The 118394-nt window shown below is 62.3% G+C and overlaps 6 protein-coding genes and 1 long non-coding RNA gene across 19 annotated transcripts; 3 read left to right on the top strand and 4 right to left on the bottom strand.

The window, feature by feature from the left end:
• Window positions 1-3056: 3056 nt before the first annotated feature.
• LOC142020816 (V-type proton ATPase subunit d 1) lies at window positions 3057-20391 on the top strand. 2 transcript variants are annotated; one of them, XM_075009027.1, is made up of 8 exons: window positions 3057-3253; window positions 8796-8967; window positions 12153-12331; window positions 15002-15081; window positions 16622-16699; window positions 16916-17092; window positions 18508-18585; window positions 19264-20391. In XM_075009027.1, exons 1-8 carry the CDS (start codon window positions 3124-3126, stop codon window positions 19423-19425), a joined length of 1056 nt encoding a protein of 351 aa, XP_074865128.1. In that variant the 5' UTR covers window positions 3057-3123; the 3' UTR covers window positions 19426-20391. The 2 variants fall into 2 exon arrangements, with proteins under 2 accessions (XP_074865128.1, XP_074865129.1); XM_075009028.1 differs by lacking the exon at window positions 3057-3253 and adding an exon at window positions 3798-3844.
• A 1872-nt stretch (window positions 20392-22263) lies between these two features.
• MATCAP1 (microtubule associated tyrosine carboxypeptidase 1) lies at window positions 22264-44374 on the top strand. Of its 4 annotated transcripts, XM_075008871.1 has the most exons (9): window positions 22345-22380; window positions 28211-28311; window positions 29922-30560; window positions 35677-35820; window positions 41070-41202; window positions 41974-42153; window positions 42393-42698; window positions 43390-43487; window positions 43914-44374. In XM_075008871.1, exons 3-9 carry the CDS (start codon window positions 29991-29993, stop codon window positions 44076-44078), a joined length of 1596 nt encoding a protein of 531 aa, XP_074864972.1. In that variant the 5' UTR covers window positions 22345-22380; window positions 28211-28311; window positions 29922-29990; the 3' UTR covers window positions 44079-44374. The 4 variants fall into 4 exon arrangements, with proteins under 4 accessions (XP_074864973.1, XP_074864972.1, XP_074864974.1 ...); XM_075008872.1 differs by lacking the exon at window positions 28211-28311 and having other exon boundaries at window positions 22264-22380; XM_075008873.1 differs by lacking the exon at window positions 41974-42153.
• A 671-nt stretch (window positions 44375-45045) lies between these two features.
• TMEM208 (transmembrane protein 208) lies at window positions 45046-53710 on the bottom strand. 2 transcript variants are annotated; one of them, XM_075008619.1, is made up of 6 exons: window positions 53638-53710; window positions 51611-51706; window positions 50657-50716; window positions 50135-50271; window positions 46208-46292; window positions 45046-45408 (listed from the first exon to the last, which is right to left on the bottom strand). In XM_075008619.1, exons 1-6 carry the CDS (start codon window positions 53641-53643, stop codon window positions 45271-45273), a joined length of 522 nt encoding a protein of 173 aa, XP_074864720.1. In that variant the 5' UTR covers window positions 53644-53710; the 3' UTR covers window positions 45046-45270. The 2 variants fall into 2 exon arrangements, with proteins under 2 accessions (XP_074864720.1, XP_074864721.1); XM_075008620.1 differs by lacking the exon at window positions 51611-51706 and having other exon boundaries at window positions 53638-53682.
• Window positions 53711-54823: 1113 nt separating this feature from the next.
• LOC142020746 (uncharacterized) lies at window positions 54824-70449 on the top strand. 2 transcript variants are annotated; one of them, XM_075008890.1, is made up of 7 exons: window positions 54824-55234; window positions 58672-58773; window positions 65594-66577; window positions 66664-66858; window positions 67168-67293; window positions 67510-67727; window positions 69649-70449. In XM_075008890.1, exons 1-7 carry the CDS (start codon window positions 55208-55210, stop codon window positions 69812-69814), a joined length of 1818 nt encoding a protein of 605 aa, XP_074864991.1. In that variant the 5' UTR covers window positions 54824-55207; the 3' UTR covers window positions 69815-70449. The 2 variants fall into 2 exon arrangements, with proteins under 2 accessions (XP_074864991.1, XP_074864992.1); XM_075008891.1 differs by lacking the exon at window positions 54824-55234 and adding an exon at window positions 55368-58569.
• A 141-nt stretch (window positions 70450-70590) lies between these two features.
• ELMO3 (engulfment and cell motility 3) lies at window positions 70591-90623 on the bottom strand. 6 transcript variants are annotated; one of them, XM_075008884.1, is made up of 22 exons: window positions 90565-90623; window positions 89128-89269; window positions 88060-88190; window positions 87911-87951; window positions 87351-87423; window positions 87004-87054; window positions 86543-86712; window positions 85822-85921; window positions 85587-85738; window positions 85096-85174; window positions 83806-83856; window positions 81377-81499; window positions 80205-80336; window positions 79688-79792; window positions 78524-78632; window positions 77793-77929; window positions 77046-77209; window positions 76790-76902; window positions 75894-75998; window positions 75395-75477; window positions 74765-74845; window positions 70591-71384 (listed from the first exon to the last, which is right to left on the bottom strand). In XM_075008884.1, exons 3-22 carry the CDS (start codon window positions 88135-88137, stop codon window positions 71172-71174), a joined length of 2160 nt encoding a protein of 719 aa, XP_074864985.1. In that variant the 5' UTR covers window positions 88138-88190; window positions 89128-89269; window positions 90565-90623; the 3' UTR covers window positions 70591-71171. The 6 variants fall into 6 exon arrangements, with proteins under 6 accessions (XP_074864985.1, XP_074864988.1, XP_074864986.1 ...); XM_075008887.1 differs by having other exon boundaries at window positions 86543-86601; XM_075008885.1 differs by having other exon boundaries at window positions 89128-89254; window positions 90565-90613.
• Window positions 90624-98588: 7965 nt separating this feature from the next.
• LOC142020707 (uncharacterized) lies at window positions 98589-99909 on the bottom strand. The gene is made up of 2 exons (XR_012647489.1): window positions 99820-99909; window positions 98589-99771 (listed from the first exon to the last, which is right to left on the bottom strand). It is a non-coding gene; the product is annotated as an uncharacterized LOC142020707 (long non-coding RNA).
• A 1524-nt stretch (window positions 99910-101433) lies between these two features.
• E2F4 (E2F transcription factor 4) lies at window positions 101434-118040 on the bottom strand. 2 transcript variants are annotated; one of them, XM_075008892.1, is made up of 10 exons: window positions 117878-118040; window positions 113739-113848; window positions 112982-113143; window positions 110400-110443; window positions 108636-108697; window positions 108115-108391; window positions 107472-107648; window positions 105923-105970; window positions 103805-103849; window positions 101435-102290 (listed from the first exon to the last, which is right to left on the bottom strand). In XM_075008892.1, exons 1-10 carry the CDS (start codon window positions 118001-118003, stop codon window positions 102175-102177), a joined length of 1167 nt encoding a protein of 388 aa, XP_074864993.1. In that variant the 5' UTR covers window positions 118004-118040; the 3' UTR covers window positions 101435-102174. The 2 variants fall into 2 exon arrangements, with proteins under 2 accessions (XP_074864994.1, XP_074864993.1); XM_075008893.1 differs by lacking the exon at window positions 103805-103849 and having other exon boundaries at window positions 101434-102290.
• Window positions 118041-118394: the final 354 nt, after the last annotated feature.

Here is a 118394-nt window from a genome sequence, read left to right as displayed (position 1 = left end):
GCTGGGCCCGGCCCTCAAAACGGCTTTTTGACCCTTTTGGATGCACGGGGCTTGCAGCTGGAAGCTTTCTGTGCACTGCGGAGGCCTGGGAACAGGCTTTTTCTTTAAGAATCAAGGGTGAAATCACGACATGACCCCTTGACTCCAGGAGCTGGGGCTTTCAGGAGAACTGCAATTCTCATGAGCTGCATGTCACGATCACGAGAGCTGGAAATGCTGCACTACCAATCCCGTGGGAGCTGTCCTGCTTGGCACGGCCAGGATTCTTACAGCCCCGTCTCCGAGCATTCACACGTCCGAGATGCAGCGCAGAGCAGTTTCACGCCCTTGCTTTGGCCTGGTTTTGGATGGCACCAGCAGGGTGAGCCTGAGGAGTTTTAATGCTGTCTTACCCCCTTTTGCCATCCAAAGGTCCCTTGGGTTGAAACCTGGGATAGGACCCTGCCACTGCCTCCCCTGCTTGTCTGCCAGGGAGCAAGGAGGGCTGTAAACCCACCTTCCTGCATGTTTCAGCCATCTGGGTGACCCCCTGGGTGTCCTCACCCCTTGTTTGTGGACAGAAGTGACCACTTGAACGTCTGGGAGCAGGGGCCAGTGCAGATTTGTCCCTGTGCAGAGTGAGTCTCAATCCAGCCATACCTCAGGGCTTTGGTGATGTGGGGTGCTGGCCACATTTCCAGAGGTGGGGCACCAGTGCGCCTGAACCCCAGGGCTGTGTGTATGCAAGGAGCTCACTCCCCACTTTGGGGTTACTGCATTGCCCTCATCCCCAGGACACAGTCCCCCAGCACCCCTGGTGGGCTATGATGTAAGCTGGCCTGGTTAAGAGAACCCACCATAGCTATAACTGCACTGAGACAATGCGTCCCTTACCAGCAACCGCCTTCCAGCTGCTTTACCTGTCTCTGGAGCTTCCCCTACCTGTGAGCGGGGGAACCACATTTGGCACTCCCCCTTCCCTGCCTTTATCTCCCCATGCTCAGTAGAGGCTCAGCTACCACAGGGCTCTGCTTTCCCAGAGAGGGTTAGCCAGGAGTTTGCCCCTGTAGTCACAGTCAGCAGAGCAGGTTTGAGATCATTCTCCTGCCCCACTCAAATTCAGGTCAAAAATAGTAGCAAGTCACTGGGCCCAGATGGCATTTCAGAACCCAAGAGTTCTGGAAGAACTCAGAGGTGAAACTGTGGAACTGTTAACTGTGGTTTGTAACCTAGCCTTTAAATCAGCTTCCGTACCCAACGACTGGAAGATAACTAACGTGACGCCAATATTTAAAAAAGGGTTCTAGAGGCGATCCCGGCAATTACAGGCCAGTAAGTCTAACGCCGGTACTGGGCAAACTGGTTGAAACCATAGTAAAGAATAAAATTGGCAGGCACAAAGAATGTAATTTTTTGGACAAAAGTCAACGTGGTTTCTGTACAGGGAAATCATGTCTTACTAATCTGAGAATTCTTTGAAGGGATCAACAAATATGTGGACAAGGGGGATGCAGTAGATGTAGTGCACTTTGATTTCCAAAAGCCTTCGACAAGGTCCCTCACCAAAGGCTCTCGTGTAAATTAAGTGGTCGGGGGTAAGAGCGAAGGTCCTTTCATGGACTGAGAACAGGTTAAAAGGCAGGAAACAGAGGGTAGGAATAAATGGTAAATTTCCAGACTGGAGAGGATAACTAGCGGTATTCCCCAAGCGTCAGGTCTACGACCAATCCTGTCCAACTTATTGGTAAATGATCTGGAGAAAGGGGTAAGTGGTGAGGTGGTAAAGTTTGCAGATGACACTAAACTGCTCAAGATAGTTATGACCAAAGCAGACTGAAGAACTTCAAAAAGATCTCACCAAACTGAGTGATTGGGCAATAAAATGATGAGGGGGGGCTGTGACATGGGGGCACTGGAGGTGCATGCAGGGGGCACTGTGAAATGGGGAAAGGTTGGTTGGCTTTTGCATCTAATAAAACATCCTTAAATTCCCCATAATAATTCACATTTGCACATTTAAATGCTTCCTCCCCCCCACTTTGTTCATGGTTGCTTGTACTGTTGGGAAGCCGGCCCTTAAGGCACCAAATCTCTCTCTTTTTGGCTGTGACTATATTCTGTGGACATCTAGTAAATGAAATTGTCAGAATTGCTGACACTTACGTGCCCTAGGAGCAATTCTGTGGTAGCACCAGAATGAGCAATGACCCCAAGTTGGCTGCACTAATTCTTGTCAGCAAGTCACTGTGACTAGAGCAGGGTGAGGGAACCCAGCCTGCGTCACCGTGCCAGCTGCAGACAGCCTGGCGGGAGACCACACTCGCGTGGGTCTGTGTGAGGGGAAAGCGCGGGAGCTGTGGGCAGAGTAGGGAGGGGAAAAGGCCACTTGTCCAAGAGCCTTTCCCCCAGGCCTGCTGCTCTTGCTAGGAGCAGGTCCCCGGCCACGACCGCGGCCCTCAGCATCTGCCCAAGCCAGCCCTCGGGCTGCAGGGCTGGGGAAGAGGGGGAGACAACCTGCCCAGGAGCGGATTCTGACCTACAGAGCAGGGTCCCCGTGCACGGCCCTGTCACAGCACCACACCCGGGGGCAGCACCCGAATTTCCCCGGCAGCTGGAACGAGGACTCGCCGAGGCCGGGTGCCCCCACTCAGCTCCCCATTACGAGCCACGTGTGCTGGCTCGGTGCTGTCCCGGCTCTGGCCCCGGCCCCTCTCTTCACCGAGGCGGCGCAGGGCTCCCTGGCTGCCAGGGGCAGCCCGGCTGGTGACCCGCGATCGCAGCAGCGGCAGCTCAGACGAGACCAGAAGGGACCCCAGTGGCAGCGCCCGCGCAGCCAAGCGCAACCCGGGTCCCGCCCGCAGCTCTCCAGGGAGGCGCAGCGTGTGCGGGGCCACGGCGAGAGCTCCCCGCCGGCCGGGGGGACAGCGCCAGGGGCCCCGCCCCCAGCAATGGCCCCGCCCCCAGCTCCACCCCCAGCATGGCCCCGCCCCCAGCTCCACCCCCGCCTGGCCCTGGCCCTGGCCCCGCCCGTGGCCCCGCCCCTCCGCGGCCCGTGACTCTCGCCGGCGCGGTGCATGCCGGGACGCGGCGCAGCGGCGTCTCGCGCTGTGACGTGGGGCCGGGGCCGGAGCCGGAGCCGGAGCCATGTCGGGCTTCCCCGAGCTCTACTTCAACGCGGACAGCGGCTACCTCGAGGGGCTGGTGCGGGGCTTCAAGGCGGGCGTGCTGCGGCGGGCGGACTACCTCAACCTGGTGCAGTGCGAGAGCCTGGAGGGTGAGCCCGGCCCCGCCCCCCGTACCGGCCCCGCCCCCCGCCGGCCACCGCCCCGCCCCCCGGCACCACCTCAACCTGGTGCAGTGCGAGAGCCTGGAGGGTGAGCCCGGCCCCGCCCCCCGGCACCCCTGTACCCCCCCCGCCCCGCCCCCCGCCGGGCCCCGCCCCCTTACCCCCTGCCGGCCACCGCCCCGCCCCCCGGCACCGGCCCCGCCCCCCGCCGGCCACCGCCCCGCCCCCCGGCACCACCTCAACCTGGTGCAGTGCGAGAGCCTGGAGGGTGAGCCCGGCCCCGCCCCCCGGCACCGGCCCCGCCCCGCCCCTCGGCACCGCCCCCCGACACCGCCTCAACCTGGTGCAGTGCGAGAGCCTGGAGGGTGAGCCCGGCCCCGCCCCCCGGTACCGGCCCCGCCCCCCGCCGGGCCCCGCCCCGCCCCCCGGCACCGCCCCCCGGCACCACCTCAACCCGGTGCAGTGCGAGAGCCTGGAGGGTGAGCCCGGCCCCGCCCCCCGTACCGGCCCCGCCCCCCGCCGGCCACCGCCCCGCCCCCCGGCACCACCTCAACCTGGTGCAGTGCGAGAGCCTGGAGGGTGAGCCCGGCCCCCCCCCGGCACCCCTGTACCCCCCCCCCTGCCGGGCCCCGCCCCGCCCTCTGCCCAGCAGCTTTCCCTGTTACCCCCTTACCTCTCTGCCCGCCCAGCACCTTCACCCCACTGCCCCCCTCCCGTCTGGCCCTGTTACCCCCTTCGCCCACTCGCCCGGCACAGCTCCGTTGCCCCCTTTTCTCCTCCGCCCAGCTCGGCCCCCTCCCCCGTGCTGCCCCCTCACCTTCCCGCCGCTGTCGACGCGCTCCCTTCGCAAAGCTGGTGGGCAGCAGGTCAGCTTCGTTCGCTCTGCTTCGTGTGAAGCTGGAGAGTCGGACCCCGACAGAGAGCGTGTGGGGAGCAGGGGGTGAGAGACCCCTTCTGCAGCAGCCAAGAGCCGGATTCCTGCCAGCTCTTTCCACCTGTGGGCATCATAAATTTTGTTATACGCACCAGCTCTGCTCCCCGCTTCCCCTACCTGCGGCGCAGGCAGTTCCCTGCCCTGCCACGCTGAAATGAAAATCTAATGGTGACCCATGTTTGGATCCCGACCCGTAGGTTGTGAAGCCCTGGCTTACAGGGATCCCTGTCCGGCAGCATTTGGGGTGGTGGGAGAAAGAGAACCCACCTTCCTTGGCTCGACCAGATGGTTTAGGCAGTGCGGAGGACGGTGTGCTGCAGAAGTGGGACTGGGAGTACCTGGAAGCTGGTGAAATACGCAGACCTCTGAACAGGCTCCAGGAGCAGTGTGCTGAAATGTTGGCTCTTTTTTAAAAACTACCCCGCCTTATTCCAGCTTCTGGCAGAAATTCTGCAGGCGGTGTACCCAGGAGTTCGGACTTGATGGTCTTAGCAGTTTCTTCTGGCCCTAGGGTCTGAAGTTGGGAAGAAAAAGCAGAAGAGGCGAAAGAGATGGTGCAGGAAGTGGAACTTCTGGAGTAGCATTTGTCAGAGACAATGTCTGTTGGACTTCCCCAGTGCCTGCTCCGTAATTCATTCAGCGGCCCTCTGGGCAATCGTTTTTACTGATGGATTTATTATGCATCAAATGAGGGAGAAACTTACCAGATTTATGCAGCGAATGTCTGTCTGACTAGCCCTTTAGCGAGATACCAGGCAGCACCCAGATACGTTACAGAGAATATGGCATTGGGCAGGACATATCCATCCTCCTCCACTCCCATAACTTTGTCAGGGTGTTTGCTTCCCAGGATAGCCCCATGCTGTAAGTTTAGCCCCGGCTTTGGTTCCTAGGGGTGTACGTTCACACTGAGCCGCCTTAAAACACCTGCTCACCAGGATGCCCTCTAATTTTGCCCTCTGTGGGTGGAATACACTTCATTATGGACACGCAGGCATGTGCAGATGGCACCACCAGTAGACACACACGCTGCCCGCTGTGGGCGCTCTGCTGATCAACTGGGCGGTGCCGGACTCTCTCCTGGTTGGCCGCCCAGGAGCTCAGCTCCAGGGAACGCTGACGACGAAGTGGTCGCAATACTCCCTTCCGGCCATTACACCTGCGTGTTAGTGTGTGTGTTTCCATCATGGCCTGCAAAGGGATTCACTTGCTGCAGGACTGCCTGCTACTAACGGCGTCTTTCAGTCCAGTGCCTGCCAGTTAACCAATTAACAGGGATTTTACATTCCTAATCAAATGGCAACAGGAAAATGGTGTTGCTTGGATCTGCGTGTTTGGAGAGTAAGGGACATAGTGAATCCTTTAAGGTGCTACAGGATTCCTCATAGACTCTGCAGCCCGTGAAAGCTTATGTGCTAATAGATTGGTTAGTCTGTAAGATGCTACAGGACTCCTTTTTTTTACTGCAGTAGACCAACATGGCGAGCTCCCGAAATCTCGGCCGGTTAAGCGATGCTCCAAGGCGCTCGCTAACGAGTACAGGTGCTTGCAGTGATGCCCATGGAGTCGCTCACAGGAGGGTGAACCCTTGCAGTGCAGAAACAGGGCACTCCAAAGCGGTGATTCTAGGAGGCAGACTCCCCAACCCACGTTAGGGCGCGTTGGAGTGGACATGAGTGGGCTTGTGGCTCTGAAGTGTTACGTGGCTTTGTTTTTGAATGCAGTTGTGTAACGGAGTAGCTAGCTGCACTCTCGGGGCAGAGGCTGCGTTATGGTGCTTCTGTGAGACGAACTGAGGACACTTGGGGGGTTTTGGAGTGCAGGTAACTAATATAAAGTGTGCGCAGTGCGCTTTGCATTCTGTTTTGTGTGTGGAAAGACCTCCAAAATATTTCACCCGTTTCTGTTTGGACTTGGATCACACTGTGATTAAAACGGCAACTGCATTTTTTGAGTTAATCGCATGAGTTAACTGCGATTACTTGACAGCCCCACAGAAAATCTGCTGTTGGGATCAGTTACTTGTCCATCCAGAGATCTGTTTTGGTGGGTCTGAGGTTGAGCTGGCAGCTGAACTGTGGAAAACGGGGTCAGTGGGTTTGCATGTGATGAAGGTTGGTATCAGGGGTAGCCGTGTTAGTCTGTATCTGCAAAAACGAGAAGTCCTGTGACGCATTATAGACCAACAGATATTTTTGGAGCGTAAGTTTTCATGGGCAAAGACCCGGTTCTTCTGGTCCGTGTGTGGAGCAAGACAGTTTGTTTTTTCAGGTTGTTAAGCAAACAAACACCCCTGCATGAAAATAACAGGAACGTTTCAAAGGTGAGCGCTCGGAAGTGGGAGATGTCAGAATTCCGGTTGCCTTTGCTGTTGTAACTCAGTCCCCTTGCACCTTATGGCACAGCTGAGCTACTAGATCGCATGCTGTTTTCACAGGACCTGTGCGCCATTCAGTGCCCAGGTTGGCGCTGCAGTGGGAATCAGGCTGTGTGGGAAAAGACAGGGTCATCTGTAAGACTCCTGCCTCATTTGAGGCTGGGGTTGCAGGACGGAAGGATTGTCTCCTTGTTAATGCAACCGAAGGAGGCTCTGTGGAAGTAGATTCTGCTCTTGGCTTTGACGCACCTTTCGTGTGGTGCTTTCGTGCTCAGTTGAAATAATGGTTTTTCAAACTATCTCACATCGGGTATGGAAGTCAGTGGGAAACTTCTGACCTTAGCCTGCCATTGTTCCTCACGCTGAAGGTTGGAATGTGGTGAAGAGAGATTAATGTGGGCCAAGTGCTGGGATGCTCCTGTGATGAGTGCCCTAGAAACCACAGGAGGAAATTAATGATTCTCTTCCAGCCAGCGTCTGACAGGTTTGCAGTGAATAAGGCCTGGAGCTGCACAGCAGCAGCCATGTAGCACTTCTGTGGGGCAGACCCCCTTCGCATCCGGCGACAGGGCTGTACTGGCGATAGTGCTGAAAGTGAACGGTCGTGACGATTATGTAACAGACGCACACAAAGCCTTGAAATGAGAACTGACGGATCAGGTGCATGGGGCAGTCAGGCCAGTTCACTTTCAGCACTGTTTCCAGGTCTGAAGAAGTGGGTCTGCCCCATGAAAGCTCATCACCTAATACATTTTGTTAGTCTTGAAAGCGCTACAGGACTGCTTTGTCAGCTTTGTGAAGAGGCAGGTGAACATGGCTCCCTCTGTGTTACTGAGCAACACGAAGGTTACTCTACCACACGCTACTCTTAGCGCATGTTCCTTAGAGAGCAGTGCTCAGCCCCAGAGCTTGCTGGAATGGTACCTGTGGGCATCGGTCTGTAAGCCGTTCTGTGGGGGAAACCTAGCATCCACAGGTATGGGAGAAGACAGACCAAGTAGGCTGCTGCTCCTCTTTCCCCACCCCTAGAAGCCACAGAAGTGTCCCTGCTGGCTGTTCTGGACTGTGCACGGGCATTGCGTTGCTTGTGGGCCATTAAAGTGACAGGTGTTACAGCCCACAGGGCCCATCACGTGGTCTGACCTGTAGAGTGCAAACCATAGAATTCCACCCGTGCTCTGGGCACCTTTCAAGCATGAATGCCACAAGCTGAGACTGGACAACAGGGGTGGGTCAGACCATACATTGCCCTGTTGTGCGTGCTGCCTCTGAATCATCTGGTTCTGGCCGCAGTGGGCCAGATGGTGAGCTAGCTAGATCAGTGGCGTGACTTGGGACAGCTGTTCTTACGGTTACTGCCGGAAACCTGGAGCTTTACATTTACTCTGAACGTCTTAGACTGAGGCCAGGTCTGCACAAGGCCAAAAAGTGGATCTAAGAGACACAATTCCATCTGTGGCAATTGCGTAGCAGGAATCAAGGTATCGCAGAGCAGTTTTTCTGGCTGCCCCCACAGAGGGAGGTTGGTGGGCAAAACTCTCCTGTCAACCTCACTTACTTCTCATGAGAATGAGCAGCACCAGTTACTCGTGGAGCACTCGCATGTTGAACAGTAACAGAGAGGGAGCTGGGCTAGTCTGTACGCTATCAAAGCAAAGCATCCAGTAGCACTTCAAAGACTAACAAAATAATTTATTAGGAGACGAACCACGAAAGCTCATCACCTAATAAATTATTTTGTTAGTGTTTGAAGTGCTACTGCACTGCTTTGTTTTGAGGAACTCGTTATTCCAAGTGACTCTTCTGGATTCTGCTCCTTGAGACTTATCAGAAATCTCTCGGCAGAACAGAGTGTTTGGCGTGTTGGCCGTATTCTCTTGCCAGTGGTGCAGTAGGTCACATGACATTGTGGGAGGAACTGAGGAACATACTGGGGGCTGAAGCTGGGGAGTTGGCTTGTGCACTTCATTGTTCAGATTTTCGTGACTCTTGTGCGTGGCCTCCCTCCCTAAGAAATGCAGGTGTTTGCTGTTCCGTGGTTTGAGCTGCGCAATAGAAGAGCAGAGGCACGTATCTGAACGGCAGGTGTCACTGTTTGCCATTGTAAGTGGGGGGTAAGGGCTCAGACCAAACCACCGTGTGCTGGCTCTTTACCTGTCCGCAATAGGTTAAAAACCAAAACTCACCCAACGAACCTGAATAGCGGTTTCTGTTTCTAGATCTGAAGCTGCACCTCCAGAGCACGGACTATGGGAACTTCCTGGCCAACGAAGCCTCCCCACTGACTGTGTCCGTCATAGACGACAAGCTGAAGGAGAAGATGGTGGTTGAGTTTCGTCACATGAGGAACCACGCGTACGAGCCGCTAGCGAGTTTTCTGGACTTCATCACGTGAGTACGAGCTGCTCCTCAGCAGGCTTTGCTGAGCCTCCCAGCTTAGAAGGGCCTTTCCCATGTGATGGGCACAGCAGCCTCGGGCTTGCAAACGTGAGAGTGAAATAGCTGTGGGACCCCCCCCCAAATGTACCTTTGTTGGCTGCCAGCAACATGGCCTCCTCATCTTCCAGCTTTTAAGCAAAAGCTGCTGTATAAAGTTCACCCTCTCATGCAGGCTTCCGCTCACGCCAGGACTCAGGGTTCATGGTCTGTGCCCATCAGCATGTATGGGATAATGCCTCTCTTAGACTGCATGTCACTGCAGCAGCATTGAAACCTGTGAGTACAGATGTCAATTAAATCCTAGGGCCTCCACCCAGCCCCTCTGTTGCAGCCTTCGTGTTAACACCAGCCCTAGGAAGAGAGGCGCTGCTGTCCTGCAAGAGCCGGAGTAGTTTGAATTAATCCATGGGTAACGTTTCACTGGGGGGCTGCACTGAATTGGTTCTCTTGCATAATTAGAGCTGACTCGGGGGTTTGTCCCGCGTTACCATGAGGAAATGTTAGCAGACCACCGCAGTCTGCTAGCAGATGTACAGTCTTCCTGCATCGTGCCTCCCGCTCCTCCACCTGTGCAACTTGGGGGGAGGGAGGAGGGTCCCACCTCTTCCAGGAGCAAAGGAAGGCTGAAGCTGCAGGCGGCCATGGGCTGAAGCGATACCTCTAAGCTGAGAGATGGCAGGTCTGTGGATGCCTTTTGTGTTCTGTAAGGTAGGGGTGGGGTGTCTGCTGCTGGGGGTGCAGGTGACTCCATCTCAGAGCTTGGCGCCCGGGCCGGGCTCCTGCTCTGTTGACAGTCTTGGCTGCGGGCCGGTGGGTGGGCTCCTGTTGTGTGCTATGGGAATCCCCTTAGGCAAAGGTTCGCTCTGGATTTCTGGAAGGGAAGCGATTTAAATCACGAGCTTCTCTTGGGTCTAGAGTCCTATTCCGTAGTCCCCATCACAGCCCTCCCCCCATAGGGATTCCTGGTGCGCCACAGTACGACATCAGAGCTGAGCCATCGTCTAACAGTCTCTGCGATTTCTTGCTGCTTGTTTCCCTTTATTTGTGTTCCCTGACTAACTCCTGGTGCCTGTTCCTGCCTCCCTGGGGCCGGGGAGGGGGTGAGGGTCTGTCTTGTAGCTGCCCCATCCCCTTGTCTGCGATTGCTTTCCTGGTTTGTGTCCGTTTGTAGGGAGTGTCTCAAGGCAGCGATCCACTTGCCAGCTCAGGCGGGGGCGGGAGCCTTCCCTCCAAGCCACTGTTAGCCTTGCCGGTTCCGAGCCTCGGTGCCCCTGAACTGCTCCTGCGGAGGCACAGTGTGGTGGGCGTTGTGGAAGGGGAGGCTGGAGGGACTAGTCGTGTGGGACTCTAACGTGCTGCTTCACGTGAGGAAAGGGGAAGGATTACCCTCCCGTTGCAGTTCTCGGGCAGTGTCGAGGCAAAGGTGTGAGCCGCGGTCAGCTCTGTGAAGCCTCGGCGGCAGGAGGGTGGTTGTGTAACGTCCTTCGGGACCTGTGCGTGCCTCTCACCAGGCTTGTGGCAGTGTGGGCTGGAAACCTTCCTCTTCCCCAGAGGTGACCTGAGCCTGACCCGAACATGACACCTGTGCAGGCCCTGAGGGAGCTGGGGGAAGTGGAGTGAGGCTAAACGTGTACACCCGGTTCGATGGGCGCTTGGGCGAGGCAAAGGTGGTGCTGCTGCTTCCCTTCCTCGCTGGAACTGGCGTAAGAAAAGCAGCTGTGTTCATGCCAGAGTCCTGCCCAGGTGGCTCCAGGCACGGCGGGGGAGAGGCTTTGCTGACTGCGTCCCAAGCACTGGGTCAGTGTGATCTGGCTTCGCTGGCTTGTTCAGTCATCACCCTACCTGGAAAGGGAGCCCCTCGGCGCGGCGCCTGGCCTGACATTGGCACGCTCGGGCCAGGAGAAACCCTCCGTGGGCTGGCTAAAAGGGGAGCTGCAGCTCAGCATGAGCGTGCTCAGGGTTGGCCTCCACCAGCTGAGTGGGACCCCCACCCCGCTCACGCATCTGATGAAGTGGGACTTCGCCCACGAAAGCTCATGCTTCAAAATACCTGTTGGTCTGTAAGGTGCCACGGGGCTTCTTGTTGCTCTTCCAGATTGTTACCTGAGGTCCCCTACAGGGCGCGGCTTGTCTTGTCTTGGGGCCATGTACTCCCCCGGGAGAGCTGCAGACAAACAGGCGAGTCCCTCTCCCAGCTGCGCTGCTTTCCCCCCACTGGGTCGATAGCCACCCTGTACTGTAGTGGCGGATCGGAACAATCGGCTGCTAAGAAGGTTGCCCTCTTCGTGTGAGCCGGCCCCTTGTCGCCCGTGCTCTTTCCCTGCGCCGAGGTGAATCTCACCCGAGCTCCTGGCTGCAGCATTTCTCTCTCCCCTCCCCTTGGGGGTGGTATCGTGCACACCTGTGGCTCTGTGTGCGTGTCCAGGGAGCTGTGCCTGTTCGCCCCGGGTGGTCTCACCTGGGACGAGGAGCACGAGGCAGGCTTGAGTCTGAGATGCTGGATTTGTGTACGGTGTGGGGTGATGGACTTCTGTCCTCATCAGAGGCTGGTGCTGGAGACTGCAGCAATTTGAGGGACACTGTTACGGTCCCAGCCAGAGTGGGAGGTAGCCTGTCAGCCTCGTTGGTGTCCCCCCGCAAGGCTGGTGTGGTGTTAGAATTGCGGTTGTTCACTGTCGCAGGGGAGCGATGGGGCTGTTCACTGGGGGCGTGGCCTCTCTAGATGGTTACCGGTAGAGTTCCTTATTCAGGGTATAGTGCTGAGTTTGCACATGAGCTCCAGTTCAGCGGTTTCCCTTTGTAATGGAGTTGTGAAGGGTTTGGGGTGCTCTGGGGGAAGGCTGGTTACTTTTAAATCCTTTCCTGAGTGTCCCCCAATCCCCTGACCGATCACCGGACTTTACAGTGGCTCGTACCCTCCTCCTTTGCAGTCATTTCTTACACGTGAACCTGCCTGTGTTTCTGCTCCGTTCTGTCCATGACAGCTTGTGCCCTACGTCCGTTAGTCTGCAGGGTGCTACGGGACTCCTTGTTGGTGTTATGGACACCGCCCGGACAGAGGGAGGGCCAACACGTGCACCCAGCCGACGACCCTGCTGCCAGCGTGGGTAACCCGCTCCCCTCTCCTGTCCCCCCAGGTACAGCTACATGATCGATAACGTCATCCTGCTGATCACCGGCACCCTGCACCAGCGCTCCATCGCAGAGCTGGTACCCAAGTGCCACCCTCTGGGCAGCTTTGAGCAGATGGAAGCGGTGAACATTGCTCAGACCCCGGCCGAGCTCTACAACGCCATCTTGGTGGACACGCCCCTGGGTGAGCAGGGGTTTGCTCTCCCGCCGTGCGTGGGACCCTGTCTGCCCCATTCACGCCCTGGGATGTGCACACGGCCCTGGGCCTCTGAATGCAGGTGTAGTGGGGCTTTCTGCCGCGGGCATGCTCCAAGTGTACCTACTGCTCGATTGCAGAGTGACCTGCCAGAATGGGCTCCCCGTCGGCTTCCCACCAGCCCTCTAGGGAAGAAACATGAAGGCAGCAAGTTGAGGCATGTTAAGAAAGTAGTAACCTTGTTTTAGCACTAGTCGTCTGGAGTGATGCCTGTCGTGCAGATCCCAGTAGCGAGAAATCCGGGTTCTCCCTGGGAGAGGGGAGGGAGGTAATCGTACTTATGCTTGCTGCACAGATTTCCTGGAGCAATTCCACGTACGTTCAGCAGTCCCCTGTGGGCATCTTCCCAACAGCTGCCTCCGCTTCCAGGCCTGTCTGCCTCTCTCGTACGGGTACAGGCCTCAGGTAGTGGGTGCGTGAGGCAGGCGTGCTCCAAAGTCGGCACTCAGTTGGAAAACCCCTCTGTAGAATGTGGAATTGAGCAGGCGTGTTGCTGTGGCGCGTCGCAGGTTGGCTGGAAGAATGACCAGAGGCACGTTGGCTCTCCAGCCGTGAGATGTAGGAGTAGAAGAGAGAAGTAACTCCCCGCATGGGAGATGCCAACGTGTAATGCAATTTGTGGCAGTTGCTGTGATCTGCGGAGGCAGACTAGTCCGTGTCCCACAGCGAACCAAGTACAGCACAAGCTTTATTCTCCAGCACGCCGGGGGAGCCGGGGGCACCGGGTAATAAAACGTGCCGGTTATTTGAGCTGGGGCCGGGCAGTGGGCCCCGCTCTGCCTTCCTCCGGCCGGGCATGCTGGGTACCTGAGTGCTGAAGGGCTAGGCCTTTGCTGTACTTTAAATTCGTTATCCTGCTGGTACCTTACCCCGGCAAGCAAGAGAGTGAGAGACAGGAGCTAAGGCCAGCAGTGTGCAGTCTGGGAGGGGACAAACAAATTCTTCCTCTGGGTGTGGAAGATGCCTGGGCGCACAGCCCTCTTCTACCTGCTCCAGAGAGGGTCCAGTCCCCAGCAGATCTAGACTCTTGATGGTAGAGTGGGTAGCAGCCAAGATTTTTCATCGCATCCCCGGCACAGCCTGGCACAACAAAGCAGGGAAACAGATTTCAAACTGACTCGTTAGACAAGGAGCCAAGAAATGGCCGAAAGCTGAACCGATAGCAGAGCTCTTACTCCACATGTTGAGCATTCAGCTGGGGCAGGACGCTCAGCTGCAAGGCCAAAGCACTGACCTGCGCTCCCTGAACCTGGAGCGTGTGCACAGGTTACGGAACGTGAACCCAGCCGGGGGAGCAGAATGAGTGCAGGGACCTTGTTCCAGACAGCAGCTCCAAGCGTAGCAGGGGCACTGCTGGGAAGTGTGTTCTCCAGCTCCTGGATCTCGTTTCACAGGGTGTGCACATCCCAAAGCTGAAATGCATTTCTACGCCACCGCCTGGGCTGGGCTGGGCATCCCTGGCTAGGCCCTGGGCTTATGGAGAAGGAAAAGGACCTAGACACAAGGCAGCTTGGAACCTGCTTGTAGGCCGGAGTCTTTGATTCCCAAAGCAAGAACATCCTCTGTCCCCTTGAATGTCCTGTCCTGTCCCAGGCACAGGGACTTCTCTTCTCCCCATGCGGTTTGGCTGGCTAGTCGGGGGGGTAGGGTTGCTCCTGCGGCCTGAGTCTGGCCTCGCCGCCCGAGCAGCTGAGGACCTTAGTTTTCCAAATGGTCTGGTTGCCACACCATGAAGCTCCTGGTAAGGCCCGGCCCCTCCTGCAGAGCTCAGTGGGGGGCGTGGGGCTTTCCTGGCCGTGTGGCAAGCAGAGAAAAGGCCCAGCGGGCTTAGCTACGCTCCTGTCCAAACACTGACATGCCGGTCTGAGTATTCAGCCCTCGGCACCCAAGGCAGGCGCTCTGCACATCCAGCTGTAGGTGTCTGGAGGAGCTGCTGGGTACCTGGCCTCCTGCACGCAAAGGTCTCCCCCTCCACTCCCTCTCCGGAAGGTCAGGAAAGGAGAACAGAAGTGAGGAGGGGTTTGGAACGGGGCCATGTGAGAAGAGATTTAAGACGGGGACTTGTCCGCTTAGAATAGAGGAGACGGGCGTCGGGGGAGAGGACGGGGTCTGTAAAAACCATGGCTGGTGTGGAGAAGGTGACCAGGGACAAGTTATTGACTTGTTCCCATAACACAAGAACTAGGGGTCACCCAGTGAAATTCAGGGGCAGCAGGTTTAAAACGACCCGAAGGAAGTCTGTCTTCAGACAGCACAAAGTTAACCTGTGGAGCTCCTCCCCAGAGGCCGTTGTGAAGACCAGGAGGTTAGCAGGGATTAAAGAGAGTGAGATAGGTCCACGGCGGCTCGGTCTATCAGTGGCTATTGGCCAGGTGGGGCTGGGAGGAGTCCCAGCCTCGGTTTGCAGAAGCTGGGCATGGGTGACGGGAGGGATCACTTGGTTCCCTGTTCTGTTCACTCCCTCCGGGACACCTGACAGGAGACTGGGCTGGACGGATCCCTGGTTCGACCCGTAGGGCCGCTCTCCCATTCTCTGGGAAGCAGCGCGTGGCACTTGAGCAGCAGGAGCGGTCGGCAACTTTGCTGTGTGTCTTTCAGCCGCCTTCTTCCAGGACTGCATCTCCGAGCAGGACCTGGACGAGATGAACATCGAAATCATCCGGAACACGCTGTACAAGGTGAAGGGCCCCTCGGGGAGCAGGAGCCGGCGGAACAGCTCGTGGCGGTAACTGAGCCTGGCCATGGGGCGTTGCCGCCCGCCGCGGGGGAGCTGGGCGGGGCAGCATGCTGCCAGCGGGCCGGTTCCCGGAGGGGTAAAGGGAGCTGGTGGTGTGTTTGCTGCATGCCGGGGAGCAGTAACGCGGCGACCGAGAACAGAGGCTGGGGGTGCTCGTGGCAGCTGCTTCCCATCCCTGCAGGCTGGCAGTGACCATGTCCCCAAAGTACCCGCTGGCCTCGCCTGTCTGACTGGCCCTGGGTGAGCCCCGGGCGTCTCCCAGGCTGACCCCGAATCCATGCGAAGCAGAGGCAACGAGGCTGCTCTCCCGGGCCTGGTGCTGAGATCAGGGGCCAGGCCAGGACTGTGCTCTCCTGCTGGGGAAAGACTTCAGAGGTCCCCACTGAGCTGTGGGGGCGGCAGACACCCCCCGTGGGCAGCCTAGAGGAGTAAGGAGCCCAGAGCCCCCTCCCTGCAGGTCAGAGAGGTCTGCAGGCTGGATCCCTTTCCCTGGTGCGTGGCTGGAATAGAATCCCAGCACCGGGAGGGACCTCGAGAGCTCCAGTCCAGTCCCTGCACTTGTGGCAGGGCCCAGCTCCAGCTATGCCATCCCTGACAGGAGTCTGTCTAAGCTGCTCTCCAGTATCAAGGGGAGCTGTGGGTTTGCACTGAGGGCCCCAGCAGTGCTGCATGGGGCGCCTGGAGGGGATGCGGCAGGTAGAGGCTGGGGGGTTTGGTGGGGCTGCGGGGGGGCGGCAGGTGGAGGTTGGGGGGGTGGGGGGTCTGGCGGGGCTGTGTGTCTATCCCCAAAGGCGTGTGGCTCTCTCCAGCTGGCACTCCCACTGCTCGCGGAGGGAGAGGGGCGGGTAGAAAGGAGTGCGAGTGTCTTTCTCACAAAGCTAGCTAGCACATCCTCGAACGGCTGAGCAAGGAGCCTGGGGTTTCGTGAATTACCCTGCCGCTCAGACCCTCGGTGGGGACTTGGTAGCGACCCTGTGTGCCGCCACACAGCTGAATGGCACGCTCCGTCTGTCTCACTCATCCTGCGCACAGTGGGCATTGCAGTCCTAGGTCGGTGTCCCTTTGCGCCTCCTGTGTCACTCTGCAGGCTGCCAGGTGGCGGGCACAGGGCCCGCCCTCAGTCGCCCCACGCTCCAGGGCAGCCTGCCTCATTGCCTGTTGGCTCGAGTCTCAGACGGGTGGATGGGAAGAGACCCATTAGAAGAGGCAGAGATGTACTCACGGCTGCCAGAACAGCGCTTGGATTAGAGCCAGGACCTCTGGCACTGCCAGCGGGCCCATGCTCTCGGGCTGGTTAGCTCTTTGCCGCATGTGAATGGACCAAACCGCAGCCTTTGGCCTCCCTCTGCCTCCTGGGAAGCGTGGCCATTGGCCTGGGCGGAGCGCTGGGGCCCTGCTGGCTTGTGTCGATGCACTGGGGGTCTCTGGCGGGCTGCGGAGAAGGGCCACACTCACCCTCGTCTGCTCGGCTCTCTCCTCAGGCCTACCTTGAGTCCTTCTACAAGTTCTGCAAGATCCTGGGTGGCACCACTGCAGACGCCATGTGCCCGATCCTGGAGGTAGGGCTGCCGACGGGCCCCGCATCCCAGTAATCCGGCTGCATGTGGCTCAGCGCTGCCTGCTGACTGCAGGCTGATTTCTGAAATAACCCCGTGCCTGGGTGCATGCAGCTGGCTTGCTGGGGCCTGGGGGGAGGCAGGGCAGGGGATGTTACCCCACAAGGCCCCACCGGGGGTGGGCACAGCCCTGCCTGAGGCGATGCGTCTTGTGGTTAGTTTGAAGCAGACAGGCGAGCCTTCATCATCACCATTAACTCGTTCGGAACGGAGCTCTCCAAGGAGGACCGCGCCAAGCTGTTCCCTCACTGTGGGAAGCTCTATCCAGAGGGGTTGGCCCAGCTGGCCAGAGCGGACGACTACGAGCAGGTGAAAACAGTGGCCGACTACTACCCGGTAAGTACCACGGCGGGTGGGGGTGGGGGGCGGTGGTTGTCACAGGAGGTGGCTGCTCCCGGGCTGGATCAGTGGGTTTGGGGCCCATCCGTGGGAAAGGACGATGGGGCTCAGGGCAGGAGACCCTGGTGCATTATATGCCCCTCCCAGACCTCTTGCCTCAGCAACACTCCCTTCGCAGGGGTGGTTCTGGGCTCCCCCAGCCGCCGTCCGTGTGCTGGAGGCAGAATGGGACACAAAGTGTTGCTTTAACCCTGCTGGAGAGCTGAGTCATCTGAGCTGTGCAGACGTGGCTGGCTGGACCCCAGAGCACCCCTGTCTGTCTGCACGGCAGCTCTCCCAGCCCTGCTGGGACCAGGCAGTGACAGGGAGTCGCTGATGGGACCTCCAGCCTTATGACTGGACCCTGGGGCTAGGACGCTGCCTGGCATGTGCCCCAAAGCCTGCCAGGGACCTGCTTGGGTGGCACAAAACCCGTCGGGAGCCCAAGGGTGGAGACCCATCTCTGAGTACGATCCCCCGGGGTGAGAATCGGCAGCCGGGGGCTAGTCGCAGCTCACACTGCGCTGGCTTAACTTTGGCCACGTCTGGACTCATGGGAGGGCCCAGACTCTGGGGGTCGATGAGGGCGTCTGCTAGGGACGTGCTGCATTGGACGTTGAGGGCGCCTCTCTGGGCTCCTGGCGGAAGCTGGAGTTCAGGTACCTGGACTCCAGCTGTGCAGTTCTCAGGGCTGGAGCTGCTCGTCTCAGTAGCGCAGCTAGCGCTGGCCTAGAGGTGCAGCTGTTGGTGGTCTGTGGTTCGCAGGCATTTGCTTGCCCCCGTGAGCCGTGTTCAGCCAGGAGCCCGGTGTAAGCCCGGGAGTGTCAGCACAGAGCAGCCCTGGTTTATTCATGGAGTCCCCGGCCAGGCGGGACCACTGAGGTCGTCTCATCTGACCTTCGTGTAGCACGGGCAGAGACCTGCCCCGGCGTAATTCCCAGTGCCATGAAATCAGGGTGACGTTGGCACTTGTCCACTACAAACCAGACCCCCCGTCAGCCGTCGTGCAGTGCAAACCGTGTGCATGTGCTGGCTCCGGATTCAGTGCCCTATTCCCAGCCATTCGGTGGGTGAGAAACGGCCTGCGCTTCCTGCCGCGTGTCCTGCTCCCCTCGCCCCCACCCCCCCCCCGCCCCCAGGAGCCAGCCCCGCGATCGGCAGTGGGGTGGGGAGGCGTCTGCTCGCTCCTGCCACTCGGCTCTCGCCGGCTGTGGTGGGGACTGCTGGGGGAAGGCGCCCCAGGGCGAGGGGGTCCCGCTGGAGCTGGGGCTCAGCTCCGCGCTGCAGTGTGGGAAAGAGGGCTGCAGCCCAGGGCTGCCACGGCCGTGTGAGTGCTGGAGGGTCTGTTCCCCATGCACCTCCTCTCGCCGTAGGAGTACAAACTGCTGTTCGAAGGAGCTGGCAGCAACCCCGGAGACAAGACCCTGGAGGACCGTTTCTTTGAGCACGAGGTGAGCGCCGGGAGCGGCAGCAGAGCTTGGCGGAAGTCCGCAGGCCTGCCAGAAGGGGAAGTCCGGCAGCAGAGCTGGGGGTGTGCGTTGGGGTGGGGGGCTCAGACGTCCTGTGCTGTACTTGCCCTCCTGCACTCCGGTCCCCTGCTCCCTGCCACTGGACTGGAGGCGCAGCCGTGGGGCGTCCCCAGAAGGAGGTTTGCATCACAAACCTCATGGGTAAGCGTGTCCCTGCCCTGCCCCTCTCGCTGCCCCGCCCTGGCAGCCTTCTCCCGTGGACTCGGCTTGCACTGCTGGCTGGGCTGGAGGGGTGTGCCAGGAACTCGGCTACCACAGGGGAGCGTGGCTGGGACCACTCGCTCCAATGGCTGCTAAAAGCTGGACCTCCCCAGCCTGCCACCCTCAGGACCTGACCGGCCGCCAAGGAGGGCGTCCCTGGACCAGTGCTGGTCAAGGCCAGTCTCTCTGCTGTTGGCTCCAGTTCTCCTGGGGCCCAGTGGGCTCCCCTCTGCTGCTAGACTCCAGGCCGGCCCACCCCCAAGGTGCCCGGGCTCTGCTCCAGCAATAGCCACAGGCCTGCTGGGCTCTGGGTGGTGCTGGATCTGAGAGGCTCTCCAGAGCTCTGAGCTGCTTTGCTGGCAGGGGGCAGGCCGTGACCCTGGCGCTCTGCTCTCCCAGGTGAAACTCAACAAGCTGGCTTTCCTCAACCAGTTCCACTTCGGGGTGTTCTACGCCTTCGTCAAGCTGAAGGAGCAGGAGTGTCGCAACATCGTGTGGATTGCCGAGTGCATCGCACAGCGGCACCGGGCCAAGATTGACAACTACATCCCCATCTTCTAAGTGCCCGGCCCCAGGCCTGCCCGCCCATGCCCCGTGCGTGTCGAGTGTGCGCTGCTCCCAGCTCCGGGCCAGGCTCCTCTGGAAGGAGCCCCAGGGCACAGGACAGTCTGTTCCCCAGCTGCCGCTGGGTGCTGAGGGTGGGCTGGGCTGGGCTGGGCAGCGATGCAGCTGGAGGGCTCTGGTCCGTGTCATGTCTCCGTCCCCGTCCCTGTCCCTGTCCCGCTGAGCTGTGCGCTTACCCTGAGGGCCCTGGCTGCCCCTTGCTCTGCAGCAGCTCCTGAGTTCCAGGGCCCCTCTCAAGGCTGACCTGAGCAGCCGCGCTCCCTGAGCGCTGCCCTGGTGTGCGTGTGCTTCGCAGCGGCTGCTGTGCAATGCCTGCGTTGTCGTGTCCGAGTTCTCCTGGGGCAGGAGGCTGGGACAGAGGTCCCTGGTGGCTGCGGCACCCATCTGTCGTTCCCCCCTCCCCGCCCCCGCAGCACTTCTGTGGCCCGGCTTGTGCTGAGCAGCCTGGTCCCTGGCCGGGGAAGGCCCCCACCCCGTCTCTGCCCTAGGGGCCTGCAGCAGAGAGCAGGTGTCAGCCAGACCTTCTCCCCCACCTGCCTCTGCAGTGCTCCCCTACCCCCATGCTGCCAGGCTGCACCCAGGAGCAGCCCTCCCCTTCATGCACAGCAGTGAGCCAGGCTGCGTGGGCCCAACAGGTGCAGTTGCGCTGTGATCTAGGTGGGTGTCACTGAGCTGCTAGCTGATTCTGCCTCCTTCGCAGCCCGGGCTCGCCCTGTCCCCCTGACGCTAGTGCTGGGAGGCTGGATGTCCCCTTGGCAGCCGCCATGCCAGCTCTGTGCTGCTCCCAGGGGCAGGGGAGCGGGAGTCGCAGCCCAGCTGCTCTGGCTGTGCCCTCAGTCTCTGCACCCTGATTTGCTGTCCTGGCTCCCCTCTCCCCATGACAATAAATATCTGTGGAAAGCACCACGCTGCCTCGCCTGGTCCTTGCTGGCAGCTCCAGGAGCCCCTCCTGCCCAGCCGCCTGCCATGTGCAAAGGCTCTGCTGGGTTGGTCCTGGCCAGGGTCTCAGTAGGCAGCAGCGTCTCCACCTGTCCTGTTTCAGTTCCCTTCGCCTCTTCCCAGGGCCGCCAGCTCCAGTGAGCTCTGTCCAAGGTGCTGCCTTCCCGCACCCACCCACGAGCAGTGTTTACCCTGGGCCTTCCTGTGGCTACTGATTGGCTGCAGCCCTGCGGCTCCCTTTTGTGAGCCTGCTGGGCCCTGATTGGCTGCTCTGTGCGGCTGCTGTCCAATTGGCTGCCTGCTGCACTGCTTTTAACCCCTTCCTTGCCTATCACAAAGGCATTTGACTTTGTCGCACTGGCAGTGTGAGTAAAGGAGGGTTGCTTTACGCCGCCCAGAGACAGACTTTCCTGTGGGTGAAGGCCTGCCTGAGTCCTCTCAGAATGTTTGCTGGGGGCCAGTGCTGGGGCAGGTCTGTCTGGTGGTGCTATCTGGCCATTGTTTTCGGCACTAAGCAGCTGGCAGACAGGCTGGTGGAGCGGTCCAGCACGACAGCATGGTAGCGTCAGCTCAGCCACGCTGCGTTAGCCGAGATGCTCTGTGCAGTGGGAGCCGGTCTTGCTTTGTTCTCTGCAGACCAGGGACAGGGAGGCATACCTTTGCAAACAGCGGTGGAAGCATGTCCCTCTTGTGTCTGCTCTGGCCAGGGGCTAAGGTGTCCTGCCACAGGGGGCAGCTGCAGCTGGATTGTCTGCAGCGTGTTTTGGCTGGCCCTTCTGCTCCTCTCTATGTCCTGGGTCCGCTGCAACGCTTCGCTTGTCTTGATGTGGGCCTGGCAGGGTCTCTAGTAGGCCTGCGCTGTGCTGCTTGCTTCAGTTCTCCCCTAGGGCAGGACAGGAGCACTCACCCTGCATCGTGTCTTTACCAACAGCTCGACTTTGCTGTAAACAGCCAGCGGACTCTCCCCCCGGCCCCTCTTCTGCACCCAGGCTGAGGCTGTGGGGGGAGTGTGGCATGCCCACTGGCTCAAGGCTAGTCAGGGGGTCTACAAAGGTTGTTTGACTTGCTGATTGCATTTGGGTTTCCCAAGTACTGACCCACTGCTCCCTCGTGCCTGGCTCCAGCACTGGAGTTCTTTGTTTCCCCACCTTCCCAGCACCATGGCCCACATCAGTGAGAAATGACTGCCCCACACCCCCACTTGGTCTGAGAGCAGAGGGTGGGACCGGGCCCTTCCCCTTGTAGAACATGAGGACTGGAAAGGACCTCAAGAGGAACCCCACTTAATATGGATAAAGGTAAAGTAATGCAACAGGCAGCCTTGAGCTCCTCACCCTGTCCTTTCTGTTGCCAAGTAACGCCAGAGGAGCTGTGATTCCTCCTGCTGACAGCCTCGGTCCAGCCTGGGCGAGTTCACTCCAGTCCCGGCTCAGCCTGATGTGTAACAACTCAATGTGCAATACTGGCACCGCCTGAGCCGCCCCCAGCCCGACCTTTCACAACTGCCCTGGTTTTCCAGGGCGTGCACGCGAACACCGAGAAGGCGGAGGGAGCGCCTCGGCCAGCTCCTTTACAACTCTTGCGGGGGGCGGGCCCAGCCGACTCTCCCGCCACGCACGTGCAGGGGGCGCGCAGGGCTCAGCGCCGCTACAGGCTGCCCCGCCCGCCAGGAGCCGCTGCCCCGCCCCGGGCTGGGCGGAGCGCGTGCACGAGCAGCCGCCCAGGGGCCGGGCGCGCGCACGCCGAGCGAAGGGGCGGGGTGGCCAGCGTCAGCGCGCACCGCTGGGGGGGGCGGGCGAAGTGCGGCCGCGCCTGGCCAATGGGAAGGAAGGGGCGGAGCGATCTCCCCCAGCTCCGATTGGGTGGCCGTTGGCTGGGGGCCGGCCATTGGCTGGGCGCGCCGAGCTGGGCCGGATGCTGGGCGGCGGCGGCGGGCGGCGCGGCCTGCGCGGGGTGAGAGGCGCGGCCGGTGGGGGGGCTGTGCCAGCGCGGCGTTACGGCGCCCCCTGGCGGGCGGGCGGGGAGGGGCGGGGCGTCTGGCCCTGGGCGCGAGCCCGGCGCGTGACCGGCCTGAACCCAGCCTGGGGTCACCGCGCCCCAATGCCACCGCACCCCCAGCACCCCCATTCTACAGCGTCCCCTGCATGCACCCTCAGCACCCCCATTTCACAGTGCCCCCTGCACGCACCCCCTGCACCCCCATTCCACAGCATCCCCATTCCACAGCACCCCCTGCATGCACCCTCAGCACCCCCATTTCACAGCACCCCCCCCAGCACCCGCATTTCACAGTGCCCCCTGCATGCACCCCCCCAGCACCCCATTTCACAGCGCCCCTGCACGCACCCCCTGCACCCCATTCTACAGCGTCCCCTGCACCCCCATTCCACAGCGTCCCCTGCATGCACCCTCAGCAACCCCATTTCACAGTGCCCCCTGCATGCACCCCCCAGCACCCCATTTCACAGCGCCCCTGCACGCACCCCAGCACCCCCATTCTACAGCGTCCCCTGCACGCACCCCCTGCACCCCCATTCCACAGCACCCCCTGCATGCACCCTCAGCACCCCCATTTCACAGCACCCCCATTTCACAGTGCCCCCTGCATGCACCCCCAGCACCCCATTTCACAGCACCCCTGCACGCACCCCCTGCACCCCATTCCACAGCACCCCCTGCATGCACCCCTGCACCCCATTCCACAGCACCCTCTGCATGCGCCCCAGCACCCCCATTCCACAGCACCCCCCTGCACCCCATTCCACAGCGCCCTCTGCATGCGCCCCAGCACCCCTATTTCACAGCGCCCCCTGCATGCACCCTCAGCACCCCTGCACCCCATTCCACAGTGCCCTCTACATGCGCCCCTGCACCCCCGTTCCACAGTGTCCCCAGCACCCCCATTTCACAGCGCCCCCTGCATGCACCCCCAGCACCCCTATTTCACAGCACCCCCATTTCACAACACCCCCTGCACACACCCCCAGCACTCCATTTCATAGCACCTCCTGCATGCACCCCTGTGCCCACCCCCCCAGCACCTCCATTTCCCAGCGCCCCCTGCATGCACCCCCAGCACCCCATTTCACAGCGCTCCCTGCACACACCCACCCCGTGCCCATCCTGCAATGCCCCCATTTCACAGCAGCCCTTGCATGCCCTCCAGCACCCCCCTTTCACAGCGCCCCCTGCCCGCACCCCCACGTCCGCATTGCACAGTGCCCCATACCGCCACCTTACCGTGCCCCCCTGCCCGCACCCCCACCCTGTTGTGCTCCTGCTGTTCCCACCCCCAGCTCATTCCCCTGCCCTTGCCCCCCACTGGCCCATGCTCACTCCGTAGCCCCGTCCCTGCCCTGCAGGGTCCCCTCGTGCCCAACCCATAGCTCTTTCTAGTGCCCCTGTTGTCCCTGGCCCCCCACACCCTGGGGCCGACCCTGTATCTCCTCACCCCGTAGCACACTCTGCCTTGCTGCCCTGCAGCGTCTCCTGCCACCGCTGCTCAGAGTGCCCCCCCTTCACCAGGGCTGCGCCAGGCCTGCCATCCCCACCACACGCGCCTGCCCGGGGAGGCTGCTGCATGGGCGGGATGGCAGAGGTATGCGGGGAAGGAGGGGAATTTAGGTGGACGAGGCAAACCTCATTCCGGCCTTTGCGTGCTTGACTCGGTGACCTAGTGTGATGGGGTTCTGGGGTCCCCCAAGCTCTGCACCCCGGCCGTAGGCAGGAGAGTCTCTCACTCAGCAGTAAAACAGCAGGTTTATTAGCCGACAGGACACAGCATCATACAGAGGAGTCAGTACAGCCGGCAGAGACAGCCAGTCCAATTCATGTTGGGGAGAGGAGGCCCCGAGGGGCCCCCAGAGCCGGGGCCTTGCCCCCTCCTTGGTCTCTCTCTCCCTCAGCCCAGACTAACTGCTTCCAACTCCCAGTTCCAATTCAAACCCCTCAGGCTCCACCTCCTCCTTTGTCTGCAGTACAAAGGCGTTACCTGGTCGTCAGGGTTACCCTCAGCAGGAGCCCCACACCCTCTGTGAGCCACACACACACACACACAGTTATCCTCCACTCCATCACATCTCTCCCCCCTTCCAGACCGAACTGAGCGGGGTCACTCAACTGGTGACCTGGGGAAGTTCGGGGCTCTCCCCTTGTGACAGGGCATTGGCTGCACCCTCTGTTCTCCCCTTGATGTGCACCACCTCCACGTCATAGTCCTACTGGGGGAGGCTCCAAGTCAGGAGCTTGGTCTTGGCCCTTTTCATGTGATGCAGCCGGGCAAATCCCTTTAGTTCCCTTGGGTTGGTTGGTCTCGCTGCTTCGGCCCCGGTCCGTCAGCCACGTTCTCAAGTCGGGCGGGCAGAGCCCATACAGATGCTGCAGCACCAACAGATCAAACAGGTGTTTTGTGGTCTGGGTCCTGCCCCATCTGACCACCAGTCCATACAGCTGCTCCAGCCAATGTCTGGAATTCAGTTACAGTCCAGTAACGGAAGGTACAAATGCTTCCACCCTTGGCATTCAGCCAGACCACCACAATGGCTGTGTGCCTCAGTTTCCCCTTCCATGCCACACAATAGGTTTGGAATGTTCCTCCTCATGTCAGAGGTTGCAAGACTAGTTACAGGGAACAATGGTGACATTTCAGAGTTACAGACTCCTTCAACATACAACTCATGCTTCTACATCAATGTCATCATGTCACATGGCTCTTTCCAAACATTCAGTGCATGGTACAATTCTACAGCTTTTGGTAGCAGCACCCCTTGGTTACAGCAGTCAGCGTGAGTAACAGAACAACCCCATTGCAACTGTACATTTACGTTGCTCTTTGGTAGACCACAACTTTTGTGTAACCTCCTTGAGAATCTGGTATTTTGGGGATAAATGGCTGAGGCCATTCTTAGCACCATCAAGTTCTAATAGTCTCTCTTGCCCCCTGGGGTGGAAATTTGATCTCTCTGGCTGTGCCCTCCCTTCTAACAAGAGCTGGGCCATTGATGATCTCAGGGAGATGCCCCCTCCCAGCCAGTCTGGAAATTTGCAAACCAAACTGCTTTCTGAGAGTTGTTTTGTGAGTCCCAGACGCAGAATCCACATGAAGGAATCCCTGTTTATCCCTTACTGGCCCACCAGGCCCACAGCTCCTTCATCCTTCCACCTCCAACTACTGCCTCCCCATGGAATCAGAAGTTGAATCCAGTATGAGAATATAAGTGTTTCCACCATCTGGAGATGGGGAATTGCTGGTGCTCTCCTGCATCCTACAGAGATTGGCTGTGCAGCTGTTTTACTTGGTTCTCACAGGGCTGCTCACATTCCCTGATAGTTTTTACTTTACTTGCACCAGCTTCCAGTTCCTGAGAAACTTTTACCCTGCCTGCTTTGGACCCTTCCAGAGCACAGCCAGTGGTTTCACACTCAGGCAGGTCCTGGCCATCAGGAGCTGAAACAAACTTCTCCCCAGGCAAAGGGCTGCTCTGGCTCTTACAGACAAGCACCTTTCCTGTTCACTCTCCTTCACCTCATTCCCATTTTCTGCAGTCCCCACAGACGGGTCAGGAAAAGTTTCAGGGAAATTCTCTTCCTGAAGAGCTCCCCCAAACAATAACTCACCCCTGTCTGCCTCCACGGGGCACTGCTCCCTTGAGCCACAACCAGCTCCTGGGGTTCACCTACACCCAGGATCACTTCTGGCCCATCAGGCAGATTCCCACGTAATCCCCCTCCAGGCAGACAGCCAGTACCACCGGACAGAAGGTCAGGGTCCCTTTCCTCCCTTCTGCTACCAGCTCTTTTATCTTCATCAGTCAGCGTAACTCCATTGCCCGTCTGTTCTTGTGTCCTGGCGAGAGGATGACTCTGGTAGGACAGAGTCCTCTCACCCCCTCCCAGTAACACCTCAGCATCAGGCAAAGAACAAGTACCAGAATCGTCTGGTCTCTGGGATTCCCTGATGATCCTAACTGGATTAGACCAAGTTAAAGCATCATCCCCCCTGAGAGACACAGAGGTAGGCCCACTTCCCATCTGGGCTTCAGCTGCCCTCAGATCCAGCTCTGGGATCTTGGCTCCATCTCGAGCCCCCACAGGCTCAGGCAAAGGATTCACTTCCCCAGAAGCAGAAGCACCTTTCTTGCACCAAGGACCAGTGTCCTTAGCAGGGATACCACTGCCCATCCCAGAGCCATTCCCTCTGCTCCAGCCCCCATGGCTGGATTCAGAGACACACCTGGAATGCTCTTGTCTGGTGGATCCTTCTCCAGCCACCCCAGGCTGGGGAATCTTCCTCAGACAATGGGCTAGTTCCCTCATTGGCACCTTTTCCAAACGCAGGCTCTGCTCTCTCCCGAGGCTGCTGCTGCTGTTCAACACAGACAATGGGAGACACTCTCTCCTTTGTCCCAGCCCCCCGGCTGGTCTCCACACACACACAGAAGGTGAAGCAGCTTCTCTCACAGACAACTTGCCATTCCCAGTGGACAAGCTGCTTTCCTGCACAGACACACAGGCACCTTCCTCGGCCCAGGCCTGGAAAACTCTTCGCAGGTCTGTCTTGGCCACTAGTAGATGATGGGTTGGAATCGCTCCTTCCCTCCTTGAGCTGCGGCAGGCCACTCGGTTCAGAGCTCCAGGCAGTCCAGGGTTCCCTGCCCCAATCCGGGCTCACCTCTGCAGGATTTTCCTTAACCCTCAGCTCTGCCACTGCACATCCACGCTGCCTTGTCCAGCTTCTTTAATCTCGATTCGGTTTCCAGGTGCTGCCACTTCACAGCGGAGTTGCTCAGCGTGGTTGCAGGCTCTCAGGCTGATGCCCTCTGCACCCCACGATTCCTGGAAGAATCCCTTCAATGTGCCAGGCTCCTTGCGGGTCACAAGCTGCCCAGGGTTAGGCCGTAGGCCCCTCCGCCCTCTGGGACCGACTCCAACAGACTCCCAGCGGAACCCCTTCTTCAGTGTGACACCCGCTCTCAGGGACCATGAGCACACTGTCTTGGGAAGAACTTATTCAGCGTCAGCCTCCTCAGGGGTCACTTGTTCTTGGGGGTTGGGCTCTCGGCCCCTCCACCTTCTGGGACCGACTCCAACAGATTCCCAGGAGTAACCCCTCCTCGGGTGTGACACCCCTTCTCGAGGACCACGACCGCAGTTGCTTGGGTTTGGCCGCAAGCCCCTCTGCCTTGGGGAACTGCACCTCACTGCCCTTCAGCACACCTGGGTCTCGCAGGCCCCACTTCTTCCGGGGCCCTGGTCACTTACTGCTGGATGCTCCATCCTCAGGGTGCAGAACATCCCACTTCTGACACCAGTGTGATGGGGTTCTGGGGTCCCCCAAGCTCTGCACCCCGGCCGTAGGCAGGAGAGTCTCTCACTCAGCAGTAAAACAGCAGGTTTATTAGCCGACAGGACACAGCATCATACAGAGGAGTCAGTACAGCCGGCAGAGACAGCCAGTCCAATTCATGTTGGGGAGAGGAGGCCCCGAGGGGCCCCCAGAGCCGGGGCCTTGCCCCCTCCTTGGTCTCTCTCTCCCTCAGCCCAGACTAACTGCTTCCAACTCCCAGTTCCAATTCAAACCCCTCAGGCTCCACCTCCTCCTTTGTCTGCAGTACAAAGGCGTTACCTGGTCGTCAGGGTTACCCTCAGCAGGAGCCCCACACCCTCTGTGAGCCACACACACACACACACAGTTATCCTCCACTCCATCACACCTGATCACTTGTTTAATTTGCTTTGTTGTTCCCTAACTCACCCCAATGCTTTCACGCCTGCGTCCCCACAGCAAACCTGTGCCACCTCGGCAGCCCTTTGCCTGGCAGCCGCCGCCCCACCAGCTCTCGGATGCTGCTCCCCAGCCACGCTGGGCTGCTCTTCTTTGTGACGGTGAGTGGCAGCAGGTCCGCCCCGGGAAGGAGAGAAGCAGCGGTTCCTCAGGCTGCCCCGAGTGCCCGCTCGCCCAGCGCAAGGGATGCTCACAGTCCCAGGGGAGCGCTGCCCCCCGGTCCGGCTGTGCCTGGGGGGACTTTGGCCCCGGAACATGCACAGAGGGTGCCATTTTCGAGAGGAGGGTGGGGCGCTGCAGGCAGCGGGGCCTCCGTGGCGCTATGTGACGTTGCGAGGAGAATGCCTCTTCGCCGACACGTGCAGAATGGCGCGCCTGGCGACAAACATAACTAACGAGACCAGGCGGGTGAGGTAATACAGGTTGAACCTCTCTCATCCAGCACCCTCGGGGCCTGACCGGTCCCCCACGAGAGAACTTGCCAGACCCCGGGAGGTCAATATTGTGTAGCACCCTGGCCGCACTGCCACGGCCTCCTGGGCTCTTAGAAGGCTTTTGGGGTAAGTCACAGCTAAACAACAGCGTCCTGGCTGGAAACAAACTTTCTGGGACCATGGGAAACTTGGCCGCAGCCGTAAGCGGTTGTCCGCTTAACTGAAATTATGCCGGATTACGGCTGTTGCTGCACTAGAGAGGTTCCTCCCGTGTCTTTTCTTGAATCGCTGTGTCTTGGTGAGGGTGACAAACTTTGCTGCTTACGCAGAGCTCTCCGTTCCGTGCGAGCGTGTTTCCCAACCAGAAGAACTCTGTCAACTCCAAAGGTCAGAAGCTGGTCCAATGAAAATCACTGCTTCACCCCCCATGTCTTTCTAATACTCTGGGACCGACATGGCTACACCAGTCCATACTAAAGGGCCACGGCGTGCTGCTGGACCGCTCTCGTTAACGTGGGAAGTGCAGCTTCTGCCCTTCCAGCCCTGGTTTAACTTCGCGATCTTACCACTGTGCTAAGGCAGACCTCTGCGCCTCAGAGTTTTGTTTTACTCTTAATGTCCCTTTAAACCATACCAGATCTATGTGGTTCACTGACAACTCTGTCCAGGCAAAGCTAGCGCTAGTCAGACTGAAATGCTGGGGGGAGGGCGTTACCAATGGGACAGGCACAGTGAATCCACTTTCTCACGCTCGGGGCATGTCTCCCTGCAGCATGTGTATGCGCTGATTTCATTACAGCAGCAGACCCCTTTTCTGCTCACTTAAACCACAGCGTGTGGTTCTCCCCGATGTGACGCGGTTGGTTCAGAAACGAGAGGGGTGCACAAGCTGCTCATGTACTTGTGCTTACTGTGGCAATGATCTGCTGGGACAGACCCAGCACAGACAACTTTAGATCCAGAGCTAAAATTTTGAATATGGAAAACTGCAGGTGAGGCTGTAAGTAACGTGGTCCTTTTTGGGCTCATCTCTTCTGGAGAGAGAGTGGCTGTGCTGAGCTTGTCTCTGTGTGTGGGGTTACTGCACATCCTGCTGGTGGGAGGGAAGAGCCGGTCTCCTCGGGAAGTTAGGAGAGGGGTATTGATATTTGCCTGACTTTGTTCCTCGTATTGTTTGACCACAGTGTCACCAGTCACAGCGTGCTGGTGTCCAGGAGACTTCTCCGTGGCCGTTGTTTGAGTAGTTCCTGCATCTCTTTGTGTCGGTCTGTCTGTAGGTACGAGGCTGACACGAGAGCGGAGAGCCTGCTTTGATGTCATCTCCCCAAGGATTTTAACACCGGAAGATGGTGCTGGATTCAGGGACGCAGTCGTATGAGCAGCATCGCAATGCCCTAAGTGCCAGCCCCCAGTGTGGGCAGGCCAGGAAAAAGTTCTCTCAACACAATGGGCTGCGACTCTATTCCTACCTCTCCCCTTCACCATCTGCAGATTCAGCCCCTGCCCACCTGGGCCAAGGGCCCAAAACACTTACCAAGCCTAAGTGCACCAAGGCCTCAGGAGCAAGGCCCGAGGTCCGGCGGCTGTCAGAAACCTGCCCTGCCTGCCCCAGCCCCTGCAGCTGGATGCGCCGGAGTGAGAGCACCTGCACTGTGAATAGCAGTGGCCGGGCACGAGCGCAGATCCGCAGTGCAGCTTCACTACCTCATATTGCCAGGCCAAAGGCTGAGCTGCTCAGCATCGGCAGGAGGAGTCCTTGCCTGCTGGTGGCCTTAAGGCCACTGAACGTCGAAGAGGAGAGAGAGAAGTTCTTCCAGTCTTGTTACACCTACGACCCGCAGTTTGAGTACGAGGAGCCGGTCCCCACAGCTGTGCTGGAGAAATACAGAGACGCCTCAGACCAGTTCATCACGCAGGTAAAAGCCTGTCTCTTAAACACCCCTTCCCCCTTGCTTCCTGCACAGGGAGCAGGTTGGCTCATTTCCTCTAGGTTTATGTTTTATGGAGCAACTGGTAATCCTCTGCATAGGCAGGACGGCAACATGGCTTTTCCTCAAAGCCCAGATTTGATTCTTCTCTAAAGTCTGCATGTGTTTGGGTTAGGCTGAAAAACGGGGATGCCAGTTCTGGGCCAGGCCCGAATTTGTGGAGCTCTGAGCCGGTTACTTCAATGTGGACCACAAATAACGACCCACGTGAAAGCTAACGCCGCCCCCCACGTGGTCACTTAGTGGAAAATGTTCGTGTGGAAATAACGGTATGGAGGGTGATTGCTGCTGGCTGACACATCACACTGCACACAACCAGCTACACGTCCTGCTTTTTGCAGCGGCGCAGCTGCTGTTACAGATGCTCCAGGGCACTTCTTACAGTGATTTCTGTGTAGTTTAAGTGCCCTCCTAAGAAGGAACGGCACACCTAAGAGCTGGAGGGGCTGTGCTTGTCCTGTGTGCGAGGCAACACTTGAACAGTGCGTCTCCTGGCCTTCAGATGCAAAAGACTGAGCTTGCTGCGGGGGGAAAGCGAGGGAGAGCAGACGGCTCCGCTGAGGGGCAGCAGCCGCAACTCGGCTCTTTTCTCAGGGAGTATCCCGGAGGCCGAGGGCTGTGTTCTGCTGCGGTTAAGGTTGTGTAACAGCATCCAGCTCAGCCTCCCGTTTTGGTTGCTCATAACTTTCTGAAACGTTCACTTCGTGGGCTGAACTTTTCCAGTCTTGGTCTGTGCCACACACGGTGACTGAGTCTGTATGTTTGAACGAATAACATTCAGTCACCTGAGCGAGGGGAGACTGAGGTGAACGTGCGCGGCTCACTCGTACGTCCGCATGCACTCGTAGTCTTCCGTGTGCCTTAGAGCCGAGACGCTGATAATAGATGGGCCAATAGTCCCTGTCATGGGGCGAACTCACTGCCCCGCGCCTCCAGCTGGTCGATGAGGGAATTAGCTCATTCTCCGTGGGGGGAACCTCTCTCTGGCCAGCGTGTCGTCTGCCACTGCTCCTCACTCTTGTCTCGTACCCCAGTCCGGACCAGCGTCGCTCCCAGGATGGACAGGTCCTCCTCGGACACCGCCCTCCGGCAGTGCTCACTGCGGTCCCGGCCCTCTTGCAGGGACGTCAGTGGTCTTTGCCCAGGGTGCCCACCGATATGACTATGGCCAGCTGCAGCCTCTCCCTAGCCCCTGCCTCAGGGGCAGGGCACAGCCTGTCTGGGCCACAGTTGGTGTGGCTGGGTGCGGTGCAAGGTGGGAGGGAAGGACTCAGGCCCACCCATTGCTCTGAGTCCTAGCCCAGGTAGCCTCTGAGAGCAGCCTTGCCTGGCCCTCCTCTCCCCTTCCACTGCCTCACTCTCTGGGCCACTTGCCCCAGGACCCCTTGCACCTTCCAGGCCCCTGTACTGGGGCCGGCAGCCTGACAGCCTTGCCCTCGCTCCCCAGAGCCTGCCCAGCCCTGCTGTACCCAGGTGCTTGTTCTAGCTGCTCCAGCAAGCTGCCCTCTGATTGGCTCCCCTGGAGCCCTTCATCCATTGGCTGGAGTGCGATGGGGGCTCCCTCCAGCTTGCCTCACCCCGTTCCTTGCAGGAGTGGGGCACTCGCCCCCCTTGTGTCCAGCCATGTGCCTGCGAGAACCGACTGCAAACTGGCCAGCCCATGGCCTGAAAGTGCGCCCTTTGTCTGTCTGAAATACGGCGAACGCGTCTCTCGGCAAGCATGCAGCAGGTAAGCGGCTGCGCTGCACATGCATAAGTCCACACTCTAGCTCCAGCCCCTAAAGACTCGTCTCCAGAGGGCTCAGGGTGGCCCAGGTTCCAGAGAAAGCGGCGGTGCCCGAGTTCTTCACCAGACTCTTTTGCAGTCCAGGAGGCCATCACTGGGCTGGGATCCCACAGTCCCGAGAGCTGTTCTTCCGTCTTAGGAGCTGCGGGCCTGGATCAAAGCCTCTAGCCTGGCGTCCTGTCTCAAACAGCAGCCGATCCCAGGCACGAGGCAGGTGGGAGGAGTCCTGCAGCGACAGAGAGCGACGTCATCTGCTCACAGGAAACACCTCTCCGCAGCTCGCAGCGGATGAGTTGCAGACAGCCGCATGCTGGGTTTGCTCTCCAGCCAGTACATCCATCTGAGCTACCTGTGGGTGCTCTTGGCCCCTGTCTCTCATGCTCTGGCATTTCATACCAGCTCTGTTGGGCCGGGGCGTATTTCTGTGAGAGGGAGAGCCGCAGGCGGGCTGCGTGTTGGGCTTTGTAAAAGTCATTTTTACGGATCTGTTGCCTTTGGCTGCATCTGCATTAGCAGTTTCGTTGGTCGGGGTAGGGACAACCTCTCCCCCGACCGACATAAGCTTCCCCGACCAGAGCTGGCACGAGGAGCGCGTTGTCCCCGGGAGACGCTGGCCAGCCAGCAGATGCTACTCCTTGGGGATAACTTACGTCTGCCAACGAGAGCTGTTACGGCGGCACGCGGCAGCAGCACAGCTGTGCCCTTGGGAGGTCTGTAGCACGGGTGACCTTTCACGGGGAGTCGCAGTATATCCCCTTGTGGTCCTGGGAGTGGGCAGGTCGGGACCGCTCAGACCTCGCTGTGTCACATCTCTGCCGTACCTCTTGTTCCTCTGCCCTCTGAACTAGTAAGCCCCAGGCTGGTCTGTCTTCCTTACCTGGACGACTTTCCACTCTCGAGTCGCTGCCACTGCTCCGGCGTCTGCGACAGCTTTGAGCTGGGGTGAGCAGCGAGAGCCCAGCACCCCAAGGGAGCGAGGGCTGATCTATGTCAGAGCACCAGGAAGGCGCTGATTGTCTTTTCCTTGTTTGCCTCCTTTGACTGAGGCTGCAGAGCGAGCTGCTCACAGTGACACACAGGTCTCTTTCCTGGGCCATGGCCATTAACTTCCACCCCAGTGAAGGTTGGGAACAATCCAAATTATCCCGTCCAATGAGCACCGCTTGGCATTGCAAGACTGAATTTTAAATGGCCAGTTCAGTCTGAATTTTCTGGTCCTGACGGATGTATATCCCTTCACCCTCTCCAGTCGTGGCCACCTCGCACCTCTCCCATGAGTCCAGGTAAGAAAGCTTCAACCCCAGCTGTCACACAGATCCCTGAGAGAACCCAGCAATCCCTGTCAGGATTGAAAATTGCCTGGCTGTTCCTACTCCTAAGCATCTTGATACTCTGCCACATTCACAACCCTGAGCAGCCGTTGCCTCTCACCTCCTGGCTTTGTAATTTGCTTCTTTCTCACAGTTTTTGTATCTTGCACACGGATTCTGTCTCCATTGTTTTGTAGCTCCACAGCCATAAAAACAGCTCAGAAGCAGCTACTCGCTTGCAGCCACCCCGCCACCTGTTGTTTGTGTGGTTGTATCTTTTTCTTCAAGCGCAGTTTTAATCGGCTTTCCTTGCACTGCATTAAGGCTCACAACCCTGTGACTCATAGGGTCCCGAACAGTCCCCTGCTGCAAGCCGCTGGTTTTTAGGGCAGTGCATGTTTCTGGTCGTAGCCGAGAAGCGAATTCTAAGTTCCTAGATGAATACTAGGGGTGTAAAATCCCTGGTAATTAATTAACTGGTTAACCATTAGGTTTAGCCAGTTAACGGATTAAACGGGGAAGCTGGGGAGGCCATGGACGGGGTTGCTCTGGCCAGGCTGGAGCGCCCCTGCCTGCAGCATGCCTGGGGCATCGGGGACCAGGGCTGCTCTGGCCTAGCTAGAGCATCCCTGCCTTTAACGCTCCCAGGCCAGGCTCGCTATAGAGGTGGGCTGCCTCGGCCCCACTGTAGCACCCCCCACCCCGCTGCGGTGGGCCCTGTGGGGCTGGAGCAACCCCCTGCCCATAGCAGCCCCACACCTGCCCTAGCCCCCACCAGCTAACCGGTTAAACGTTAACATCCCTAACAAATACTGTCCGGCCCTCGTGACTTGCTGCTCTGTGCATTTCGTTTTGGTTCCTGCTCTTTGATAACTTCCTGTCGGCGAGTGCAAAAGCCTAGGGAACCCCCCCAGCACGGTCTGAGTGGTTGGATTGTTCGCGAGCTGCCTTAGGCTGGGTCTGTGCTCACCCGGAAGGTCGATGGCTGATACGCAGTTTTAGGTATGCCAGTTACCTACCTAAAATCGACTTTGCAGCCGTCGACTTCCGCAGCTGTCTTCACGGCAGAAGGTCCATGGGAGCGCCCCTCCCCTCGACCTTCCCCAATGCTCGTGGCTCACAAGGAGTTCTGGGGTGGACGTCGCACCTGAGCGGTTGATCTTCCGTGGTCAGGCAAAGTGTGACAGCGGAGCAGGGAACTCTTAGGTAACTACCAGGTCGGTGTTACAGGGACTCTCTAGGGATAGCCAGATAAGCATCTGAAGGGTCTAACAGCCGATGCCTGTGCTACGAAGTGGGGAAGTCATTCCTGCCACAACCCAGTCCGGCAAAAAGCCTTATTTTGCCAAGGCTCAGGACTGGCAGATCTGAAGGGCAGGAAACAGTCGAGAGAGCAGGTGCCGCCCGGTGTGATGGTTTCTGTGTATCGCCTGCAGCAAACTTCCATTGGCAACTGAAGTTGCTTCCACGCTGACTCAGGCTGAACGTGAGCCGTGGGGAGCAGGAGTCCTGCTTCAGCCACTCACCCAGTTCTCAGGCTCTCGCTTCTCAGGTGGGAGATCCAAGTTCAAGCCCCCGCTCAGAATCAGATTTGAACCTGTGTCTTCCTTGGCCCAGGAGAGGGGCCTGACTGCAGGTGCTTGGGGCTATTTTGTAAGCAGGCTCTGGTTCTGACCAGCAAATCCAGCCTGGTTCTGAGAAACTTGCCCCAAAAATGCCATTTTCTGACCCAAACAAACCATGCTGAAAACTTCCCAACCAGCTCTTACCTGCCTGTTTACCCTTTATGTGGTAACGCACTGAAAGATATGCAGCTTCTTTCTGCCCCTTTGGGTCTTGCCAGGTGTTCTTTTAACGGGGCTAAACCCAAGGAGAGCTGTGGAGGCTGCCCTTGAAACGGTCAGAGGGAACGGCTGATCGCTCTCTTGTGTGTGTGTGTGTGTGGCAGGCAACTGGAATCATTCACGCCGTCCTGGAGAAGTACGGCACTTACGAGAACTTCGAAGTGGCCACTGGAGGAAGACAGCTGAGCAAGTCCCAAATCTGGTCCATTATCCGGAAGTACATGCAGAAGGAGGGCTGTGCGGGAGAGGTAACGATGGCTTTCATTTTGGTTACGAAGCGTCTTCACCGCAGCTGCTGCTAGCAGAGCATCAGGAGGGGTAACTGGGAAAGGCTGAGTTGGACTCAGAAGCGTGATGGGTACCGACAAAGCCAAACGTAATCAGAGATCAGTGGTGTCCAACAGAAATTAAAGAATCGCCACAGCCCCACCCCAACTGCTGGCGACTCACCAGAGCCACCGGGCCCCGTGGGTCTGTCCCCCGAAAGCTCATCCCCGAATAAATCATTTTGTTAGTCCGTAAAGTGCTGCATTTCCGCTGCTTTGTTCTGCTGGAGTACAGACGAACACGGCCACCTCGCTGGTACTATTAACAATCTTTCCAGTAATGGAGAAGCCAGCCCAAGCCATAGTCAGTTGTCCCAGTGCTTAACTACACGCACCGGAGTCTTAATTCCAGTCTGGGTAGCCTGGTTCTTTTCAGCAGAATCTGTCTTACTGTCACCGATTCCCTTTGCATTGCAGTGTCCGTCACACGCTGGCTGGCTTGTTCAGCACGGGCTTGCCAATAAATTGCCATTAGTTGAAGTAATAACTTGGTCTCTCTAGTTCAGTTCCCCACCCAGCGTGCAACTGAGATGTATTTGTACTGAAAACAATCATAAGGTTTTCTTAAGCGAGGCAAAAGATCTGAGAGATACTGAGTAAGGATAATGGAAACATAAAGGTTATATGTAAAATGAAACCCAGGCACACTTTTTAGAGACTGACCCTAACTTTAACACCTAGCCACCCGTCTAAAAGCCATCGTACCTCACCTTCAAGCCCCATCTTCACAGTGCTTCCAGGAGGGGCAGCTTGAGGTTCATGAATGTAATTACACTGTCCAATTCCTGCCACGGGTACACGACAAAGAGTCCCTTTGCCTTCTCTTATAGCCCCTGAAATTCATTGTTTCAACCCCAGAGTCAGAGGATTTGCAATTCTTCATTCGCCTGTGACCTGCGGCAGAGAGGTGAACGTACACCTTTTGTCTGGCAGAAACCCGTTCGTCAGTCTTCCCTTGAATCGAAACAAAGCAGCAGAAATGTAGCACTTGAAAGACTAAACAAATGATTTATTTGGTGATGAACTTTCGTGGGCCAGACCCACTTCACCAGATCAATCTCATTTCCAATACGGTTTCTCAGTTTTTATTGCTTTTTTTTTTTTTTTTTTGGTCCTCTGTGCTTATAAATGTCAGTCTGTGTTGGAAATGAGATTGATCTGAAGAAGTGGGTCTGTCCCACGAAAGCTCATCACCGAATAAATCATTTTGTTAGTCTTTCAAGTGCTACATTTCTGCTGCTTTGTTTTGTTGGAGTACAGACTAACATGGCCACCTCTCTGGTACTATTCCCTTGAGTTAGACTGTTTTAGCAACACAATTTTGGTGTCAAAATGTTTTACCTGGTATTTGTCCATATACAGCCAGAGTGAACCCGCAGGACCTCTAGACAAATTGGAGGACTGGTTCAAAAGAAATCTGATGAGGTTCAACAAGGACAAGTGTTGAGACAGAAGAATCTCAAGCACTGTTACAGGCTGGGCACCGACTGGCAAAGTAGCAGTTCAGCAGAAAAGGACGTGGGGATTACAGTGGATGAGAGGCTGGATATGAGTCAGCAGTGTGTCCTTGTAGCCAAGAAGGCTAACGGCGTATTGGGGTGCATGAGGAGAAACAATCCCAGCAGATCTAGACAAGTGATTATTCCCCTCTTCTCCGCACTAGTGAGGCCACATCTGGAGCATTGTGTCCAGCTCTGGGCCCCCGTTGCAGAAACAATATGAATGCGTTGGAGAGAGTCCAGTGGGGGGGAACAAAAATGAATAGGGGCAGGAGCACATGATTTATGAGGAGATGCTGTGGGATTTGGGCTTATTTAGTCTACAGAAGCTACTTTCCCTTTTATGAAGGTGTTCAAACACCAGGTGCCTTCAGCCTTGAAGGGCAGTCCCTGCACTGCAGACCCCAGAGAGACAACATTAGCAAGAGCTCAGACCATGCAACAGGTCTCCTTTGGTCCCCAAACCATCCTTCTTAAATGTGCCACGAGGGTACATACGTTCTCCCCAACTCCCCAGTAGTACGGCCTGATGTGTGGCTGCCTCAACATAGGCAAGGCCAAAAGGCCTCAGTCTGCACCTCTCTGCCTGCATGGCTCATATCTTGGGTTCCCGGGAGAAGGAAGATGAGCAGAGATTGTCTCGCAATAAGTCAGAACGTAGGGCAGGCCGTCTGTGGGAGATACGGGAAGTTCTTGAGTTTCTTTCCTGGCCGCACCTCTCATGGGCTCTCTTGCGCGCCGATGTTGTTTGGAATGAGGAGATTCTGTGAGATTCTCTAGGAGAGAAATTCCACTTTGAGCACAGGCGCAGAATCACTGGTGACAATTTTCGAATCCAAACTGGGTTGACCAGCTTTATCAGCTTCCGTTCTGATGCTGCCGTCCTACCGCTGTGCCGCCCGGGACGAACGCGCCGAAAACTACAAAAGCGCTGCTGCCATTAGGGACGGGAGAGACAGAGTGCCACCAGCCCCCCTCTTAGCGTCTACTCTGTGCAGAGTCTCCTCCTGTTGCTGCAAAGCCTGCACAACACCTCCTTCTGAGGGTGCCTGGCCCCCCGTTCCCACCTCTCCCAGTACTCTGTAGGTGTGTCTCCAGCCTCCATGTGCAGAGTGGAAAACCGAGGCAGGGCAGAGAGGGGAGGAGAATTGCGGGAGGTAACACTGGTTCTGGGATGCGTTGACAGCAAGGCAGGTTTAGGCTGGACACGAGGAAAAACTTCCTGCCTGTCAGGGTGGTTAAGCGCTGGAATCTCCATCCCTGGAGCTATTGAAGAGCAGGTGAGACAGACACCTATGGGGACGGTCTAGACGGTGCTTGGCCCTGCCACGAGGGCAGGGGGCTAGACTTGATGACCTCTCGAGGTCCCTCCCAGTCCTAGTGTTCTGCGATTCTAAGACCAAGGCACTTGGACCTAGGCTGCCATCCGCCAGGGTAGAGCTCCCCTCCTCCCTGCAAAGCAACGGCCAAAAGACTTGGTCTTGAAAGAGGGAACTGTGACCTTAGAAGGCGGTTTTACGATTGTCTGCTGAGACTGATGTGTGCTAGCAGCAGCTCTCACAGAGAACCCAGCAGAGGGACTATGCTGCCAAGCTTCCTGGCAGCGATACCAGAATCCATGCCAGCTGTCCGATTCCAGTGGGGTCCAAGCCTCACTGGCAAAGCGTGAGTGAGATATTGTGGCCAGCTCTCCTGGGTTCCCCCATCCCCAAGGTTTCTTACCCTGGCAAAGAGAGAGCTGTGGTTTTAATTTGCTCTCGACAGCCAAATCCGCGCTGACTTACTTATTACCTTATTGTCTTCTAGGTGTTTACAAACTGATTGCTCGATTCTCGATTTCTCTGCTCCGTTATCTTTCCGGATGCTGAAGTTAAGCTGACTGGTCTGTAATTCCCTGGGTTGTCCTTACTGCCCTTGTTACAGATTGGCACCACATTTCCCCTTCTCTAACCCTAGGAGTCTTGCCCGTCCTGGCTGTCCCTGAGCTTTGGAAGATAGTCTCTGTCTGGTTCAGAGATCTCCTTGCCAGCTCCTTGAGGGTTCTGGGATGTATTTCATCAGGCTCTCCCAATTCGAAGGCATCGAACTTGTCTGCATCGTTCTCAGCTGGTTGTTTCCCTAATTTAGCCTCAGACCTGCTTGCACTAGCGTTCACTATGTTAGCTGTCCACTCACTATTCACCTTTGTGGTGAAAACTGCAACAAACCTGTGAGTTAGCACGTCTGCCCTTTCTGCATTTTGTTACTGTTCTCTCCCTTGTTGGCCTACCGTGTCCTGGCTCTTCCTCTTGCTTCTAACGCCTCGGGAGAGCATCTTCTTGTGGCCCTTTGTGTCTCTAGCTAGTTTGATCTGGTCCTGGTGACTGGATGTAATTTCTAAATTTGTTCCCAACCCAACTCTGTAGGCACCTCAGTCTGGAATTGTTGCCTCCTCCGTGGGGCTGAGATGTGGGGCTCTCCCTCACGCCCTCTGCTGTGAAGATGGAGGCAAAGAACTCGTTTAGCTTCTCCGCAACTTTGCAGGGCTCCGTGAGCGCCTCTGTTGTCCTGTGTCACCACAGATTGCCTGGTGGGGTGCCTGCTTCTGACTGACTTCCAAGCGGTGGTTACTTTCTGTGCCTTTCGCAGGTCGCACTGCAGCTTCTCTTTCGGCTTGCCTAGGGAGAACTTACGCCCACCTCGCCGGCGGCTCTGCTCCTTTCTCACCTCCCCCGGGAGGTTAGACTGCCCATTCGTCTTCTTGCCTCTCGCCTCCTTTGCTCGGTGCGGTGGAGGAGATGCCAGTTTGCTTCTGTTACTGCTCCGTTTTGCTTTGGGCTATAGCTAGCCTGGGGGCTCCCAGGGGGAGGTTTCACATGCAGCGATTTCACGCTTCTGACTGTTCCTCTCCGTTCCCCTTTGGGGCGGTCCCTGGTTTGGAGTTCGCTGCTCCTGTGGAGCGTTGCTTTGGTGGTTTCCTCCCCTCGAGGCTGGGACATCGTGGGAGCTATTACGGAGCAGGTCAGCTAGGTTCACCTCTTGGACCACACCCTGTGTAACTCGAGAATTGCCTCTCCCCTCGTGGGCTGAGGGCCTGGCTGCAGTACGCCGCGCTTGTCTTGAGTGGCTGCCTGGACCGTCAGAAGCGAGGGGGGCGTGTTAGACTTCCCCAAGCCCGTAGCACACGTGAACCCCTGGGTCACTGTAACAGTCTTAGCCTGGAGCCAGCTAGTCCCCTGAGCCCCCCCACCCCACCCCCCCAGTCTATCCAGCCACCCAGGCTGACTGGACTCGGCAGAATGGGCTCTTGCAGCCGGCGGGGCTGACAGCCAGCGTGGGCCTGGGGCAGGGCGTGGGAAGGGAGCTGGCTGCATGGGCCTGGTTTCTGGATTCGGTGTGGTGGAGGCGAAGTGAGCTGCCAGTTCAAAGTGTCTCACAGGGCACAGCCAGGAGGTGACTCCTGGGCTTCTCTGGCGACGGGGGAAAGTCTCCGCAGCTGCTATTTCTGGTCCCTCTCCCAGCTTCCAGAGCCAGGGGACAAGGCCTGCGCGCTCTGCCTGTGGGTAGACGGGGCAGCTCACAAAGCTTTGGTCTCGTCATGGCGCACGTACCAGCTGACAGCCCTCCTGGGTCAGCCGGGTGTGTCCACAGCCACGTCGCTGCCCTGACCTTCCTTCCCCATCTGCCTCCCAGGTGGTGGTTCAGCTGACCGAGGACCTGCTGTCCCAAGCGGTGATGATGGTGGAGAACAGCCGGCCCACCCTGGTGATCAACCTGGCCGGAGCCCGGCAGTACTGGATGGAGGGCATGCTGCGCCACGAAATAGGTCAGAGCCGGGCTGCGGGCGCAGGCCACGCAGGGCGCTGGGGAACTGCCGCTCTGGCCGTGGGTGGGGGGGTGCAACGGAGCGGCGTGTTGCTTGGCCATTGCAGGGCAGGGTCAGAGGCAGGCTGCAGTGCATCCTGTTGCAGAGCCTGGAGGCAGCTTTCCTTGCACCCGGCCTTGCTGTTAACGCATCCCAGAACCAGTGTTACCTCCCGCAGTTCTCTGTTGGCCTCTGGGGTAGCCACACCTGGAGTGGGAGCACCTCTGCCTCTCCATGCTGCCGACGGGAGGAGGGTGCTGGGGGGCGGAGGCGGTTGGGTGCTGCAGAGCCCGACTGGACGGGTGCCAGGACGCCACGGAGCTGGCTCTGCCCGTTGGCCGGGTGAGGCATCAGCGCTGTGCGGGGAATCCCCTAGAGGATGTGGCTGTGGCAGCAGGCAGGGGCAGGACCCCCAGAGAAGCCGCTCAGAATTTTTCGCACCGGATGCTCCCTTCTTTGAAGGCCTCTGTGATCCCCTGGGGGATTGCCCCCTGGCAGCCAGCAGAGCCGTGCTAGCAGAGTGCAGACCTGTGACCCAGTCCCACTCAGAGCTTTCAACCAGCAAGGCCCAGACCAAGGTGGCCCTGCCCTTGAGGAGCGTTTGCAGGGCTGGGGCAAGAGAAACCTGGCAATTGAGGCGGAGCTGCGTGCAGGAAGGTGCCACCTCGGGCTCCTTGCAGGCTCGGGGGCCAAGGGAGGGCTCTCAATTTCTAGCTGTTGAACTTGTAGAAGTTTGTTCTACTCGGCAGAGAAGCCATCAGGCCCTGGAGGGTCGGCTTAGATTTCAAAGGGTGACTGGAGTGTTGTTCCAGCCTTCTGCCCTAAACCTTAGAGCACAGCTCGTAACTGCCGGGCTGCGTAGCCCTGAAGATGGAGCGCCAGAGGAGGTGTCCGAGAACCCAGCTGGGCGAGGTAATACCGTGTATTGAACCAGCTCGGCAAGAGAGACGAGCTTTTGTTAGACTTTTATCTGTGGCAGGAGCAGCTGCGGGGCGGGAGAGAGATTTGCTGTGTCCCTTGTCCATGTGGCGAATGCCTCCCCGCCCCGTGTTCCTCATACCCTGATCCCCCGGCCCAGGGGCTTTGCCTGGTGTGGGGGACACTGGCTGTAGCTGCCTCGTTTCTCTCTCTCTCTCTCTCGCCATCTTTAGGCACCCATTACATCCGTGGGGTGAACAACGCCCGGCAGCCTTGGCACAGCGCAGAGGGTCGTAAACGGTACGGCCTGAAGCCTGCCAACCCCACGGAGGAAGGCCTGGCCAGCCTGCACAGCGTGCTCTTCCGGAAGCAGCCCTTCCTGTGGCGCGCGGCCCTGCTGTACTACACCGTCCACCAGGCCAGCCGCATGTCCTTCAGCGCCCTCTTCCAGCACCTAGAGCGCTACGCCCAGGACGCCCGAGTGCGCTGGGAGTACTGCGTGCGGGCCAAGCGCGGCCAGACGGACACCTCGCAGCCAGGTAGGCAGAGCGCCGCTGCAGAGCCAGCCGGGGGGGAGGCCCAGGGCGTCTCTGTGCCTCTCCTCGGCGGCTGCACGGGGAGCAGATCACCTAACTGGGGAGGTGAGCAGGGAGGGTGGGGGGCTGGGGCAGACACCCATCAGCGCAGCCTCCCGCATGAGAACTCCACAAGGCCACTGGGCAGCGTGGGGTCACTGGCGGCCCTGTCCGGCTGCCACAGCTGGGCCCGGCTCTGGCTGGTGCAGTCTGTGGGGGCCTTTCTGAGCCCCGCTTGTGGCTGCGGAATGGGGAAGGGAGGGGCTGCCCTGAAGAGAGCAGCCTGGCTTGTGACTCTGCATCACCCCAGAGGTGACACTGTCCCGTGTGAGGTAAGTGGCTTCAGGCCGTGAGAGCTCACATCAGCCAGGGCTGCAGACTGGCCAGCTGTAACGTGGGTACGGCGCCTCTGGGGCATTGGCTGCCCCCGGTACACACCTGGGGCCGGGGCAGGTTTGTACCTGGGGCGGGTAACCAGCCCACCACTCACTGCGGCTGTGCCAGTTGAGGAGCAGCAGCGGGACCGTGTCTGTGCCCACCTGCAGTCATGCCCCAGCTGACTGCACAAGGGCGCCATGACGGTGGGGCCCACGGCAGCAAGCGCCTGGGCAGGTGGCTGGACTCCCACCTGTCTCCTTCCCTTCCTCTCTCCCAGGCTGCTTCAGTAAGGATCAGGTGTACCTGGATGGAATTCTCCGCATCCTGCGCCATCGGAAAACCATCGACTTCCGGCTGCTGGCAGCGCTGGGCAAGGTACAGCCTCCAGGGAGCACCTGGCAATGGAGCTGCTGCAGGACGGGCTGTGGTTTGCGGGCGGGTTACATGGTGTTTTCCTGCACCCAGCCTGAGCTGCCAGGCCTTGCCCCATCTCCACCTGAGCGAACTCTGCTCCAGATGGGAAGCTGTCACGCGAGGCCCAATCCTTAGTGTCGGTCACACACGGCAGTGAGCCCTGGGTGGAGCTGGTGGTTTGCAACCAGGTCAGGGTAGGCCCGTGTAGCTCAGGTACCTGGAATTCCTGGGAGCGTCAATCGGTCCCCAGGGGCTGTGGTGTGGTGCCCTCGTGGTAAGGCCCAGCCCGTCACAGTGAACATCAGCAGCCCAGCCCAGTTGCTATAGCAGGCTGGTGAAGCCAAAGGCCCTTGGGTTGCTGCCTGCAAGGGCTGTTTTCTCCCCCAGGTCTCCTATGAAGATACAGAGGAGCTGAAGAAGTTTGGGGCTCTGGAGAAGGCACGAATCCCCCATTTCATGCGGGACCTGGAGCGGTACAGGCAGCAGCTTGAGCACATCATGGTCACCAACAGGCTGAACCAGGAGGAGCTAGAACAGCTGCTGCCAGACTGATGGGGTGGGCAGGTCTGAGCAGCCTGTCCCCCCCCAGCCAGGAAGCCCTGGGCACAAAAGGGAGCTGTCTCGCGTGTGTCTGCACACAAAGCGTTGCAGGGGGTTCACGCTGGGACTGTTCAGGCAGCCCACTCTCACCGGGAGCAGCCTGTCAGCTCAGAGCCTCCCCCAGCCCTTCAGAGGCCATGGGAGAGCTGGCTGGGGGACAGGGATTGCATGGAGTGGGGGAGACTAGCTAAGGTGCATGCCATGCCAGGTGAGGTGCTCTGGGGGGCTGATTTTTAATGCGGGGACTGCATGCGGCGGGGGGGGGCGGGCAGGGGAGAGATGATGAAAGAAGACAGTAAAACAGCTCAATCCAGCTGGAGAAAAGAAGTGGTGGTGTCAGAACCCCAGAGAGGGCTGCAGCCTGACTATGGCACCGCTCAAGGGAACTGCAGGGACCAGATGGGCTCAGGGAGGGGGCAGGTAAAGCTGGAAGTGTACACGCTCGCTGGGAGGAAGGCGGGCGCCAGTCTGTGTACCACCCCCAGGGCTGCCGGTCCTGGGCCCTGGCAAGGCACAACAGCTCTGTGCACCAAGAGGGGGACTGAAGAGCTCGCAGTTAGCTGCACTCCCTGCCAAGCTCTGCCAGCACAGGGTCTCGTTGTCAGCAGATGGGCCCTGGCCAGTCCGCTCGGTGCCGGAGCTCAGTCAGCTTCTCCTGTGCATCTCCTGGGAGGTGCCTGGGCCATTCCTCCACTGGAAGAAGGGTTTCAGTCCCCGCCAAGGTCCTCTCCCGGTGACACTGGCAGGCCCCCTTCGTGGCAGGGGGAATGTGAGCGGCCCTGGCCCTGGCCCTGGCCGTGCTGGCAAGCAGCCAGTTGCCCTCTGACGGGCCTCCCTTTAGTGCTTCCACTTTCACCGCCCAGCCCTCGTCTCGGCCACACCTGACCCCCCACGCGAACAGCAGCCACAGGCCCAGCACTTAGGCTCTCCTCTTTAATCTGCTTCCTCCTCGAGGCAGTTCCCAACGCCGGCCGCCTCGCTTCAAAGTGCTATTTACACCACCCCACACTCCCGCCAAGTCTCTGCAGGCGTTTGCCCTGGAGTGGATGGGGGAGGTGACAGACACAGTGGCGGCTTCGCTCGCGTTCCTGGGGCAGCGGCAAGGTGGAGCTGGTGGGCCAGAGCAGCTCTGTGCCCCGGCTGGCTAGAAGCGCTTCATCTGACGGCGCTCTTGGCGGCGCTGCTTCCTCTCGTTTGGCTCCTGCGGGGCAGCTGCCGAGTCAGCCGTGAGCCAGGGGCCCAGGATGTTCACCCACAGGAGATAGAGAGCCCGGCCCGGAGCCTGCAGAGCACAGCAGAAGCAAACTCAGCTCCTATCCCCCACCAGCCTATGGCCAGAGCCTGCTTATCGCCATCCTGGCTCCAGTGTCTAAGCTCTCTCCTGGCCAGGTCTCACTTCCCAGACGCAGGCTCACCCCATGCCGGGGACACAGCTGAGAGCAAGACTCCATTTCATGCTCACTCAAGTCAGCCCCCTCCCCGTCGAGACTGCCGCCACGGGGGTCAGACACCAGGCCGCTCCGCCAACAAAGCCAGCCAGATGTGTACAACAAGTGCCTCCTGCCGCAGGGACCCACTGGTGACCAGTGTCGGTAACTGCCAGCCAGGGGGTTTCAGTCCAGCTGGGGCGGGGCGGGGCAGCCTGGTTTACTAACAGCTGGCTCTTGGCTGGAAAGGGCAGGTTAAGAACCAACAAAGCCAGCCAGATGTGTACAACAAGTGCCTCCTGCCGCAGGGACCCACTGGTGACCAGTGTCGGTAACTGCCAGCCAGGGGGTTTCAGTCCAGCTGGGGCGGGGCGGGGCAGCCTGGTTTACTAACCGCTGGCTCTCGGCTGGAAAGGGCAGGTTAAGAAATGCAATGGAAATACGGGGGAACCAGAGCAATTCACCACAGAACAATTTACTCACCACTGGCTGCTTTCAAGTCAAGATGGGCAGCTTCTGGGAAACCTGTTGGGGCAGGTCCCTGGCCACAGACCTTCCAAAGGTCCAATTGGGCCTTGGGCTCTAGGCCAGGGGGAAGGGCTGGATGGGTGAGTGAAACAAGGGTTGGAGGCCAAGACAGCCTGGAAGACTTACCAAGAGCCAAAAGCACCAGACGTAGAGGGAGAGGCAGCTGAGCACTTGCACTATGGCTGTCAGTAAGATCACATCCTTGAGGTGCCTGAGAGGGACAGGAGAGCAGCAGATTAATTTCCCCAGCCCAGAGCCTGTTTTCTGCACTGGCTATGTGGGGTCCCAACTCAGTGGTTAGCACTTCAGTTCTGCCGCCATTACAAAGCTCCTCAGCTCCGCTGGGGCCTTTCCCACAGCTGCTTTGGGCAGGAACAGTCCCACGCTCCGGCTCAGCCCGCCGGGGAGTGCAGTGTTCACCCCCTCGTTCCCACCTGTGAGCTCGGGCCCTTGGGGATTTACTGAAGTGGCCGAGGAGTTGAAGCAGCAGTGGGCTCCCCAGAGCCAGGCAGCAGCAGGCCTGGGAGAACGGGAGAAAATGCCATTGGGGCGGTGATGTATGAACTTTGGCCTGGGGCCTGCTCGCTCACAGCACCCCACGCCAGGAGAGGCATTAAAGATCGCTGCGCAGCTCCAGGCCCCAACAGGCCGCCCGGTACCCAGTTGTGCTCTCTGACCCCCAGCTCCTCCCTTGCCCTTTGGCTTACACCCAGTAGCAGAGGACAGATTTTCCCTGCCCTTGGCTGAGGGGAGTTGTGAGCATGCATAAAATCTGTACCCTCCCCATGGCTGCAGGGTCTTGGCCTTGGCCTGGTTGCCTGAAACACCTACATCAGAACCAAGGGAGGCCTAGTCAAAAGCGAAACTGAATGAAAAGGGAAGTCGGCTTTCTTCATGGGCCTGGGTTTCAGTGTCCGAGCGGAGCTGGGCAAGGCACCCTGCGCTTGGTATGGGGAACGACCAGGCACTTGTGTGCAGTCAGGAGCAAGGCCTTCCTCTCTGGCGTCTTCGCAGAGCCAGCCCCAGGCGCTCCGCGGGCTGGTAAGGGTCCTGCTCGCTGTCCCAGGTGAGACATTCTGGTTGTGCATCCATCCACTCTGTTCAGCTTGTCAGTCTCTGGGCAGGCGTGTGCGTGTGTCTTCAGGGCCCAGCACAGTGGGGTCCTGTTCTTGGGCCCGGGGAGCTTCCAGGAGAAAGAGAGGACGTGCGGGGGCAGAGCATCTGATCTGGGGTAGGTATCTGAGTGCGGGGGGCGGCAAGGTACACAAAGTGTGGCTCCTTCGCATGGTGCCCTCTGAGTTGCCATGGTGACCTGTCTCGGTGCCAGGCCACGGCAGGGATTTAACCCGTAGGCCCGGGCAGACAGCACTGCCGTGCTGTATATTCAGGCCCTCGTCTGACGGGTGGGCAAGGAACGACCCCTTTGAAATCACAGAAGGAACACTTTGCGGAAAACACTGGGTGGCAGAAGAGAACTCCAGCAGCAGGCCGGGGGCGGAGTCCCTGGCCAGAGGGCCTGCCGGCAGCACGGACCGTCGGAGTCCGGCTGATGTGTGGAAGCAAGAGATCGGCAATAGCAGAGCCATCCCCACCGGCAGGATGCGATTGCTGCCCCCGCTGTGCGACCCCTCCCCTTGCATGTGCAGGCATTGCAGCTGACCAAGGACCGTCCCAAAGCTTCTGTGCGAGAAAGGCCATGTGGAGGGAGGAGCCAGGCAAGGAGAGGCACAGCAAGAGAAAGAAACTGCTTTGGACTGGTGCAAGGGCCGTGTTCACTGCAGCTTCTTCCTGGAGCAAGGGTCCCGTGTATCACCATTGTCCCTTTTGCTTCTCTTTTGTCTTAATGTCCCTCTTCCTCTGCTTATGGAGCACTTGCCTCGACAAAGCTTGCTGGGGCTGTTGTGGGAAGCACCCTGTGCAGGATGGAGTGGTAGTGAGAAAACAGAACCCCCGATCTTTTCTGAAACCTCCCAGCACTGCAGGCAGCGGTCTGGCTGGGTACGGGTAGGCACTGGCTTACCCACATGGCGTAGTGCCTTGCAACAGAGCTGTGTGCTAGGGAGCGGCAGGGATTGCGCCGCTGTTGGTTGGTCTGGATTGCAAGTGCCTCCTGGGTCCGGAGCTCAGCTAGGCAGGATCCTTCCCCGTCCGAGTGCCTTGAGACCCCTTTGCCCGTGCAGGCCAGAGATTTCCCACTTGCCTGGCAGACTGCACGGCACTGACTGGAGTAACTTTGGTCTGAGAGGATGAAGAGTGGATGCAGAAAGAAGCTACTGCAGCAGAGCACACAGAAACGCTCACGTCACCACCGCTCCGTTCTGCCCCCAGCCCTTGTGTGCACAAGTCCTCTCTGGGGCGCACACTCAAGTGTTTCCAACCTTTCACTCAGCAGTGTTGCTGGGCAGGCTCGGAACAGAAGTGGGGGGTGCTAGGGCCAACGCGCCTGACTCCCGCCTGTTGGGTTTGCCACCCGCTGCACTTCCCGCTCACCTACCAGTCCTGTCCCGTATCACTTTTGCTGCAGCTAGCCAGATGCTGGCCGGACATTGCCTTTGGTGCAGCACTGACGTGAAATCCCCTCCAACCCTGGATCTCGGACGTCCCTCGAGAACGACGGAGCCTGTGGCGTAGGTGTTCGGAGCACTCGGGACATCTTGGGTTAGTGCCCTGCACTGGGGTGAGCTGCGCAGGCGTTGTGGTTGGTCCAGGGCTATTTCCAGGGGCTGGGTAGCTGAGGTGCCCAGGATGGCACTGCCTTGCGTGTCTGTGTGCCAGCCTGGTGTTTTAGTCTAGTACTTGGGGTTCAAGGTGAGTTGCATTTCTCTTCCCTGTGCAGCATTGCAACACGCAGCCACACAGAAGAAAATGGTGGTTGGTGTGAGCTGCCTTTCTGTGATCAGAGGTTCAGCTTCCTGCTGCCAACAGCTGTCTACGTTTGCATGTTACCGCAGTGGTTTTAGTAACAGAGAGATAGCTGTGCTAGTCTGTACACTATCAAAACAAGAAAAGCAGTCAAGTAGCACTTTAAAGACTAGCAAAATAGTTTATTAGGTGAGCTTTTGTGGGACAGACCCACTTCTTCAGACCACAGCCAGACCAGAACAGACTCGATATTTAAGGCACAGAGAACCAAAATCAGTAATCAAGGTGGACAAATCAGAAAAAAAAATACACTGAGTCTGTTCTGGTCTGTCCGTGGTCTGAAGAAGTGGGTCTGTCCCACAAAAGCTCATCACCTACTAAATTATTTTGTTAGTCTTTAAAGAGCTACTTGACTGCTTTTTCGGTGCTTTTGTGTATGGAAACTGCAGGGAGGAACCTGGCGTGGGGTCATGCGGCTAATGGGCATGTGGCCCCGGGGTTTGTTTGACCCTTTGTCTTAGCACAGCCGCTGTGTATGGAAACGGAGAATGTGTGACCTGTTGGCCAGGCCCTAGGCAAGTCACTATCCCAGCCCAGCTCACTTCCTGGTGGCAGATCTAGATGTTCTAGCAAGGAGGGGAGGTCAACCAGTGAAAACACAAGATTAGCAGGGGAAGAGACAGCGAGCCCTGTGGGGTGGTCATAAGAACAGCCAGACCGAAGGTCCATCCAGCACAGTCTCCTGCCTGCCGACAGCACCCACTGCCGGGTGCCCCAGACGGAGGGAACAGAGCAGGGACTCAGCGAGTGATCCCTCCCCTGTTCTGACACCCGGCAGCTGTGACCCCATCCCTACCCATCCTGCCTAAGAGCCGCTGATTGACCTGTCCTCCGTGAATGTATCTAGCCAGTTTAGTCTTCACCACATTCTCTGGCAGGGAGTTAGTGCCACAGGTTGACTGCGCGTTGCATGAAGAATTACTTCCTTTTTCTGGTTGCAGACTTGCTCCCTATTAATTTCACTGGGTGACCCCTAGTTCTCGTGTGAGGGGAACAAATACATCACTTTTCCATATTCGCTTTCTCCACACCAGCCACGAGGCTCTGCGAGGCTCCTTGCAGCACTCTCGGGGGTATGTGCTCAGGCAGCAGGCCCTGCTCACCTGGACTCGCCTGGGTGTGGACACTCACTCTGCCATCCCCTGCTCCATATTGAGGTCAATCCCCCCGTCCGAAAGGCTGCCGTCGGCCGCGAAAGACGCCTTTGCCATGGACCTCATGGAATGGTAACTGGCCCCGTAGATCACCACGCTGAGCACAAACACAGCCTGCGACAGGCAGAAACAGGTCAGCCAGGGAAGAGACCCCTATGCAGGGCCCCACCGTTGGGCAGCAGGGGCAGAGCCCCAAGCCAGTTATTGAGACTAACAGTGGGGATCAGTGGAGATGTCCATTACCCCAGACACAGGAGCTATGTGTTCAGGGAAACATGGGTTACGTACTGCCCACCAAAGCAACGCTGAGGGGTGAATGCCAAGCTCCACACTCACCCACCAGGAGATGTGGAGGTCACAGTTTGAACGTCACAAAAAGATCCCTCACCACCCCAGGCGAAGCAGGCGACGGGTGAAAAACTGAACAGATACCCCACCAGGCGCTACCTTCTCACCTCCTCCGCCGCGGCCGGGGAAGGGACAGAGATCAGGGACTCACCCAGGTCCAGAAGGAGGCTGTCGTGTAGAAGATCACCAGGTTCACAACTCCATAAATGGCCTGAAGACAAGGGAAATAATATCAGCGAGTGGAGGGAAGGAACGCAGACAGCACAGACAACTCTCCAGATATGTTATCATGAGAAACGGCCTGAGTCTCGAAGGACTCCTCACCCCTTTGCCTGTTCCTCCGAGATCTACTGGGGCCAGACAGGGAAGATGCAGAGACCACTGGGGTGTCAGAAAGCTGACGCTTGGAGCCAAGCAGTTTTCAGAGCCAGGCAAGCCACAAGCCAGCAGCGCAGAACTGTTAGTCTGATTAGAGACGAAAGCTTTAAAGCAAAGGAGTGTGCTGTGCTTTCCTGGCACCAGTTCTTAGCTCCTTCAAACCTTCCAGCCACTCCTGCCTTTAATGGATTCAATGGGCCAGTACATATAAGGCATTGTGGGGTTACACACTGTCCTTATGGGACTGTACATTTCCCTTACTGCCCAGGGAATAAAAATTCACATAAAGAATCTTCCCCACTCATGAGCTGTGAGAGTGCTGGGTGACAGATGGTGCCCTTCCCACCTTGCAGTCCAGGTGTGGGTCAGCTCTCCCCCAGCTAACCCATTCCTGGAAGTTAAAACCATCCCACCTCCGCTGAGAGAGAGGTGGGTCAGCTCTTCCCCCAGGTCGCTGGGGACACAGAAGGGCGCGTCCCTGCTCCCTCTGCAGTACTTAGGTGCAGAAGTTACGTGGGGCCATATGACCTTTTCAAGTCCATCCTGGCTGAAAAGCAGAAGGAATCCCATCTTCATTTTCCCCAACCCTTGGGTCCCTACCAGGATTTAGGGCCCCGCGAAAGGATAGTGCAGAATAGGCATTTGGGAGAGAAGGAGTTCTAGGCAGCAGTCACAGATAGGAATTCAAAGCCCTAGAAGACTGATGGAGAGAGGCTCAAACACTCACATTAGCACCCAGGATAATGCGCAAGTAGAATTTCAGAGTCTCCTTGTTCTCTTCAAAAATCTGCTTTTTGCCTTTGGTTCCCACCTTCCCCTTCGGCTAGAAAAAGAATGCCACTTATAATGCACACATCTTTTCACCCCCGCTCACCCCACAAACGCTCATCCAGAGCTCTTCCTACTTATACCCCGGCATGACCCACTGCCATCAATCCCAAAGGCAGTGCTGGGAGGCCTGGAGGAGTTAGATACAGCATTTGCTGCTTTGAGTGCGCAGGCACCAAATAACTGAGTGTTCCTTTTCTTATGGTGCTAGAGGGAAGAAAAAAGATCTCCCTTCAAGTTCACAGCCATCGCCGGGCGAATGCTCATAGACACGTAACGTTTGCAGGACTCTAGGGTTTTTTGTCTCAGCTGTTGCAGTTAGCTGTTAAGCTTAGGCCCCTGGCTTTGCTCCCATAATCTAGGAAGAATTGGTTTATGCTTCCATAGTAGTTTTCTTGGGGCTGGTATCTGTTCTGTGGGGTTTTGTTACTGGCACAGAAATCCTACTGGCTTCTTCCGCTCTTGTGTTTGTCAGCAGTCTGCACTTCTCTGCAGCTCCTCCAGTTAGAGGCTTTGTGGAGCACAGGTCAACCTGCTGGGCTTTAGGCAGTCTGTAGACAAACATTGTTTGTGCATTCTGCCTTGGCCTGTAATGTCCAAGCATTGCTGTATGCATCTGCCAGCTCCTCTGAAGGCCACCTGATGTGTGCGACAGCATCGCCCCCAGAGAGCAGTCTCTCTCCCCCTCGGTTATTCAGTCAGAGGCCTGGTTTGGAGAACAGTTCTGGAAGAGCAGGTCGAGCACTGCTGTCTACAGGCAGGTCAGAGCAAGGCTACATCTCTGCCACTCCCATTTCTTTCCTACAGGCCTCCACCTTGCACACTGTCTGTGACAGCCCTACTCTTGTTAGATAGGCAACTTTAAAAAATTCACATCAACTAAGTAAACGAAGATCACATTCTGCACTCACCCCCATGCCCCTCTCTCTGTTTGCTGTGAATTTACAATCACATCCCACCTTCCCCCCATCCCCTCAGCTTCGCTGCGCAACCCTCACAGAGAAATACCCTCCTGTCTCCCTTTCACGAGTACCCAGGCCGAGGGGCGAGGCCAGAACGTAGATGAATGAGGGTGTGTAGGGAGCACAGGCCAAGTCTGGAAGGGGCAACCAGGAGGCACAGGCCCTGGAAGGGGACTCAGGCCACTGGGGGGCTCAGGCCAAGCCTTAGGGGAGCTGTGGGGCCCCTCAGGCCAGGCCGTGGGGGAACAGGGTGGGGGTGTGGCTCAGGCCATGGGAGAGCTGGAGGGCCCTCAGGCCAGGGTTTGGGGAAACTAGGGGTGGGGGGTTCAGGTCAGGCCACTAGGGAGCTGGGGGCAGGGGCTCAGGTCAGGCTGTGGGAGAACAGGGTGGGGAGCTCAGGCCAGGCCTTGGGGGAAACGGGGGGCTCAGGCCAGGCCTTGGGGAGAACGGGGGGGGGCTCAGGCCGTGGGGGAGCTGAGGGGGCCTCAGGCCAGACCTTGGTGGGGAACAGGGTGGGGGCTCAGGCCAGGCCGTGGGAGGAACGGTGGGGGGGCCCCCCTCAGGCCAGGCCGTGCGGGGAGGGGGGGCTCAGGCCAGGCCGTGGGGGGAACGGGGAGGGGAGGGCTCAGGCCAGGCCGTGGGGGGGGACAACGGGGGGAGCCCCTCAGGCCAGGCCGTGCGGGGAGGCGGGGGGCTCAGGCCAGGCCGTGGGGGGAACGGGGAGTGGCGGGCTCAGGCCAGACCTTGGTGCGGGGAGGGGGGGGCTCAGGCCAGACCTTGGTGCGGGGAGGGGGGGGCTCAGGCCAGGCCGTGGGGGGAATGGGGGGGGCCCCTCAGGCCAGCCCGTGGGGGGGGAAAGGGGGGGGGCCCTCAGGCCAGGCCGTGCGGGGAGGGGGGGGGGCTCAGGCCAGGCCGTGCGGGGGGGGGGGGGCTCAGCCCCCCGGCGCGCGCCCTAACCCCTCACCGCCATAGCGGCTCCGGCTTCCCGGCAGCAGAGACACCAACTCAGCACGAGCCACTTCCGGCGCTAGTGTCGCGTCACCGGAACCGGAAGGTGCACGAGAGCGCGGAGGGCGGGGGGAGTGAAACAGACGAGGGAAGGCCTCTGCAGCGAACTACAGTTCCCAGCAGTCTCCGCGCCGTTGCCATGGTGAACCCGGAAGTTCCGGCGAAGGGAGGCGAGGCTTGTTGGGCAGGGGCGGGGAAGTGGTGTTGGGCACACCGAGGAGTTGGGTGCGGGACGGACGGACGGACGGACAGGCAGGCGGGGTGGGGGCAGTAAGACGGACGGACGGACGGACAGGCGGGGTGGGGGCAGTAGGACGGACGGACGGACGGACAGGCGGGGTGGGGGCAGTAGGACGGACGGACGGACGGACAGGCGGGGTGGGGGCAGTAGGACGGACGGACGGACCGGCAGGCGGGGTGGGGGCAGTAAGACGGACAGGCGGGGTGGGGGCAGTAAGACGGACGGACGGACGGACAGGCGGGGTGGGGGCAGTAAGACGGACAGGCGGGGTGGGGGCAGTAGGACGGACGGACGGACGGACAGGCGGGGTGGGGGCAGTAGGACGGACGGACGGACAGGCGGGGTGGGGGCAGTAGGACGGACGGACGGACGGACAGGCAGGGTGGGGGCAGTAGGACGGACGGACGGACCGGCAGGCGGGGTGGGGGCAGTAAGACGGACAGGCGGGGTGGGGGCAGTAAGACGGACGGACGGACGGACAGGCGGGGTGGGGGCAGTAAGACGGACAGGCGGGGTGGGGGCAGTAAGACGGACGGACGGACGGACAGGCGGGGTGGGGGCAGTAAGACGGACAGGCGGGGTGGGGGCAGTAGGACGGACGGACGGACAGGCGGGGTGGGGGCAGTAGGACGGACGGACGGACGGACAGGCAGGCGGGGTGGGGGCAGTAGGACGGACGGACGGACGGACAGGTGGGGTGGGGGCAGTAGGACGGACGGACAGGCAGGCGGGGTGGGGGCAGTAAGACGGACAGGCGGGGTGGGGGCAGTAGGACGGACGGACGGACGGACAGGCGGGGTGGGGGCAGTAAGACGGACAGGCGGGGTGGGGGCAGTAGGACGGACGGACGGACAGGCGGGGTGGGGGCAGTAGGACGGACAGGCGGGGTGGGGGCAGTAAGACGGACATATACAGGCTGCCGACTGGGGTCGCTCTGCTGACCTGCGGGGTGGCACCTCACTGTCCTGTGTGGCACCTAAGTGCTTGGCTTACAGGGAGCTCTTGCTGGGGTCAGTGGGTCAGACAGGCAGGTGGAGGTGGGAACAGCTTGGCGGGCGGATGGACGGGGGCGGCACCGTCAGGCAGACACATGGTTACAGGAAGTACGGAGAGGCAAGATGGGGGCTTGGCAGAGGGTTGGGTGTTGACAGCTCTCTGTGTGGACTGCAAAGGCTGAAGCGCTCACCGGGACGGACCAAGGGGAGCAGCAGGCCCTGAGCAGGAGCAGTCTGTGCTGTGGGTCCTGTGAAGGGGCAGATGCTGCTGCTGAGTGCTGGAGGCCAGCATGGAGTCGCGACCGCTCCCCGTGGAGGTAACACCCTCTGGTTGCTCAGCTGGATGGGGGACCCCATGACACTTCTCAGTCCTCAGTGTCTGAAGGTCACGAATTACATAAGTAGGAGTGGGATTCTGATGAGGACGATATTCCTGTGTTGCCTTGGGCCCCAGCGTGGAGGAAGGGCCCAGACTTAGTTACCTGCATGGGCTGCTAGAATGTAGCCTTTTGCCTCTGTCCCAAGGGTGGATCCTGCCCTCCAGGGACAGCCTCACTCCCCCAGCGCTGCTACTCCCTCGGGCTTACGAGAGTGGATCACACCTTTCCCACATGCCAGGCAAAGGTGTATGCACCTGTGGCCACAGTCTACTAGGAGAACACTCCAAGAGCGGTGCTGGAAGGAGTGTCTGCAGCCAACTGCTTGCCTTCCAGCTAAGCTGTTCCCTGGGAGAAGACAGTGTGAGAGCCTGCTGCAGGGCCCTCTCTGAGACCTGAAATCTCTATGAGTCACACACTGGCTGTGGACGAATGTTGTACAAAGTGAATCAGGAGGCGTTACATACCCCTTCCTGTCACACAGGAACCAAGTGAAATGGCCTGGCTGGAGGTTCAGCTCTCACCAAAGGCAGCACGTCTTCACACAGCATGCCGTCAGCCGGGGACTGGTGTGAAGGCCAATGCTAGAAATGGGTTTAAAAAGGCATTAGCTAAGTCCAGGGAGGAGGCGTTCAGCGATGGCTGTTAGCCAGGTGGGCAAGGACCCAACCCCATGCCCTGGCTGTCCCTGAACTGCCAGGAGCTGGGACAGGGGGTGGACCCCTGGAGAACTGTTCTGTTCTGCTGAGTTCCTCCGAAGCACCTGGCACCACAACAGCGGGCAATGCGCTAGATGGGCCATCAGTCTGAGGCAGTCTGGCCGTTGCTGAGCTTTGGTGGTTGTGGACGTGATGGGGGCATTACTGGGAGGACTTAGATGTAGGGGTTGGGAAACGCTCCGCTAGCTTCAGTTCTGCCCACCATGGGGGCTCGCCCTCTGCTCCTGACAGCACCCTCTCCCCACGGGGGAACTCAGCTCTGTCCTGCCCTGGAATGGAGTGATCGACAACGCCAGGCACGTCTGGAAGGCCCATCCTGCAAGGTGCTGCATGCCTCCTCCAGGATGCAAACATCTTCAGTTTCCTTTTGATGTCACTGACCAACTTGGACCAACTTGGACTTCAGTGGGAGCTGAGCGCTCAGCCCCCTGCAGGATGTGGCTCTGTCTCACGAGAGCCCTTCGGATCAGAAGAGTTGCATGCCTGTACAGGGCACCAAAGTTGTCCTGTGATGAGAGCGCTGCTGTGGAGACACCCTGGAGAGGGGTCATTAAGGATGCTGATAGGAGCAGCTAACGCATGATCAGAGTGCTGAGCAATAACGAGCACTAGGCTGGGGGAATAGCTTGCGTTCTCCAGACTGCATCTCTGCCTTTCTGCCCTGTTCTCCCTCAGCTGCCCTCTCTGCCTTCTTCTCAGACTGGGCCCCAGACTGCAGCCCTCTGTGGACTCAGCCCTTGTGGGTCTTCCCTGCTCTCACACCGACATGACGCCCGCGTCCAAGCGCAGCCTGAGAGATGAAGGGATTTGACAAGAGGAAGTCTGCATGCCCAGCTTCTTACCTGTGGGCGCAGGCTGTTGTCCTGAGCATCCCCTCCCCACCCACCTGCCCGCCGTAGACCCAGGCAGAGGCATTTCTTGGCAGTTTCCCGGGTACGGGCCAGCTGCACAGTTAGGGGAGCTGCAGTCGGGTGTTGGCAGGGCACTGGACCCTCCTGCTGGGGCCTGCCTGGGAGTCGCACGAGTGAACTCACTCAGCAGATGTGGGAGCACAGTAACCTCAGGGGCTCGTGCCTGGTGCAGAGCTCCGGAGGCTGCCTGGGGCATGTTCTGTAAGGTGCACGGCCCCTGGGGTGCACAGGGGTTAACTGCACTGCTCCGAGGGCAGAGCTGGGCCTCTTTGGGCTGGGACAGCAGACCAGCGTTGGGAGACCCGGAATGTGGCCTCTCTGACAGGAACATGGCAGGGGTGGTAGGAGGGGGTGAGAGCAGCCTTTGGAGCCTCAGCAGCTCCTTCCCAGGACTAACAAGGAGGTGACAGGGGGAGAGGACCCAGAATGGACCCCAGGGTAGTAAGGCTGCTTGGAGTGCTGGCTTAGCCAGGCTGGCCCAGGTCTTAACCTCCCCAGGCTGACACCCCGCCCTGCCTGGAGCCGCTGAGGGGCGCAAGGCCTGGCAGCACGTAGAGGTCTCGGAACCCGTCTGTGTCAGTGGGACTCCCTGGGCAGAGCTCGCAGTGTGATGCAGACGTGCTGGAGCATTGCATGGCCTTCCCTGGGGGGCTGGCACTCTGCGGGGTCCTTCCAAGGGCCTGCTTTAGGATCCAGGTCAGCAGGCAGCTCCAGGCCACGCAGGTGAGTAGGTTGTGTGGTAAGCAGGCCAGGCTGTTCATACCTAGCCAGGCGTTCCTAAGCACTCTGGGGCCTCTCCAGCCCTTCTTCTCGAGTCCCCAGGCTCTGGCCAAGGAAGGAAAACCCGGCTGCTGCAACTCAGCAACGACACTGTTTCTGCTGGAGCCAAACAAACTCAGGAGCCCCGTTGCCCTGGTCTCTGGTGATGAGTGTCCCACCTGGCCTGGCCTGCAGTGTGTGCGCTTGGCGAAAGGGGACAGGAAGGCACCAGCGCAAAGGAGGCTGGGAGCTGGACCTGCCAGCACGCGAGGCAGCGCTGGGCAGGGTCTCTGTGTGTGCCCAGCCAGTGTCCCAGCACTGATGCTCAAAGTGGGGAAAGGGACCCTCGTTTCGCCTCCCAACCACATGCAGAGCAGCCTGGGAGTGGGGCAGCGGCCTCCGAGGAGTGAAGAGAGGTGGGCTGCTGGCTCGGGCTAGCCAGCGACTCGTCTGTCGGCTCCGGCTTGCCGAGGGTGACAGGCTGGGCTCACGCTCTCCCGAAGCGGGCGGTGTGCGCCGAGCTTTGTTACCCGGTTGGTGCTGGCGGGGGGACGCTGGTGCCAGGATAGGGCACAGCCGGGACTTTTGCCTTCTGGCGGGGGGAGAGAGGCAGGCAAGGACTGTGGGGTACAGGCGGGAGCTGGCTGTTTCTGCTGAACACACCCAGCAGCTAGGTTGGCCTGGCGGGATTTCCGAGCTCACCCGCCCTCGGCCCGAGCGAGGTAGTTCGCAGCTCGGAGCCGGGCGGCTGTCGCAGCTTCGGGTACGCCGGGTTCTGGAAGGTCTCCTGGGCCTGTGTGAGCAGTGAGCTGTGCGGGTGCTGGCTGGCAGGGCCTGAGCGCGACAAAGGCCTCGCCACATGGCAGACAGCCGCACCTGGAAACAGGTGAGTTGGGCACTGCTGTCCTGCACACCCTGCTGCCCCAGCTGTGGTCCCTGCTTGTCCTGCTCAGGGCCCTTCCCCAGGCCTCTGCTCTTCTCCTCCCAGGTCATCGCCTACATCCTCAGCTTCTTGCCCCTGGCCGACAGGAAGGAGGCCTCCCTGGTGAATCGCACCTGGTACTTCGCAGCCCTGGACTCCCTGCGGCAGGTGAAGCCCCCAGCACGCGGAACGACCCTGCCCATTCCCCTGTGCCACAGTGCGAGCCCGTGTTAGCGGGATCCCCCTGCGGCCACTCACCGCTTCACCGTGCGGGACCTGTAAGGCCCCATCCTCAGGGCAGACCTTCCACCCGGCCCTTTCCTAGGACAAAGGACTCCAACTAGTGCCGAAAGCTCCAGGCCCTCTGCAGCCCCGGCACCGTCCCCCAGAGCCCCTCCCCGTGGGCCCGCGAGCAGCCGCTCAGCCCCGGCACCGTCCCCAGAGCCCCTCCCCGTGGGCCCGCGAGCAGCCGCTCAGCCCCGGCACCGTCCCCAGAGCCCCTCCCCATGGGCCCACGAGCAGCCGCTCAGCCCCGGCACCGTCCCCACAGCCCCTCCCCATGGGCCCACGATCAGCCGCTCAGCCCCGGCACCGTCCCCACAGCCCCTCCCCGTGGGCCCACGAGCAGCCGCTCAGCCCCGGCACCGTCCCCCACAGCCCCTCCCCATGGGCCCACGATCAGCCGCTCAGCCCCGGCACCGTCCCCACAGCCCCTCCCCGTGGGCCCACGAGCAGCCGCTCAGCCCCGGCACCGTCCCCACAGCCCCTCCCCGTGGGCCCGCGAGCAGCCGCTCAGCCCCGACACCGTCCCCCAGAGCCCCTCCCCGTGGGCCCACGAGCAGCCGCTCAGCCCCGGCACCGTCCCCAGAGCCCCTCCCCATGGGCCCACGAGCAGCCGCTCAGCCCCGGCACCGTCCCCACAGCCCCTCCCCGTGGGCCCACGAGCAGCCGCTCAGCCCCGGCACCGTCCCCACAGCCCCTCCCCGTGGGCCCACAAGCAGCCGCTCAGCCCCGACACCGTCCCCCAGAGCCCCTCCCCGTGGGCCCACGAGCAGCCGCTCAGCCCCGACACCGTCCCCCAGAGTCCCTCCCCGTGGGCCCACGAGCAGCCGCTCAGCCCCGGCACCGTCCCCACAGCCCCTCCCCGTGGGCCCACGAGCAGCCGCTCAGCCCCGACACCGTCCCCCAGAGTCCCTCCCCGTGGGCCCACGAGCAGCCGCTCAGCCCCGACACCGTCCCCCAGAGTCCCTCCCCGTGGGCCCACGAGCAGCCACTCAGCCCCGACACCGTCCCCCAGAGCCCCTCCCCGTGGGCCCACGAGCAGCCGCTCAGCCCCGGCACCGTCCCCCAGAGTCCCTCCCCGTGGGCCCACGAGCAGCCGCTCAGCCCCGACACCGTCCCCACAGCCCCTCCCCGTGGGCCCACGAGCAGCCGCTCAGCCCCGGCACCGTCCCCCAGAGTCCCTCCCCGTGGGCCCACGAGCAGCCGCTCAGCCCCGGCACCGTCCCCACAGCCCCTCCCCGTGGGCCCACGAGCAGCCGCTCAGCCCCGGCACCGTCCCCCAGAGTCCCTCCCCGTGGGCCCACGAGCAGCCGCTCAGCCCCGACACCGTCCCCCAGAGTCCCTCCCCGTGGGCCCACGAGCAGCCGCTCAGCCCCGACACCGTCCCCCAGAGCCCCTCCCCGTGGGCCCACGAGCAGCCGCTCAGCCCCGGCACCGTCCCCACAGCCCCTCCCCGTGGGCCCACGAGCAGCCGCTCAGCCCCGGCACCGTCCCCACAGCCCCTCCCCGTGGGCCCACGAGCAGCCGCTCAGCCCCGGCACCGTCCCCCAGAGTCCCTCCCCGTGGGCCCACGAACAGCCGCTCAGCCCCGGCACCGTCCCCCAGAGTCCCTCCCCGTGGGCCCACGAGCAGCCGCTCAGCCCCGGCACCGTCCCCCACAGCCCCTCCCCGTGGGCCCACGAGCAGCCGCTCAGCCCCGACACCGTCCCCCAGAGTCCCTCCCCGTGGGCCCACGAGCAGCCGCTCAGCCCCGACACCGTCCCCCAGAGCCCCTCCCCGTGGGCCCACGAGCAGCCGCTCAGCCCCGGCACCGTCCCCACAGCCCCTCCCCGTGGGCCCACGAGCAGCCGCTCAGCCCCGGCACCGTCCCCACAGCCCCTCCCCGTGGGCCCACGAGCAGCCGCTCAGCCCCGGCACCGTCCCCACAGCCCCTCCCCGTGGGCCCACGAGCAGCCGCTCAGCCCCGGCACCATCCCCCAGAGCCCCTCCCCGTGGGCCCGCGAGCAGCCGCTCAGCCCCGGCACCGTCCCCCAGAGCCCCTCCCCGTGGGCCCACGAGCAGCCGCTCAGCCCCGGCACCGTCCCCCACAGCCCCTCCCCGTGGGCCCACGAGCAGCCGCTCAGCCCCGACACCGTCCCCCAGAGCCCCTCCCCGCGGGCCCACGAGCAGCCGCTCAGCCCCGGCACCGTCCCCCAGAGCCCCTCCCCGTGGGCCCACGAGCAGCCGCTCAGCCCCGACACCGTCCCCCAGAGTCCCTCCCCGTGGGCCCACGAGCAGCCGCTCAGCCCCGACACCGTCCCCCAGAGCCCCTCCCCGTGGGCCCACGAGCAGCCGCTCAGCCCCGGCACCGTCCCCACAGCCCCTCCCCGTGGGCCCACGAGCAGCCGCTCAGCCCCGGCACCGTCCCCCAGAGTCCCTCCCCGTGGGCCCACGAGCAGCCGCTCAGCCCCGACACCGTCCCCCAGAGCCCCTCCCCGTGGGCCCACGAGCAGCCGCTCAGCCCCGGCACCGTCCCCCACAGCCCCTCCCCGTGGGCCCACGAGCAGCCGCTCAGCCCCGGCACCGTCCCCACAGCCCCTCCCCGTGGGCCCGCGAGCAGCCGCTCAGCCCCGGCACCGTCCCCACAGCCCCTCCCCGTGGGCCCACGAGCAGCCGCTCAGCCCCGGCACCGTCCCCAGAGTCCCTCCCCGTGGGCCCGCGAGCAGCCGCTCAGCCCCGGCACCGTCCCCCACAGCCCCTCCCCGTGGGCCCACGAGCAGCCGCTCAGCCCCGGCACCGTCCCCCAGAGCCCCTCCCCGTGGGCCCGCGAGCAGCCGCTCAGCCCCGGCACCGTCCCCAGAGCCCCTCCCCATGGGCCCACGAGCAGCCGCTCAGCCCCGGCACCGTCCCCACAGCCCCTCCCCGTGGGCCCACGAGCAGCCGCTCAGCCCCGGCACCGTCCCCACAGCCCCTCCCCGTGGGCCCACAAGCAGCCGCTCAGCCCCGACACCGTCCCCCAGAGCCCCTCCCCGTGGGCCCACGAGCAGCCGCTCAGCCCCGACACCGTCCCCCAGAGTCCCTCCCCGTGGGCCCACGAGCAGCCGCTCAGCCCCGGCACCGTCCCCACAGCCCCTCCCCGTGGGCCCACGAGCAGCCGCTCAGCCCCGACACCGTCCCCCAGAGTCCCTCCCCGTGGGCCCACGAGCAGCCGCTCAGCCCCGACACCGTCCCCCAGAGTCCCTCCCCGTGGGCCCACGAGCAGCCACTCAGCCCCGACACCGTCCCCCAGAGCCCCTCCCCGTGGGCCCACGAGCAGCCGCTCAGCCCCGGCACCGTCCCCCAGAGTCCCTCCCCGTGGGCCCACGAGCAGCCGCTCAGCCCCGACACCGTCCCCACAGCCCCTCCCCGTGGGCCCACGAGCAGCCGCTCAGCCCCGGCACCGTCCCCCAGAGTCCCTCCCCGTGGGCCCACGAGCAGCCGCTCAGCCCCGGCACCGTCCCCACAGCCCCTCCCCGTGGGCCCACGAGCAGCCGCTCAGCCCCGGCACCGTCCCCCAGAGTCCCTCCCCGTGGGCCCACGAGCAGCCGCTCAGCCCCGACACCGTCCCCCAGAGTCCCTCCCCGTGGGCCCACGAGCAGCCGCTCAGCCCCGACACCGTCCCCCAGAGCCCCTCCCCGTGGGCCCACGAGCAGCCGCTCAGCCCCGGCACCGTCCCCACAGCCCCTCCCCGTGGGCCCACGAGCAGCCGCTCAGCCCCGGCACCGTCCCCACAGCCCCTCCCCGTGGGCCCACGAGCAGCCGCTCAGCCCCGGCACCGTCCCCCAGAGTCCCTCCCCGTGGGCCCACGAACAGCCGCTCAGCCCCGGCACCGTCCCCCAGAGTCCCTCCCCGTGGGCCCACGAGCAGCCGCTCAGCCCCGGCACCGTCCCCCACAGCCCCTCCCCGTGGGCCCACGAGCAGCCGCTCAGCCCCGACACCGTCCCCCAGAGTCCCTCCCCGTGGGCCCACGAGCAGCCGCTCAGCCCCGACACCGTCCCCCAGAGCCCCTCCCCGTGGGCCCACGAGCAGCCGCTCAGCCCCGGCACCGTCCCCACAGCCCCTCCCCGTGGGCCCACGAGCAGCCGCTCAGCCCCGGCACCGTCCCCACAGCCCCTCCCCGTGGGCCCACGAGCAGCCGCTCAGCCCCGGCACCGTCCCCACAGCCCCTCCCCGTGGGCCCACGAGCAGCCGCTCAGCCCCGGCACCATCCCCCAGAGCCCCTCCCCGTGGGCCCGCGAGCAGCCGCTCAGCCCCGGCACCGTCCCCCAGAGCCCCTCCCCGTGGGCCCACGAGCAGCCGCTCAGCCCCGGCACCGTCCCCCACAGCCCCTCCCCGTGGGCCCACGAGCAGCCGCTCAGCCCCGACACCGTCCCCCAGAGCCCCTCCCCGCGGGCCCACGAGCAGCCGCTCAGCCCCGGCACCGTCCCCCAGAGCCCCTCCCCGTGGGCCCACGAGCAGCCGCTCAGCCCCGACACCGTCCCCCAGAGTCCCTCCCCGTGGGCCCACGAGCAGCCGCTCAGCCCCGACACCGTCCCCCAGAGCCCCTCCCCGTGGGCCCACGAGCAGCCGCTCAGCCCCGGCACCGTCCCCACAGCCCCTCCCCGTGGGCCCACGAGCAGCCGCTCAGCCCCGGCACCGTCCCCCAGAGTCCCTCCCCGTGGGCCCACGAGCAGCCGCTCAGCCCCGACACCGTCCCCCAGAGCCCCTCCCCGTGGGCCCACGAGCAGCCGCTCAGCCCCGGCACCGTCCCCCACAGCCCCTCCCCGTGGGCCCACGAGCAGCCGCTCAGCCCCGGCACCGTCCCCACAGCCCCTCCCCGTGGGCCCGCGAGCAGCCGCTCAGCCCCGGCACCGTCCCCACAGCCCCTCCCCGTGGGCCCGCGAGCAGCCGCTCAGCCCCGGCACCGTCCCCACAGCCCCTCCCCGTGGACCCGCGAGCAGCCGCTCAGCCCCGGCACCGTCCCCACAGCCCCTCCCCGTGGACCCGCGAGCAGCCGCTCAGCCCCGGCACCGTCCCCCACAGCCCCTCCCCGTGGGCCCGCGAGCAGCCGCTCAGCCCCGGCACCGTCCCCCACAGCCCCTCCCCGTGGGCCCGCGAGCAGCCGCTCAGCCCCGGCACCGTCCCCCACAGCCCCTCCCCGTGGGCCCGCGAGCAGCCGCTCAGCCCGGGCACCGTCCCCCAGAGTCCCTCCCCGTGGGCCCACGAGCAGCCGCTCAGCCCCGGCACCGTCCCCACAGCCCCTCCCCGTGGGCCCGCGAGCAGCCGCTCAGCCCCAGCACCGTCCCCAAATCCCCTCCCCGTGGGCCCACGAGCAGCCGCTCAGCCCCGGCACCGTCCCCACAGCCCCTCCCCGTGGGCGCCGTGTGGCTGCAGCTGTGTGAGGAACTCTGCTCTTGGGTGGGCAGGGGCGTTAGGAACCAGGCAGAGCCATGGGGCGGGTGGTGCAGAGCTTGAGAGAAGGCTGAGCTCCCCTGCCGCTGCTGGCTCCTCTGTCCGGCTCCCGGGCCTAGCAGCAGGTGTGAGCCACCTTTTCTGTCAGCCCTTCCCACGGCGGGGGATGTCCATGCTGTGCCCTGGGTTGGGTTGGCTGCAAGGGGGACTGGGCGGGGGGTGTCCATGCTCAGCCCTGGGCTGGGTTACCTGCAAGGGGGACTGGATGGGGGGGTGCCCATGCTGTGCCCTGGGTTGGGTTGGCTGCAAGGGGGACTGGGCAGGGGGTGTCCATGCTCAGCCCTGGGTTGGGTTAGCTGCAAGGGGGGCTGGGTGTGGGGTGTCCATGCTGTGCTCTGGGTTGGGTTTGCTGCAAGGGGGACTGGGCTGGGGGTGTCCATGCGCTCCCCTGAGTTGGGTTAGCTGCAAGTGGGGCTGGGCGGGGTGTGTCCATGCTGTGCCCTAGGTTGGGTTTGCTGCAAGGGGGGACTGGGTGGGGTGTGCCCAGGCTTGGCCCTGGGTTGGGTTAGCTGCAAGGGGGGCTGGGTGTGGGGTGTCCATGCGCTCCCCTGGGTTGGGTTAGCTGCAAGGGGGGACTGGGTGGGGTGTGCCCAGGCTTGGCCCTGGGTTGGGTTAGCTGCAAGGGGGGCTGGGTGTGGGGTGTCCATGTGCTCCCCTGGGTTGCGTTAGCTGCGAGGGGGGTTGGGCGGGGGATGCTCATGTTCTGCCCTGGGTTGGGTTAGCTGCAAGGGGGACTGGGCTCTGCTCCAGGTTGGTGAGGTGTGGGGATGGGATGAGGGTTTCTGTGTTGGGCCCCCCAGTGGTGAGCTGGGGAGTGAGAGTCTGGGCCCGGGCTGGGTTAGTTGGGGGGGTTTGTCTGTGCTGAGCCCCCCAGTGGTGAGCGGGGGGCGGCAGGCTGGGTCTGGGTTGGTGACAGTAGCAGAGAGGCGTGAGACCTCACAGTTCTGGCGGAGTAGCACGTCCAGTGTGCGGTCCCAAGTGGCGTCACGACGCTGAAAGGAGTTTGTTGGGGGGCAGGCCTCAGGCAGTGGCCAGGCTTGTTCTCCCAGTGTCGCGCCCTGGGCTCTGCTTCCCATGCACCAGCTCAGTCTGCCCCACGCAGGGGCCTCGGGCCCCTCCAGTCCTGTCTGCAGCACTTCTCCCCTCCTGGGAGCCCTGCCTCCAGCCGGGGCCAGGGCCAGAGTCCCCTCCCCAGGGCTGTGCTTGCAGCCAGGGCCTCTCTCCGCTGTGGTTCTAGGAGAACGTGGTGTACGACATCCCAGCCTCCTCGGCCTCCCTGCCTGTCATTGAGAGCCTAGCCCGACGGCACCCGAGCTGCGTCCGCCTGGCCAACCTGGACAGCTCCTCTGTCTCCAGGGCCGTGATCCAGGCCGTCTCCTCTCACCTGGGGCCCCACCTGCGCAGCATGTGTCTGCGCGGGAGCAGCCTGCCCGAGTCGGCCTTCCTGCCCCTCCTCCTGGCCTGCCCTTGCCTCTCCTCGCTGGACCTGGGCGGCTGCAACAGCCTCTTCATGGCCGGGACGCTGCTCGCCGAGCCCGAGGCCGTGAGCCAAGTCCAGCGAGCGCTGACCGGCCTCCAGGAGCTGGAGCTGGCTGGCCTGCGCCACCTCTCGGACCTCAGCTTCAATCGGCTCACAGGCTTCATGCCGCGCCTGGCCAGGCTCTCGCTCGCGCGCTGCCACCTCACCTTCCAGTTTGAGCCCTGCGGGGGTCCCAGCAGCACCAGCTCCTCTGCGCTGCTGTCCTTCCACAACCTCCTGCGCTTCCTGCAGGAGCGGGCCGGCAGCCTGCGGGCCTTGGACCTGAGCGGCACTGGCCTCAGCCCACGGGCGCTGGGGTCCCTGGTGCAGCTGGAGGGGCTGTGCCTCCGGGAGCTGGTGCTGCAGCACTGCAAGGAGCTCTCCAGCGAGGCCATCGGGCTCCTCTGTGCACACCAGCCTCACCTGACCCTGCTGGACCTCACGGGGTGCTCGGAGCTGTCCGACCGGGCCGTCCTGGCTGTGTCAAGGGGCCTGCGCTCCCTGCGGAGCCTGCACCTGGGGAAGCTGCCCCGGCTGACAGACAGGGCATTCCAGCACGTGGCAGAGCTCTGCAGCCTGCGGAGCCTGGATGTGGCCGAGTGCAGCCTGGTGAGCGGCAGCGAGCTCGTGCAAGCGTGCTGCTCCCGCGACCGGCAGCCTCGCCTGACCTCCCTCAGCCTCGCCTGCTGCTCTCTGCTCCAAGTAAGTCCCCCGGCTTGCTGCTGGCACAGCTGCTCCCCCGCCTGCTCCACACAGCTCTGCCTTCCCCCTCTTCTGCCTTCTCCCAGGACCGCTCTGTCCTCTCGCTGGCCAGGTCCCTCGGCGGCTCTCTGCAGGCATTAGACCTCTCCTCCTGCTGCTCCATCTCCCGCGCCAGCGTCTGGGCGATCTCCACCCACCTCCCCCAGCTGACTGTCCTGCGCCTGGCCTGGTGCAAGGAGGTGACAGACGGGGGCCTTCTAGGCACAGAGGAGGCCGGAGAGGTGAGCGCCTGCTCTGGAGCCCAGCTGCTGCCTGAGGAGCGAAAGCTGAGGGCTGGAGTGGGTGAACACGATGCTCAGCAATGCGTGGGGGTGGGGGCCGGGGCTGCCCAGCCCCAGCTCAGTGCGTGGACTGGGACTGGGGGCTGGCCCTCCTCTCTGGGCAGCAGGGCAGGGCCCCGGCTTGGTGGAGGGCAGGCCGAGCACCCACCAGGCTCTGCTCTGGGTAACTTTGGTGCCTTCTCTTGGCAGAAGGGCTCCAGGCTAAATTCAGCCAGAGCTTCGGTAATGTGGGATTCTTCTTGCACCCAGAGCCCCAGTGATGCCTCCTGGAGTGAGACCGAGGGGCGGCCCCGGGCCTCCCTGCAGGCACTCCGGCAGCTGCAAGAGCTGGACCTCACAGCCTGCAGCAACCTGACAGATGCCAGCGTGGCCAAGGTAGGGCTGCCGGGAGGCGGGAGGCAGCCTGTGGTGCTGGGACCGCTGGCTGGCTGGGTTAGACGCTGCCCTGCCTGTAGAAAGCAACCCCTTCCTAGTTCCATCCATGGGGGGTATGAATTTTGTTGTGTGGCCTGAGGCAATGTGCACCACCCACCAAAACACAGCCTGAGGGCGCCATGCTAATCAGTGTGCTTCCGTCCCTCTGGCACCTAGGTCATCCGCTTCCCTGCCCTGAGGCGCCTGTCCCTCAGCCTGCTGCCCGAGCTCACCGATGCCAGCCTGGGGGCTGTGGCCAGGGCTTGCCCCAGCCTGGAGCAGCTGTCCCTGAGTCACTGCAGGAAGCTGACTGATCAGGGCTTCATGGAAGCTTCCAGCTCTCTGCACAGGCTCCAGCACCTCGTTGTTTCTGGCTGCAGCCAGCTCACCAGCCAGTAAGTAGCTTGAGGCCTTCCTAAGGCTGGCTTGGGCAGGGCCCGGCCTGGCCCGGGAGAAGAGCCCTGACTTAGAATCATAGAAGAGTAGGACTGGAAGGGACCTCGAGAGGCCATGGAGTCCAGCCCCCTGCCCCCATGGCAGGACCAAGCACTTTCTAGACCATCCCTGAAAGCCACCTATCTAACCTCTTCTTAAATAGCTCCAGTGATGGAGATTCTACCACCTCCCTTGGCAATTCGTTCCAGTGTTTGATCACCCTGACAGTTAGGAACTTTTTCCTAATGTCCAACCTGAACCTCCCCTGCTGCAATTTCAGTCCATTGCCTCTTGTTCTATCCTCAGAGGCAAGGAGGAACAAGTTCCCTCCCTCTACCTTATGACACCCTTTTAGATACCTGAAAACTGCTATCATGTCCCCCCTCAATCTTCTCTTTTCCAAACTAAACAAGCCCAATTCTTTCAGCCTTTCTTCATAGGTCATGTTCTCTAGACCTTTGATCATTCTCGTTGCTCTCCTCTGGACCCTCTCCAATTTCTCCACATCCTTCCTGAACTGCGGTGCCCAGAACTGGACACAATACTCCAGCTGAGGCCTAACCAGCGCAGAGTAGAGCGGGAGAACGATTTCTTGTGTCTTGTTCACAACACACCTGTTAATGCATCCTAGAATCATGTTTGCTTTTTTTGCAACAGCATCACACTGTTGACTCATATTTAGCTTGTGGTCCACTATAACCCCCAGATCCCTTTCTGCTGTACTCATTCCTAGGCAGTCCTTTCCCATTCTGTACGTGTGACACTGATTGTTCCTTCCTAAGTGGAGCACTTTGCATTTGTCCTTATTAAACTTCATCCTGTTTACCTCAGCCCATTTCTCCAGTTTATCCAGATCATTTTGAATTATGACCCTCTCCTTCAAAGAAGTTGCAACCCCTCCCAGCTTGGTATCATCTGCAAATTTAATGAGTGTACTTTCTATGTCAATATCTGAATTGTTAATGAAGATATTGAACAGAACCGGTCCTAAAACAGACCCCTGTGGAACCCCACTAGTTATACCTTTCCAGCAGGATTGAAAACCATTAATAACGACTCTCTGGGTACGGTTATCCAGCCAGTTGTTCACCCACCTTATAGTAGCCCCATCTAAGTTGTATTTGTGTAGTTTATTGATAAGTATATTATGTGAGACCGTGTCAAATGCTTTACTGAAGTCTAGGTATACCACATCCACCGCTTCTCCCTTATCCACAAGGCTCGTTATTCTATCAAAGAAAGCTGTTAAATTGGTTTGATAGGATCTGTTTTTAACAAAACCGTGCTGGCTGTTCCCTATCACCTTACCACCTCCCAACTGCTTGCAGATGATTTCTTTAATGACCTGCTCCATTATCTTTCCTGGCACAGAAGTTAAGCTGACTGGCCTGTAGTTTCCCGGGTTATTCTTGTTCCCCTTTTTATAAATGGGTACTATATTTGCCCTTTTCCAGTCTTCTGGAGTCTCTCCCGTCTCCCACGATTTACCAAAAATGATTGCTAAAGGCTCAGAGACCTTCTATCAGCTCCTTGAGGATTCTAGGATGCATTTCATCAGGCCCTGGTGATTTGCAGACATCTAAATTTTTCTAAGTAAATTTTAATTTGTTCTTTTCTTATTTCAACTTCTAAGCCTCCCCCTTTTTCACTAGCATTCTCTGTGTTAGGCATTCCTTCAGATTTCTCAGTGAAGACCGAAACAAAGAAATCATTAAACATCTCTGCCATTTCCAAATTCCCTGTCACTGTTTCTCCCTCCTCACTGACCAATGGCCCTACCCTCTCCTTGGTCTTCCTTTTGTTACCAATGTATTTGTAAAAAGCCTTCTTGTTTCCCGTTATGCTTGTAGCTAGTTTGAGCTCATTTTGTGCCCCTTGCAGGACACTGACAGCCATCGGCAGGGCGTGCGGCCAGCTGAAGAGCCTGGACGTCTCCATGTGCCAGGGGATCAGCATGGCTGACGTTGAGCTCTTCCAGGCCCGAAGCTCGCTGCAGCAGGTCCAGTCCCGCTTCGTGGGGGGAGCAGACCTGTCCTTCACACTCTGAGGGGCCCAGTCCCGCTGGTTGCTGCTGCTCTCTTCCTGACACACCCACTCCGGGGGCCTGGGCTGGGGCCAGACGTCCTCCTTACCCCCCCAGGCCCCCAGCCAAAGAGGGCTGGTGTCCAAGAACCCCTGTGCCCAGGCCAGGCCCTGAGCTCCTGCGGCAGGGCCAGTCAGCACGCTCCCTGCAGGAGACGAGGGGAGGCTGGGCTAATGGCCCCTTTTGTCCTGGCCCTGGGCTGGGCCCCACGGGACTGCGGCTGAGACCCTGCTTGGGGGCGAGGATGGGCAGGAGCAGCAGCTGGTGTGAGCCATGGGCAGTGAGCCAGAGGCCAGCCCCTCAGAAGTCAGCCTGCGCTGCAAAGGGCTGGGGGTCGCCCCTGCCCGATGCTGCCCGCTCCGCAGCAGCAGAGGGCTGGCGCCTTGCCTGCGCCGGTGTGGGGGTCTCACCTGCTCTCCTGCAGCAGGATGTGGTGCGGTGCTCAGCCTGTGCCCCCAGGGGGGCTCTCGCTAGCCCAGGGCAGAGTGCCCTCCTCTCCGTCACACCCTGCCCCTGCCGTGCCGTGCACGGGGGACCCCGCCTCCAGCTGCCTCAGCCCTGCAAGAGCTGCTCCTCCAATAAAGGCCTGTCTGTCATGACCCACTGAGCCTGTGGTGGTGTGCAAAGCAGGGGCTGGGTTCTGCGCCCCCCGCAGCACTGCACTGTCGTGTGTGCCAGGGCACTGGCCTGCCGCTCACCCCTGCACCCAGGAGCTGGAGCCAGGACGGGGCTTCTCTGTACAGAAGTGTTTATTGCCCAGCTGGGGGGAGACAGGCCTGGGCTGGGCTGAGCCTCACGCCACAGGGTGGGGGACAGGCCTGGGGCCTCTCTCAGTAGCAGCCCCAGGCTGGAGCGGGCAGATGGCTGTTACAGTAGGTGCAGCACTCTGACTGGGGGGAGAGGCTGGGCCAGCTCAGCGCTCCTCTGCAGAGTGGGGTGCAGCCAGGGCATCCCCGGCCAGGCCCAGCTACAGCCAGGCAAAGCTTGAGCAGCAGCTGGCCCATGGTCCCCCCCAGCACCGTGCCCAGCCTGGGGGAGAGGCCCCAACCCCGCGGCCCGGTTGGCATGGAGAGGCGGCGAGCTGCTCGCTGGGGCAGGGCCCATGGGGCAGCACAGGTGGTCACTGCAGCGAAGGAACACCCCCAGGAGTGCCGGGGCCCTGCGCCGGGACTGGAGCTGCCCAGGGCAGACCTGGGCGGGGGGGAGGGGAAGGGAGCGGGCAGCCCACCTTGGAGCTGCTCACCGTCGGATGCTGACCAGCAGGAGGGGCCCGCACCCTGCCTGAGCTGAGCCCCGGGGGGCTCCGGCGCTGCCCCGCCGCTCACTGGTCCAGGGGGCTGAAGTCGTAGCAGAAGCTGAGGTTGCTGGGGGGCTGGGGCACAGGGGGTGGGGCGTCGGGGATGGGGATGTTCTCCAGGTCCAGCAGGCGCAGCTTGAGCTCCATGGAGAGCAGCGTGTCCAGCTCGCTCCGGGTGAGCTCGCTCGGCATCGCCCGGCCCAGCAGCGCGCTCAGGCCGTCCGCCCACAGGCAGAACTGCGAGGCAACAACAGCTCGCCTGAGCCCAGGGCCCCGGCACGCCCCCCCCCAGTCACCCCTCCCACCTGAGCCGCTGGGGAGAGCAACCCCAGGGCCCCGGCACACCCCCCCAGTCACCCCCTCCCTCCTCAGCCGGTGGGGAGAGCAGCCCCAGGGCCCCGGCACGCCCCCCCCCAGTCACCCCCTCCCTCCTCAGCCGCTGGGGAGAGCAGCCCCAGGGCCCCGGCACACCCCCCCCAGTCACCCCTCCCTCCTCAGCCGCTAGGGAGAGCAGCCCCAGGGCCCCGGCACGCCCCCCCCAGTCACCCCTCCCTCCTCAGCCGCTAGGGAGAGCAGCCCCAGGGCCCCGGCACGCCCCCCCCCCGTCACCCCTCCCTCCTCAGCCGCTAGGGAGAGCAGCCCCAGGGCCCCGGCACGCCCCCCCCAGTCACCCCTCCCTCCTCAGCCGCTAGGGAGAGCAGCCCCAGGGCCCCGGCACGCCCCCCCCAGTCACCCCTCCCACCTCAGCCGCTAGGGAGAGCAGCCCCAGGGCCCCGGCACGCCCCCCCCAGTCACCCCTCCCACCTCAGCCGGTGGGGAGAGCAACCCCAGGGCCCCGGCACGCCCCCCCCAGTCACCCCTCCCTCCTCAGCCGCTGGGGAGAGCAGCCCCAGGGCCCCGGCACGCCCCCCCAGTCACCCCTCCCACCTCAGCCGGTGGGGAGAGCAGCCCCAGGGCCCCGGCACGCCCCCCCCAGTCACCCCTCCCTCCTCAGCCGCTAGGGAGAGCAGCCCCAGGGCCCCGGCACGCCCCCCCCAGTCACCCCTCCCTCCTCAGCCGCTGGGGAGAGCAGCCCCAGGGCCCCGGCACGCCCCCCCCAGTCACCCCTCCCTCCTCAGCCGCTGGGGAGAGCAGCCCCAGGGCCCCGGCACGCCCCCCCCAGTCACCCCTCCCACCTCAGCCGCTGGGGAGAGCAGCCCCAGGGCCCCGGCACGCCCCCCCCAGTCACCCCTCCCTCCTCAGCCGCTGGGGAGAGCAGCCCCAGGGCCCCGGCACGCCCCCCCAGTCACCCCTCCCACCTCAGCCGGTGGGGAGAGCAACCCCAGGGCCCCGGCACGCCCCCCCCAGTCACCCCTCCCTCCTCAGCCGCTGGGGAGAGCAACCCCAGGGCCCCGGCACGCCCCCCCCCCCCCAGTCACCCCTCCCTCCTCAGCCGCTGGGGAGAGCAACCCCAGGGCCCCGGCACACCCCCCCAGTCACCCCTCCCTCCTCAGCCGCTAGGGAGAGCAGCCCCAGGGCCCCGGCACGCCCCCCCCAGTCACCCCCTCCCTCCTCAGCCGCTGGGGAGAGCAACCCCAGGGCCCCGGCACGCCCCCCCCAGTCACCCCTCCCTCCTCAGCCGCTGGGGAGAGCAGCCCCAGGGCCCCGGCACGCCCCCCCCAGTCACCCCTCCCTCCTCAGCCGCTGGGGAGAGCAGCCCCAGGGCCCCGGCACGCCCCCCCCAGTCACCCCTCCCTCCTCAGCCGGTGGGGAGAGCAGCCCCAGGGCCCCGGCACGCCCCCCCCAGTCACCCCTCCCTCCTCAGCCGCTGGGGAGAGCAGCCCCAGGGCCCCGGCACGCCCCCCCCAGTCACCCCCTCCCTCCTCAGCCGCTGGGGAGAGCAACCCCAGGGCCCCGGCACGCCCCCCCCAGTCACCCCTCCCTCCTCAGCCGCTGGGGAGAGCAGCCCCAGGGCCCCGGCACGCCCCCCCCAGTCACCCCTCCCTCCTCAGCTGCTGGGGAGGGCAGCCCCAGGGCCCCTCGCACACACCCCCAGTCACCCCCTCTGCCTCCTCAGCCGCTGGGGAGAGCAGCCCCAGGGCCCCTCGGACACACCCCCAGTCACCCCCTCTGCCTCCTCAGCCGCTGGGGAGAGCAGCCCCAGGGCCCCTCGCACACACCCCCAGTCACCCCTCCCTCCTCAGCCGCTGGGGAGAGCAACCCCAGGGCCCCGGCACACCCCCCCAGTCACCCCTCCCTCCTCAGCCGGTGGGGAGAGCAGCCCCAGGGCCCCGGCACGCCCCCCCCCAGTCACCCCTCCCTCCTCAGCCGGTGGGGAGAGCAACCCCAGGGCCCCGGCACGCCCCCCCCAGTCACCCCTCCCTCCTCAGCCGGTGGGGAGAGCAACCCCAGGGCCCCGGCACGCCCCCCCCCAGTCACCCCTCCCTCCTCAGCCGGTGGGGAGAGCAACCCCAGGGCCCCGGCACGCCCCCCCCCAGTCACCCCTCCCACCTCAGCCGGTGGGGAGAGCAACCCCAGGGCCCCGGCACGCCCCCCCCAGTCACCCCTCCCTCCTCAGCCGCTGGGGAGAGCAGCCCCAGGGCCCCGGCACGCCCCCCCCAGTCACCCCTCCCTCCTCAGCCGCTGGGAGGGCAGCCCGGAGCCCAGGGCCCCTCGCGCACACCCCCAGTCACCCCTCCCTCCTCAGCCGCTGGGGAGAGCAGCCCCAGGGCCCCGGCACGCCCCCCCCCCGTCACCCCTCCCTCCTCAGCCGCTGGGGAGAGCAGCCCCAGGGCCCCTCGCACACACCCCCCAGTTACCCCCTCCCTCCTCAGCCGCTGGGGAGAGCAGCCCCAGGGCCCCGGCACACCCCCCAGTTACCCCCTCCCTCCTCAGCCGCTGGGGAGGGCAGCCCCAGGGCCCCTCGCACACACCCCCAGTCACCCCCTCTGCCTCCTCAGCCGCTGGGGAGGGCAGCCCAGAGGCCCCCCCGCTGCCCCTCACACACACACCCCCAAGTTGCCCCCTGCCATCCCCTTCAGCTGCTGGGGAGGGCAGCCTGGAGCCCCCCAGCCCCTCGCACGTCCCCCTCCACTGCTTCAGCCTCAGGGGAGGGCAGTCTGGAGCCCTTGGCAGCCTCTTTTGCTGTGTCCCAGGCCCCTCACCCAGGCCCCCTCCTGACAGCCCTAGACCTGCCCCCAGAGCTGCCACCTCCCCCCCATCCTACACACACCCCTGCCCAGCCCCCAACCCTGCCTCCCACAGCCATGTCTGGCACGGCACAGCTCCTCCCAGTGCCTCGCGGGCTGGGCCCTGTTCCCACCCCAAGCTGCTCTAGCCCAGGCTGCCATCCATCCCCAACACCCCCCACCCCGGGGTCCTGCCCTGCGGGCAGGGGCTGTGAGGCTCTGGGGCCAGCCTAGGCCGTGATGTGCCCAACCTGCCTTGCCCCAGTGCAGCCACACGGAGGGCTGCAGCTGGCGGTGGGGGAGAAGCCCAGCCCCCCGGCACTGCCCACTCAGCCGACACTGGCCAGGCCCCAATCGCTGGGTCCCTGCTGCCTACCACGGGCAGAGCCCAACGAGCCAGGCCAAGCTGGCACTGGGCCCCGGGGGCAGCGGCCAGGCAGCCAGCCTCACCTCGTGGCGCGTGGGAGCGATGAAGTTCAGGCAGTACTCCTCTGCGTCGTAGCTAATGGAGAAGGCCAGGTCCAGCACGTCCTGCAGGGGACCAGCAAGGTGTCACGCCAGCGCAGGGCCCGCACGGGGCTCGCCTGCACGGCCAGGCGCCCCGTGACCCCAGGCCCTGGCCGCTCATGGACGCTGGCATGCTGCAGTGACAGCCATGCGGGCCCCTGCAGTAACTCCAGCAGTAGCAGCCGCCGCCCCATGCCCAGGCGGGCAAGCCGGGGGCCAGGAGCTGGAGACCAGGCAGGCTGGGACTCCCACAGCACCTGGCTCAGTCCCTCCTTGCTGGCTCTGCTGCTCTGCCCTGCACAGGTTCCATGCCGGGTGCCCCACAGCTGGCCAGCCTGGGGCCTCTGCAGGCCGTCGCTGCTGGGCGCGGGGGCTGCCCTGCAACACACTCTTCCAGGGCCTGGCGCTTGCTTTGCCTCCCCCTGCCTGGGGCAGGGCGTGTGAGCAGGCGAGGGGGACGTGCCAGCGGCCAGGCCCAGGCGAGGGAGCAGGGCCTGGGTGTGTGACCGGGTGAGGGAGCCGGGTGGGGGGGGCGGGAGTGGTCTTAGGGCTGCTCCAGTCACAGCAGCTGACCTTGTTGTGCTTCCCGGTGCCCTTCTCCTTCATGTGTGGGCACTCCCTGCCCACCAGCAGCTCCTTGATGTCCGCCACAGGAACTGGGAACGACACAGGCAGGGCAGTGGAGCTGGGCAGCGCCCTGCGTGGGCCCTCGCCGGCACCCCGGAGACCCCCCACCTGGCGCTCCCGGGGCCACATCGCTGCAGGGACCCCCAGCGGCCGCTCAGCGCACAGCTGGGCCCGGCCTGGGTGGGGCTGTTCAGCAGCCCGGGCACCACCAGGCCAGCTCGGAGCCAAGGCCCAGAGCCCCTTCGCTCAGCCAGTTCAGGGGCCATACGCACCCTGTATCTGTGCCCCCTACACATTGGCGTCCCGGACACAGCTCTGGCTGCTCGCCAGGAGTCTTGCCAAGTTCTTGGCCCCAGCAGCCTCCTGGTGCCAGGAGGGCCACAGGTCCCCTGCCCCAGCTCTGGCGTTCCCACACAGGCCCCGCCCCACCCCGCTGGGTACGTACTCTTCTCGGGCAGGCTCTCCACGGGGGGGCTCTGCACCCCCTGCTCCACATCCCCGTAGTGCAGCACCTTGTGGTTGGGGGACAGGCGGCAGTACCACAGTTTGTCTAGGACAGGATAGGAGCAGGGATCAGGGCCCTCCACTCCCACGGACATCTCCTACCCTCCCGTGTCCGTGTCCGTGTCCGAGCCCCATGCTCCTCGGCTGCAGTCGGCTCCCTCACACCACCTTGTTAGCGTACACCCCAGCAGCCTGCTGCCGCTGGCTTGGTGCAGTGCCCTGCGTAACAGCCCCTCCTCAGAACATACGTCAGGCTGCGACCACCCCAACCGTAGGCCAACCTTCCTTCTGCCCTGCTGCTGGCAGCAGCACTGCTTCAGAGCTGGGTCCCCGACCAGCAGCCACTGCTGCCCTCTCCCGCCTCCCCCCGCCTTTGGGGTGGGGAGCCCCTGTCTGACACACTCTAGTCCTGACCTCATTGCGCAAGTCTCCCAGTCACCCCACACCCTGCTAGCCATGGGGTAATGACCAAATCCCCCACTACCCAGCTCTTTGGGGAGGGCGGTTCTGCAGGACCAGGGGACACCAGGGCACCAGCTGGAGGGAGAGTCCCAAGGGCGGGCTCCTTTCCCACACCCCAGCTTGTTGTTCTCCTCCCCTGAGCCTTTCGCCCTCCTCACCAGCACAGGGCTGGGGCTGGGGCTGGGGCTGGGGCTGGACTGGGCCCCCTCTGCTGTGCCCTGGGGTCTGCCTTAGCTCCTGTAGGGCAGCTGCTGTGAGCTCCAGCGCTTGGAGAATAGCTCGCCGCCCCTGGGGTGCCCTGGACTCTGTCCCCAGCGGCTCAGGGGCAGGCCCCCTCCCTCAGCATCAGGCCGCCGCGCTCCCAGCCCGCCTCACCCTGCCTGCGGCGGCTGCTGATCTTGCGGAAGAGCGTTCCCTCGCAGAGGCGCAGCAGCCGCTGCTGGCGGATCAGCTCCAGCAGTTCGGGCTTCAGCCGCTCTCGCAGTTCCCTGGGGAGAGCGCGAGATGGGAGTGGGCGGGCTCACCCTGAGTGCGGTAGCCAGCCAGGCCTGGGCAGCAGGGCCCCGCCAGCCCCACAACACTCAGAGACCCCAGGACCCCAACTCCCAGAGCTGGTCCCTGTCCAACTCACAGCACGGGGGCAGCCAGCGTCTCCTCCTGGTGCAGCCTCTCCGTCTGCCGCAGCTTCAGGATCTCGCTGTAGTTGAGCGCGTTCACCTTGGTCTTGAACAGCTCCAGGGAGGTAGGTTTGAGAGACAGGGTCCGGGTGATCTGCTCCCGGACCACCTGCATCACCTGTGGGCACACTGGGTGGTCAGGGGCCCCCTCGCCACATGGGACCCCCACCATACTGGCGATGTGGGCCATGATGGGGCACATGGTACTTGTGTGATGGAGTGGGGGATACCTGTGTGTGTGTGTGTGTGGCTCACAGAGGGTGTGGGGCTCCTGCTGAGGGTAACCCTGACAACCAGGTAACACCTTTGTACTGCAGACAAAGGAGGAGGTGGAGCCTGAGGGGTTTGAATTGGAACTGGAAGTTGGAAGCAGTTAGTCTGGGCTGAGGGAGAGAGAGACAAAGGAGGGGGCCAGGCCCCGGCTCTGGGGGCCCCTCCAGGCCTCCTCTCCCCAACATGGATTGGATTGGCTGTCTCTGCCTGCTGTACTGACTCCTCTGTACGATGCTGTGTCCTGTCGGCTAATAAACCTGCTGTTTTCCTGCTGAGTGAGAGACTCTCCTGCCTGCGGACAGGGTGCAGAGCTTGGGGGACCCCAGAACCCCATCACAACTTGCATCAGCACCTCCCGAGCCCACCTGCCCGGGCAGACCCTGCGTGGCTGGACAGCCCCTCCCCTGCCCTGCCCTGCCCTGCGCCACCTTGTCAAAGTCCTCCTGCGTGGCGCGCATCTCCTTCCAGGTCTTGTTCTGCAGCTGGATGCAGACGCAGAAGAGCTCCTCGAAGAAGTGCTCCTGGCTGAAGAACAGGAGGGAGAAGTCCTGGGCCGTCTCCGAGCCTGAGGCAAGAGAACACAGAGGGAGCGGGGGCCTGACTGCTGGGACCCCTCTGCAGCAACAAGGGCCGTGCCCAGAGGTCCCTGTCGGCCAAGCGCTGGGGCAGCCAGCCAGGAGAGAGTCAAATGCCACCCAGCCGACTGGCACAGCGCCGCCAGCGGCGCACATCCACACACGGCTCGGTGCACAGCATGGCCTTTATTCCGCCCACATCGGCACAGCCCTGCCAGCCCTTGCGAGGAGCCAGGAAACACACACACAGTTATGGCTGCTCCCACCCCACACCCAGCCAGAAACCGCGACGTCCACCACGTCCCTGTAAGCTGAATGCTGGGGCGGCCGTCCCAGAGAGATTCAGGGGCTGCCCAGTTGACCGTGGGCGGCCTGCGTGTGTATGGGAGGTGCACGTCCACACCGTCCTCGGTGCACAGACCCGAATTTATTCCACGTGGCTGGACAAACTGGAGGGAACACTGACCCCCCCACCCTCCCCCCCCAGAAACCACGCTGCTCAACGGCCTCTGCTGCCCCCCACTCCTCCCCAGCTGCCAGGCTCTGCCAGGCTACAGTAGCCGATGCCAGGGCTGTGCACTCACATGGTTCCCCAACGTGCAGGATCTCACAGAGGGCCAGGGTGAGCTGGATGCTGCTCCAGGCAAATGGGCACTCGTGTTTATCGTCACGGCTGCTGTTCTCGAGGACAAACTGGGAGATATGGCCCTGTCACAGCTCCCTGCACGCGCTCACCCCAGGCAGGCCCAGAGCTGGGCCAGGCCAGGCCGGGCCGGGCCAGGCAGCACACAGGGCTCGCGAGGGCAGTAATGGGCAGGGTCGGACCACGTCCTCCCGCTCCCACCAGCTGCACAGTGGTCCGGAGGCTCAGGGGCCGGGCTCCCCAGCAAAGGGGCCCTAGAGCAGCTACTTATACCAAGGACTCAACGGGAGTGTCACACCCCAAAGCTGCCCAGCTTCCACGGGAACCGACGGGCCAGGCCGGGCAGTGCAAGCCGACCAGCAGACGGCTCCCTGGAAGCTGTGGCGGGAAGGTTCTAACGCTGCCCTCCTGGGTAGCAGAGCGCCCACCGCCGGGGCTGTGTTTCCACGGGTGGTGCACATCTGAAAATCACTCCGCACGTGGGTGGGAAGCGGGAGAGGGAACGCTGGTCCCCAGCACTGTTCTGCAGGGACGGGTGTTTTCACCGCCTTCCTGGCCAGCTGCACAGTGAGGGCACCCCAGCGCCACGCACTCTATCTCACAGCCCACAGTGCCCAGCAGTGCCGCTCTCAGACACCTGAGCTGCGCTGATCTGCAGGTTCCTTCAGCAGGGCACAGCCTGACACGCAGCCCTTTGTTCAGGGCATTCGCCCCATCCGTGCCCCACGTGGTGCCCAGCCAGCGCCCTGACGCGGCCCAGCTCCGGCGCTCTCTGTGCGCACGTGGCGCTGGATTTCAGCCCAGAAGGCCGCGCCCCACCCCCAGGGGCAGGGGAGTGTTTGGCTGCCCAGCCCCTTACCCAATGTGTAACTGCTGCTTCTCTCGCTCCCCAGAACAGCCTGGCCCGGCCCCCAGGGACAGACGGCGCCTGAGCGTTAGCCCACGACACTACGGCTCCAGCAGACCAGCCTCTGGGGCGCTGGCTCTGCCCAGGTCAGTTAATTCAGGCTGAGGCGGCCTAACGCCACCTGGCTAGCCCCACGTGTAGACCAGCCCTCCCCGGGCTGCACCGGGCAGCCGGCTCCCAAGCCAGGCGCACACTCACTCTGCTGTAGGCGCTGGGGCAGTGTTGGGAGAAGTAGACCATGCTGTCCAGGGCCAGCAGTCCGGGCGGCACACGCCGCAGGTCCTCGGCGGGGTTGCCGTAGTTCTGGGAGGACACAAGTGGACACAGCGTTAGTGACCGAGCACCTACTGCTCCTGCCGAGGACGCGGCCGGACGAACAGCAGGTGCGTGGCGGTTGCGGTGCCGGGACTCTGCAGCTCCAGAGCCCTCGCTGTGCCACAGCAGGGGCCGAGATGAGGCCGGGGCCCAGCGAGAGCCGAACGAGAGCTCTGCTTCTTTGTGGGGTGCAGCGAGCCTGTGGGACAGCGACCGACTCCCCCCCTCCAGCAGTGCACGCAGGCCCTGGCACCCAGGAGGGGTCGACAGGACACATGCAACAGTCGGAGGCATGGCTGTCGGACCAGGCAAAGGCACCTGCCGCCCGGCCGGAGGAGGGCTGGGAGGGGAGGGGAGCGCTCCATCCCCAGCGGGCCTGGCCGCCCTGGGTGCAGCTCACCTGGAAGCCCAGCTTGCGGAACTCTTTGGCGCACACGGAGCGCCGGCGCTCGGCACTGAAGGAGCCAGCCGCCGGCTCGTTCTCCGACTCAAAGGCGCTGTGCCGCAGGGCCTGGAGAAGGTCCCGTTGCTCCTGTGGGGAGCGCAGACCCGGCTGACACCATGTCCAGCCCCAGCAAGGCTAAGGCAGGCTTGGCTTTCCCTGCTGGGAAAGGAACGGGCCCTGCCAGGCCACCCCAGCCAGTGCCCCGGCCCACAGCACCCGGCTAGCGAACAAAGCACCGGGGCTTTGCGCAGGGCCAGGCCTCCCAGCACAGAGGCGTCAGTCCTCGTAACGCAGGCCAGGCCACGCTGGGCCAGCCCTGGGAACGCTGCCCAGCAACCACATGGGTAAGCGTGAGGCTTCCCGGTACGTTCCCCATCAACTGGCCCTTGCCGGGGAACGCCGGCAGCAGCCTGCTGGGCCAGGCCGGAGCAGCTCTAGCCATGGAGGGGCCAGCAAGACCCCACGGCCACACCCCGGCCACGGCCCCCAGTTACAACAGTGAAACATTCAGCAACAGTGCTCAAGTGTTTAACATCCCTCGGCCGCCGGCCGGCCCAGGTGCGGCAGAGAACGGGCGACTTATGGAGTGACAGCCGGTCATCCAGTCCCAGCTCCCAGGAGGTGACGAGACACCCCCTCCCCCAGTGCTCATTCCTCGCTGAGCCCAGGTACCCTCTGGGCTCCCACGAGACCCCGGCTCGGCGTCTGCTGCCAGGGCATTTCGCTGGTGCCTTGTGCCGCGGGGTCTGAGGAAGGAGAAATCACCTTCCGGATTTGCTTTCAGCAGGCCAGGTGTGCTTGGGTAACCCTCTGGCCCAGGCCTGCTAAGTCACCGCGCTCCCTGCGCCCAGCCGGCCCTGGCCCGTTCACCTCCCGGCCACGGACGCTGCTCCACAGCCTGTGCGTCTCCGCGGCCCTTCTCTGCGCCTTTCCAGCTCTCCTCCCTGGGAGGCTCCAGCCTGGGCGCTGGGCCGGGGAAACGCAGCCCCTGCACCTCCCTCCACCCGGCCAGCTGGCAGCAGAGGGGGAGGCGCTCCAGGGCGTGGGGCAGGGGAGAGGATGCCCAGGGACCCGCCCCCGCCCCAGGCAGGCCTGTGGGTGGAGAAGGGGGAGGGGGCCCATCAGACCTGGGAGTAGGGGTCCATGGGAGTCCGCATCCTCCGCTCCAGCAGGCTGAGAGAGACGGACTGCAGCACGTAGAGGTAATGGGCCATCTCGTCCCCCATCGGCTCCGAGGCGTGGATAATGTTCTAGGGGCCCAGACACCAGCCGTCACCGGCCCCTGCCTCCCACCCTGCCTCGCCCTGGGCCCAGCACTAGAGAGGGGCCAGCAGGGGCCGGGCAGCCCCACGGTAAGGGGGCCGGCTGTAGGGCAGGGGCTTGGCACGCAGGAGGGCGGGGAAGATGCACAGACAGCGGGGGCGGGGTGTGGCAGGTGGGGGAGGGGCAAGGGGAGGCACAAACAGCGGGGGCGGGGTGTGGCAGGTGGGGGAGGGGCAAGGGGAGGCACAGACAGCGGGGGCGGGGTGTGGCAGGTGGGGGAGGGGCAAGGGGAGGCACAGGCAGCGGGGGCGGGGTGTGGCAGGTGGGGGAGGGGCAAGGGGAGGCACAGACAGCGGGGGTGGGGTGTGGCAGGTGGGGGAGGGGCAAGGGGAGGCACAGGCAGCGGGGGCGGGGTGTGGCAGGTGGGGGAGGGGCAAGGGGAGGCACAGACAGCGGGGGCGGGGTGTGGCAGGTGGGGGAGGGGCAAGGGGAGGCACAGACAGCGGGGGCGGGGTGTGGCAGGTCGGGGAGGGGCAAGGGGAGGCACAGACAGCGGGGGCGGGGTGTGGCAGGTGGGGGAGGGGCAAGGGGAGGCACAGACAGCGGGGGCGGGGTGTGGCAGGTGGGGGAGGGGCAGGAGGAGGCACAGACAGCGGGGGCGGGGTGTGGCAGGTGGGGGAGGGGCAGGAGGAGGCACAGACAGCGGGGGCGGGGTGTGGCAGGTGGGGGAGGGGCAAGGGGAGGCACAGGCAGCGGGGGCGGGGTGTGGCAGGTGGGGGAGGGGCAAGGGGAGGCACAGACAGCGGGGGCGGGGTGTGGCAGGTGGGGGAGGGGCAAGGGGAGGCACAGGCAGCGGGGGCGGGGTGTGGCAGGTGGGGGAGGGGCAAGGGGAGGCACAGACAGCGGGGGCGGGGTGTGGCAGGTGGGGGAGGGGCAAGGGGAGGCACAGGCAGCGGGGGCGGGGTGTGGCAGGTGGGGGAGGGGCAGGAGGAGGCACAGACAGCGGGGGCGGGGTGTGGCAGGTGGGGGAGGGGCAAGGGGAGGCACAGACAGCGGGGGCGGGGTGTGGCAGGTGGGGGAGGGGCAAGGGGAGGCACAGACAGCGGGGGCGGGGTGTGGCAGGTGGGGGAGGGGCAGGAGGAGGCACAGACAGCGGGGGCAGGGTGTGGCAGGTGGGGGAGGGGCAAGGGGAGGCACAGACAGCGGGGGCGGGGTGTGGCAGGTGGGGGAGGGGCAAGGGGAGGCACAGGCAGCGGGGGCGGGGTGTGGCAGGTGGGGGAGGGGCAGGAGGAGGCACAGACAGCGGGGGCAGGGTGTGGCAGGTGGGGGAGGGGCAGGAGGAGGCACAGACAGCGGGGGCGGGGTGTGGCAGGTGGGGGAGGGGCAAGGGGAGGCACAGACAGCGGGGGCGGGGTGTGGCAGGTGGGGGAGGGGCAAGGGGAGGCACAGGCAGCGGGGGCGGGGTGTGGCAGGTGGGGGAGGGGCAGGAGGAGGCACAGACAGCGGGGGCAGGGTGTGGCAGGTGGGGGAGGGGCAGGAGGAAGCACAGACAGCGGGGGCGGGGTGTGGCAGGTGGGGGAGGGGCAAGGGGAGGCACAGACAGCGGGGGCGGGGTGTGGCAGGTGGGGGAGGGGCAAGGGGAGGCACAGACAGCGGGGGCGGGGTGTGGCAGGTGGGGGAGGGGCAGGAGGAGGCACAGACAGCGGGGGCGGGGTGTGGCAGGTGGGGGAGGGGCAAGGGGAGGCACAGGCAGCGGGGGCGGGGTGTGGCAGGTGGGGGAGGGGCAGGAGGAGGCACAGACAGCGGGGGCGGGGTGTGGCAGGTGGGGGAGGGGCAAGGGGAGGCACAGACAGCGGGGGCGGGGTGTGGCAGGTGGGGGAGGGGCAGGAGGAGGCACAGACAGCGGGGGCAGGGTGTGGCAGGTGGGGGAGGGGCAGGAGGAGGCACAGACAGCGGGGGCGGGGTGTGGCAGGTGGGGGAGGGGCAAGGGGAGGCACAGACAGCGGGGGCGGGGTGTGGCAGGTGGGGGAGGGGCAGGAGGAGGCACAGACAGCGGGGGCGGGGTGTGGCAGGTGGGGGAGGGGCAAGGGGAGGCACAGACAGCGGGGGCGGGGTGTGGCAGGTGGGGGAGGGGCAGGAGGAGGCACAGACAGCGGGGGCAGGGTGTGGCAGGTGGGGGAGGGGCAAGGGGAGGCACAGGCAGCGGGGGCGGGGTGTGGCAGGTGGGGGAGGGGCAAGGGGAGGCACAGGCAGCGGGGGCGGGGTGCTCGGTCAGGCGCTCTCGAGGCCCCACCTTGTGAGTGAACTGCCGGAGGTTCCTCTCCCCCAGGTAGCCCAGCATGTCCTGGAAGGGAGGGAGGGAGCCGATGAGACGCGCCTGCCTTGCCCACCCTCTGCCCTGGGCAGGTCCCAGCTGCAGCCGCCCCTTGGCCAAGCACCAGGCCAGGCCAGGCCAGGGCTGCCCAGGGAACCCAGCTGTGCCATCCCCAGGCCGTCAGCACCCTGGCACAGCTGCCCTGGCCTGCGCAGGCTTCTCTGACACTGATGGGCAGGGCAGCCCCGTCCTCCTCTCCCCGCCACTTCCCCAGACGTTGCAGTCGGGCAGGGAGAGAACACGCGAATCACGCCCGTGGCTACCGCAGCGCCGGGCCGAGGGAGGTGTGCGCAGAAAGCTGGCGGCTGGCTGGGCCGGCGACACGGCTCACAGCAGGTCTCCCTTCGGCTCTGCCCTGGTACGTCGAACGCTCGCCTCCGGAGCCAGCAGCAGCGGCTTGGCCAGCCCCTTGCCCATGGGAACAGCAACGCCAGGCTGAGACCTGCTTGCAGCCACGGCCGTGACGGTGACCCACTTCATCCCGGGACGGGCTTTCACACAAGGGGAACAATGGGAGTCCCTCTGCGGGGGCATGAGGAGAGCCCCGGGGCTGCCTCCACTTGTCTGCAGCCCAGCTCACCATCTCCGGAGGGCTCTGCTATGGGCCGACGACCCCGACGGGGGACGTGCTCCACTCGCTTTAAGGCAGAGCGCTCCTCAGTCCCGGCTGCGAGCCTGGCCCGGGAAGTGTGTCGTCGTAGCCCTTCACGAGTTCAAATCTCACCCTCCCTTCCACGCTTTTCTCCAGGCTAACGGCCGGGCCCCGTGCGCTCTTTGGGGCGAGATCTGAGGCGCAGGTTCACCTGGGGGCGAGGCTGCTCCCTTGGGCCTGGAGGAGCCTGGTGGATTTACTTGGTGAGGTTGGGCTTCCTCAGCCTCTCGGCAGCAGCCACGGCCCAGGGGAACAGGTGGGCCGGAGGGACTCGCTGGCGTGACTCTTGCTGGCCAGCGCGGTGACAGGGCTGTGCGACTGGCTGGCCACCTCCCAGGCAGGGCCCCCGTCAGTAGCTCTGCCTCTGAGCACGCGGCAGTATCCCAGAAAGCTCCCATGTTACGCCCTGCCCCCGGACAGGCGAGGACCCCCATCGAGCCCGTCGCAGAGGGCTCACAGCCCAGCGACCGGCCCCGGCCCGCAGACAGGCTGCCCTCCCTCCTGCCGCCTGGCCCTGTGGCCCCAGGGGTCCGTGGGAGCGGGCCAGGGGACCTCACCCTCCTCTCCGCGTCGCTGGCATTCAGCAGCAGGGCGACAAGCAGCGCCATGGCTCTGAGCTGCACTTGCTGGTTGGTCCTGTGGGCAAGGAACCGAGCTGCCAGCCTGGCCAGCCCTCCCCCTGCCCAGCTGCACACGGCCGCCAGCTGCGGCGGGGGCTGAAATCACAGTGGTGGAGGGGCAAGGAACCGGGGGGCTCGGGACTGCTCCGCCTCTGCTCAGCCAGCACAGGGGGGTGCTGGAACACCCCGGGAACCAAACACCGGCACCTCGGCCCCCACCCGCCACCAATCAGCTGAGGATGGGTGGAGCAGGTTCCAGAAGAGGCGGAGCCTCAGGGAGGGCGTGGGGCAGGTTCAGGAAGAGGCGGGGCCCCTGGGGAGGGGGGAGGGGCAGGTTCAGGAAGGGTGGGGCTTTGGGAGAAGGGGTGGGGCTCAGGGCCAAGGGGGTGGGTGGAGCTCCCCCAGAGTGCACCTGTGGCTGTACTTACGCCTGCAGGTGGCTGAGGAGGCGATCCAGGGTCACCTCGTGTTTGACCAGCTCGAAGAGGAGGTGGCTGCTGGGGACCATGTTCTCCAGGATGCCCAGGGACAGCTGCTGGACAGAGGCCTCCATCCCGCTCGAGTTGACGTATCTCACTATCTGCAGAACAGAGCGACTGGCGCTCAGAGCCCCCGCAGCCCGGCGGGCTTGGTGACGGCCCGGGCTGCGGGGGAGGCACCTACCTTTTTGATGAAGGCTGGACTCAGCGTCTCCCAGGAGACGAAATCGTGCTCCATCAGCTCCAGGAAGGCCCTCAGGGTGTGCGCGAGAATCTCCCCTTCGCTGCAGCGAGAGAAGAGCACGCCTGGTGTGCGGGACAGGGCGGCAGGGAGCAAGCCACCCAGAGGCCACAGCCATGGGCAGGCTGGGAACACTTAGGGGGCCAGACAACAGGAGAGGCAGGGGCAGTGGGGGACGAGAAGGGAGAACTCAGTGTAAGAAGCCAGCCTCAGACTTAGCCCCCGAGGGGTCAGGAGACCTGGAAAGTGCCCCGGAGGTGGGACCCGCCTACAATGTTCAGGATGCAAAGCCGAGGGTACGCGCAGCAAGGAAATCCAGGGGGACGCAACCCAAACACTGCTGCCTCGCACAGACGCTCTGCACCAGGTCCAAGTGCAGGCACCTGCGGCCTGGCCAGGCCGTAGGAGACGCAGCTTTCACACCGCATACCGGCAGCAGCCCAGGGAAACTAGCAGAGCTCGAGAGGGGTGGGGGCCACGAGCCAGGGAGGTGAGTGGTCCAGGCGAGCATCAGCTCTCCCAGCAGCAAGCTGCAGTGGGTGGGGGGAACCCCGGGGAGGGACATCCTTCCAGTCTCACCCTCCCAAACGTGCCGGGCTGGCAGTGCACCCGGGGCTTGGCCGGGCAGGGTCAGGGAGGAGAAGCCCGGGCAGCTGGTACCCACTCGTTGCCCTCCTCCACAATGAGGAAGAGGTGCTTCAGGCCACGCTGGCTGACGAACTCCTGGGCAAAGGTGATGTCGCGTGAGAGGCTGGCCAGCTTCTTCAGGGAGTCCGTCTTCACGTCCAGGTTGTGGCTGTGCATGCCGCTGAGCAGCCGCTCGGCCTCCTGGACCTGCCAGCCCCAAGGAGCAGCGCGGCGTCAGGAGAGGGGCCGCAGCGGGAGCCGAAGGGGAGCAATGGCAACTCCTGCTCAGGGATCTCAAAGCACTTGACAAACGCTACTCAACCCCCAGTTCCCCTGCAATGGTCCGGGGGCAGGTCAACAGCCTTCTGCCCACCAGCCTGCTGGGGAAACCAAGGCAGGGAGGCAGTGGAAGGATGGGAGTTGCGCTCTGACTTGCGCCATGAGGCTGCCCTGTGGCTCGCACGGTGCGGAGGGGAGAAGGTGAGGAGGGGGGCGTACCGGAGAGGTGGTCAGCCGCAGGATGCTCCCATTCTTTATCTCCACCCGGTTCTAGGACGAGACGTAGAAACAGGTGCAGGAATTGAAACCCAGCAGCCGGCTGAGAGTCAGAGCCAGCTGAGGGAGCCATGGATGAGGGGTCAGAGCTGGCCGAGGGGCTGCAGCCGAGGGGTCAGAGCCAGCCAAGGGCTGCAGCTATGGGGTCAGAGCTGCCCGAGGGGCTGCAGCCGAGGGGTCAGAGCCGGCCGAGGGGCCAGAGCCGGCCGAGGGGCTGCAGCCCTGGGGTTAGAGCCGGCCGAGGGGTCAGAGCCGGCCAAGGTGCCTTGGCAACCCCGCCTGGCACTCACCGACTCGGTGATGTATGTCTGCTGGCCGTCCACGTACTGCAGGGCGTAGTGCTCCGGGTTCCCCAGGTTCCACCTGCAGGACGGACACCCCCCCCACCGCCGCCCGAGAGAGAGTCAGGTCTGTGCCTCCTGTCCACAGCCTGGCAGAGCTTTGGGGTCCCCAGTGGGAGCAGGGGAGGTGCTCCCCACAGCCCCAAAGGACCGGTGATTCTCTGAGGTGCCCCCACACAGGCGGGCTAAGATTTATTGGAGCCTAGGCACGAAGAGCACTGGTGCCCCGCCCCTGCCACAGAGCCCCGCCCCTTGCTCCTCCCCTCCCGGAAGCTCCACCCCCGGTCTGGCTGGAAGCTGGTGCGGGGTAAAAGCAGCCATGGACCTTCCACGTGCCCTGGGGAGCAGGGACACAAGCCAGGGCTGCTCTTGGGCACCCCAGTCCCCACCCAGGGCAGCGGAGGGCCAGGGCTCCCCCCAGCCTCCTGGGCCCCCCGGATGGCTTGCACTGCCCAGGAGAGCGCTCCCCACGCTGGGCCCAGACACGCAGAGGCGGCAAAGCTACTCACACATCACAAACCTCCTTCACCACCGCCGCCAGGGGCTTGGTCTGCAAACAGAGAGACAGCGCATGGCGAGGGGACCGGGCACTGCCCCCAGCCCCAGACACCCCTCCGCCCCACCAGCCAGCAGCCGGGGCCCGCCAGCAGGAGGGTACCTGGTTGAGCTCTATCAGCTGCGGGATGGCCCCCATCATCTGGATGGCGATTTTCACCACGTCCTTCGGGGGTGGCATGGTGGGCTCGGTTCTCCAGCTCCAGCTCCGAACCTGCCCTGCCGCCAGCACCTCTGACAGAAAAGGGGGTCACCGAGCTTCCGGCCGGCACTGGCATAGCTCTCGAACACCCAGGGCTTGCACCGCAGCCACACAGGCCCTCCCACGCCCTGGGAGGGGCACCAGCAGGAGCCTGCTCAGACCGGAGCAGCCCCAGGCCAACAGCACCTCTGTGCCCAGGAGCCCAGGCTCAGCCTGGGAACCCTGCGCCGGCAGGGTGAGACCACTCCTGGCAGGAGTCCCCGCCCCTGGGCTGGACCACACGGGAGGGCCGTTTCTGTGTGCCACCGGCCTGGCCTGCACTTGAGGCACACGCTGGCGTGACCCACAGGCCTGGGGCGGGTCGTGGTCCCACGGAGCGGCACCGAGGCCGCTTACAGAGAGAAGCGGCGGTTCTGCAGCCTGGGCTGGCGCCAGCCGGCTTCTCACTCCAAGGACAGAGGCTCCTGCTCCGAGCTCCAGAGGCCCAGCTCTGAGTCTGCCCCACACGCCGCCTCGGTCGCTGGCTGCGCTGGCAAGCCCCAAGGAACCCTGCTGCGGACACATGCCATGTCTGGTGCCCCAGCCCTTCGGGAAGGGCTGCTCGTCTCCTGGTCATGCTCCCCTCCCTCCCCAGCTGGAACGCTGCCAATCTGTCTGCGGCGGGGGGCAGAGCACCAGTCCGGTGGCTCCCGTGCTGGGAGGGTGCAGGGGAGCAGCTTCGTGCAGGGCTGCTGCATAAGAGGTGCGTGGAGGAGGGTGCTGAGGCGGGACTGCAGGTGGAACCCCAGTGGGCTGCAGGACGGCCACTCACGCAACCCACCCACTAGTCCTCCTCGCCCATCCCTGCCCTAGACCCTGCTCCTGGCAGCAGGGGACGCAAGGGTAACGGCGGAGGGAGTAGGCAGCGAATGGACCCATCCAGGGGCCAGTGGCCCCCTGGCTTTGCCATCACCCCGCGGAGCAAGTCACCTGCTCAGTAGGGCGCTGGGAGCGGCTGGCAGGACACGGAGCAGTGGGAGGCTGAGGGGAAACCCATGGAAGACAGTGCAGAGTGCAGGCAGGGACGCGGGGCAGAAGAGGAAGCCGGTGCTGATGCCTGCAGACGAAGTGGCTATTTCAGGAAAGAGAAAGAAAAAGTGGCAAGCAGCCAGGAAGGAAAGAAGGAAGAGGAGCGAAGTGGGAGCCCAGAGCCACCGCCGTGCAGGGCTCGGCAAAGCTGGGCTGCTCCATGCTGAGCGAGGGCTTCGACAGGTGGTTTTTGTAGTGCTCAGCCGGTAGAGCAGACAGCAAAATCTTCTCGAGCAAAGCAGCAGTCAGTGGGGTCTGACGCAGGCCCCACAGCTCAGCCTGGCTCGCAAGGGTCGGCTGGTAGAGCTGAAATTTGCTGGCCAGTTTATAGGTGCTTGCTGGCCCCAAGCAGAAGGGTTTTGTGCCACACCCAAAACATGTAAAAAAGCAAACGGGGTGCCCCCGGGAGCTTCCTGGGGCCCTTATGCCTAGGCCTGGCTCTGCCCTCTGCCTTGCAGGTTCCCAAAGCTTGAGCCCCAAACACGAGAACGCCCAGAGTGGGTCAGACCAAAGGTCCATCCAGCCTGGTGTCCTGTCTGCCGACAGTGGCCAGTGCCAGGTGCCCCGGAGAGAGTGAATGGAGCAGGGAATTATGGAGCAATCCCTCCCCTCACCATCCCAGCTACCGACCAGCAGAGGCTGAGGCACTGTCCTGGCCCAGCCTGGCTAGCAGCCACTGATGGACGGAACCACCATGAACTTATCTAACTCTCTCTGAAGCGGGTCCTATCTCTGCTTTCGTCCCGTGGGTGAGGCTGCAGGAGGGCTGGCCAGGATGAGACGGGCGGGATCGGCAGCAGGGCGCTCCCAGCTACCTGCAGGCACTTGGCAGGACGGGAACCTGCCTGTTTGCGCAGCTGGCACCTGAGTTCCGGCCAGGGGCAGGGCAGCCCAGGAACGCACCGTGGGGCTGGAGGGCCTGGCTGGGAGCGTACAGCGGGCACAGGGCCAGGCTGAACCTGCCGGGGCATGTGTGCCTGGGCTGGGCAGAGCCAGCTGCAGGAGAGCCCAGCCTGGCTGCCCACACCAAGCCCCAACAGGAGCGGAGCAGCCAGCTGCCCCACCATGAGGCAGGGAGCCAGAGAGGAGTTACAGCTGGGGTGTGATATCTGGGCCACCCCCCCATGGGCCAACTATCTCTAGAGCCATGACACTCACCCCCCCACCCCTCCTCCACGGGCCATGGCACCCTTGAGAGCCACCCCTCCATGGGCCCCCTAGGGACCACTCACCCCTGGGACCATGGCACCACCCCCACACGGGCCACCTTTGGGGATCGCCGCCCCCCAGCTCCAGGGGGCGGGGGCTGAGGGGGTCCCGTCCCCCCGCCGCACTCACCGAACTGGGGACCCCGCGGAGCCGCCTGCAGTTCCGGGTCGGAGCGGCGGGGAGCGGGGCGGGTGTCCCCGCCCTGGGGGCGGGCCGGGGCGGGGCAGATCCGGGGGACCGGAGCCTCTCCTAGGGCGCTACTCCGGGCAGGCGCTGCACCGCGCATGGGGAGCTCCCCGCCGGCCGCTGCCGGGGCGGAACGTGTCCCAGCTGCCGCCGCCTCTGGCTAGAGTCTCGGCGCTGCCCCGCCGCGCCCGGCTCCCCGGCTCTCTCCGGGCGCCGTCGGGGCCCTACACACACCTGACCTCTGCCCCCAGAGCGCTGAGCCCTGCAGCCGCCTTCCCTGGCGCCTCGCTCCATCCTGGGGCGGAATAAATGCTGTTACACGCACCCAGGCAGGGCGGCCGCGCAGCATCCCCGGGCGCACGCGTGCCGGCTCTGCACGACTCCGAGGGGCACGCGTGCCGGCCGCCCACCACCCAGAGGCGCATGCGTGCCGGCTCTGCACGGCCCCGAAGCGCACGCATGCCGGCTGTGCACCGCCCCGAGGCGCACGCGTGCCGGCTGAAGGCGCTCTGCCCCCCAGCTGGGCGACCCTGACTTGCCCCCCTCCGAAGAGGGCTGGGCCAGTTAAAGGTATTAGCCGACCGCTTTACACGGGCAACTTCGGCAGCGGCAGCTCCTACCGAGTGAGCAGGGCCCCCTCCTGTCCTGGCTGCCTCCCAAGGTTCCCATTTCGGTCCCACGGTTTCTTCATCTTTTCACCACAGACGTCCATTCCTTGGGTTTAGCTGGCTTTAAGGCTAGCGGGCTCCTGGGGTGGTGTCCAAACTTCTTTGGCTCCCTTCGGTCCACCACTTTGTTACCCCTCTGCCCAGCCCCCTCCTCTTTGCACATGGTCACTTGTGTGCAAAGCTTGGTTCTCTGCCCTTCACCAAAGGCCATGGGTGGTGCACATCCACCCAGCTCCGTGCATGGAACAAAATTCATTCCACCCCTGGACAGGGAGAGAAAGAGCAGCAACCCTGCTACACAACTCCGATAGATTAACCAACCCCAGCCCACAGAGCTATGCATCTGAGCGCAATGACATGAAACAAATACAGACCTTGGGGGATCTTTTAATCTGGCTTCATTTCTGAGCCTTCATAGTTCTGCTGTTACCCCCCCCACCCCCACCCCAAAAGAATGCGTATGTCTAAACTAAATGTTCTCTGTTCCAGTAATGGAATGCCACCCACTTAAAAACTTACTAAAACCCTCACTTCAGTACCTCATCTCCAGTCCTGGCCCCACAGAAGTGGGCACTTTTGTTGCACCTGTAACTGATCTTGCTCCAGCGTTGCTGGCACTTTGAAGGCATGTTTGCATTTCCTAGCCTTTGATCCAAGCTCCGCAGCTTACAGTGCATTTCCGTGAGCTTCGACAAGCTGACTGTTTTGTATGGCCCCATCCCCACTTTTTTTTTTTTTTTTTTTTAAAGGAATTATCCTGTTACCCTTTTGCACCGGTTGGGCAGGGGCATGGGACTGGCTTACCATGTGGTGAAACCAAAAGGTCCAGTTTGTATGGTGTTTTTACCACACATGCCTAAGACGTTAGATTAGGAGCTGATGCAGCTGTATGGCTGTAAGGTCGCTGGTGTGGCCACTCCAAGCGAGAGCTCGCCCTCCGCTTTCTTCACTCCACCCCAGCAAGCAGCAGTCCAAAACGGCGCCTACATTGGTGCAAGTTGATTTAAGCTGTATTAAAGCACACTTACCCTGTGTGATGGAGTGGGGGATACCTGTGTGTGTGTGTGTGGCTCACAGAGGGTGTGGGGCTCCTGCTGAGGGTAACCTTGATGACCAGGTAACACCTCTGGGCTGCAGACAAAGGAGGAGGTGGAGCCTGAGGGGTTTGAATTGGAACTGGGAGTTGGGCAGTAGTTAGTCTGGGCTGAGGGAGAGAGAGACAAAGGAGGGGGCAAGGCCCCAGCTCTGGGGGCCCCTTGGGGCCTCCTCTCCCCAACATGGATGGAACTGGCTGTCTCTGCCTGCTGTACTGACTCCTCTGTAGGATGCTGTGTCCTGTCGGCTAATAAACCTGCTATTTTCTTGCTGAGTAAGAGTCTCTCCTGCCTGTGGACAGGGTGCAGAGCCTGGGGGACCCCAGAACCCCATCACACTGGTGTCAGAAGTGGGATGTTCTGCACCCCGAGGATGGAGCATCCAGTAGTAAGTGACGGGCGCCACGGAAGAAGAGGGGCCTGCGAGACCCAGGTGTGCTGAAGGGCAGTGAGGTGCAGTTCCCCAAGGCGGAGGGGCCTGCGGCCGAACCCAAGCAACTGCGGTTGTGGTCCTCGAGAGGGGGTGTCACACCCGAGGAGGGGTTACTCCTGGGAATCTGTTGGAGTCGGTCCCAGAAGGTGAAGGGGCCGAGGACCCAACCCCCAGGAACAAGTGACCCCTGAGGAGGCTGACGCTGAATGAGTTCTTCCCAAGACAGTGTGCTCATGGTCCCTGAGAGCGGGTGTCACACTGAAGAAGGGGTTCCGCTGGGAGTCTGTTGGAGTCGGTCCCAGAGGGCGGAGGGGCCTACGGCCTAACCCTGGGCAGCTTGTGACCCGCAAGGAGCCTGGCACACTGAAGGGATTCTTCCAGGAATCGTGGGGTGCAGAGGGCATCAGCCTGAGAGCCTGCAACCACGCTGAGAAACTCCGCTGTGAAGTGGCAGCGCCTGGAAACTGAATCGAGATTAAAGAAGCTGGACAAGGCAGCGTGGATGTGCAGTGGCAGAGGTGAGGGTTAAGGAAAATCCTGCAGAGGTGAGCCCGGATCGGGGCAGGGAACCCTGGACTGCATGGAGCTCTGAACCGAGTGGCCTGCCACAGCTCAAGGAGGGAAGGAGCGATTCCAACCCATCATCTACTAGTGGCCAAGACAGACCTGCGAAGAGTTTTCCAGGCCTGGGCCGAGGAAGGTGCCTGTGTGTCTGTGCAGGAAAGCAGCTGATCCACTGGGAATGGCAAGTTGTCTGTGAGAGAAGCTGCTCCACCTTCTGTGTGTGTGTGGAGACCAGCCGGGGGGCTGGGACAAAGGAGAGAGTGTCTCCCATTGTCTGTCTGTGTTGAACAGCAGCAGCAGCAGCCTGGGGAGAGAGCAGAGCCTGCGTTTGGAAAAGGTGCCAATGAGGAAACTAGCCCATTGTCTGAGGAAGATTCCCCAGCCTAGGGTGGCTGGAGAAGGATCCACCAGAAAAGAGCATTCCAGGTGTGTCTCTGAATCCAGCCATGGGGGCTGGAGCAGAGGGAATGGCTCTGGGATGGGCAGTGGTGTCCCTGCTAAGGACACTGGTCCTTGGTGCAAAAAAAGTGCTTCTGCTTCTGGGGAAGTGAATCCTTTGCCTGAGCCTGTGGGGGCTTGAGATGGAGCCAAGATCCCAGAGCTGGATCTGAGGGCAGCTGAAGCCCAGATGGGAAGTGGGCCTACCTCTGTGTCTCTCAGGGGGGATGATGCTTTAACTTGGTCTAATCCAGTTAGGATCATCAGGAAATCCCAGAGACCAGACGATTCTGGTACTTGTTCTTTGCCTGATGCTGAGGTGTTATTGGGAGGGGGTGAGAGGACTCTGTCCTACCAGAGTCATCCTCTCGCCAGGACACAAGAACAGACGGGCAATGGAGTTATGCTGAGTGATGAAGATAAAGGAGCTGGTAGCAGAAGGGAGGAAAGGGATTCTAACCTTCTGTCTGGTGGTACTGGCTGTCTGCCTGGAGGGGGATTACGTGGGATGCCTAACGGGCCAGAAGTGATCCTGGGTGTAGGTGAAACCCAGGAGCTGGTTGTGGCTCAAGGGAGCAGTGCCCCCGTGGAGGCAGACAGGGGTGAGTTATTGTTTGGGGAAGCTCTTAAGGAAGAGAATTTCCCTGAAACTTTTCCTGACCCGTCTGTGGGGACTGCAGAAAATGGGAGTGAGGTGGAGGAGAGTGAACAGGAAAGGTGCTTGTCTGTAAGCACCAGAGCAACCCTTTGCCTGGGGAGAAGTTTGTTTCAGCTCCTGATGGCCAGGACCTGCCTGAGTATGAAACCACTGGCTGTGCTCTGGAAGGGTCCAAAGCAGGCAGGGTAAAAGTTTCTCAGGAATTGGAAGTTGGTGCAAGTAAAGTAAAAACTATCAGGGAATGTGAGCAGCCCTGTGAGAACCAAATAAAACAGCTGCACAATCAGTCTCTGTAGGATGCAGGAGAGCACCAGCAATTCCCCATCTCCAGATGGTGGAAACACTTATATTCTCACACTGGACTCCAATTCTGATTCCACGGGGAGGCAGAAGTTGGAGGCAAAAGGACAAAGGAGCTGTGGGCCTGGTGGGCCAGTAAGGGATAAACAGGGATTCCTTCATGTGGATTCTGCGTCTGGGACTCACAAAACAACTCTCAGAAAGCAGTTTGGTTTGCAAATTTCCAGACTGGCTGGAAGGGGGCTGTCTCCCTGAGATCATCAATGGCCCAGCTCTTGTTAAAAGGGAGGGCACACCCAGAGAGATCAGATTTCCACCCCAGGGGGCAAGAGAGAAGATTAGAACTTGATGGTGCTAAGAAAGGCCTCAGCCATTTATCCCCAAAATACCAGATTCTCAAAAGTTGTGGTCTACCAAAGAGCAACGTAAATGTACAGTGGCAATGGGTTTGTTCTGTTACTCACGCTGACTGCTGTAACCAAGGGGTGCTGCTACCAAAAGCTGTAGAATTGTACCATGCACTGAATGTTTGAAAAGAGCCATGTGACATGATGACATTGATGTAGAAGCATGAATTGTATGTTAAAGGAGTCTAACTCTGAAATGTCACCATTGTTCCCTGTAACTAGTCTTGCAACCTCTGACATGAGAAGGAACATTCCAAACCTATTGTGTGGCATGGAAGGGAAAACTGAGGCACACAGCCATTGTGGTGGTCTGGCTAAATGCCAAGGATGGAAGCATTTGTACCTTCCGTTACTGGACTGTAACTGAATTCCAGACATCGGCTGGAGCAGCTGTATGGACTGGTGGTCAGATGGGGCAGGACCCAGACCACAAAAGACCTGTTTGATCTGTTGGTGCTGCAGCATCTGTATGGGCTCTGCCCGCCCGACTTGAGAACGTGGCTGACGGACCGGGGCCGAAGCAGGGAGACCAACCAACCCAAGGGAACTAAAGGGACTTGCCCGGCTGCATCACGTGAAAAGGCCCAAGACCAAGCTCCTGACTTGGAGCCTCCCCCAGCAGGACTATGATGTGGAGGTGGTGCACATCGAGGGGAGAACAGAGGGTACAGCCGATGCCCTGTCACAAGGGGAGAGCCTCAAACTTCCCCAGGTCACCAGTTGAGTGACCCCGCTCAGTTCGGTCTGGAAGGGGGGAGAGATGTGATGGAGTGGGGGATACCTGTGTGTGTGTGTATGGCTCACAGAGGGTGTGGGGCTCCTGCTGAGGGTAACCTTGATGACCAGGTAACACCTCTGGGCTGCAGACAAAGGAGGAGGTGGAGCCTGAGGGGTTTGAATTGGAACTGGGAGTTGGGCAGTAGTTAGTCTGGGCTGAGGGAGAGAGAGACAAAGGAGGGGGCAAGGCCCCAGCTCTGGGGGCCCCTTGGGGCCTCCTCTCCCCAACATGGATGGAACTGGCTGTCTCTGCCTGCTGTACTGACTCCTCTGTAGGATGCTGTGTCCTGTCGGCTAATAAACCTGCTGTTTTCTTGCTGAGTAAGAGTCTCTCCTGCCTGCGGACAGGGTGCAGAGCCTGGGGGACCCCAGAACCCCATCACACCCTGGTAAGGTAAAAGCCTCCCATTTTCGCAGCGCCGAGGATACCAACAGGAACAGGGACTCAGCTGTTAAATGCACCATTACTAGTCCTGGCTTGACAACGCTGGTGCTAACAGCGAGGTTCACGGTGATCCGTCCCTGTAAGAGGCAGCCCCAGCTGCAAGTTGGCCATCCTCCCAGCCCCATGGCACAGCCACAGTAGGAAACCAGTTAAAACCTTGTAAATGAACGGAATTCAGAGTCCTTTCCCCTTATTAAGGGCTTGGTGGCACTGGGAGAGCCATTAAAGCACATAAGGTACAGACTGGGCTGGCCCCAGGGAGGTGAGGATCCTGGGGTAACCTCCCTCCTCTGCCTCCAGTGTATGCCTGTGCCCGAGCCCCTGCTCCCCTCTCCTGAGAAAGGCTGGAACCAGCGAGGGAGCAGAAAGGGACAGGCATTTCTGAATCAGGGAGGGCAGGACAGAGTGGAGCAGGCCTGCTCGTTCTGCCACTGGCCCTGCACAGCCCAAGCCCCACGCTCCTGGCCAGCCACTGGGTATGAATCTTAGTGTGGACAAACACAGAGTAAGACAGACTGGAAAATACCCATACAAGATGATGTACCATCTCAGAGTGCTGGAAGGGACCTCGAGAGGTCACCGAGCCCAGGCCCCCCACCCTCGCGGCAGGGCCCAGCACCACCCCTGACATTTCTTTTTTAAATCTCCTTGCCCCAGACCGCTAAATGGCCCCTCAAGGCCTGAGCTCACAAGCCTGGATTTAATAAGGCCAATGCTCAAACCACCGAGCTGTCCTTCCCTGTGGAGCCTAACTCAACAGAGACCTTGGAGTCATTGTGGCCCATCCTCTGAAAACATCCACTCGATGCGCAACAGCCATCAGGAAAGCAAACAATGTTGGAAAGCATTAAAAAAGTGAGAGAGAGTAAGACAGAGAATCTCTTATTACTGCTGTAGAAATCCCCGGTGCACCCACACCCTCGATCCTGTGTACAGGTGTGGTCACCTCAGCGCCAGAAAAGATACCTTTGGGATAAGGTCAGAAAAGGGCAAGAGCAATGACAAGGGGTGGGAATGGGGCCGCGTGATGCGAGATTAAAAAGGCTGGGACTTTTCAGCTCAGAAAAGAGGGGACTTGGCAGGGTTGTGATAGAGGTCTATAAAACTTACTGGTGCAGAGAGCAGGAATAAGGAAAAGTTATTGACTTGCTCCCATAATGTAAGAACTGGGGGACACCCAATGAAATTAAGGGGCAGCAGGTTTAAAACTAACACTAGGAAGTTGTTCTTCACACAGGATAGGCCATCCCCATGGGCCTGGGTAACTCCCTGCCAGAGGAGGTTAAGACAAGGACTGTAACAGAGCTAAAAAAAGAACTAGACAAGTTCATGGAGGTCAGGTCCATCCCTGGCCTTACCTGCACCAGGCTCACAGGCACAAATCAGGCCTTGGCAAGCAGTGCAGAGCAGACCACCTGCATGGAGCAATGACCCTGCTGGCCTCCATCCCTCCAGCTGAGCACTGCCAGAGCGAGCAGGCACACAGGCCCCAGCCCAGCAGAGGTGTGGTTTAAAGGTGGAGTGCCGGAACCCTGTACTGGCAGAAGCAGAAATCTGCTCCACTTGTGCAGGGCTCTGCCCCCACATGCCCATGGCCAAGCCGTCAGCAGGGAAGGGAGGCCTGTCCTAAATCTCCACGCAGGAATGGCCAAGTGCCAGGCCCCCTTCCCCACTCCACCTGGTGAGCCCTGATCTGCCAAGCCCCACTCTGGGTCCCTGCAGCCCCTTACCCAGCCTCTGCTTTCATGGCACCTGTCTTCCCTGCACACGCTGCTCCCTGGCTACGTGGATGGCAGGAGAACTCGGCTGGCCGCTTCTGGACTGTAGATGAGGCATTGCATTGTGCCTGGCGGACACAGAGCCAGGCACTTAAGCCTGCAGAGCTCTCTGCGCTGCCTCAGTTCTTGGTCCAACAGTCCGAAGCTGCCTGCACCCAACGCACCGCACCGCCCTCCCACATGCTCAGACCGACCCCAAGCAGACGCGCGGGAGTGCAGCTGGGGAACAGCAGCAGGTCCAAGGTGCCTCTGGAACAGAGGACACCTGCCTCACGGCGTGCAGGCCAGCAAGTCCAGCACCAGCCTAGCCGCCGCTTGGGGGCACTCAAGCCCTGAGAGGCACCTCTGGAAAGACCCTGTTTATTCACTCTGCAAACCCTGTACAAACACCACAGGCAACTGTCCTCAGCTGCAAAGTGTAAAAAAATAATCTTTATATACGAATCCAAGTTCATTTGTCACCAGCAATTCGCACTAAATCTCTGTTCCAAACTCTGGCTGACGGACGGCCAGAGACCAACAGCTTGGAGGGGAGTAGGGCCCTGCCAGCCATAGAGAACTCTAGCTACTCACAACAGGTGAACTGCACGAGTGGCCCTGCAGCCCACTGGGGTTCTGCCTGCGCCCTGCAGCCTCCCTGTTGGCCGCCCCCCCCCGAAGCTGGAACCCCACAAACAGCCGATTCACAGCCTTGAGCTCGGGGAGGGAGGGAGGGAGGGGAAGGAGCAGAAACCAGGGGGTTGTGGCACTCTAAAGGAACGGGCTGGGAGGGAAAAGGGAAGCTTGGAAGTGTGGGGCTGATGCCCCAGTGCATGACAGCTGCGTGGGCCAAGGGACAGCCAGGCATCCGCAGGCCACACGTGGTGCCCCACCCCCGGGCCATAGGTCACCCACGCCTGGTCCAGGCGAATGCACACCCAGGCCCTCCAGGACAGAGGTGCAGCAACCGGGACATGTGGTGCCTTGGGGACCTTCAGGTCCCTCCAGCAGTAGCACTCCCTGCTGGCAGGGGACAGGGAGAAGGAGACAGCCCAGATCCGCCTGCCCTGGGAGCACGTACTTGTTCTCTAAGGGTGCGTTCCACAGGCCACGCCTCGTAACCTCTCCTGGGCACCACCAGGGATGGCTCTAGCCTACGCACACCCCGGGGGCTGAGGGGAGCAGTCAACCAACGGGTGTGGGGACAGCTGCTGGAGAAAGGTGCAAAGCAAAGGTATTCTCAAAGCCGGACTCGGGGCAGGCACGGCCTGGAAGACAGTGCAAGCCAGAGAGGCCCCACTGCACTGCCCAGAGCAGGGCTGCCTGCTCCACAGACCAGAATCCAGAGCCAGGCGAGCAGAGGCTGCCTCGCGTCGCCAGCCTCCACCGCAGACCTTCCAAGGGGAAAGCTGGCCAGCAGCCGGGAGGCACAGAGAAAGCACCACAGCAGCCAGCCCCTGGCCACCAGACCAGGCGTGGAAAGCGAGGCCCACGGGCCTGGGCCCGGCCTCCAGGTGCGCGATCCACTTCCGAGGGAGGACGGGGCTGTCTGTGCTTCAGCAATCAGCCCCAGCTCGTCACGGCAGAGTACTAGCCGACAGCTCTCTGCCTCCTGCCCCAGCTCGTCACGGCAGAGTACTAGCCGACAGCTCTCTGCCTCCTGCCCCCTGCCCCAGCTCGTCACGGCAGAGTACTAGCCGACAGCTCTCTGCCTCCTGCCCCCTGCCCCAGCTCGTCACGGCAGAGTACTAGCCGACAGCTCTCTGCCTCCTGCCCCCTGCCCCAGCTCGTCACGGCAGAGTACTAGCCGACAGCTCTCTGCCTCCTGCCCCCTGCCCCAGCTCGTCACGGCAGAGTACTAGCCGACAGCTCTCTGCCTCCTGCCCCAGCTCGTCACGGCAGAGTACTAGCCGACAGCTCTCTGCCTCCTGCCCCCTGCCCCAGCTCGTCACGGCAGAGTACTAGCCGACAGCTCTCTGCCTCCTGCCCCCTGCCCCAGCTCGTCACGGCAGAGTACTAGCCGACAGCTCTCTGCCTCCTGCCTCCTGCCCCAGCTCGTCACGGCAGAGTACTAGCCGACAGCTCTCTGCCTCCTGCCCCCTGCCCCAGCTCGTCACGGCAGAGTACTAGCCGACAGCTCTCTGCCTCCTGCCCCAGCTCGTCACGGCAGAGTACTAGCCGACAGCTCTCTGCCTCCTGCCCCCTGCCCCAGCTCGTCACGGCAGAGTACTAGCCGACAGCTCTCTGCCCCCCTGCCCCAGCTCGTCACGGCAGAGTACTAGCCGACAGCTCTCTGCCCCACTGCCCCAGCTCGTCACGGCAGAGTACTAGCCGACAGCTCTCTGCCTCCTGCCCCAGCTCGTCACGGCAGAGTACTAGCCGACAGCTCTCTGCCCCCTGCCCCAGCTCGTCACGGCAGAGTACTAGCCGACAGCTCTCTGCCTCCTGCCCCCTGCCCCAGCTCGTCACGGCAGAGTACTAGCCGACAGCTCTCTGCCCCCTGCCCCAGCTCGTCACGGCAGAGTACTAGCCGACAGCTCTCTGCCTCCTGCCCCAGCTCGTCACGGCAGAGTACTAGCCGACAGCTCTCTCCCTCTCTGCCCCAGCTCGTCACGGCAGAGTACTAGCCGACAGCTCTCTGCCTCCTGCCCCCTGCCCCAGCTCGTCACGGCAGAGTACTAGCCGACAGCTCTCTGCCTCCTGCCCCCTGCCCCAGCTCGTCACGGCAGAGTACTAGCCGACAGCTCTCTGCCTCCTGCCCCAGCTCGTCACGGCAGAGTACTAGCCGACAGCTCTCTGCCTCCTGCCCCCTGCCCCAGCTCGTCACGGCAGAGTACTAGCCGACAGCTCTCTGCCTCCTGCCCCCTGCCCCAGCTCGTCACGGCAGAGTACTAGCCGACAGCTCTCTGCCTCCTGCCCCAGCTCGTCACGGCAGAGTACTAGCCGACAGCTCTCTGCCTCCTGCCCCAGCTCGTCACGGCAGAGTACTAGCCGACAGCTCTCTGCCTCCTGCCCCCTGCCCCAGCTCGTCACGGCAGAGTACTAGCCGACAGCTCTCTGCCCCACTGCCCCAGCTCGTCACGGCAGAGTACTAGCCGACAGCTCTCTCCCTCTCTGCCCCAGCTCGTCACGGCAGAGTACTAGCCGACAGCTCTCTGCCTCCTGCCCCCTGCCCCAGCTCGTCACGGCAGAGTACTAGCCGACAGCTCTCTGCCTCCTGCCCCCTGCCCCAGCTCGTCACGGCAGAGTACTAGCCGACAGCTCTCTGCCCCACTGCCCCAGCTCGTCACGGCAGAGTACTAGCCGACAGCTCTCTGCCCCCTGCCCCCTGCCCCAGCTCGTCACGGCAGAGTACTAGCCGACAGCTCTCTGCCCCCTGCCCCAGGCGGGGAGCGCAGACGGACCCCCAAGTGGCAGGAGAAACGCCCTCGTCGCACAGCTCCGAGAGAGAGAGCGGGAATCACGTCCCTTTGCACCTGAGCCTGGAGATTTAACCCACAAGCCTGACTGCAGGATAGCTAACCCTGCCAGAAGGGGCTGCATGGTGCGTGGCTCAGCCCCGAGGGGAGCGTGGTGCCTGGCTCGGCTCAGGCCAGCCCAGCCCCTGCCAATTGCTCTTCACCTGGCAAGCGAACTACCTGGCTCAGGGAGGAGCAGCACCCCCGGGCCGAGCTCTGCGAGCTGCCTAGGAGATGCAAAGTGCCCACGGGAGTGCAGGAAATCCAAGGCGTGCGGGTGGGAGGAAGCTCCAAGAGGCACACAGGCAGAGCTGCACAGGGCCGGGTCACGCCCACGGCACGGATCCAGTGGCAAGACAGAGCTGCAGAGGAGGGAGGTAACCAGAGGCCCCGGCTGTGCAGGTGGGAGCAGAGGCGCCATAGGGAGGCTCACGGCCACAAGTCCGCCTCTTGCTTCTAGTCCGGCCGGAGCCCCTCGGCGAGCACTCGCACCGCGACCCTCTCCGAGCCAGCGACAGAGCAGGCCGGGCTCCTGGCCAGCCCCGCCCCGCAAGTCAGAGGTTGGGGATGGGCACGTCGAAGAGGTCGCAGACGCCTTCGCTCTCGTCCAGGTTGTAGATGTAGTCGTGGTCTCCGGGGGGAGGTGAGAGGCGGAGCAAGGGAGCGAACACTGTGGAAGAGAAAGCAGCATCAGGCTGTTCGTAACTCCAGCACCAGCCCACCTGTCGCCTCCCAGGCCCAGCACAGGGACCTCCCGTCACGTCACCCCGCGGCACCCAAGGGCCGGCGTTCCCTGCCCCCGGTGCCTCCCAGGCCCATCACAGGGACCTCCCATCACATCACCCCGCGGCACCCAAGGGCCGGCGTTCCCTGCCCCCGGTGCCTCCCAGGCCCATCACAGGGACCTCCCATCACATCACCCCGCGGCACCCAAGGGCTGGCGTTCCCTGCCCCCAGTGCCTCCCAGGCCCAGCACAGGGACCTCCCATCACATCACCCCACGGCACCCAAGGGCCGGCGTTCCCTGCCCCCAGTGCCTCCCAGGCCCAGCACAGGGACCTCCCGTCACGTCACCCCGCGGCACCCAAGGGCCGACGTTCCCTGCTGCCTGGTGCCCCCCAGGCCCATCACAGGGACCTCCCATCACATCACCCCACGGCACCCAAGGGCTGGCGTTCCTTGCCCCCGGTGCCCCCCAGGCCCATCACAGGGACCTCCCATCACATCACCCCGCGACACCCAAGGGCCGGCGTTCCCTGCCCCCGGTGTCTCCCAGGCCCAGCACAGGGACCTCCCATCACATCACCCCGCGACACCCAAGGGCTGGCGTTCCCTGCCCCCGGTGCCTCCCAGGCCCAGCACAGGGACCTCCCGTCACGTCACCCCGCGGCACCCAAGGGCTGGCGTTCCCTGCCCCCAGTGCCTCCCAGGCCCAGCACAGGGACCTCCCGTCACGTCACCCCGCGGCACCCAAGGGCTGGCATTCCCTGCTGCCTGGTGCCCCCCAGGCCCATCACAGGGACCTCCCGTCACATCACCCCACAGCACCCAAGGGCTGGCGTTCCCTGCCCCCGGTGCCTCCCAGGCCCAGCACAGGGACCTCCCGTCACGTCACCCCACGGCACCCAAGGGCTGGCATTCCCTGCCCCCGGTGCCTCCCAGGCCCAGCACAGGGACCTCCCGTCACATCACCCCACGGCACCCAAGGGCTGGCGTTCCCTGCTGCCTGGTGCCCCCCAGGCCCAGCACAGGGACCTCCCGTCACGTCACCCCGCAGCACCCAAGGGCTGGCGTTCCCTGCTGCCTGGTGCCCCCCAGGCCCAGCACAGGGACCTCCTGTCACGTCACCCCACGGCACCCAAGGGCTGGTGTTCCCTGCTGCCTGGTGCCCCCCAGGCCCAGCACAGGGACCTCCCGTCACGTCACCCCGCGGCACCCAAGGGCTGGCGTTCCCTGCTGCCTGGTGCCCCCCAGGCCCAGCACAGGGACCTCCCATCACGTTACCCCGTGGAACACAAGGGCCGGCGTTCCCTGCTGCCTGGTGCCCCCCAGGCCCAGCACAGGGACCTCCCAACACATCTCCCTGCTCCTCCTGCAGCAGCTGAGGGCTGGCGTTCCGTGAGGCTGCCTCCTCCCCCCCCGCCAGAGGGCCTACGAGTGACAGCCCCGTCCCCCCCGACTCACCTTCAGAGGACATCAGCTCTTCCAGCAGCTCGGAGTTCAGACACTCTGGAGGGGAGGCAGCAAGTGAGGAAAACGGTGCTAGTCCGCTCCCCCACACCACCATGCAAGCCCCATAAAAGACCTGAACTGCAGGGAGGAGCGCTGGAGCAGCTCAAAGCAAGCTCAGGCCCCAGCGACTCCTGCTGTGGGAAGGGCTGGGGCGGGGGCAGAAACCGGGCAGGTAAGCGGGCATCAGATGGGCCAAAGAACCCTGCACTAGCTGGGAACAAAGTGTGGGCTGGGGCAAGCCCCAGAGGGCCCAGGTCTGAGCCTCTCCCCCTGCCGCGCTCCCCGAGACAGCGCCGCCAGCTGACCCAGGTCGGGGCCAGTACCAGTCATGCTCACTTTTCCCAACCTGGACATATTCCAAACACTTGTTAAAAAATAAAACTGCACCAGAAGTTGCCCCGCTGAAACCCAGCCTGGTCACAGCCCTGGAGGGCACGTGGCTTTGCTGGCGTGCATGAGGGGCTTTAACAGAAAGGCTGCTGGAAGCAGGGAGAAGTTTGAAAGACATCTGATCGCTTCTACTCCATGAACCCAGACACTCATGGCAATGTGACCAAGGCTGGACTTCAGCTGTGCCCATGAACTCCTACAGAGATTTTACCAGCTAGTGCAGGGGTGGGCAGTCACTTTCGATGGACGGGGCCACCGCAAGGGCTAAGGCTGCACCCTTCTGGGAGTGGGAGGGGCGAGGAAGGAGGCAGAAGGGAGCGTGGGGTAAGGAACTGGGGTGCAGGAGGGAGTTTGGGGGAAGGAGGGGTTGAGACCTGGGGCAGGGTCTAGGAGGGTGCCCGGGTGCAGGAGAGGGTTCTTGCCTGGGGGAGGGGTGTAGGAGCGGGTGCAGGGCCTGGGAGGGAGTTGGGGTGCAGAGCCAGAGGCAGGTTCTGCCTGGGAGGCGCTGACCTAAGCAGCTTCTGGCCAGCAGCCCCCTCTGCCTGCCAGCAGCCCCAGCCCCGCTCAAAGCATCTGGCTGCTCCATGTGGCTCTCCCAACTGCAGGGGAGGGTTTTATGCACCGTCCACACCCCCAGCGAAATCTCTCCCTTCCTATTGGCTGATTTGGCCGGGGATGGGGCCAGTGAACAAAGCCCTGCCTTCGCCCTGCCCCCACAGCACCGCAGGAAGCGGCCAGCTGCTGTGAGCAGCACTGAGCTGCGCTGTGGGCATGGCAGGCGGGATCTCACCAGCCCTGCTCTAGGACAATCACCACCCCGGGAAAGACACACCCGAGAGGTGCTTCTGCCCCCCCGCAGCCGGCTCAGCCTGGCCAAGAGGGAGCTCCGGAAGAAAGGGGAAATTACAACACAAACTGCACAGCAACGGTAAGAGGCACGGTGGAGACCCTGCCGACCCGGTGGGAGGCTTGGAAACCAAGCAGTGGGCTAGGAAGCTAGGCCTGTAACCCCGTATTCCCTCCGCACCACCACCAGTGCAAGAGCAGCCCCCACCCCAGGGCAGAAGCCCAGGGGGCCGGGGCACCTGCTGCAGGCCCCATCCCTGGGTCCTGCCATCGCTGCTGTGGGTTTCAAACCAGATGCTTTACCACCGTAAAACCTGTCGTTCAGAAGAGAACAACCCAAGGGCCTCTCCCTAGCTGCTTCACCCCGGCCCAGCCTGCACCATGGGGAACTACAGAGCAGAGAGTAGCCCAAGCCAATGCCCCACTGCAGAGATCATCCGTACGCTGGCCCTGTGCGCCCAGTACCAAACTATCCCAGCTGGGCTCTGTCTCACCCCCTCGTCCCAGGGGCTGCCGGGGAGCCGAGAACACCGGTTTACGTTGCCACAAGGGCAAGTCGGTCCATGCCTGACGTGCTCACAATGGCCAGGCTTCACCATGATTGCCGGCAGCACCCGTACGCACGGCCAGATTCACACCGCTGTCCTTCCCCAAGCCTCCAGAGGCACTCAGTATCCAGCGAGCCTGCAGAGGCGCCACTCAGCAGCCTTAGGAAACCCGGCCCTTCCCTTAGATGAACCTCTGTCTTGTGCCACGGACAGGGAGGGGGACTGACCCTCCTCCCCGAGAGCACAGGGAGGGCAAGCAGGCACCGGACGGGAGGAGTCAGCGTACCTCGCGTGGGGTCGAACATCTCTGACAGGTCTTTGGGAAGTTCCAGCACTGCAAAGACAAGGACCCAAACAGGCTGGCGTTGTGCCCAGCAGCACACGCCCTGGCTCCGGCCCGCTGCGGCCCAGGACGCGTGTCCTCACTCCTAGGTCCCACGTGGCCTGGCAACCACCGCCCCCCGGGCCTGGAGGGGGCACCGCCGGCTGGTTATACCACCCAGTCCCAGTCAGGTGCTTTTCACCGCAGCCAGTGGCAATTCAAGGACAGTGCCCAGGATACATACAGCTCAGAGGCTGCGGGTCGTGCAGCCATCAGGTCACATGGTGTGACCCCCAACCCAGGATTTCCCCGGCTCCCTTCAGCTCCTGGGCCTCACCTGCCCCTCAGAGCTCCTCCTATCTAGGGGCCACTCCATGAGGCCCCTGTTCCCATGGCATTGGAGCCCTTCGCATTCATTAACAAACACATCCTGAACCCCAGCACGGCACAGCCAGGCTACCACAGAGGTCTTGGACAGGCTCGGGCAGGCTGGCTCAGGGTCAAACAAGCAGCCTGTGCAGTAGCAGAGAACCAACCCAGACCCCTGGGCAAGCATTCTCCCCACCCGACCCCCTTCCAGCCACTGAGCGGAAGACCACGACTACATGGGCAAGCAGACAGGGCAGGGAAGTAGGTTCGTGCAATGGCCTGTCCCATCTGCCCAGACCCACCAGTGGGAGGGGTGGAGACTGTAACCCCCTGCGTGTCTGCTCTGCCCATCACTCCTTCCCTGGCAGGCTCCCTAATCGCCTCCCCTCTTCCTCCTGCAGGCATGACAGAGCCCCCCCAGCACCCTCAAACTCCTCCAGCTCAGCCCAGGCACTTCCAAGGGGCTGGCCATTCTGCACCACCCCAGGGTGGGAAGGGAGCCCGTGTCCAGGACAGGAAACAGAACAGGGGCCTTAGCTGCATGCCAGTGAAGTGCCCCCACCCTTCGCAGAGCTGGGCTATTTGTGGTGCCTGGCTGGAGTCCAGCTCCCAGAGAGACTGCACACCGCTTCCTGCCTATGTGGCTGCACCATGTGAACAGTTGGGTGCCATCCTGGAGCGGCTGCGCCCCGCCGAGGTGATGCCCGTTTCGCCTGCAGTGCTGGCAGGCTTCAGAGCTCATCCCAGAAGAGCAGCGAATGCCTCTCTGGGGGCTCAGAGAGAGGCTAGCTGTCCGGCAAACCCTCCCACCAGCCGAGGGAGCAGCCCCACGGGAGCGGCTGAAAGCCCCCGTCCTGGGGCACTCCCACCCGAGCAAAGCCCTGCAGGTCTGGCAGGGACTCTGAGGTCAGCTTGCCCACCAGTGTCAGACCGCACATGGCAAACAGCCTCTCGCCTGAGACAGCTCTACTAGGAGCAGCCACGGCCCGCCTCTGCCGGCCCCTCCATTAGTTCCTAGCTTGGGAGGCTCAACTGATGCCTCACAGCAGAAAACCAAGCAGAGCTCCGCCCTGTGTGGGCAGTGCCAGCCTCATTTCAGCCCTTGCCCGTGGTGGAGTCCCCCTGGCACCAAGGCCACACTCACTCTCTGTGGGACCCGGCTTGACTGGCTCAAAGGAGGCAGAGGGGCTGGGCAGGACGGAGCTGCTGTCCAGCGAGGCCGACGACTGGAGCGGCTGCGTGTCCAGCGGTGCCGGCTGGTTGGCTGGCGCAGCCACCGCACTGAGAGAATCGAAGTCGCTGCTGCTCTTGGGCTCTGCCGCTGAAACACACAGATGGGGAGGGAGGTCTCAGGGGGCCTCCACAGCAGCAGAGCCAGCTGCTCTCAGGAGCACTGACGCGCACTGGGGCCAGGTTTGTCAGCAGCGCACACAGCAGGCTTTCCACCTGGCTCTCACGCCCCAGGTGGGCCTGCGTCACTCGCGCACACGGACTCAACCCCTCCCGGAGGCTGAGACTGCCCCCAGAGCCTGCAGGACACAGCAAAGGGGATAGCCAGCCTGGCCCCAGCCGCCCCTGGGATTCACTGATTCAAGTGCTCTAGTAATTCCACTTCAGCTCCCAGACACGTCGCCCAGGGAGGAGCTGCTTGATCCAGTGGGGGAGAGCCATGTTTCGTCGTCCCAGGGCCGCGTGGGTCCAGCCATTCAGAAGTGCTCCCGTCAGAGCCCTAAAGCCTTCCCCCCATTCCTAGCTGGTACCTTCCCACTCTCCTGGCCACCACCCACCTGCGCTTGTGGTCTGTGCAGCCGGGCTGTCCTGCTGAGCGCTGCTGGGCGTGGACGGCTGAGTTCCGCTGGGGACAGATGCCTCCTGAACGGGGGCAACGGGCAATCTCTGTGGCTTAGCAGGCATGACTGGCTGGCACTGAATGAGGTCTTCAGGAGGAGGCACAGGGAGCACCACAGGGGGAGAGCTCAAAGCATCCTTGTTGACAAGGAGGACGTCGATCGGCCCGCTAGTGCTCTTCAGGTGAATCTGATACTTCTTCTGCCCGTTCAGGCCCTGAGGTAACCAGGAGGCAAAGGACCCGACACAATTAATAGCGTTCCTCAACCTAGGACTTCCGCACCCAGGGCCTGGCAGGGCTCAGCATGTTACTGGAACACCCCTCCCTCCGCCCACTGCCGCCCTTGCTCCCAAGGCCGTGGAATGACCCTGTTCCCAAGAACCCAGCAAGCAGTGATCCACCCCAGGTCACCTTCGGCCTGGCCCGGCCCAGCCCAGCCCAGCCCAACACAGCACGCACCTCCGGAATGGGAACCTCTAAGCGAGTGCCTGACGGGGCTCGGATTGCTAGGAGGGTGTCACCTGCGAAAGCAAACTGGTCAGCATGCAAGGGGATGCCTCTGACCGCTGGGGCCCAGCCAGCCTCTCCCCCAAGAACTCCTCCAGCATCCCAGCTAGCAGGGCTTCCCGGGAAATCAGCATCCACCCCTCACACGCCACCCCGAGGAAATCACCAGAGCTCCCTCGCAAGGCAGGGCCAGGACGACCCAAGAACGCTTGCAACGTGCCACATGCCCTTCCTTCTCCCCAGAGGCTTGCCCTTGTGCCCCCACTGGCGCTAGCTCAGCCCACTGATGCAGCCTGACTCCCAGGGAGGGGCTCTGTGCCACCACAGGCCCCAGGTCAGTTTCCACAGGTGCCAGGCTCTGAGCCAAAGGAAGAGGGACCTGCGTGGGGAATATTGTTCGCATTGGTTTCTAAACATGCCCCAGAGCCAGGGCCAAGAGAGCCCACAGCACAACAGCAGCCAGTGAGCAAAGACACTCGACCCCTGAGTCTTCACCCTTTGAGCTGCGAGCACAGACAGATCTCCAGCCAGCTGAGGCTCCGGTCCTGGGTTTTTAAGTCCCGGCTGGACAAGGTCCTGGCTGGGATGACTTAGGTGGGGCTGATCCTGCCTGAAGCAGGGGGTTGGACTAGATGACCTCCTGAGGTCCCTTCCAGCCCTGTGATTCTGTGGCTCACTCTTACGTGGAAAGCTAGAACTCCAGCAGCAAACAAAAGGGGTCAGTGTCTCCCCAGGAAGAGGAGCTGGGGCAAGGTGAGAGCTCCGGCAGAGAGTGACCCTAGAAATACGCCTCGAGAGAGCAGCCAGGCCCTGGCTTGCAGGAATACCACGTGAGTTCTCCCTTAACTCCGAAAGCAAGACTCGAAATACCACACTTGCAGCTGGCCCACGTGCCGCTGACATTTCAGACTTTACAGGGCATAAGTGTGTTTTGTTTTGAATTTTGCTTTTAGCGCTGCCTGGTTTATTAATGAAAATATGTAACAGGGAGGAAAAGCCCAAGAGTCCTAAGAAAGGAAGAACAGCAAGAGGGTAGCATCTTTAATCTCAGCCAGGCAACTCAAGGTTGCTCCGGTCAATCCCCTGGCCCAAAGCAACTTGTTTTACACAAAGGCTGTTGACAAAGCTGGTGGTGTCTGTAAAACGGGGGATCCTAAGGCACCCATGTAAATGCCAAACTTCCAGTGTTACTAGAGGTTGAACCTCTCTAGTCCGGCACCCTCGGCATCCAGCCAGCGCTGAACAGTCAAGGGGAGTGAGGTTACATAGGGCCTTGGAGCGACAAGGCCTGTAGGAATGAGGCACAGAACAAGGAACGCTGGTTCCTCTCGGCTGCACGCAGGGCCTGGAGAGGACTCAACAGTGATCTCCCTAGGAAGGGGTGGGCCTGCCAAGGAACCCTGGCACGGAAAGCTTGCCCACAGGACAACAGGGCCCCAGAGACAGGGACAGAGTAGACAGCCCCTGGCTAGAAGCGTGTTCCAGGGAATGTTATGCTTTCCACCTTGTGCAGAACAGTCTGAGTCCCACCCAGGACTCCCTGGCCTGCAATGACACAGCTGAACCTGATTGGCAGCTGATCCCCAGGGCTGTGGGAGAAGAGGGCACAGGCTGAGGCCACAGCACATCTTGGGGACCTGGGAAATGGGGGAGAATGGCTCCTTCTGCTGCCTCAAGCCACGGGGGATCAGTCAGAGACCAGCACCATGTACTCACCTGTGAAGCACTTGCAGATATCTTCGTGGGTCACAAAGGCTAACGTTCCTGCAGTTAAGGAAAAAACGTGCAGCTTCCTGAGGGGGACACAGGATTCAAAGAGCACCTGTCGTGGGGTCTCCTTCCTGCACGCAGAGAAAGGAATTCCCAGAAGACTCTAAATGCCAGCAACAGAGCTTCTGAAGTGGTCTGGAGGGGAGCTCTACCTGCACACAGAGCACTGCAAGCCAGGTGCACGGCAGCAGGGGTGACGCTCAGATAGGAAACCTGCCAGAGCAGCTACACGCCTGCAAATGTAGCACTGCTGACTCAGAGGCATTCGTCAGAGTCTGTACTGAAGCAATGGTGCAGCCTGGTGCTAGTGGAACACCGCATGGCCAGAAGTGAGGCGCAGGCATGTCTTTGAGGGAAGTAACCTTTCAGCTTCCCAACGGAACTCCCCCCAGAAGTGGAAGGGGGGAAGGGACAGCTTTGAGCACTGGCCCGCTGAACCTGGGGTTGTGAGCTCAATCCTTGAGGAGGCCATTTAGGGATTGGGGCAGACAGACATCAGGGATGGTGCTTGGTCCTGCCAAGAGGGCAGGGGACTGGACGAAATGGCCTCCCGAGGTCCCTTCCAGCTCCAGGAGATGTGTATCTCCAATTAGACATATTCACATATACAAGTGGAGCAGCCCCCAGTGGTCCAGGAGAGATTCCAACACTGATTGCACCCGCCTCCCTCCCCGCTCCCTGCACTGGCCCTTGGCCGGTTTGCTACCCGCTGGCTCACGTTGCCGCCTGCTGTTAGTCCGCGGCTGTGTGCCTGGTATTATGAACTGCTTGTGTGCGGGGGCGCCGAGTAGCCCCAGTGCTTGCCCAGGATTCCACGGCGCTAGGCGTGATGCAGACAGCCCAAGCCGCAGCGTGCCAGGGTGGCGCAGCGCTCCGTGGGGTTCCTGGGAAAGGCGCTACGGGAAGAGAAGCCCGGCCCGGGGGAGGAGAGGGAAGCGCCGGAGCCGGGGCGGGGTTGCGTGCCAGGGTGGTGCAGCACTCCGTGGGGTTCCTGGGAAAGGCGCTACGGGAAGAGAAGCCCGGCCCGGGGGAGGAGAGGGAAGCGCCGGAGCCGGGGCGGGGGCGGGGTTGCGTGCCAGGGTGGTGCAGCGCTCCGTGGGGTTCCTGGGAAAGGCGCTACGGGAAGAGAAGCCCGGCCCGGGGGAGGAGAGGGAAGCGCCGGAGCCGGGGCGGGGTTGCGTGCCAGGGTGGTGCAGCGCTCCGTGGGGTTCCTGGGAAAGGCGCTACGGGAAGAGAAGCCCGGCCCGGGGGAGGAGAGGGAAGCGCCGGAGCCGGGGCGGGGTTGCGTGCCAGGGTGGTGCAGCGCTCCGTGGGGTTCCTGGGAAAGGCGCTACGGGAAGAGAAGCCCGGCCCGGGGGAGGAGAGGGAAGCGCCGGAGCCGGGGCGGGGGCGGGGTTGCGTGCCAGGGTGGTGCAGCGCTCCGTGGGGTTCCTGGGAAAGGCGCTACGGGAAGAGAAGCCCGGCCCGGGGGAGGAGAGGGAAGCGCCGGAGCCAGGGCGGGGGCGGGGTTGCGTGCCAGGGTGGTGCAGCGCTCCGTGGGGTTCCTGGGAAAGGCGCTACGGGAAGAGAAGCCCGGCCCGGGGGAGGAGAGGGAAGCGCCGGAGCCAGGGCGGGGGCGGGGTTGCGTGCCAGGGTGGTGCAGCGCTCCGTGGGGTTCCTGGGAAAGGCGCTACGGGAAGAGAAGCCCGGCCCGGGGGAGGAGAGGGAAGCGCCGGAGCCGGGGCGGGGGCGGGGTTGCATGCCAGGGTGGTGCAGCGCTCCGTGGGGTTCCTGGGAAAGGCGCTACGGGAAGAGAAGCCCGGCCCGGGGGAGGAGAGGGAAGCGCCGGGGCGGGGGCGGGGTTGCGTGCCAGGGTGGTGCAGCGCTCCGTGGGGTTCCTGGGAAAGGCGCTACGGGAAGAGAAGCCCAGCCCGGGGGAGGAGAGGGAAGCGCCGGGGCGGGGGCGGGGTTGCGTGCCAGGGTGGTGCAGCGCTCCGTGGGGTTCCTGGGAAAGGCGCTACGGGAAGAGAAGCCCGGCCTGGGGGAGGAGAGGGAAGTGCCGGAGCCGGGGCAGGGGCGGGGTTGCGTGCCAGGGTGGTGCAGCGCTCCGTGGGGTTCCTGGGAAAGGCGCTACGGGAAGAGAAGCCCGGCCTGGGGGAGGAGAGGGAAGCGCCGGAGCCGGAGCCGGGGCAGGGGCGGGGTTGCGTGCCAGGGTGGTGCAGCGCTCCGTGGGGTTCCTGGGAAAGGCGCTACGGGAAGAGAAGCCCGGCCCGGGGGAGGAGAGGGAAGCGCCGGAGCCGGGGCGGGGTTGCGTGCCAGGGTGGTGCAGCGCTCCGTGGGGTTCCTGGGAAAGGCACTACGGGAAGAGAAGCCTGGCCCGGGGGAGGAGAGGGAAGCGCCGGAGCCGGGGCGGGGTTGCGTGCCAGGGTGGTGCAGCGCTCCGTGGGGTTCCTGGGAAAGGCGCTACGGGAAGAGAAGCCCGGCCCGGGGGAGGAGAGGGAAGCGCCGGAGCCGGAGCCGGAGCCGGAGCCGGAGCCGGGAAAGGATATCTGCTGTTCTGCACGTCTTCCGTCACGTTTCTGATGCTCTGCTGCACCCACAGCTTCTGCTGCTCCAGCTCCTGCTCCCGCTGCTCCAGGTCCTCGATCTCCGCCTGCAGCTCAGTGAGCTTGTGGGCTCTCTCGCGCGTGTTGCAGCCCGGGCCCACGCCCCTGGGCCGGACAGACAGGGGTGAGCGACCCGCCCCACCGAGAGAGAGCCGGGGCTGCCCTGCCGGGGAAGAGGAGCAAAGCCGCCCGCTCCTCACACAGGCTGTGGGCAAGGTCTTCAACCCCTCACGGCCGCCTGCGGTCCCCACCCGCCCCCGCCTCACTCTCTCCTATCCTGCACCCGCTGGGAGGAGCCCATCGTCCACCTCCTCACGGAAGCCCACCCTCAGCCGGGGGCAGACTCCCTCCTCTCTCCACACCCGGAGAGGGAATGGAGCCCCGACCGCAGCTAATGCGCCCCCAGAGCAACAGCCATGTCGCTCAGCCACCGAAGAACTGGCAGTAGCATCTTCCCACCATTGCTACTGGCGCGGCTCAGCCGGGGAGCGCTAGCTCTGAGCAGGGCTGACGAAACGCCAGCCGAGGCTGCAAGCTGTGGCTCTGCCACCAGTCCTAGTGCAGGTGGGGCCGCAGCAGCCAGGGTGGGCAATTTCGGAGGGGGAAGTGGATGTGGGCAAGGCCTCACACAGAAAGCAGCCCCCAAGGCCCCGCTCTCCCCGAGCCCCGCCACACCGCTCAGGACGTCGCCAGCACTCACTTCCACTGGATGCTGTTCTTGGATTTCTTCTCTATCAGCCCAATGCCCTCCAGAACATTGGTGATGTCGTAGATTCGCCGCTTCTGCCGCACTGCCAAGGTATCCGCTGCCTGCGCGCCAGAGAAGGATGGCTGACTCCAGAAATCCGCAGCTGCATTCTGCCTCCCCCCGGCTTCCAACAGCCTTGCCTGCGTGCCCCCACTTCTCAAGTCACAGACCCTGCTCCCCAGGGCATCAGAACTACTGCGGCTCTGAGCCACAGTTACAGACAAAATCAACCCCACAGTCCGTGTTCCCTGTAAGCTGAGTGCTTGGGCAGCCACCCAGCTCACTAGTGAAGCACCCACAACCAGCAGCCTGTGCTTCTATGGGCGGTGCACATCCACATATGCCTCGGTGCACAGAACAAAATTTATTCCACAACTTCCACGACTCTGGCTGGAAAGTGCCACCGCCTCCCTGGAGTGAGCTGCCAACATCTCTTGAATGGGAATTGTTCAGCCCAGGCACTAAAATCAAGCTTGGTCCTCAAAATTTCAGCCCCCTCTTCTATTCTCCTTCTGCACAGGTCGGGATGGCTGCGATAAGACTGCACTTAGGTCATCACCTTGACTCTCTTGGCTCCAGGGCCAAGTGTCCACACGAGATGTTTCCTCTGGTATAACTGTTCTTTGCTTGGCAGTACTGCTGTATTTAACACACAGGGAGTCCCCAGCAAGGAAAGTTATTGCAGTTTCCATCCCAAGTCACCCTAAATAAGTGTGAATTACATCAATGCTGGGCATTGTGAACAGCTGGCACGGGTGTTCTAACACACCCAGCGCCACTGGGTATTGCAGGAGACAAGTCTGGTCACCTTCCTACAGTGCAGCGCTCCAGAAGCCACCGTTCACTTTCAGTGACGTTGACAACAGGCATCCCAGCTGGCAGCCACCTCTGAAGGAAACACACACCACTTTTCTGACAGCAACCTCCTGCTTACCCCTGAAGCCAGACAGAGGTCAGCAGTGTTAATCACAGAATACTAGAACGGGAAGGGAGCTCGAGAGGTCATCAAGCCCAGACCCCTGCCCTCCCATCAGGACCAGGCTGCTCTAGACTACCCCGACAAAGGTTTATCTAACCTGCTCTGAGCTATCTCCTGTGCTGGAGACTCCACAACCTCCCTGGGCAACTTATTCCAGGAACACACAGAGAGCTGATGTGCCACGACATATAACTCCGCTGAGGCATGTGGCACTGGTAGGATTTCCACGTGTAGACAAGACGTGGGCTCAGGCTTTGAGTAAAGCACAGAGCCCACGCTGCTGCCTCTGAGCAAAGATCTCCGATGGACAGGGACAATTCCCTGCCTACAAGCTACCTTCAACCCCACAAAGTACAAGGTACAGACGCAGGCCCCGGAAGCAATAAGCGACGGCTGCGTTTGCACAGCTCTGCTGGCTCACAATACAGCCAAGGGCAATTGTTCACGTCTCAAGGGCTCCCCTGAGTTCTGGCGAGACAGGAACAGCCCGATACCGGAGACAGGTCGTGCTGGATGCCTGGTTCTCTTGGCCCAGACTGCTCAGGCACTTGGGCCTTCCCGCGGCTTGACCGTGGAGCCGGCAGGAGAGTAAAACGGCTCAACAAGGAACAGAGGGGGTCTGTCAGGGCTGTTCCATCTTGTGCAGACGGTGGGCTGGCCACAGCTATACAGGGGTCAGACGAAACAATCCAGTGGTCCCTTCCAGCCCGTGAAATATTTACTGGGCCAAAGAAAGAGAATGTCACTCTAGCACCCACCTTGCCATGGATAAGGCTGAGGCTCCTCTCTCAGGCCCATCCTCGCTCCCAAAAACCCCCCTGACAACAGCTGCTTCAAAACCAACAAGGTCTGGGCAAAGTTTCGCTTTTGCCAATCAGCATTCCCTGCCCCCAAGCCCCAACCACATGAGAGCAGAGAAATCCTGCCCAGCTGGAGACAGGACCTCTGCTGCACCCTCACCATGCCCAGACACACAAGTGCTTCCTTCTAGGTCATCCAGCCCTGGGCTCCCACGTGGAGGCCTGGATCTGCACCTGCTGCCTAGGGCAGCACTGGGGATCCCAGGGAGATTCCTCCAGCTGCCTGGAGCGCCACTGCCCAGACAGGCAACCCCAGAGAGACCCGCTTCTGAAGAGTGAGCATTCCACTCTCTCAGGTGTCTGGACACTGCCAGGCAGCTGGCAGCCTCTGCCCACAGCCACCACCTACAGGATGCCGGGGATCTCTGATAGGTGCCAACAGTTCTCAGAGGCAGATGCCCATCCCAAATGTCACTTTAACATCACAACACCCCCTTACACACACGCAGCAGCATAAGCAGCAGCTCCCAGGGCAGAGAAGGCTCAGGAGGCTGAGAAGGCAGGATGCAGCCAAACACCAGGACAGGACATTAAACAAGGTCCCTGTAATACCATGACTGCACCCAAGGGGAATATGGTACCTCCACTTACCCCAGGCTGAGCCATACCCCAACCTTGCCCATGGCTTCCTACCCCACCCCCACCACTCCGTCCCTTGCAGCCCCAGTCAGTCGCCCCTTTCTACGCCCACCTCCCAGCCCCTTCCTGAGTGTTAGTGTGATGGAATCGGGGGAGTGCATGTGAGACTCAGGCTGGATGTGAGAGTCAAGCAGATCAGCTCCCAGTGGCTGAGGATGACCGTGGGCCTACAACTGGCAGGTAATACGTCTGCCCTGAACAAAGAGGAGGGAGGAGCCAAGCTGGGTTTGAATCGGGGGCAGCAGTTAGAGGCTGGGGGAAGAGAGAGCTGGAAGGCAGCCAGCCTGAGGAGGGGGGAAGCTACACCCCAGAGGGGCCCCCCTCGGGGTCTTCTCCCCAGGACGGGTTGGAAGGACTGTCTCTGACTGCTGTACTGTCGCTTCTGTGAAAAACTGGGCATCTGTTGCCTAATAAACCTCCTGTTGTACCTGCTGAGTGAGAGTCACTCCTGCCAGCAAATGGGGTGCAGTGCAGAGGGACCCCTGAACCCCATCACAGTTAGTTTATCCAAAGCATCTCTTTTTCACAAAGGGAGATTCAAGCTGCCTTCCAGAGCTGCACAGTTTGACAAGACTCCTTACTGGGGTACAGTAAGACACGTCAGTGATCCAGGACATACTGGGGTGAGAGAGCTTCGGGGACAAACTGTGCAGTATGCTTTTGTGATACATAAACGCGCAGATCGGGGATCACTTATCTGAGCAAATGCACATTCACCTCACCACCTGCATGCAGCTACCACTTGACACTCAAGACAAACTCCTCACACCCTGCAGGAATCCCCTACCCGTCTGCAAAAATCCATGGACAGAGAGATCCTCTCCCGCCCGACTGTGCCCTCCTGTTGAGGGAGACGCTCTGCCTGCTGATGGACAGACAGCTCCGTGCCCATCTCAGAGCACCCTCCCATGCATACTCTTCACAAACAGCTACCACACCCCTGCGGTCCACACACCACATGGAGAGCGACGTGCCCCTCTGTGCGCCCCCCAGACAGTTCCCACATGCCTCTAAGCTCCCCTCCTCAACGGGCTTCTCCTCCCATCTGCCCTCCTTTCCCCAAAGCACCCCCTGCAGACTTCCCCCACAAGCACAGCCCCTTCCAGCTAGTCCCCTGCTTCCTCCCAGCGCAACCCCCCAAACCCCCTCCAGAACAGCTCCCACACGCCTCCACTCTACCCCAAAGAGCTTCCCCTCCCGGCTCCTATGGCCCCACATAACCCCCACACCGCTTTCCCTACAGGGCAGAGCCCCCACCCAGACACACGCAATTCCCCCCACACCCCTCCCAGAGTGGTGCCCTCTCCCTCTTCAGAGAGCAGACCTCCGACAATCCCCCCACCGGGCAGACCCCGCCCCCCGACAATCCCTCCCCCCAGCCCCCCCGGGCAGACCCCGCCCCCGACAATCCCTCCCCCCAGCCCCCCCGGGCAGACCCCGCCCCCCGACAATCCCTCCCCCCAGCCCCCCCCGGGCACACCCCGCCCCCCGACAATCCCTCCCCCCAGCCCCCCCCGGGGCAGACCCCGCCCCCCGACAATCCCTCCCCCCAGCCCCCCCCGGGCAGACCCCGCCCCCCGACAATCCCCCCCGGGCAGACCCCCCCGCCGCACCAGCTTGAGGTCCAACACGCCGTCCTTGGCCTCCTGCAGCAGCGAGACGAACTTGGTGGTGAGCAGCCCCAGGCTCTTCTCGTGGCGGCTCGGGGCCCCGGGCGGCTGCTGCCCGGCCTCCGCCATCTGCCTCCCCGCGCCGGCGCCGGACCCGCCGCTTCCGCTTCCGCTTCCGCTCGCGGGGCAGGCCGGGAGGCCGCGGTCACGTGGTGGCCGAGGGGCGGAGCGCTAGGCGGCCCCGGGCGGAGCGGTCACGTGGCTGTGTGCCCTCGCCCCGCCCCTCCGCTGCGTGTGTGTGTGTGCGCGCGCGCGCGCGCGGGGGGAGGGGGGCTCAGCACGTGCTCCCCCGGCGGGGGGAGGGGCGGAGTAAATTCTGTTCCGCGCACCGAGGCAGAGCGGCTGCGCACTACCCCGAGGGGCACGCGTGCCGGCTGGGTTCCCACCCCCCCGAGGGGCACGCGTGCCGGCTGGGTTCCCACCTCGAGGGGCACGCGTGCCGGCTGGGTCCCACCCCCCC

Source organism: Carettochelys insculpta, chromosome 14 (genome assembly GCF_033958435.1).
Source record: "Carettochelys insculpta isolate YL-2023 chromosome 14, ASM3395843v1, whole genome shotgun sequence".
Lineage (NCBI taxonomy): Eukaryota > Metazoa > Chordata > Testudines > Carettochelyidae > Carettochelys > Carettochelys insculpta.
This window is presented reverse-complemented; position numbering and strand designations above follow the sequence as displayed.

Coding starts and splice junctions, on each gene's coding strand:
- TMEM208 (XM_075008619.1), bottom strand. Junction 50,717..51,610: donor GCATTATCCTGGGTGCTAAT/GTGAGTGTTTGA, acceptor CCTTGTCTTCAG/GCCATTTATGGAGTTGTGAA. Junction 46,293..50,134: donor ATGGAGCAGGGGATGGCAGA/GTGAGTGTCCAC, acceptor TGTCCCTCTCAG/GCACCTCAAGGATGTGATCT.
- LOC142020816 (XM_075009027.1), top strand. CDS start 3,124: ATGTCGGGCTTCCCCGAGCTCTACTTCAACGCGGACAGCGGCTACCTC. Junction 12,332..15,001: donor CTTGGTGGACACGCCCCTGG/GTGAGCAGGGGT, acceptor TGTGTCTTTCAG/CCGCCTTCTTCCAGGACTGC. Junction 16,700..16,915: donor CCATGTGCCCGATCCTGGAG/GTAGGGCTGCCG, acceptor TCTTGTGGTTAG/TTTGAAGCAGACAGGCGAGC.
- LOC142020746 (XM_075008890.1), top strand. CDS start 55,208: ATGGAGTCGCGACCGCTCCCCGTGGAG. Junction 55,235..58,671: donor CGCGACCGCTCCCCGTGGAG/GTAACACCCTCT, acceptor TTCTCCTCCCAG/GTCATCGCCTACATCCTCAG. Junction 58,774..65,593: donor CCCTGGACTCCCTGCGGCAG/GTGAAGCCCCCA, acceptor CTGTGGTTCTAG/GAGAACGTGGTGTACGACAT.
- E2F4 (XM_075008892.1), bottom strand. CDS start 118,003: ATGGCGGAGGCCGGGCAGCAGCCGCCCGGGGCCCCGAGCCGCCACGAG. Junction 107,649..108,114: donor TGCACAGACCACAAGCGCAG/GTGGGTGGTGGC, acceptor TGTGTGTTTCAG/CGGCAGAGCCCAAGAGCAGC. Junction 102,291..103,804: donor AGAGCTGATGTCCTCTGAAG/GTGAGTCGGGGG, acceptor TCTCTTCCACAG/TGTTCGCTCCCTTGCTCCGC.
- MATCAP1 (XM_075008872.1), top strand. CDS start 29,991: ATGGTGCTGGATTCAGGGACGCAGTCGTATGAGCAGCATCGCAATGCC. Junction 41,203..41,973: donor CATGCTGCGCCACGAAATAG/GTCAGAGCCGGG, acceptor AACTTGTAGAAG/TTTGTTCTACTCGGCAGAGA. Junction 42,154..42,392: donor CGAGAACCCAGCTGGGCGAG/GTAATACCGTGT, acceptor CGCCATCTTTAG/GCACCCATTACATCCGTGGG.
- ELMO3 (XM_075008884.1), bottom strand. CDS start 88,137: ATGCCACCCCCGAAGGACGTGGTGAAAATCGCCATCCAGATGATGGGG. Junction 86,713..87,003: donor TGCGGCTGACCACCTCTCCG/GTACGCCCCCCT, acceptor TGGGGCTGGCAG/GTCCAGGAGGCCGAGCGGCT. Junction 85,175..85,586: donor CTCCTCAGCCACCTGCAGGC/GTAAGTACAGCC, acceptor CCTTGCCCACAG/GACCAACCAGCAAGTGCAGC.